General features: G+C 46.1%; 2 protein-coding genes across 3 annotated transcripts; one reads left to right on the top strand and one right to left on the bottom strand.

Moving 5' to 3' along the window:
- Window positions 1–8,742: 8,742 nt before the first annotated feature.
- Window positions 8,743–23,039, top strand: SIGLEC15 (sialic acid binding Ig like lectin 15). Of its 2 annotated transcripts, XM_079995089.1 has the most exons (6): window positions 8,743–9,100; window positions 11,745–11,858; window positions 13,633–14,016; window positions 14,986–15,345; window positions 17,761–17,791; window positions 22,460–23,039. In XM_079995089.1, exons 2-6 carry the CDS (start codon window positions 11,807–11,809, stop codon window positions 22,533–22,535), a joined length of 903 nt encoding a protein of 300 aa, XP_079851215.1. In that variant the 5' UTR covers window positions 8,743–9,100; window positions 11,745–11,806; the 3' UTR covers window positions 22,536–23,039. The 2 variants fall into 2 exon arrangements, with proteins under 2 accessions (XP_079851215.1, XP_079851214.1); XM_079995088.1 differs by lacking the exon at window positions 8,743–9,100 and having other exon boundaries at window positions 11,302–11,858.
- A 393-nt stretch (window positions 23,040–23,432) lies between these two features.
- Window positions 23,433–112,397, bottom strand: EPG5 (ectopic P-granules 5 autophagy tethering factor). The gene is made up of 44 exons (XM_079994653.1): window positions 112,268–112,397; window positions 99,238–100,122; window positions 91,257–91,503; window positions 89,343–89,479; window positions 88,644–88,751; window positions 87,416–87,489; window positions 85,969–86,077; window positions 84,961–85,075; window positions 83,965–84,115; window positions 80,728–80,883; window positions 79,624–79,781; window positions 77,872–78,026; window positions 77,001–77,141; window positions 75,331–75,495; window positions 73,852–73,971; window positions 72,449–72,708; window positions 71,153–71,293; window positions 70,109–70,253; window positions 69,090–69,287; window positions 67,548–67,658; window positions 66,601–66,720; window positions 65,453–65,619; window positions 64,244–64,471; window positions 62,548–62,671; window positions 60,555–60,699; window positions 57,911–58,082; window positions 56,877–57,039; window positions 55,883–56,025; window positions 55,046–55,202; window positions 53,016–53,210; window positions 50,791–51,004; window positions 49,538–49,695; window positions 47,924–48,131; window positions 47,717–47,792; window positions 46,627–46,730; window positions 44,960–45,135; window positions 43,433–43,618; window positions 41,792–42,001; window positions 39,642–39,786; window positions 36,367–36,609; window positions 33,036–33,255; window positions 28,717–28,932; window positions 26,731–26,845; window positions 23,433–26,099 (listed from the first exon to the last, which is right to left on the bottom strand). The coding sequence occupies exons 1-44, from the start codon at window positions 112,322–112,324 to the stop codon at window positions 25,917–25,919; spliced, it is 7,701 nt and encodes a 2,566-aa protein (XP_079850779.1). The 5' UTR covers window positions 112,325–112,397; the 3' UTR covers window positions 23,433–25,916.
- Between the last annotated feature and the right edge of the window lie 3,591 nt (window positions 112,398–115,988).

The following is a 115,988-nucleotide window of genomic DNA, read 5'->3' as shown; positions in this document are numbered from 1 at the left end:
GCCCCACAAGCTCGGGGGACAGATATCCGCAAGCCTGGGAAGACGGGCACGGCTTCCCGCCAGGCTCCCTAGGCTTGCGGATAGCAGCCTGTTCTGGGGGCTGGGGTCAGGGGAAGCTCAGGCATCCCCCGCCCCAGCCCCGCACCTGGGGGGGGGGGAAATAATTTTTTTCCCCTTTATTTCCCCCCAAAAAAACTTGGTGTGTCCTATGGGCCAGTGCGCCCTATGGGGCGAAAAATATGGTAATCTGTGTTCAGTGCTCCTGAGTATCCACGCTTCTTTAATGGCATTGGAAGTGTCTTCTTGGTGGATCAGACCAATATCCTAGGTAAGAACTGCAGCAGCCAGAAGGCACTCAAATCTCCTGCCTCCCGTGCAGAATCGCGCTGGTGGGAGTTGGAATCCAGTATCTTGAAGACCACAGGTTCCCAAGTTCAGTCCCTGCCATTTCCAGGTAGGGGCTGGGTGAGACCCCAGTCTTAACAAACAAAAAAATCCTGGAGGACTTCCAGTCAATACTGAGCTAGTTAGACCAATGGCCTGACTCTGTGCATGCTTCCTGCCACTAATTGGCTGGTGTTTTGCCAGTGGAGAAACAGAAGGAGAGAAAGCAACCATAATAGGGAGGAATGGGAGGGGTGAAATCTGAAGGTTTTATTGGCCTAACACATTTGAAAATATGCCTCTTCTTCAGGGGCACTGCAAATAAGAAGATGGAGCATTTTGGATAACATGATTCAACTAAAACTATTATATACCATATAGCAAGGATGAAACTATTATAATTTCAATATTGGCAGTGAGCCCCCTATTGAGATGTGGACGCCAGGGTGGACCAGTGCCTTGCCTCCAAACCATGGTTTGCAAAGCTGCTTCAAGCCATGGTTCGAAGGCTTGGTGCTAACCACAGTTTGCTACTGTGGCAAACTATAGTTAGGAAAAAGTCAGGCAGTAAACAAGGGGATCCTTGAGCAGCAGTGGATAAAGGTCATGAAATGTGAACTGCTATGTTTATAGTTTTCTGGATTATTGCAGCTATTGTAATAAATGTGCCTTAAAGGAGGCAGGGAGGGTGTTTCCTGTGTGCCAAATAAAACCATAGACAAAGTTCACAAGTTGTGGCAGTTTCCTATTCTCTTTTTTGGGGCATCAGAAGCTACTGGAAAGATTAGGAACTTGCTGTTCCATCTTAGAAGTTCCTCATTCTCTTTTCTGCAGTCTGAGCTGTCACCTGCAGTTTTCCTTCTGGTGGAAATCATGTGCTGGGCAGCATCATAGAAACAGATCTTCCATATCAAAGCAATTAGGTGGAAGCTGATTCACTCCTAAGGCACTGGACTGCAAAAGCGAAGCAAAACAAAGCTGGTTTTTTCATCCAGGTTTGTTGCTCTACAGTGCAAGAAAAGGAGAAAAGAAGTTCTGGCGCTGGGACACTTTCAGCAATGAAACATCCTAAGCTACGGTTTTGTACAGAGCAGCAATGTTGCACTATTGCAACAAGGGAAAACCATATTGGCTTCTTTCAGCAGAACGGCTCTTTTAGAAGAAGCCCTTTGGAGGTGTCATTCCTAACTAGTTTGCAGACACTGAAATATACAGTAAAGGCTGGTGCTGCTCTAACACAGGCAAAGATTGCCAATTTCTCGGTAGTGGTGCCTGCCCTGTGGAACGCCCTCCCAGCAGATGTCAAGGCAATAAGCAACTATTTTACTTTTAAGAGACAACTGAAGGCAGCCCTATTTAGGGACGTTTCTAATGTTTGATGCTGTATTGTTTTTAATATTTGGTTGGAAGCCGCTGAGAGTGGCTGGGGGACCCAGCCAGATGGGTGGGGTATAAATATTAAATTGTTGTTGTTGTTATTATTATTATTATTATTATTATTATTATTATTATTATTATTATTATATATGAATATAAAGAGCCGATTATTCAGGAGTATGTCTGTTGTTGTTTAGTCGTTTAGTCGTGTCCGACTCTTCGTGACCCCATGGACCAGAGAACGCCAGGCACTCCTGTCCTCCACTGCCCCCCGCAGCTTGGTCAGACTCATGCTGGTAACCTCGAAAACACTATCCAACCATCTCGTCCTCTGTCGCCCCCTTCTCCTTGTGCCCTCCATCTTTCCCAACATCAGGGTCTTCTCCAGGGAGTCTTCTCTTCTCATGAGGTGGCCAAAGTACTGGAGCCTCAGCTTCACAATCTGTCCTTCCAGTGAGCACTCAGGGCTGATTTCCTTCAGAATGGAGAGGTTTGATCTTCTTGCAGTCCATGGGACTCTCAAGAGTCTCCTCCAGCACCATAATTCAAAAGCATCAATTCTTCGGCGATCAGCCTTCTTTATGGTCCAGCTCTCACTTCTAACTCATCCTAACTCATCTACCTGTCAAAATGGCCCACAGAAAGTAGGATAGATAGCCACCTAGTATTTGCAGATCAACCTGCCATTAAAGACCTAGGATGAAGAGCCATTAAAAAAACAAACCAACACTATTCTGCCAGGTTCCCATTTCAATACAATCAGCTTGCACTGAGTACCTCTCCGAACCTTCCTGAGCCCACAAGTCCTGCTCCAAGGGGTTCACCAAAATTAAGTTTCTCCCATACTCTAGTCTTCTGGACCATGACCAGTCACATGGGGACCAGTACTACTTCCATCTAATGTTTGGCCAAAATCCTTCCTCCAATTTCTTTCTCTCTCTTTCCGAAAGAGGCTTCCATTTTTTCATGTGCATCATTCTTGGGGCAGTTGAGAATTGCTTTGGGTGCAGGATTTTGAGCTTACTTTATCATTTGGAGTGTTTTCCTTTCCATTAAATATTTCTCTGGGACTCTGCAGCCTTCCTGGCTGCTGACACTTCCTGATCTGACATCCAGGGGAGATGTTTGCATTGGACACCTTCTCCAAGGATTTAATTGAAGGGTGAGCATCTGGGAAGGGCATAGAGTGCAAATCATTCATGAGATATTTACAAACAGCCTTCAGACACTCCAGAAGTAAGGCAAGCACACGAGCACAGAATCATGGAATCACAGAATTGCAAAGTTGGAAAGAATCTCAAGGGTCATGTAACTCAGCCCCTACAATGCAGAAATCTCAACTAGGTCATACATGACAGATGGCCATCCAATTTCTTCTTAAAAACCTCCAAGAAAGGAGAGTCTACCACCTCTTGAGGGAGTCCATTCCTCTGTTGAACAGCTCTTACTGTCAGAAAGTTCTTCCTGATGTTTCCTTGGAATCTCCTTTCTTGTAACTTGAAGCCATTGTGTTATGTACTGAGTTGAATAGGATCCAAAATGCAGCAGTATGATTGGTCCACAGGAGCCACCCAATCCAGCTCCAGGTGGAAGTGAATCCACAACCTGATTGGCCTACAGGAGAATCCCGGAATTAGCCAATCACGTGCAGCCCATTGTGTAAATAATGTATATAAAGCAGATATTGTGGGGGAACATCCATTCCTCCTCACTACTATGAGCTGAATAAAGAGCATGAAATCCACTCTCGACTCCAAGTATATTTCACGTTGGTTCAGCTTGCGCCATTGTCACTGAAATGTTCTCTCCTCTTTCATAATTTTCAAATGCAATTTATTTACTTGTTCACTGATTGAGAAGGGAGGGGGAGCAAAACACAAGAGATGTTCTCAACTTCCTTCATCTTTAAAAACAGCCAGAGCCTAGAGCCAGCTCAAGGACTTTTGCTGGCTGAGACAAAGCAGAAGTTGGTGTCCCCTTCGTGCCATGTACAGAAGCTAAGTGGATTGGCAATCGACTCTTTCTTCAGCACTGGTAACAGGATAACGTTCCTCCATTGCCCCTGAGGGCAGAGGCTAATTTAGGAGATACAGACATACCTCAGGTTACAGACACTTCAGCTTGCGTTTTTTCAGGTTGAGGACTGCCAAAATCTTGAAGTACTGAAACGGGTTACTTCCAGGTTTCAGCAGTCGCGCATGCGCAGAAGCACTAAATCACACTTTGTGCATGCGCAGAAGCACTGAATGGCAACCTGTGCATGTGCAGACATGGGTTGCGAATGCTGCGGGCTGTGAACGTGCATCCTGCACAGATCATGTTCGCAACCCGAGCGTCCACTGTATATGAAAGGCATGCGATCTCCAACAGAGGTGAATGGTTGGAGGGAATCTCAGAGAAAATGTCTGCAGCTGACCTGACCTCCAACATCTGCCACCTGAGGCAATTGCCTCACTCTGCCTCATAGTAGGGCCAACCCATCTGGTGTCCTGAAAAGGACACCGTGACACCAGAGATTCACTTCAGAGGCCAGTTCCGCTTTTATTGCCGCTGTAAATCATCTATTGCCACCTTTATTGTATTCGTGTTTCATCATCTGTCAATGCCCGCTGCCCTCTTCAAGCACACAGTTGCAAGTGGAATCAAAGGAACATAACCGACTTGTTTTGCACCCTCCCATGGGGGCTCCCCCCACCCCAAGGCTCAGTGCAGCATGAGGGGGAGACTTGTGTCAGGATCTCTGGGGAAGGAAGCATTAAACCTCCCCTCCCAGCATCTTGCAGCCACAATGAATATTAGGGAAATGTTCCCCCATGGTTCATTAAGGATGTTGGGAATTGTAGCTTTGTGAGGAGTCAACTGGGGTCAGCATCTCTGGTGGGGACACAAGGTGTCCTTCTGGGCGGTTCATCTGCCATTGGTTGCCACCCCTTGCACTCAGGTCTCAGTTGTGCCTCCTAGAAGCTGTCAGTACGTGACAGCGGCCACACCCCTGGCTTTGTATAGGCAGGTAAACCAGGTGAGGGCAGCCAATGGGTCTCCAACTCTCGGTGAGTTAGGTATGTGCCCTGCATGCAAGGACAGACTCTGGCAGATTGAGCAGATGAGAGACCACTACTGGGTCTCAAGAAGGTGCTTTCTGCATGAACTGTTGAAGGGTTGAGGGGTAGGTGGGGCTCATCCACCTGGGAAGGTAGCCCAACTAGGAGAAGGAAAACTCTGATCCTTAACTTCTGCTAGCTTGCAGCTGCACTCATTTAGAAGAAAGCCACTTCCGCCCTTCAGAGGAGGTGGAGTTGTGGGCTTCACAGCCCCAGCCCCCGCGCGATTGGGGGGATTCCCGGCCATGTCACCTCCTGGCCAGCCAATCGGCTTATCCTGGGAGTGTGGCCTGTCCTATTTAAACCAGGACACAGCCAGGGATCTCCCTCTTTGCCGCCTGCCAGCTGTTCCTGCTTTTCCCACCCTCCCGCCCTATAAGGTTTGTGTTCCTTGACCTTGCTATGGACCTTGGTTGGTCGCCGTTGAGGGGCCTGGTAGGAATTTTTCCACTTGGCAAATTGGCACCAGCCACTTGGTTTTTGCCTACCTCGTAGCAAATCATCACAACTGTCTCAGTATTGGTGGTTAGGCATTGGTATTGCTCTGTAGATGGAAGAGGGGAGGAAGTGCCATCACCTGCCCCACATATTGAAGGGTAGTCCCATAAAGGATTCCGGGGGGCGTAGCCCTGTCCAAAGCCTAAGGAGGTGAGGGCCTAAGGCATGGCCCCAATCACTGACCTGGGGGGAGTTCCTAGTTGATGTGCATCAGCAGGTCTCCCCCTACTGGTGGTTAACCCTTCCTGGACTTCAAGCAGACGGGCTGAAGTCGGATATAGTCAGTTAGGACCAATGCCTAAGCCAATTCCGCTCATCACCTGTAACCAATTAAGTTGTGGCGTTATTTAGCCCATTAACCTTAATAATTGTGTCATGTGTCGTCATTTCCACTGGGGGGGTCGGGAGCTCGCCACAGAAAGGCTTCAGGAGCAAAATCAGTGCCTTGCAGGACATCTTCAGGAGAAGAAAAGGCTAAGGAGTAAACCATACACAAATCTGGAGTTGAGTCCCTAGGATGGTTGAATGGTGCTTTGTATGATTCCTTCCAGCAACTCCTACAGCCAAACTGGTGCTTTCCAGGAAACTTAGGACCACATCAGTAAAGCCGAGAGTGAGGTCCTGTCATCTGGGCAGGACCTCCAGTCACATTGATGACTACTGATGGGTTGGAGCTTCCCCGAGATCTGTTCTTTAACACCAAAGACTACCAAAAGGACCGGCAGAGGGGACATGAAAGAGATTTAAGAGCCTCGGACTTAAGATCTCCGGGTTGATGGTTTTCCGAGATTGATGGAACTATTGCTAGGGGCCGAAACCGGGGAGGGGAGTTGGTGAAAGAAAATTGGGAATTTAAAATGTATATATTATGATTTGTCTATTTTCTTTTTCTTTTAATGAGAGATGGGGAAATCGTGGAATGGAATTTTTTCTGACCCTAGGGGAAACGTTTTAAGAATAAGTTCAGATATATAAGTTTTAATGAGAAATAAGATTAAATAAAGTAAAAGTGGATGGTTAATTGGTGAAAGAAAGAATGGAAAACTACAGTATAATAAGATAAGATATAAGGATAAAAATAAGGTGAAGGATTTGCTGAAATATCTATATGAATTAGAATACAAAGAGGGGAGGTGTGAGGTGGTCACGGAGATAAGTTAAGAAAGGGAGTCATATTAAGGTTTAACTAGTTCTTTTGCTTTTTTGTTGTTACGGATTGTATCTTTTTCTTCTTTTTTAGCTGTTTTTGCTTTTTCTATTTTCCTATTTTTATTTTTTTCTTGGATATGTTCTGTTTTTATATATTGTGTTCTTTTTTGTAACCTTTTAAAACTTGAATAAATATTATTGGGGGGGTGGGGAAGGACCTCCAGACACATTGCCCAGACTTGCACTCAGGAGAGGCCAGGCCAGTGCTCCAAACGCAGCGAAAACAACAAGGGAGGCAGCAGTTAGAAGCTCATCCAGATTGGCAGAAGGTATGAGCACGATGGGTTGCCTCCATTGACCTCACCCCCAAAGGAGCACTCCTCAACTGTCTCCCAAGACAGACAGATGCCAACATGTATAAGCCCTAGTATGCAGTTTTTTTAAAACCCATATCTTTGAGTGACACCTAATTAGTCCTTCAAACGCTTCACTGGGTGTTCTCAGTTTTGCTTTTATTAAAAACTGTTCCATCTCTGCTTTGAAAAGCAGGCCTGACATAGCTATTAAAGAGTTGGTGCTGACCTTTAAAGCCCTAAAAGATCTTGGTCCAGTATACCTGAAGGAGCATCTCCACCTCCATCGTTCAGCCCAGACACTGAGGTCCAGCTCCGAGGGCCTTCTGGCGGTTCCCTCGCTACGAGAAATGAAGTTACAGGGAACCAGGCAGAGGGCCTTCTCGGTGGTGGCGCCCGCCCTGTGGAACCCCCTCCCACCAGATGTCAAGGAAATAAATGACTATTTGACTTTTAGAAGACATCTGAAGGCAGCCCTGTTTAGGGAAGTTTTAATGACTGATGTTTTGAAGTATTTTTAATCTTTTGTTGGAAGCCACCCAGGGTGGCTGGGGAAACCCAGCCAGAAGGGTGGGCATAAATTATTATTATTATTATTATTATTATTATTATTATTATTATTACAGTGGTACCTCAGGTTAAGTACTTAATTTGTTCCGGAGGTCCGTTCTTAACCTGAAACTGTTCTTAACCTGAAGCACCACTTTAGCTAATGGGGCCTCCTGCTGCCGCTGCATTGCCAGAGCACGATTTCAGTTCTCATCCTGAAGCAAAGTTCTTAACCTGAGGTACTATTTCTGGGCTAGTGGAATCTGTAACCTGAACCCGAGGTACCACTGTATTATTATTTTGAGGGAGTCACTTCTGCACAATTTTGCAGAGCAGGGTGCTCTGTCTGACAGGAGCAGTTGGAAAGAAAGAAGATGTCCACCCTATCTGTTTCACTTACATATGGCATGTTAGATTATCGGTGCTATTGCTGATGAAGGTTTTAGCACAGGAATTAATGCAGTTCATTAAACAGCATATATACTTTAGTGAACATCCTTCTTTCAATCAGAGGCAAGGAACCTGCAGTCCTGAAAATGCTACTGGACTCCAACTCCCATCAGCCCCAGCCAGCATTAGCCAACATCCGGGGATGATGGGAGTTGGAGTCCCACCCAACTGCAGGTTCCCCCCCCCCCCATCTCTGAGGAGGAACATTTCACCAGCATGGCTGTGTAGCAATGGGGAAAGCTTCCCATCTTTGAATTTTTGCTTGTCAGCTGTTCAAGGCCCTGAACTCCTGCCAAGAGAATTGTGGGCAGGTGTGTCTGAATAGAATACAAATATTGCAATAATAACCCCATTTGAAGCTCAAATGAATGCAAATCGGTATTTAAAGCCTGGAACTAGCAACTGCTGCCACAATGTGAAATTCGTAACCCCCTTCCAGAAGTTCCACTGTGAGGAAAAAAGATGGCGGCAAGTCTGTCGCCATGGAAACCAAGAGCCACTGCCACACTATGGAGGGTGGAAGGTTGCCAGGCCCGGTAATCCTTCCCTAACACACACACGCACCAAGAAAAATTCAACATTCAACATTTTCTTGGCTGCATGGGGGGTCAAATGCACACAAAGGAAAGGTTAGAATAGCTCCATCTCAGATCCCCATTTTCTGAAGTGCCATGACGCAGCTTTGGGTCTGGGCGCCCTGCGGCTCAGCTGACTGGAATTTTCCCCTCTGGCAAAAAAGGGAAAAATTCCACTGCCCTTTCCGATTCACCCCCTCGCTGCGGCGAAGGGCTGGGCAATATATTTTTTTTATTGAGCACAAAAGTATTTGAGCCTGCAATTTACAGCTTGGAGATTTGCAAAGTTGGGCAGGGCAGGCTTTATCAACAGTCTCTTCAGCCATTAAAATATTGTTATGAGTTTGCGGGGGGGGGGGGCAGTCGGCTGTAAGCAAGATCCTTCTAACTCCTGGATTCGGCAAGTGTTAAAATATAAGCCAGGATTGTTCCCTGTGTCGCGGTGATAGACTGGGTGACGGGCCATTAGGGAGAACAAGGAATAGGGCAAAAGCTGAGTTTAGAGTTGGACTGCCGTGATGTGAGCTAGAAGCAAAGCAGCGTGCTGGGGAGAGAAAGAGAAGCACTTGGAATTAATGTTTGGTTTCTGCTTGAATCCAAGGCTGTGGCGATGTCAGGAAGGCTGTGAAACCCTCCATGGCAGGCTCAGACCGTATATAAAAAGGTAAAGGGACCCCTGACCATTAGGTCCAGTCGTGACCGACTCTGGGGTTGCGGTGCTCATCTCGCTTTATTGGCCGAGGGAGCCGGCATACAGTTTCTGGATCATGTGGCCAGCATGACTAAGCCGCTTCTGGTGAACCAGAGCAGCGCACGGAAACACCATTTACCTTCCCACCGGAGCGGTATCTATTTATCTACTTTGACGTGCTTTTGAACTGTTAGGTTGGCAGGAACAGGGACCGAGCAACGGGAGCTCACCCCATCCCGGGGATTCGAACCACCAACCTTCTGATCAGCAAACCCTAGGTTCTTGCAAATAAATCCTATTCACTGTGCCTCATTTCCAAAAGGAAATGTGAACACTTGCCTGGAACCCCTGGAATCTCGCGCCACTCGGAGATTAAGGTGGCGGCAGGCAAAATTACAGAATACATGTAAAGATTGAGAAAGAGAACTAGGTGAACGACTTGTAGCATCGTAAAATTGTAGAGTTGGAAAGCAGTGCAAAATTAGACCCTGTGGAGGCACCTAGACAGGCGAAATCTCGGGGGGGGGGGGGCTTGCAAATTATCTCCTAATATTTGATTGTAATTTTATTTCAAGATCAAATCAATATTGTTTTGATCTGTTGCCCCTAAAAGGCATGGAGCCCACAGGCCAGTGCCTATTCTGCCCATCTGGTAATCTCAGGGAGGGGGGAGGGAGAATTGTGGGGAGGGAGAGAAGATGATATGTTTTTGATAAATTGTGATGTTGAAATTCTTAATAAAAATTATTCCAAAAAAAAAAGAAAAAGAGGATTAGAGAAATTCATTGTGGATACGGCTATCAGCCACTACTTGCCATTATGGCTACATTCTCCGGCCACTTTCAGCCTGCCCCCTGAATGCCAGGTGCTTGCCATAACTATCTGGCTGACCACTGTGAGAACAGACTGCTGGACCTGATGGGCCGTTGGCCTGATCCTGTAGGGTTCCACTTCCTTTTTGCTCCAGAAGTCACTCTACTTAGAGCCAGATAAGCTTCTTCGATTTCACATAAAACCTGGCAGAATGAGCTGCGCAATGCCTCGGGCTCCCTATTTTGCCTACGTTTCCCCTCCCCGCCACCCGGCAAGGCCGTTTTCTTGGGGGTAAGTCCTACTCAAGTTCATGGCATCTCCTTCAAGCCCCACTGCCCCCTTGTGGCAAAAAGCTCACTTCTTAGCACCACAACTGTGTCTCACTGCCTTCACTGTCTCACTTAGCCTGGAGAAGAGGAGGTTAAGGGGTGATATGATAGCCATGTTCAAATATATAAAAGGATGTCACATAGAGGAGGGAGAAAGGTTGTTTTCTGCTGCTCCAGAGAAGCGGACACGGAGCAATGGTTCCAAACTACAAGAAAGAAGATTCCACCTAAACATTAGGAAGAACTTCCTGACAGTAAGAGCTGTTCGACAGTGGAATTTGCTGCCAAGGAGTGTGGTGGAGTCTCCTTCTTTGGAGGTCTTTAAGCAGAGCCTTGACAACCATATGTCAGGAGTGCTCTGATGGTGTTTCCTGCTTGGCAGGGGGTTGGACTCGACCCTGATGTTGGGAAAGATGGAGGGCACAAGGAGAAGGGGGCGACAGAGGATGAGATGGTTGGATAGTGTTTTCGAGGTTACCAGCATGAGTCTGACCAAGCTGCGGGGTGCAGTGGAGGACAGGAGTGCCTGGCGTTCTCTGGTCCATGGGGTCACGAAGAGTCGGACATGACTAAACGACTAAACAACAAAAAATGATTCATGGAGTAAAACACAGGAGGAACAGAAAACCACATGCCCATTAAGAGGGCTGGTGCATCAAGATAACCATGCTCACTCCTTTCAAGGGGCCAAAGGACTGTATCAGAAAAGGAACAGATAAGAGATTGCAAGAAGACTGCAATGCCACGACCAAAGCTTTCCAAAGCACATTAGAACACTTACTGTGGCGCTTTAAAGGTAAAGATAAAGGGACCCCTGACCATTAGGTCCAGTCGTAGCCGACTCTGGGGTTGCGGCACTCATCTCGCTTTATTGTCTGAGGGAGCAGGCATACATGTGGCCAGCATGACTAAGCTGCTTCTGGCGAACCAGAGCAGCTCATGGAAACACCGTTTACCTTCCCGCCAGAGTGGTACCTATTTATCTACTTGCACTTTGATGTGTTTTCAAACTGCTAGGTTGGCAGGAGCAGGGACCGAGCAATGGGAGCTCACCCCATTGCGGGGATTTGAACCACCAATCTTCTGATCGGCACGTCCTAGGCTCTGTGGTTTAACCCACAGCGCCACCCACATCCCTTTCATGTATGCAATGTAGTTTCTCATTAATTTTCTCATTAATTGATGAAGAGTTGGGGGTTTTTTAAGGGAGACATTTTCAGCACAGCACTAGTTTACCCAAGTCATTTCATCACTTGCGTTCACCCTGGTTAAATAGAAAGGGGGAGGAAGGGTTGGGAGAGGAAGAACCCAATGGCTTTTCTCTGCGATGGCTTTTACACTCATCCCAGCATGGCTAGCTAGAAGACTCATCAGCTGGCCAGCCATGTGAACAACGCATATTTTCCAGGATAAGGGAAGTCCAGTCACATTCATTCTGTAGAGTGGAATCACTGCTTCAGCATTTTACCCAACAGCAAACAAAGAGTGGATCTGATCAGATCAGCAAACAAGCTTCACCGTGGAGCAAGCCCAGAAGATGGAAGGCACTAGCTTCTTGCTCGCATGTCTGCTTTGCTTTCTTAAGAAAGGTGAGTTTTGCTTTGGGAAAACTTTCCCCCTCTCGTCCTTATGTTGTTCTTGGAATTGCCCAATTCCCTGTGGGACAGAATGGAGGGCAAAACCCAAGATGTTGCAGGTCTTGATCAAAAACTTATTGGTAGCCAATGGAGCTCTATCAACGGCTACTGGTCCTGTTGATTATGTTCTTCTTGTTGAAGCAATGTTTCCTCTGAATAGCAGCTGCTGGGAATCACAAATGGGGCGTTGTTGGGGTCAGGTCCTCCATGCAGACTTCGTGCAGGCATCTGGCTGGTCACCATGGCAACAGGATGGTGGACTGTGATGGGTCTTTGGCCTGCTCCACCAACATTCTTCATGTGCTGTTACTCTGCCTTAGACAGAACACAGCAGCATCCACACAATCCATTGTGTACCATGGCTTCATAGCCTCACTTGTTTGGAAACCCTTAACCATGGTTTCTTGGTTTTCACGTAATGGGAAGCCATAGCTGACTGCAGCTTCCCGGTTTGATTCCTTGCACACTGAGAAATGAAAGCAAAGGGGATCTGTGCAACTGCACACAGCTTGTGAATATCCTAGCTTCTTCTTTTTTTTAATCCACAAGTCCTAACCCCACACTCTCCTCCCCCAGTTTCTGACAAACCATGTTTATTATAACCATCCTAAAAAATACCAGCTAAAAGAGGCAGCCATTCTTGCACGGGGTTGAACTAGACAAGCATCAGGGTCCCTTCCAACTCTACAATTCTATGGGTCTATTATGCTCTGCCTTGACCCCTCTGTAATTTGAGCCTTGCCCTGAACTCTGCCCGCCATGTTGATGGGAGCTGTTGTCATTCCTGGCTCCCTTACAACCATCCCTGTATGAGATCATTCCTTTGCAAACACTTACTTTGTCACATTCCCACATTCCACTTTCAGTTGTGCACTCAAAAATATAATAATAATAATAATAATAATAATAATAATAATAATAATAATAATAAATTTATTTATACCCCCCGCCAGAGCCAGGCTCAGGGTGGCTAACAACAGTAAAAAAATAATGGGGGGGAACCAATTTAAAATACAGGTTAAAATGCAATTTAAAATGCAGCCTCATTTTAAAAGTAGCCCATAGATCAAAACCATAAGGGGGGAGGGAAACATAAGGGCCAGACTGAGTCCAAACCAAAGGCCAGGTGGAACAGCTCTGTCTTGCAGGCCCTACAAAAAGATATCAAGACCTGCAGGGCCCTAGTCTCTTGTGACAGATCGTTCCACCAAGTCGGGGCCAGTAATGAAAAGGCCCTGGCCATAGTTGAGACCCATCTAACCACCTTGTGACTTGGGACCTCCAAGGTGTTGTCATTTGTGGACCTTAAGGTCCTCCGCAGGGCATACCAGGAGAGGCGGTCCCGTAGGTACGAGGGTCCTAGGCCGCATAGGGCTTTAAAGGTCAAAACCAGCACCTTAAACCTGACCCTGTACTCCAGCTTGAGCCAGTGCAGTTAGTAAAGCACTGGATGAATGTGATCCTGCAGAAAGGACCCCATAAGGAGCCTTGCCACAACATTCTGCACCTGCTGGAGTTTCTGGGTCAGCTTCAAGGGCAGCCCCGCATAGAGCGAGTTACAATAATCAAGCCTGGAGGTGACTGTCACATGGATCACTGTGGCCAGATCAGGGCGAGAAAGGTAAGGGACCAACTGCTTGATATGGCGGAGTTTGGGTCAGACAGGGTAGGAACCGGTGTGGGGTTTTCTTGGTTAACTAAAGATCATCGATGCTTTCCCTTCCAGGTGTTTCTTCCAAAGGCTGGTCCATGCACATCCCGTCAGAGGTAACCGGCGAAATTGGCAAGGCAGTTGCCTTGCCCTGCACATTCACACACCCACAGAACACCAACGACCAGACCCTGACAGCCATTTGGCGGGTCAAGGAGCCTTTCAACGGGGCCGTTGTTTTCAAGTGCGTTTCCCACAGCTCAAGCGACCCCTGCAAAACCACCGTCGGCTCGGAGGGCAGATACAAGCTCTTGGGAAACCCGAGGCAGAACAACCTCTCGCTCCAGATCAACAGCCTGACGTGGAACGACAAGAACAGATACTTCTGCAGGGTCGAATTCTCTGGGGATTTCCACGACAAGTATGAGAGCAGAATGGGACTCAGGCTCCATCTCATAGGTGAGAGGAACTTCAGATCCAATAGAGAGGGAAGGGGGCAGAGCTGGAAATGGATGACCAGTGTGAAAGGTTGGCATAGAGGTTGGCGCTGAGTGAGGTCCAAACCCAGGAGAGGGGCGTCCACAGTCTATTGCCTCTGTTCCTGTTCAACGTCCTGCCCATTCACCTGCCCATTTTGGGGCATGGGAGGAGGGCAATATGAAAGAAGCAAGCTTGGCAGCGACTGTCCTGCTTTGTGGTAAGCAGGGCGGGTCCCAAACTGAGTGAAAGGCAGGGGGGTAATAATAATAATAATAATAATAATAATAATAATAATAATAATAATAATTTATTATTTATACCCCGCCCATCTGGCTGAGTCTCCCCAGCCACTCTGGGCGGCTCCCAATCAAGTGTTAAAAACAATACAGCATTAAATATTAAAAACTTCCCTAATCAGGGCTGTCTTCAGATGTCTTTTAAAGATAAGATAGCTGCTTATTTCCTTCACATCTGAAGGAAGGGCGTTCTATAGGGCGGGCGCCACCACTGAGAAGGCCCTCTGTCTGGTTCCCTGTAACCTCAATTCTCGCAATGAGGGAACCACCAGAAGGCCCTTGGTGCTGGATCTCAGCGTCCGGGCAGAACGATCGGGGTGGAGACGCTCCTTCTGGTATACAGGACGGGGCTGTTTAGGGCTTTAAAGGTCAGCACCAACACTTTGAATGCTGCAAACCCAAAAGTAGATGTTTTGGTTTGGGAAATTTGCCTTGGAAGCAGAACATGTCCCGCATGCATTACAGTAATTTAATATTTTGTTGGAAGCCGCCCAGGGGGGCTGGGGAAGCCCAGCCAAATGGGCAGGGTATAAATAATAAATTATATTATTATTATTAGTAGTAGTAGTAGTAGTAGTTCATAAATTAAGCTGTTCTTAAACCGAGGTACCACTGTATTTGCATTGTGTTCATATTTCGGGACTTTCTGCAGCTCCCCCCAGGATCGTTAACATCTCTGTCCAGACCAGCCAGGACCACGCTTTCCACGCAAAGTGCACAGCCGAAGGGGAGCCTCTGCCCACCCTGACGTGGGCCGGTCCTCCCTCCGACAACATCACCTCGGCTTCAACTGCAGCCCACCAGATAACCAAGGAACTTCAGCGCCTGACACACGATGGGAAATACACCTGCACAGCTGTTAACAGCTTGGGAAGAGCAGAGGGGGCCGTATACTTCTACAAATTCAGAGCTGGGGGCAGCTCCTGGGTCCTGGTCCTCTTGTTTGCCGCCTTGGGGATTAAGATGCTGGCGCTGGTGGCGATACTGGGGTTTGGCGCTTTCTGGAAGAGAGGTAGGTGCATGTTTCTGTTGCGTTGTCAATCACTCAGAGATGCTTCCTAATTAAACAAAGCATAGCTGTCAACTTACAGATTTGAAAATAAGGGACCAGCAGCCTTGAAAATAAGGGACCAGCAGCCAAAATAAGGGACCTGCAGCCTCACCTGTTCCAGGCACTCCAGTCTTCCTGTCCTCCTGCAGTTTGGTCAAACTCACGCTGGTAGCTTCGAGAACACTGTCCAACCAACTTTGTAACCAGAGGTTCAACTGAACAGAATCTGAATCACATGGACCACAAGGCCTATGCAGCCTCAACTTAAGATGGCTCCCCGGCCTGGCTTTGCACTGCAAAGTTTGCAGCAGCACGTGCAACAAAATGGCGTCCAACATTCAAAAACCCCCTCAGCTTGCATTAACTAGCCACACACAAGGCATGCAAGCTCCACCCCCCAGTCGTTCTTAGACTTCTTATTGGGTGAGCAACACAGCCAAGCAACACAGTCAAGCAACACAGCTGGAGCCTCCCTCCTCCCTGGCCGGCAGGGAGGGAGGGAGGGAGAGGAGCTGCTTCCTTTGAAATTTAAGGGACATCATTTAAGGGACATTTAAGGGACATCCATCAATAAGGGACAGCAGCAGGACATGGCGCTGGAATAAGGGACTGTCCCTTCAAATAAGGGACACTTGACAGCTATGAAACAAAGCGATACCGCCTCTCCTGGTATGCCCTGTGGAGGACCTTAAGGTCCACAAATGACAACATTTTGGAGGTCCCAAGTCGCAAGGTTGGTTAGATTGGTCTCAACTAGGGCCAGGGGCTTTTCAGCACTGGCCCCGACTTGTTGGAACGCTCTGTCACAAGAGACTAGGGCCCTGCGGGACTTGACATCTTTCCACAGGGCCTGCAAGACAGAGCTGTCTTGGCCTTTGGTTTGGACTCAGTCTGACTATTAGGTTTAGACCTGGCCTTTGGTTTGGACTCAGTCTGACCCTTAGGTTTCCCTCCCCTTATGGTCTTGATCTATCGGCTACTTTTAAAATGAGGCTGAATTTTAAATTGTATTTTTAACCTGTATTTTTAATTGTCCCCCCCCCCCCATTATGTTTTTATTGTAATTTTACTGGTGTTAGCCGCCCTGAGCCCAAAGGGGATGAAAATCTAGATCCATTTTCTCATTCCAGTTTTGCAGCCTGGATTTGCAGAGGAAGCACTGGTTTTTATATATTTGCACCATCAGCATGCATGGTATTTTATGTCGTCAACTTGATCATATTGATCACTTTTAACCCATAAATGCATTTAGGCACCATTTCTTTTTTTAAAAAAAAATTGCACTATATTCAAAAGATGTGTGCTGCTGCTGTTAGGACCCATTTTAGTTCCGGCCAGCTGAAGACCAATGCTTTAGAATGGAGTTTCACAAACTTGGATCTCCAGCTGTTGTTGGACTACAGCTCCCATCATCCCTAGCTAGTAGGACCAGAGGGATGGTGGGAATTGTAGTCCCAAAACCGCTGGAGACTCAAGTTTGGGAAAACCCTGATTTAGTGTGCAGAAAGTCAAGCCCTTGTCCTGAGGAGCTTATGGTCTAAAATTTGCCGTGCAGAAAATCTTTGCTGCAAGCGTAGTTGCAGAAGCAGCCTGCAGTGTGTGAATTCCAGACCTTGTTGGACTCCATTTCCCATCAGCCCCAGCCAGCATGGTTAATGGTCAGAGGCAATGGATGCTGGAGAGTCCAACACCAGGTGGAGTGAACCATGTTGGGGGAAGGTTGTGTTATACAAAGGAACACTGAGGTCCTCAGTGATGAAGCTAACCCTGTGCATGGGCAACTCGAGTGTTAAGGAGAAGACTAGGCTACAAAGAGTCCTGACATCTAGTTCTCTCCCTGCAGTGAACCTTTGTGCAGAGGAGCATTCAATCTGCCGACCCCCACAAGCAGCTTGAAATACTATGGCCCAGACACAGGTCTATTGTTTCAGCAAGAACCAGGTCTTGGTCTATCAAGGACCTGGGCTTTTGCTGGCTCTCCAGTGTTTGTTCACTTGAACATTACACAACAGAGCCAGTGTGGAGTAGTGGTTACGAGCAGTGGACTCATAATCTGGTGAACCGGGTTCGATTCCCTGCTCCTCCACATGCAGCTGCTGGGTGACCTTGGGCTAGTCACACTTCTCTGAAGTCTCTCAGCCCCACTCACCTCACAGAGTGTTTGTTGTGGGGGGGGGGGAGGGAAAGGAGAAGGTTAGCCGTTTTGAGACTCCTTCAGGTAGTGATAAAGTGGTTTATCAAATCCTAACTCCTCCTCCTACTACTCTTCTTCTTCTTCTTCTTCTTCTTCTTCTTCTTCTTCTTCTTCTTCTTCAATGCAGTAAGGAAACTGATACACCTTTCTCTTTATTTTTTGTCTCTTGCATCAAATCACAGACAACTTGATGGCTCCAACCGGCCTATCACGGTAAGAAATTCTTACATCTCAGCTTCAAATTGGGTCAGCAGGTCTGGGTGGGTGCCAGAAGCTAGAGCAGGCTTGCTCAAACTTGGCCCTCCAGATGCATTGCAACTACAATTCCCATCATCCCTGACCACTGGTCCTGCTAGCTAGGGATCATGGGAGTTGTAGGCCAAAAACATCTGGAGGGCTGAGTTTGAAGAAGCCTGAACTATAGGAAGCGTTTCATGGGCTTGCTTGGGCCATCGTGCCAATTCCCAATATGCTGGCCTTCCAGATACACTGGATTTCCACACGAAGGCTTGTTCTTAGTTGACAGAGCGCTGCGACATACCGTCTGCTCCCTCTGCCTCCCACCAGCTGGCATACAAAACTATACGGTGCTCTGGTAGGTCTTTCACATTTTTTTATCTGGCAAAACCTACAGTAGAAGTGGAATCTCAGCCCAAATCTCAGAAGTGCATGAATAGCCACTAAGGCAGAAACTTTACATCCTACTTCCACCATCCTCTACACTAAAGGTAAAGGGGCCCCTGACCATTAGGTCCAATTGTGGCCGACTCTGGGGTTGCGGCACTCATCTTGCTTTATTGGTTGAGGGAGCCGGCGTACAGCTTCAGGGTCATGTGCCCAGGATGACTAAGCCACTTCTGGTGAACCAGAGCAGCGCACGGAAACGCCATTTACCTTCCCGCCAGAGTGGTACCTATTTATCTACTTGCACTTTGATGCGCTTTCAAACTGCTAGGTTGGCAGGAGCAGGGACCGAACAACGGGCTCTCACCCCGTCGCGGGGATTCGAACCGCCGATGTTCTGATCGGCAAGTCCTAGGCTCCGTGGTTTAACCCACAGCTCCACCCCACGGGGCAGTAAAGAGAATGGCAAAGTGGGATTAAACAAGGCAAAACCCCAGATAACACCTGAGGAGGAAACCCCAAAGCAGAGCCCGGAAACAAATGTAATAATGGAAGTAACATCTCAGAGCCCTGGAAGGAAATCAATTAGAAATACAGGTATTAAAGAGGGCGTGGCCCACAATATTGATGGTGACAGGACTGGCAAGTTCCAATCCAGAAAAAAAGACTGGAACTTGATACTAATCCCTCAAAAACTTGTGTTTGTTAACTACCCAAAACCGAAGGGTTTCCTCTCACAGATGGATCGCATAATGCATTTCCTGAACATCCTGAATGATATGTTGCCAGGAGTGGTAAAGCCAAACAATATTGCTTCTATAGAGTACGGTACTTAAATTATGATGGTTACGCGGTATGAGCAATGATCACCTTTCAAGATCAAAATTTGGCCAAATCTATCCACAGATCAAGACATCTATTCTTAAAGGAAAGGATAACAATACTAAGATTCTTTGAAAATAGGGTACCATTGATCCCCCTTTTTGATGCCAAGTGTGATAAGCCAGAAGACCAGGAATAGCCACTAAACAGCACGAGCTGTTTTTTAAAGAGTTTTTGTCATAAGGAACTACTGCAGGACGTGGACACAGAGTAGGAGAGTGGGGCAAAGATCCGTGGAATAGAAGACGCTGCCTTATAAATAGGTCAGACAGACCATTTGAGCATCTAGCCCAGTACAGTGGTACCTCGGGTTAAGTACTTAATTCGTTCTGGAGGTCCATTCTTAACCTGAAATTGTTCTTAACCTGAAGCACCACTTTAGCTAATGGGGCCTCCTGCTGCTGCCGCACCGCTGTTCTCATCCTGAAGCAAAATTCTTAACCTGAAGCACTATTTCTGGGTTAGCGGAGTCTGTAACCTGAAGCGTATGTAACCCGAGGTACCACTGTACTGCCCACTGTGACTGGCAAGAATCTCTGGCAAAGAAGGGCTTTTCCATCACCTGCTTCCTGGTCATTATTTTTCCTGGCAAGGAAGGAATTATGCCAAATTAGGGCATTCCACTCTCATTCATTCCACCCATCAACAAATGCACACACACACACACAGAGAGAGAGAGAGAGAGAGAGAGAGAGAGAGAGAGAGAGAGAGAATCATTTCTGAACCATTAGCAGACACATCACCTTTCAACTTCGTTTCTGCCCAACTTCAAAGTGCAGAATATTTGAGAATTTGGGCAGAAAAGAAGAGTCAGCGGTTTTCAGCATGACTTAGCAGTTTCCCTCCGGCCCGCTTAATGTAGATTGCAATTATAAGAACATAAGGACAGCCCTGTTCCAGGAGCCGAGTAGCCCATCAAGGTCAGTTCTCACAGTAAACCAACGAAGACCACAAACAGGACCTGAGAGCAGAGAAGCTCTCCCCTATCTCTGCCTTTGGGCAACTGATAGCCTATATTTCGAGGTGCCCACTTTCAAACAGTGTTTTTTGTTTTTTCCTTCATTGTCTGGCATGAGCACACAAACGCACCCATTTATTTCTTTAAAAATAGAGGGTAGCAGTTGCTGCTACACAAAATGGCAGAGACAGAGAGCCTTTGAGAGAACTGAAAGCAGTGAGAGACGTATCACTTTGTTCCCCGTAATGCTTCTTCGTTTCTGCTGCGGAAACCCAGGTTTGGCGGAATTTAGAAACAGAGCTTTGCCAAACCTGTTTGCGGGAGATGAAATTGAGAAGAGCGTTCTTCCCAACTACTCTCAGCTCTAAGGACATAATTGACGTAGGAAGCTGCCTTATGATGAATCAGATCCACCACTCCATCTGGCAGCAGCTGTCTGGGGTCTGAGACCCAGGCTCTCTCCTAGCCTTACTTGGGGACTGATCCTGAGACCTTCTTGCATGCAAGGCAGATGTGCTCCTTCTGAGCTACAGCCCTGCCCCAGTTCCCTGTCTCTTGCTGCAGGTGGTTTGAAAACAGGAGTGAGGAACCTATGGCCTTCCTGAAGTTGCAGCTCCCGCCATTCGTGACCACTGGCCACAGTAAATTGGACTGGGGGAGTCCAGGAACATCTACAGTGCCACAGGTTCCCTCACCCAGCAGTTTCCCAAACTTTGGTCTTCAGCTACAACTCCCACCATCCCTAGCTAGAAGGACCAGTGGTGAGGGATGATGAGATTTGTGGTCCAAAAACAGCTGGAGACCCAAGTTTGGGAAACATGGAATTAGACAAAACCTTGGCACCATAGCAAGCAAGCTTCACCAATTCACTGATCTGGATGAATCAAAGTGGTTGTTTTCATGGCAACACCTTTCACCGATTAAAACCTTTCTTTTTTCTTTTTTTTAAAATAATTTTTATTAACTGGCCAGTCACATCAAATTAAATCACATCATATAAATTCCGAATTACAAAGCCAAATTTTTAAATTTTGTTGGGGGAACCCATACTTCAAGATCCAAAGGGGAATTCAAATCATCTTCTTATTACTGCGTTAATGTCCAAATCAGTCCCAATCAGTCCAAACAAAGTTCATAATTCTATCCAGTCTTATCTTGGTGTTGCCACATCATATCTTGTTCGTATAATTTCTCTTTTTCCTTTACGATCTCTTCTGTTAGTCTCCTTAAGCCGATAGCAAGTATAATAATCCTGTGTGGATTTCCCGTTCCTCCACTAAATCCAGATGGTTTCCATATATCTCCTTTGTAGATAACATCACTTTTTCCATCGTAAATTTTGGCGTTTGTCGCTCTTAAGTCCCACCGAGGAGTTGATTCACGATATGTAAACAGCCCTATTTCTCTCTTTCTCCTCCCAGACCCAAGAGCTCCCACAATGCCTCACAAAATGGTGATGGTATTTTTTTCTAAGTGAGACACTCCAAAACTCTTAGCTTTCCAGCTTCATCTTGAAACATTGCTTTGGATCGAAAGTTTATCTCCACACAGCCTTAAATCCACAGCTTAAGTCCTTAATTTCTGACTCATTAGGGGAGGGGATTCTTGTTAAATCACATAAAAAGGTAGAGGCAGGTTTCCCCCCCTCCCCCCTCAGTCATTTATCATACCGTATCTTCACGTTCTTCTCGTATTTTATTGTTGTCTTGTTATCAGAGATCTCTTCTGTCAGCAGTATTTACTCCCCATTTTCCTTGATGTATGTGCAATTAATCACGTCCGAATTGTTTATTTTAAAGATCATTGCAACCAGCGGCGCGAATCGGGGACGGCGTCGAGGAGGGCCGAAAATCCCACAGGAGGGCTTTGTGCCTAGTGCCCCCACCCCCACAAATTCGGGGGTGGTATAGGGCACAGCAGGCAAGGGCCGTCCCCCCCCATAATCCTGGGGGGGGGGTTAAGGAGGCTAATTACCCCCATCATAGCCTCCAAATTACCTCGTGTGGGTCGGAGAGATGTTATTGTCAGCCATCTTCCGATGCGCCACCTAGTGGCCCCCCCCCCCACCGATTAAAACCTTTCAGGCATGATCCAGCCAAAGCTCACTGCCTTTTTCCATTGGGGAGTTAACTTGCAACCTAGAAGTCCATTAAATTCAGTGGAGTTTATTTTGGAGTAGAATCCACAGGGTTGCTCAACAGGACATAAAAATAGGGAGGAATCAAATTTATTTAGAGCTGATGTTCTTCAATTTTAAGCAGTTGGGCTTTCTTTGTTGTAGACGACCTAAAAGTGTTTGGGTTTTTAAAAAAAGATTGTTATATAAATTGTGTTAAAATAAATAAAAATAATCGCTTTCCGCCATGGCCTGCTTCCCGCTTCTTGGAACTTATGTTGTTGACACTTTTCACTGGCAGGCAAGCCATGCAAGATTCTTCATATGAAAACCTCAACCGCAGGATCAACTCCATAAGTCAAAGCCTGCCTGAGTGAGAGAGAGAGAAGAAAGCCATCTGTGCATTAAGCAGTACATGCACGAAGAACTAAAACAATGTTGTGCACATGTGTCAAAAGATCCTCAGCTATGTGGCACTCAGGCCGTTTCATGCAGCAAAGCAGAGATCCCATGCAGAGCGTTATCACTCACAGATGTGATGCAAAATGACAGGAGTGGATAAAAACTAGCAACTCCCTTGCGATGGAACATCTTGATGCGCCAGGACGTTGTTTGTTGCTGTTAAAATTGTGCTGCTGAATCTTTCTGCTAGCATTGTTGAGGCTTGCTTTGCTTTGTATGGTTTTTTTATGAATTGAAAGTGGTTTTGTGTTAATGTGTTTACACCATAATGCCTCTCTGCTTGTGCTTTGAGTAAAAGGCGAATGGTTTGTATACGATCTGAAGAGAAACCAGAGTATGTGTTTTCAAACATGTTGTAAGTCGCTTTTGGGGCCGTGGCCGCCTAATGAATTAAATAAACATCAACAGCAGCAAGCTTGTACTGGCATGGCCACATAGCTGTCCATCACCCATCAGCCGATGTGTTTTCCTTTGCAGACCACCCTGAATTGTGAGGTGAGGGGTTCCATCAGTCAATCTCAGGAGGTCTGGTCTGAAGGCAAACGAAATCCCTATCTTGATGAACCTAAGCCAGGCTGGAGCTGGTCAATGCCTGGATGGGCACCAGTATGGGGATCACATGATTTTTCTGCCTTGGCTTTCTTCCTGGATGGAAGGTGAACTATAAGCGCAATAAAATATTTTGCCAAGGGTCCTGCCTGCCTCAAATGTTCAGCAAGCCTCGCATAAAGGGAAGAGAATCCCATTGCCCCGTCAACACAAACCCCGGAATTGACAAAACAGCCTATCTCCAATAAGAGTCTCAATCACCGTTCTAGTGTTTCTCACTGTTTTATTTCACATGGTCCTTGCAGACACAAACAACTATAAACACACATTCTGTTGAAACCAAAGGCAAAACAATAGCTCCCATATCAGAACTACCACACCCGATGCACACATAATAGTTTCTGCCTTTTCACAGTCTTCATTTTTTTAATATAAATTTATTAATTCTGAGCTGAGGGAAGGAAAAGAAACATCTCAGAAGGCTTCTCTTCTTCCTCTTCTCTCTCTAAAAAGCAGCAATAATAATTATTCCAGTTGTGAGGTCCTCTAAACATGAAGTCCCACCCAAGAAGTGATATTTCATTACCAGTGCACCACAGGGGCAAGCTGACTTGTCCTATTATCTGGAAGTTCAATCCACAACGTGAGTTCTGAAGAACCCGACGGACAAGGACCTTATTTGGCATAATTTGGCAATTTCGCAAGGAAAGAGTGTGGGATTTGTAGTTTCAGAAATCATTAGCTGCAGGCAAACGCTACAATATCATTTGCCGGTGCGAGACGCTGAAAAGTTAGGAGAGAGAAAACCTTGCCTGCCAAGTGGAGCTAAAGGCATGAATATGAAGGTACATATTCAAACAGAAATATGCACTTCTTGGGTTTTGTTTTGTTTTTACTGATGAGCTCAGAAAGGAAAAGCATCTTTAAGCCCAAAAAGGGGGCTGGAGGTGATTCTGAAGAGATGCACAGAACGTGCCTGAAGTGTTTGCCGGAATCTATATTTGAGCAAATGAAATCCCAGCAAATATATATATATATCTCGAAAGGCCTGTTGTCAAAGCATAGCAGCTTCACCGTCCAAGTGCATTTCAATGAGACTCAAAAGACAGTTGTGAGTCAGCCCATTGAAATGAACTGAGCATATTGGGCCCCTGACAATGCTAGATTATAATTCCCATTCTCTGTGGCCAATGGGTTGGGGCCAATGGGGGTGGAGAGTTCAGCAACATCTGCAGGGCACCCCACTGGCTATGCCAGGCATAGCAAGTTGCACCAAGAGTGTGTGCGGAGGTGATCAATATCTCTTTTTTTCTCAAAAGGAAGGGGGACAACCTTAGCAAACTCACTCAAATAAAGCAACAGCAACGGAATAAATCAGTGAGCCAGGGAACGCAGCTTGAGAGGCACGTCGTATACACACAGGTAAATAAAGGGCACACACACACACACACACAAACCCAGCTGTACTCTGTATATTGCAAGATTTGGACAAACCTTTATGGGGTGTTATCTGAGCCTCACAAGACAGACAGACAGACCAGAAAGGCTTCACAGCCTCTTCCTTAGGACACTTAGCAGTAAATGTTCAACTGATTACTATAAAGCTTATCTCTCCGTGTAGGACCACAGGTTAGTGACCTCAGCTTAGGGAAAAGGTGTTGGGTGGGGAGAAATCAAACTTGCTTTGCTGTATTGAAAGAATCCAAGCTATTCAAATGATGTGTTTTAAGGATAGGGTAACCAGCTTGTGAGTTGTATCTGCTCCAGGTGAGAGGAATCCTGAGCACCTTGCAGGCCTTCTACCCCGCCAGCGTCGATGGTCCGTTGTACCATTACAAGAAAACCATAATTTTCCTAATTAAACTCTTAAGAACACTCCAGTAATTAGGAGGCTGCTGTCTTCTCCATGCTACTGAAATCCCAAAAAAAAAATATTTGTTCTTCTTTGCTCCTTTTACTGCCTTATAATAAAAAAGAAGTATGAAAGCGATAGCTTGTTCCATGCACATGATAAGTGACGCAGGAGACTCTCTCCCTTTCCCCAGAACCCTTAAAGAAATGAATTCAGCTTCTGTCAATTTGGCTGGGTGAAGATGCAGGAGGTTTGCCTCACTAGGTTCCATTTTCATCACACATCAGAAGCACTGAGGACAAGTAGATGGAGGCAAATTAAGCAAGAGCAGCGGGGTGATGAGAGAGATGGTCCAAAATCCTGATTAGGTGACGACCAGTGAGTCCAGACTGGCCCACGAATTTCACCGTCAGCCAAACAAAGAAAGAAGAAAAGGCACAGAAAGCAAAATCAAGTTGGAGAAAGTGCTGGGGCAAACAAACCCTGTGTTATTTCCAAAACGGTGAAGCACTCAAGTCACTTAACAGTCTCCAAGCACAATCCAGCATGGGGGTCTTCGTAAAGTCCATGGAAAAATCAAACCAGAGCCCCGCAAAGCCCTGAACCACGCCGTTAAGACTGTATTAAAACAAAGAAAAAATCCAGAGAAGTGTTTTGGCTTGGCAGAAACGCGAGAGAGATTTGTGCAGGTTTTAAAGCCCAGCTACGAAAACCCCCAAGCTGGCTTTCAAACCAGTCTATCTAATCTCCGCCCTCTCTCTCTCTTCCACCACTTTTGACAAAGTGAAACCCTGTGAATGACAGCTACTTGTGCAACGTCACCGCCGACTGTAAACTGAAGATAATCCACGATTGCAGTGCGAGGCAGGATGAGGCCACCTCCCCTCGCTTGCTGCTACCGTATGGCATCCAAGTAATGCACTTCTGGGTACAAAGTGTTGACGAGGATAGCCAGAAGGTTCGGCCCATCGCGAAGGCAGCGGCGAGAGTCCCTGACAAACTGGGAGGCTTGAGAAATCTGCTCCTGGTATTCTGCGTACTGTTTGTTTGAAGTCATGGAATCGAGAGCACTCAGAGCCTGCAAAGATGGAAAGGAGCTAATAATAATAATAATAATAATAATAATAATAATAATAATAAATTTTATTTTTACCCTGCCCTCCCCAGCCAGGCTCAGGGCGGCTAACACCCGATATAAAAGCAAATTGATTGAAATACAACTTAAAAGCAAGATTAAAATACAACATTCAAACGTTAAAGTACAGCCTCATTTCAATGGAAACTCAAATCAAAAACTTTTTGGGGGATGAAAACGTCAAGTCTTCACCAAGGCTAACTATCCAGACTGGTCCTCCATGGGCCAGAAAAAAGCCAGGGAAGTCCCCAAATAGGAGTTCCATCACAGGAGGAAAAAGGAAAAAAGACGAGGGGGAGGGAATCAAATTGATTCCAAGCCGAAGGCCAGGCGGAACAACTCTGTCTTACAGGCCCTGCAGAAACAAATCAGATCCTGCAGTGCCCTGGTCTCAGGAGACAGAGCGTTCCACCAGGCCCTGGCTCTGGTTAAGGCTAATCTGACTTCCTTAGGGCCCAGGACCTCTAGGGTGTTGCTATTTATGGACCTTAAGGACCTTACATCCACCAAGGGGCACAAAGAGCATTCTTGATACAGGCACCAGATTAAACCACTCAGGATGCATCCGATCTACCTGCTGAGCTTTGGCAGAAAGGTGCAGCTCTACGCCAGGCCTCAGGCGGATCTGGTTCTCCACCGGAATCTGCACCAGCAGGAAGGTGGACATGCTCCGGGCAGCGACACGGAACCTTCAACGAGAACATGAAGAGGGAAGGGAGTTGGCAAGCAGCTCCTCTCTCCATTGAAAACAGAGAAACACACACAAAGAGCTCTTTCCCTGCAAGTTCCACCTAAAAAATATGCAGTTCCGGCCCGGCTTTATTTTTGCCCTGCATTACGTCTCTGCATGATCATTGCCGATCTCTCTCATCCTAACCTACTGGAAGGGTTATGGTGAAGATAAGAAGGGAGGCAGGAGAGAGGAGAGGGCAAGATAAAGGTAAAGGGACCCCTGACCATTAGGTCCAGTCGTGACCGACTCTGGGGTTGCGGAGCTCATCTCGCTTTATTGGTCGAGGGAGCCGGCGTACAGCTTCTGGGTCATGTGGCCAGCATGACTAAGCTGCTTCTGGCGAACCAGAGCAGCGCACGGAAATGATGTTTACCTTCCCGCCAGAGCGGTATCTATTTATCTACTTGCACTTTGATGTGCTTTCGAACTGCTAGGTTGGCAGGAGCAGAGACCGAGCAACGGGAGCTCACCCCGTCGCGGGGATTCGAACCGCTGACGTTCTGATCGGCAAGTCCTAGGCTCTGTGGTTTAACCCACAGCGCCACCCGCGTCCCAGGAGACGAGGAGAGAGCAAGACAGAGCCCTGCGAACTGCTCGGAGGACGGCAGGAGACCAAGGACGCGGATACTGGCCTTTTCAGAGGAAAGGGTGAATCTTTGGCATCCTTTTGTCAACCTTTTGCTCTGCACTTTCTATAATAATAATACTAATTTATAATAATAATAATTTGTTATTTATACCCCGCCCATCTGGCTGAGTTTCCCCAGCCACTCTGGGCGGCTCCCAATCGAGCGTTAAAAACAATACAGCATTAAATATTAAAAACTTCCCTAAACAGGGATGCCTTCAGATGTCTTTTAAAAATTAGAGAGCTGTTTATTTCCTTGATATCTGATGGGAGGACGTTCCACAGGGCGGGCACCACTACTGGGGAATGAATGAATGAATGAATGAATGAATGAATGAATAAATAAATAAATAAATAAATAGTTGTGGCCAGTACACCCCGCCCTCTCCATCACACACTAGAGGAAGACATCAGCAGACTTTGGGAGGGAAAATAAAACTAGGTGGAGAACTGGGAGGAAACTCTCAACAACCCAACAAGGATTGGGCATGCCCCGCGGTGTTGTTGGTGGGAATGGAATGGAGTATCCAGGAACAGGGCAAGATTCTAGCCACGCAGCAAGCCCTTCACATTGCAGCATATGCAGCAGCAGCAGCAGCTCTTGTTTGCCTTCCAAAAAGCCCATCTACTATTATTATTATTATTATTATTATTATTATTATTATTATTATTTGTTGCAATACATATATGAAATCTTTACATAATGATACATATACAGTGGTACCTCGGGTTACATACCCTTCAGGTTGCATACGCTTCAGGTTACAGACTCCGCTAACCCAGAAACAGTGCTTCAGGTTAAGAACTTTGCTTCAGAATGAGAACAGAAATCGTGTTCTGGCGGTGCGGCAGCAGCGGGAGGCCCCATTAGCTAAAGTGGTGCTTCAGGTTAAGAACAGTTTCAGGTTAAGAACGGACCTCCGGAACGAATTAAGTACTTAACCCGAGGTACCACTGTAGATTATATTCGTAAATTCACATTTTTCACATTTCATTATGTACCAACGTTTATCCATTTCTTAATTCTTGCCCTGTGTCTTCCCTCCATCCGTGCGTGACTTCCTTATTATTTTATAACTTTATTATTGAGATTGCATTTTTGTATCTTAATAATGAAACATTCAGTCTTACATATCTGCTATCTTTTTATCTGGGCCCGCCTTTCCTTAATCATCATAACAACAACAACACATTTTCACCTGTTTGACAAAGGGGACCTCCTGCCCAGCCCTAGAGCACCGAGTATCCCAGAGGTGAGTCTCTCTTCGGCCAGGAGGTTCTGCCTGCCTTGCAGAGACATCAGAATGCGGACGACCGACTCCATCAGGATGGCATCGTCCTGGTCTACTTGGAGGAGGCAGAGCTGCAGGATTTTGTGCCACCAAAGGAACAGCTTCGCTTCGTCCTTGGTGGAGCTTTCGGGGGGAATCGTGAGGATTTGGGGGGGGGGACAGGGAAGGGGGGGAGAGACACAGACAAAACCAGACACCATTAGAAACTGCCCATCACCCTGATGTTACTTCCCATTAGCTGTTATCCCTCTTGTGAGAAGTACCGTATTTTCCGCTCTATAGGACGCACTTTTCCCCCTCCAAAAATGAAGGAGAAATGTGTGTGCGTCCTATGGAGCGAGTGCAGGCTGCTTGGCTTCAGCGATAGCAACGCGAAGCCTCCGAAGCGCAGTGGGAGCGCTCCCGCCGTGCTCCGGAGGCTTCGCGTTGCTTTCGCAGAAGCCTGGAGAGCGAGAGGGGTCGGTGCGCACCAATCCCTCTTGCTCTCCTGGCTTTGCTTCGCTGGAGAGGCGCTGCGCAGCTTTCCCTCTCTGTGCAGCGCCCCTTCAGCGAAGCGGGAGGAGAAATGGAAGGGGCTCCGTTTCTCCTGCTGCTTCACTGAAGGGGCGCTGAGCAGAGAGGGAGAGAATTTTTTTTTCCTGTTCTCCCCCTCCTATGGTCCGGTGCGCCCTATGAAGCGAAAAATACGGTATATGCCAAATAAAGACTGTCCTTCTTCATACGGCGCATAGTTAAAACTGTGGAACTCCCACAACGGCCGCCCGAATATTACTTGCTAAAAATTGGAAAACACAAGAACTACCGACAGTGGAGGATTGGCAGATGAAGATGATGGACTTTTCAGAGCTAGCTGACCTGACCGGAAGAATCCGCGACCAGAAAGACAAGGAGTTTCAAGAGGACTGGAGGAAATTCAAGGACTATTTGAATAAATGTTGTAATATAAAAAATTAGAAATTACTTGAAAGAAACAAATAGGCCTAGGATTAAATGAAGTTATAATTAAATAAATGGGATTTAGAATATTAAGAAAAGTGAATAAGATGGACTATAATTGGAAACTGTTTTAGTTTAATATTGATATTGGAAAGCTGTTACTTTTAATTACAAGGAAACTCAGAAGGGAGGGATTAGAGGAAGTCAACCAAGATGTTTAAAAGGTTGGATTTGTGAAGAATTAAAAGTTTGTTGTTATTGTTTATCTGTTTATTGTCCCCCCCTTTTTTTCTTTTTTTTTCTTTTTCTTTTTCTGTTTTTGTGTATCATTTTGCTTTGTGGTTTGTGTTACCACTGTGGAAAATCTAACAAAATTTATTTTAAAAAATAAAATAAAACTGCGAAACTCCCTCCCTCAGGAGTCAGCAATGGCTGCCAACGTAGATCGCTTTAAAAGAGGATTAGAGAAAATCATGGGGTTGGAGAAAGCTATCAATGGCTACTAGCCTCTACAGCTGGAGGCAGCAATGTTCCAGGATATGGGTCCTATCGTTTCCTCCTGCCAAACCTTTTACATCTCCATTATATCCAAAATTCACCATTGTTCCAATCCTACTAACAATTTTAACTGTTTACAATGGTTTTTAAGGTAAATTAGAAATTTCCCCCATTCCTACTGGTTTAATAAAGCTCCAAAGGAAGGTTTGGACAATTAATGAGTTGCTGCACCATCAAAGATAACAGATTTGGACAACATCCCAGATTGGAACGGAATCAGAGGAAGCTGAGCTGATAAAAAGACAGTTGGAAAAAATATATATTAACAAAGATGTATTCGGCGGATGAAACCATATGATGTTTGACATGAATGAGAATCACCGACTCAGGGACAAAGAATTATGAAGCGTCAAAACCGAGTTGTGGAAAATATGGAAACAATGAGGAGAAGCAGGACTAAGATGTAGAAATATGCTTCAGAGATTCAGACCGTGGGGCACTCCGAGAAATTAATAAATACAATTTGGAGTATAATTTGATCTTTTTATTTTGGTTTTGTATTTTAATTGAAGTATTATGATTGGATATATTAATTGGATGTTTTTTATTGGAAAATAAATGAAAATTATTTTTTTAAAAAAGAATTTTCCCCCATTCCTTACTAAAATTTTGGTCTTCCTGATTTCTGATTCTTCTGGTCATTTTTGCCATTTCGGCATAATCCATCAACTTAATCTGCCATATATCTGCAGGTAGATGGGAGGTCTCTCTCTCAACATGGAGGTGTCAGGGATTGAACCTAAAACCTTCCAATTGTGTTCTGACACTGAGCTATGGCCCTTTCCCTAAAAATAAAGCAAGGTTCTAGTCATCAGTGTTCTGATTTAAATAGCAGAAGCTGACTCAACCTAAATGGTTCTCCCAGGTTTCAGGCAGTGATAGTGGCTCCCAGTTCTACCTGGGAGAAGTCAAGAACTGAACCCAGGATATTCTGCATGCAAGAACATGAAGAGGCATCCCCACAAACAACTGACTGCATTTTGCATAGCCAGGAGTGCGGGCAGTTTCCTGAGTCCATCTATCTCTGATCTAGCTACAAGGATTTAAAAACATGATCACTGCCCTGCAATTTGCAAACAGAAACCGCACAGCTCTGAACCACGAGGGCGAACTTCCCCTGCTGGCTATTTTTTAAAGGCTTCCAAAAATAACCCCATCTCCGCCAAAGCCACACTTTCCAAAGCGAAACACCAGCGCGTGACTGCTGCCTCACTCACAGCTGGGCTGAATGATGGAGCAATTCTGACGGAACCACAGGCAGGATTAAAAGTCTCCCTTGTCCATCCTTTGTCCGTCCCTGGTCGCCCTCTGGAGATTTAAAGCTTGTGCGGTTAAGAACTTGCTATTTAAGCTCTTAAAACACTTCCCACATTCCGGTTTCATTCAGGTGCCATAAGAAAGCTGCAGAGATAGCGCAGGATAGTGCACACCCCGGAAATGATCTCTCTCAGCTTCTGCCTTCTGGAAGAAGGTACAGGGTTATAAAGACTAGGACTAGCCGCCTGAGAAACAGTTTCTATCCAAATGTGATTTTGGTTTTAAACAAAGTGTAAGGTAGTCTCTGAGGGACGCGGGTGGCGCTGTGGGTTAAACCAAAGAGCCTAGGGCTTGCCGATCAGAAGGTCGGCGGTTCGAATCCTTGCGACGGGGTGAGCTCCCGTTGCTCGGTCCCTGCTCCTGCCAACGTAGCAGTTCGAAAGCACATCAAACTGCAAGTGGATAAATAGGTACCGCTCTGGCGGGAAGGTAAACAGTGTTTACGTGTGCTGCTCTGGTTCACCAGAAGCGGCTTAGTCATGCTGGCCACATGACCCGGAAGCTGTACGCCGGCTCCCTAGGCCAATAAAGCGAGATGAGCGCCACAACCCCAGAGTCAGTCATGACTGGACCTAATGGCCCTTTACCTTTAAGGTAGTCTCTATGGGAGTATATTGTATTTACTTATGGAGTATCAGAATTTTTAGGGGGTCAACTAGCCTAGGATACCTGGGATAGCAGGCTTGTTGGTTTTTGAATGTCTGATGTAGATTTTTTCAATTTCATTGTTCTGTATGGGACAATGACAATAAAGATTATTGTATCGTATCGTAAGGAAAGATTATCCCCATTTCGCAGAGATAACCAGGGTGGAAGTGGGAGAGACATGCCCATTTTGGAGAGGGCCCTTAAAGGAGAGCCAGTGTGGTGTAGTGGTTAAGAGTGGTAGACTCGTAATCTGGTGAACCGGGTTCGCTTCCCCGCTCCTCCACATGCAGCTGCTGGGTGACCTTGGGATAGTCACGCTTCTCTGAAGTCTCTCAGCCCCACTCACCTCACAGAGTGTTTGTTGTGGGGAAGGAAGGGAAAGGAGAATGTTAGCCGCTTTGAGACTCCTTCGGGTAGTGATAAAGCGGGATATCAAATCCAAACTCTTCTTCTTCAAAGAAGGGACAAACAGCTAAACGGTTTTGGTCCTGCATACCTGAAGGAGAGTCTCCACCCCCATCGTTCAGTCCAGACACTGCGGTCCAGCTCTGAGGGCCTTCTGGCGGTTCCCCTACTGCAAGAAGTGAGGTTATAGGGAACCAGGCAGAGGGCCTTCTCGGTGGTGGCACCCGCCCTGTGCAACGTTAGTCAGTGAGCATTTTGGAAGGCCCAAAGAGAAGAATTTGCCTGGCGATCGGTAGCCAAGGTGAGAAGTCCTGCCCCAAACATCTGTCCTCATCTGCCTCCCGACCACAAGATGTCTGTACCTGGGGAACACCTGCTCCAGCCACTTGGTCAATGTCAGCACCACTTTCATTTCATTGTCCAGAGTCTGCTTGGCGTTCAACTGCTGCAAAGCGTAGACGTAAAGAGTTAGGTAGCCGCCCAGCGAAAGGCACTCCTGCATGAAGTCTTCGGCTGTGAGTTCGGGGACCTGTAGGGAGGCCACGATCGGCCCCCAGCCCAAATCCTGGCTGAGTGGAGAATCTTAGTACAAAGAGGGAGTTGGGGGTGGGAGGACAGAGGAGAGGAAGCACTGTTAGGCTAAAGCGGTCAGAAGACCTAAATGAGACAGAGCTCAGAGGTGTTCCTTTAATTCCAAAGCACTTCCTTTAAATCTGTAAATATCCATGAGAACCCAAAGAGGCAAAATGAGCACAAAATATAGTATGAATGGTGCCAAATGGCACCCCAAAAGGGTCATATCCGCACCCCGAATATACCGTCTCTCTAAAAAACAGTACAATTTTACTGTATTTTTCGCTCCATAAGACGCAGTTTCCCCCTCCTAAAAAGTAAGGGGAAATGTGTTTGTGTCTTATGGAGTGAATGCATATGGGAGAGAGAGGAGGGAGAAAGCCCCCAAGAGCCGCACACACGCTCCGCGCAGCTCTTTAAAGGGAGCACGGCTTTTGCGGGAGGTGGGGGAAGGAACAGAGGGAAGCCCCTCAGTCTCTTCCCCCACCTCGCGGAGAAGCCCCCAAGAGCCGCACTCCCTTTAAAGAATGGGCTGCCCTTCTTCCTCCCCAGGGAAAAGCCTGCAAGTGCCGCACACACGCTCTGCGCGGCTCGTGAAAAGGAGCACAGAGCAGAGCCTGGGATGCATACAGGCTCTGCTCAGCGCTCCCTTTAAAGAATATTTTCTTTCTGGCATTCCCCCTCTAAAAACTAGCTACGTCTTATGGAGTGAAAAATATGGTAAATATGCAGGGAAAAAGTGAATAATTTAGTCTGATTCTGCCTACCATGGGGGAGGAATAAATAATTGTGTGAAGCACTGAGGATTCATCCCCCGGGCAGTGAAATATCCCCTCAGCTGCCTGCTTCACATCCATATTTTTCAAGTTTATCTACATAAGGAGCACAGAGAGAAGAAACGCCATGGTGCATCTGCAGCAGCACAACCAGACTCCTCCATCTGCCCCAGCTGCAACAAAACATGTCTCTCCCATATCGGTCTCTACAGCCACAACAGGCCTTGTAACCTTCCAACAGATCTATGAATTGAAATCCAACCTCTGTTGGAGATGTGGTGGAGAAATAGGAACAACAATACATATGTGGTGGAGGTGTGAGGAAATTAAGAAATTTTGGATAGTAGTACATGAAGAACTAATGAAGATGTTGAAAATATCAATAACAAAGAAACCAGAGACATATCTCCGTGGATTGATAGATGGAGAGGTACCACGGGGGGGGGGAGAATTTTTCTATATGCAAGTACAGCTGCTAGAATAGTGATTGCTGTTAGGTGGAAGTCACAAACCATACCCACAAAGGAGGAATGGATTTGTAAACTAAACGAATATTTATTTTTGGCAAAATTAACTGCTATAATATGAAATTAGTCAAATCAAAAATTTAAAAAGAAGTGGAAATGTTTTGATGAATATATGGCAAAATATTGCTATGCTAATATGCCTAGATTAAAATGTGAAGTACTGGATGGAAGAAAAATTAGTAAGGAAAGATAATCAGAATATATAGATGATTTAAGAAGACTGTAGAATGCAAAGATTATTGTAAATTGTATAATGTGGAGGAAATCAAGTGGGGGCGGAGGGAAGTGGGAGGAGGGAGAAAAGAATAATATGATGGATTGAGGAAATAGAAATGTAAATGTATGGGGGGGATGGGGAGGAAATGATGTTGGCTTTGGTACATTTGTATTGTAACGTAATATAATATGTGAAAACCAATAAATTAATAAATAAAAAACAAAAACCTTCCAACAGTTTGACCTCACCCACAAAGGCATATAGTGGTGCCCCGCAAGACGAATGCCTCGCAAGATGGAAAACCCGCTAGATGAAAGGGTTTTCCGTTTTGGAGGCGCTTCGCAAAACGAATTTCCCTATGGGCTTGCTTCGCAAGACGAAAATGTCTTGCGAGTTCCTGCGTGTTTTTTCCCCTTTTTTCCCCCTTTTCCTAAGCCGCTAAACCGCTTATCAGCTGATTCGCTGATAAGCCGCTTAACAGCTGATCACTAAAAGCCGCTAAACCGCTAATAGCGCTAATCCGCTAAGCTGTCAATGGGCTTGCTTCGCAAGACGAAAAAACCGCTATACGAAGAGCCTCACGGAACGGATTAATTTCGTCTTGCGAGGCACCACTGTACTCTTCTATCGTCTCCCGAGACAGATGGGTGCCAGCTACAATCTTGGTAACATAAGACTAGAAGCTTGGGTTTTTGTTTAAATACTTAGGTTCTTGGGATGCTGAAACCTGTACACTTACAACATCCAGTCCTTTCCAATGCTACAATTCTATGATTCTATGAGGTATCGTCACAAAGACGGAGGTCCTTGCAGTAACACTGCCCTTCTCAAGCTGTGGGTCCCCAGTTGCTGAACTACAACTCCCATCACCCCTAGCTAGAAAGGCCAGAGCTCAGGGGTGATGGGAGTTGTAGTCCAACAGCAACTGGGACCCACAGGTTGAGAACCACTGCGCTGACAGGACAGCTTCACTGGGTGCAAACCACCATGCCTAGACAGACAGGCAGGGCTACCCTGAGTCGACAGTGAGTCACGAGGAAGGATAGTCAAAAGCCTTCCTCTCCATAGCTGTCAACTTACAGATTTGAAAATAAGGGACCAGCAGCCTCGAAAATAAGGGATCAGCAGCCAAAATAAGGGATTTTCCAAGCACAGGTATGTTCAGCTTCTGAGCCCCTCTGAGCCAAAGGCATAAAGTCCAGCCAGCAGCCAAACAAACCCTCAAGCAGTGGTTCCCACAGCGCAGCAACCCGGCAAAGGGGATGCAGCAAAGGAAACCACCGTCACCTCTCCGCTGGGAAGTGCTGAGCAAAGGCAAGTCCCCAGGCAACGCGGCCGATTTGATCGGCACAAAGCATGCAAGCTCCACCCCCCCAGTTGTTCTTAGACTCCTTATTGGGTGAACAATGCAGCCAAGCAACACAGATGGAGCCTCCCTCCTCCCTGGCCGGCAGGGAGGGAGGGAGAGGAGCTGCTTCCTTGGAAACCTGGGAAATTTAAGGGACATCATCAATAAGGGACAGCAGTGGGACACAGCGCTGGGATAAGGGACTTTCCCGCCAAATAAGGGATGGTTGACAGCTATGTTCCTCTCTCTCACCTTCGTTAAAATAAGCCGTGACGCAGGCTTCCGTGGTCTCTGCCATGTGCCGGACCGACGCCAGACTCTGGCACGCAGCTGTTAAGAGAGGCATCACCCCTAAGCCATGCACGGCACCGTCAATCCAGCCTCGCAGACTGACGCGCAGAGACTCTGCCGTGGCGACGCTGGCGTTATTCATCATCGTCAGGGCTTCTGTGAAAAGGCTGCTTAAGGCCAGGTGGCGAGAGTGCATGTCCGTGTCTGCAAAGGCAGCAAGCAAAACGGTTTGTATTATTTTTTTTAATTAAAAAATAATAATCAAGCAAAACATTTGAAATCACAGGAAGGAAAGAGGAAGGGTGGCTTTTCTGCATAAAGCACTGGGCTGAGATTCATGAGATCTTTTTTAAAAAAAAATTTTATTAATTTAAATTACACATATACAGTGGTACCTTGGGTTAAGTACTTAATTCGTTCTGGAAGTCCATTCTTAACCTGAAACTGTTCTTAACCTGAAGCACCACTTTAGCTAATGGGACCTCCTACTGCCGCCAGAGCACGATTTCTGTTCTCATCCTGAAGCAAAGTTCTTAACCCGAGGTAATATTTTTGGGTTAGCGGAGTCTGTAACCTGAAGCGTATGTAACCCGAGGTACCACTGTACTACAAAGAATTTACAATCTCATACTACAAAAAGAAAATTAAAGGAAAACAATTAAGAAGAAAAGAAGAGAATACAGAAGAAAAAAGAAAAAGCAGATTTGCTTACATAAAAATACTTATGTAATCTTCCTAATTCATACTTAAATAAACACTTAAATAAAAAAGACTTCTGACAAAACGAGTCTTTCTCATTGTACTGTTTATACTGTCATCGTTTTTTTCACATCATTTTATATTTTTTAGTATTGTTCCCGTCTACTCCACAAACGGAGATTCATGAGATCTAGCGCTCTGCCAGCACTGGTGAAAAACAGCTCCGCTGAACCCCAGTACTGCAAAACGAGCAGAAGTTTGTTGAATTTCTAGTTTCACACACCCCCCATCAACTTCTGAAGATGCCATCTTGCTCAGTACAGTGCAACCTTGCTTCTCGAATGCCTTGCTCCTCAAACATTTTGGCTTCCAAACACCAAAAACCCAGAAGTGTTCCTGCTTTTGATATATTTTTAATCTTTGTTGGAAGCTGCCCAGAGTGGCTGGGGAAACCCAGCCAGATGGATGGGGTACAAATAATAAATTATTATTATTACTGAACATTTTTCGGAAGCAGAACGTCCGATGATGCTGTCAGCTATTGTTTCTGGGTCGCCTACGCCAATCAGAAGCCGTGCCTTGGTTTTCCAATGTTTTGGAAGTCAAACGGACTTCCGGAACGGATTACGTTCAAGAACCAAGGTACCACTGTACTACCAATAACGGGAGGCAGCAGGACTCCATGTATGTTCCAGTCCTGAACTCCAGAGTCCCTTAAAGTTGGGGTGCGGGGCCTTTTCTGCACCAGCCTTATTTCTCTAGAACATCCTCCAAAATGTCTGCCGGGCCTCACTTTTGTTAAATCTTAAAATAGGAGAGGCTAACCTGCCATAAGACAGCGTCTTAAAAAGCAGAGACATCACCTTGCCAACAAAGGTCCATATAAAGCTATGGTTTTCCCAGTAGTGATGTATGGAAGTGAGAGCTGGACCATAAAGAAGGCTGATCACTGAAGAATTGATGCTTTTGAATTATGGTGCTGGAGGAGACTCTTGAGAGTCCCATGGGCTGCAAGAAGATCAAACCTATCCATTCTGAAGGAAATCAGCCCTGAGTGCTCACTGGAAGGACAGATCGCGAAGCTGAGGCTCCAAGACTTTGGCCACCTCATGAGAAGAGAAGACTCCCTGAAAAAGACCCTGATGTTGGGAAAGATGGAGGGCACAAGGAGAAGGGGACGACAGAGGACGAGATGGTTGGACAGTGTTCTCGAAGCTACAAACATGAGTCTGACCAAACTGCGGGAGGCAGTGGAAGACAGGAGTGCCTGGCGTGCTCTGGTCCAGGGGGTCACGAAGAGTCGGACACGACTAAACGACTAAACAACAACAACAAACCTGCCATATACAGCCCTTCCCAAAAGATTTGCGTACCTTCCCTAAACCTCCCCCTCAAAATCCATTAAAATGTTTATTTTTTATTTTAAAAATGACACACCATAGGTCCCCTCTGTAATACTGTGACCCCCAAAATGGGGCCACAGAACCATGAAAATGAGGCCTTGGAAACTTTGTACTGATAGCTTGCAGCAGGAGACTATTTAAGGTCTGAAGCTGCCCCAAATGTGTCCTTTTTCACTTAATTGAATAAGAAAAATGGTTTTAAATACCGTAAAGTAGCTGATGGGAAAGTCTTTTATAAGGCAGCCTTGAAATATGTCATTCTTGCCAAGCCCACTTTGCACTCTGGCCCCCAGAGGTCTGGCCATGAGTTAATGTGGCCCTCAGCCCCCCCTAAGAAGGCGAGTCACCCATTTTAAACGTTTGTTTTTAAAAGCTATTTGTTCCAAGCTGTGCTCTATTAAGAGTGCAGTGAACTGGGTTTTTTTAAAACCCGCTGGTGTTTTGTTTTGAAGTTTTCCTAATTGGATTGGTTTGTTTTTTATTTTGAAAACAGTCTGATGGTTTCAATTATCTTTCGTACGTCGCCAGGCTTTTCCCTTGAAAGGCGACAGAAATGTGTTCCACATGAAACGGGTGCTCAGCCATGCAGTTACAGCCCAAAGGACATAAAAAGGGGTCAGCAGGATTGGACCAAAGATCCTGAGATCATAAGAAGTGCGTGCTGGATCAGGCCAGCAACCCATCTAGTCCAGCGTCCTGTTCTTAAGTTTCTTTTTTTAAAATATAATTTTATTTAACATAATTATTACAAAATATAAGCAAAATATTGCAAATACATACATATATATTTCAGATAAGCACACATATAAAAAAAGAACAAAAAAGAAAAAAGGAAGGAAAGAAAGAAAGAAAAAAGGAAGAAGAAGAAAAGTTGGAAGAATTTCTTCCAAATTTATTCTACAAATATCTCAATCCTAAAATTTCATTGATTAACTTCCATCGCTTACACTGCACTTCCTATATACATTTAAAGCAAGATTGTATCTGTTATTCCATATTTTCCCCATACAATCTCATACAAATATTCTAAGCAATAAGTTTTCAAAATCTTTCATAAATCTATTCTTAAATTTCAAGCGACATATAGAACACCACCCTTCTCTCTGCAACTCCACAAGCTACACACACACCAACCTGGAGGGTTAAAGATGGTAATATCATCCAACAGCTTTGACATCTCTTGCTCCAGAGATGGCAGGGTTATCTTCCCATTTTGCTCCAGGATGCTGAGGAAATGTACAACTTGGCGAATGTAAGCCCTGCACTTGAGGGTTGCATCCTAGGAAAAGCCAAGGGAGAAACAGTTAGCTCATCACCTCCCTATTTTTCACAGAAGCTGCTCTAAATTTATTTGTTTAGTAAAAGTCATACATCGCTTAATTCTAAGCACATACAGTTGTACCTCTGCTTATGTACTTACTTAACCTGAAACTGTTCTTAACCTGAAGCACCACTTTAGCTAATGGGGCCTCCTGCTGCCGCTGCGCCGCCAGAGCACGATTTCTGTTCTCATCCTGAAGCAAAGTTCTTAACCTGAAGCACTATTTCTGGGTTAGCGGAGTCTGTAACCTGAAGCGTATGTAACCTGAAGCGTATGTAACCCGAGGTACCACTGTATATAAAAGCTTCAAAGTGGTTTCCAAAAAAAGGTTAAAATCCTAATAAGAACAACTAACAGCAACAACTCAAGACTTTCTATAAGTTAGATTAACAATACAGTTGTGCCTCAGATCTCGAACACCTTGGCTCCTGAACAAATTGGCTCCCAAACGATCGAAACCCAGAAGTTAGTGTTCCGCTTTCTGAACGATTTTCGGAAGCCGAACGTCTGGTGTAGCTTCCAATTGGCTGCAGGAATGTCCTGCAGCCAATCGGAAACTGTGCCTTGGTTTTCGAATGGTTCCGGGAGTTAAATGGACGGCCGGAACGCATTCTGTTCGAAAACCAAGGTACGGCTACAGATTTATTTATTTTTTTAAAAACCCAGATTAAAGCTTGCACCATCCCTTGGTAGACTTGCCTAAACAAAAACATTTCTATTTGTTATTTTTTTATTTTTTATTTTGCTTAAAAATGTATATAGGAAGTGCAGTGTAAGCGATGGAAGTCAATCAATGAAATTTTATTACTATTTTCATACTGAGATATTTGTAGAATAAATTTGGAAGAAATTCTTCCAACTTTTCTTCTTTTTTCTTTCTATTTCTTCTTTTTCCTTTTCTTCTTTTTTTTCTCTTTCGCTCTTTTTTATGTATGTGTGCTTATCTGATATATATATGTATTTGCAATATTTTGCTTATATTTTGTAATAATTATGTTAAATTAATAAATTTTAAAATTAAAAAAAATGTTTCTATCAGATGCCAAAATGTGACGGTGCCTGCTTGATGTCAGTAGTCCGGGAGTTTGAAAGTTTAGTCACTGCCACTAGAAAGTTGAGCCCTTACAAATGCAGAATGGCATTAAAGCAGAGACATCACCTTGCCAAACAAGGTCCGTATAATTAAAGCTATGGTTTTCCCAGTAGAGATGTATGGAAGTGAGAGCTGGACCATATAGAAGGCTGATCGCCGAAGAATGGATGCTTTTGCATTATGGTGCTGGAGGAGACTCTTGAAAGTCCCATGTACTGCAAGAAGATCAAACCTATCCATTCCGAAGAAAATCAGCCCTGAGTGCTCACTGGAAGGACAGATCCTGAAGCTGAGACTCCAATACTTTGGCCACCTCATGAGAAGACAAGACTCCCTGGAAAAGACCCTGATGATGGGAAAGATGGAGGACACAAGGAGAAGGGGACGACAGAGGACAAGATGGCTGGACAGTGTTCTCGAAGCTACCAGCATGAGTTTGACCAAACTGCAGAAGGCAGTGGAAGACAGGAGTGCCTGGCATGCTCTGGTCCATGGGGTCACGAAGAGTCGGACACGACTAAACAACAACAACAACTAAAAGGTTGAGCCCTTACAAATGCAGAATTGCATTGTGTAGCATCTGTAGGCGCTAATTTAGCCAAGTTAAGCTGGCAAGTGGGCGCCTATGGGGCGAGGCGATCTCGTAGCACAGAAACCACAAGGTGGAGCGTCTCTTTCTTCCCCACCAGAAGCAGATTTGGGAGATCGGGGCCAGTTTGGTTGCAGAGCCAAGGGGGAAGCCGCAACTATGAGGCAGAATGGACGGCGAGAGGCGGTGAGGGGAGCCAAATTTTGGCCTCGCACAGGGCACTGCTGATTTTGAGACCCCAAATTCCACCGCTGTCCCCACCCACACAGGGCTGTCCTTACCAGATGCATGTGGCTGTCGGAGGAAGCGCCAAAGCCCGCCGACGCCTTGAGCAGCTTGACGATCAGCTCAGCTGCCGGCTCCTTGGCCAGGATGATAGACGGAGGATAGTGGGTGTTGAAGTAGCCGATGATGCTCTGATAGGACAAAACGCTGATGTGCTGCCAAGGGAGGGAGCTGGTCTGGCCCAGGAGGTTCAGCAGCGGAGACTCCTGACGTTTGGGTGGGGGAGAATGGAGATCTCGTTCATGGTTCAGTCAACCAAAGAACCACACTTTGCCTTCAGCTAACCTTTACTCGAGACACGGGTGGCGCTTTGGGTTAAACCACAGAGCCTAGGACTTGCCGATCAGAAGGTCGGCGGTTCGAATCCCCACGACAGGGTGAGCTCCGTTGCTCGCTCCCTGCTCCTGCCAACCTAGCAGTTCGAAAGCATGCTGGTGCAAGTAGATAAATAGGTACCGCTCTGGTGGGAAGGTAAACGGAGTTTCCGTGCGCTGCTCTGGTTTGCCAGCCACATGACCCAGAAGCTGTACACTGGCTCCCTCGGCCAATAAAGCGAGATGAGCGCCACAACCCCAGAGTCGGCCACAACTGGACCTAATGGTCAGGGGTCCCTTTACCTTTAACCTTTACTCAGAGCATACCTCCTGAAATCAATGGGCCTAAGGTTGTCATGGGGATTAACTTCAATGGGTATAGAACAGAACACCACAACACCATTTCTGAAAAGTAAGTCTTCTTTGCCCTAACAGCTTCCTTGACTTTCCTTTTCAGCCTTGCTGACAACCTCTCAACCTCGTTGGTGCCTTTAACTGACCTGTGGCATACATTCCAGCTAAGCCTCTGCTTATTATTAATAATAAAAATTAAAAAAATTTATTTATACCCTGCCCTTCCCGGTTCAAAAACTGGGCTCAGGGCGGCTAACAACAAATGTAAAACACTTAATTATAAAAGCATCATAAAATACAGCATAAAAACATGAATAACAATAAAATGCAAAAATCAATTAGATAATCCCCAGGGCTAGCTGGATGAATTGGTCCTACTTGGGCCAACGAGGAGGCCAGGGGGGAATTAGCTGTGGGGACTCAGAGCGGGTGATCTTCATAAAAGGGGAGGGGGAGGGAAAGAGAAGGGAAATAAAAGATCAGATTTTTGCAGTTTTGAACCCCCCCCCCCCCAAAAAAAAAAGCGTTCAAGAGAGATTTGGGCCCATGAACATTCCCTTTCAAGGACATATTCCAGCAGGGCAAAAGCAATTCTGCAATGTGCAGAGCAGAGGCTTGACAACCATATGTCAGGAGTGCTCTGATGGTGTTCCCTGCTTGGCAGGGGGTTGGACTCGATGGCCCTTGTGGTCTCTTCCAACTTTATGATTCTATGATTCTATGATTCTAGGACCGGTGAGCTGCCATGGCCCAAGAAGAGTCCTGTGGAAAGAGATCTGGAGAGTAGCATCTTCCTGCTGCTGCGGGATATGGAATTTTTCCGTGCAACCGTATGTGCAGCAGAAATCAGTACCAACTTTGGTTGGCACAGGAAAACGTCTGAGAAGCTCAATTCGGGGGGGAGGGAGGGTCTAGCGGACAACCGTTGGGCGGGGGGGGGGGAGGGAGCTGTTTAGTCCTGGGACATACCTCCCTGGTTATAAGTTGCTCTTCCTTTGCCAGAAGGACCACCATATAAAGAAGGCACACAATCATGTCTTGTGTTCCCGGAGGCGGGTTGGGATTCCATGCATCAGAGAGGACGCTGACCCAGTTGATCTCGCATAGAACCGAGCCCAGGAAGACGAAGCAGCTTTTGGGACTGCCTCTCTCAACCTGGAAAAGTGAAAAGGAAAGAACAACAACAATTTATTATTTATACCCCGCCCATCTGGCTGGATTTCCCCAGCCACCCTGGGCAGCTTCCAGCAGGATATTAAAAACAAGATAAAACACCAAACATTAAAAACTTCCCTAAACAGGGCTGCCTTCAGATGTCTTCTAAAAGTCAGATAGTTGTTTATTTCCTTGACATCTAATGGGAGGGCGTTCCACAGGGCAGGCGCCACCACCGAGAAGGCCCTCTGCCTGGTTCCCTGTAACCTCGCTTCTCACAGGGAGGGAACCGCCAGAAGGCCCTCGGCACTGGACGTCTGAAAGGGGAGAGGCCAGAAGGACAGTATTTGGTTCCTCACCCCTCTTCTCCAGGTGTACAGTTCAGGGAAGGTGCTGGCAAAATTTGGGAATGCCTCCCAGAGGCGCTTACCCTGCAGATACGCAGTGGTAGCGGTGGGAAACCTGTCTTACGAGGAACCTTGCTGTTTTGCTCATTGACAAACCCCTATCAGGCATTTGAGGAACCCACAATTTCCTTGAACACACTTTGAAGAGCACTGCAGGGAGGGAACCACCAGAAGGCCCTTGGAGCTGGACCTCAGTGTCCGGGTTGAACGATGGGGGTGGAGAAGCTCCTTCAGGTATACTGGGACAAGGCCGTTTAGGGCTTTAAAGGTCAGCACCAACACTTTGAATTGTGCTCATAAACATAAAGGTAAAGGTAAAGGTAAAGGTACCCCTGCCCGTACGGGCCAGTCTTGACAGACTCTGGGGTTGTGCGCCCATCTCACTTAAGAGGCCAGGGGCCAGCGCTGTCCGGAGACACTTCCGGGTCACGTGGCCAGCGTGACATCGCTGCTCTGGCGAGCCAGAGCCGCACACGGAAACGCCGTTTACCTTCCCGCCGGTAAGCGGTCCCTATTTATCTACTTGCACCCGGAGGTGCTTTCGAACTGCTAGGTTGGCAGGCGCTGGGACCGAGCAGCGGGAGCGCACCCCGCCGCAGGGATTCGAACCGCCGACCTTTTGATCGGCAAGTCCTAGGCGCTGAGGCTTTAACCCACAGCGCCACCTGCATCCCGGCTCATAAACATACTGGGAGCCAATAGTAACTAGGGTGGGGAATTTCTGGCTCACAGACCCTCATTAAGCCCAACAGACTTTCCCACTTCTTGACCCACTGGGAGGACCACACATTTGCCATCCCAGGTTCAGGGCTCTGTTGCATAACCTGCCCCCTGAATTGCACCGCCTGAAGAGGACAGGGAGCTCCTTCCAAACTTCCTTCCCCGTTTCCCCCTCCCTTGCTCTGGTTCTCTATCCAAAGCACCTGACTCTTACTTTAAAGAATTCTTCCATGAGTTGCCGGTCCGGATGCATCTCCCTCCAGGGAAGGCGGCCAAACTCAGCGTGGAACGTGTAGAGAATGTGCTCCGGCATTTTGGGGGCCGTACACGTCTCGCAATAGTGCATCAGGTGGAGCCAAAGTGGCCCGTGGTGGCTTGGCAGCAGTTTATCTGGAGAGGAAAACGGAAATGGCAAATTTAGCTCAGCATCTGCTAACCACTTGCCTATAGGAAGCCCACAAGATGTCCCATAGAATCAGATGAGGTAGCCTTTGTCAGGAGCTCAGCCTACACTCGAGTAGGACCCTGGTAGAGACACATGCCCGACTGGCATGTTCTCTCCCTCCTGGTCGAGCGTTCGAGAGCTTCAAATGCTTTCTTCAGCCCGAAAATCACAGCGACCGATGCCAACAGACACCGGCACACTTAAGGATCCGCAGAGTCTTCACAGCTTGCGTAACAGACCTCAGCAACTCAGCATTTTGGCTAATCTACTTTATTTACATATAAACACACACGGAGCACTGCAACATGGCTCCCTCTCTCTCTAGCCTCAGACAGCAAACAGAAAAAGGACAATAGTGCCACTTCACGGAACACAGTAACACAAACATCCTGTCTCCGTCACTTCCCACTCTGTGGAGTCAAAACATATACCGTCATGTGATAGATAAAAATCCCATGACTGCAGTCATGGAGCAGGAATTCTAACAGCCTTCCCATTGTTGTTCTTTTATCATATGTAGTGGTCTTATAGTAAGGTTAAGGCTTACTGGGAAATGATATATAATGAAATGAAAAGGATGTTTAAAGTAGTGTTCGTTTAAAAAAACCCAGAAGCTTTTCTGTTGGGAATTAGAGGGACAAGACTACCTAAAACATATAGAAACTTATTCATGTATGCGACTACAGCGGCTAGAATGTGACTCGCCCAAAAATGAGGCAGAAGTCCCAGCAAAGGAAGAAAGGGTACAAAAATTATGGAATATGCAGAAATGGCGAAACTTTCCGGAAGAATAAGAAATCAAGATAACAAACTTTTTATAAAAGAACAGAATGGTTTATTGAATGTTTACAAATAAATTGTAAACAGATAAAAGCACTGGCAGAGTTACTGTAATCACCTGCAGTTTCGTAAGAGTATATATTTAAAGAAGATGAATAAATGAACAGGTTAAGCTAATTTGGATATGCAGAAGATATTAAAAATAAATTTAAGGAACCGCAGAAAGTGGGGGAAGGAAGTCAAGTTTCAAAACGTCCAAATGATTGTAAAAATCAGTGAAATGTATAAATCTGAAAAGTAGAAATACTTTAAAAAGAAAAAAGAAAAAGATGAATGACCCCCACTTTTTTTGCCTTATCTTATGTGTTACGTGTGTGTATTGCTGTTACGTTGTTTGGAGACCTTCAAATGGCAAGCAACTAACAAGCTTCTTCTTCTTAATAATAATAATAATAATAATAATAATAATAAGCCTCGCCTGTTGGAGAAATTGGGTGGATGAACACCTTCCTGGCAGCATGGACAGCACAAGTGGGAACGAAATCCACACACAAATAATGTGCAATTCAGAAAAAGGCTAAGGAAGGGAAACATTCATGGTGGGCATGAATATTAAAGGATATATTTAATGGCTGCCAGTATGGACTTTTGCCTACCTTTAAAGCTTTCGTGCAGAACTCCTATGCTGCCTGCGTATAACTGCACCATATTTGAAGCCACAGGTGTGTCACTCTCCAGCCAAGGGTAACAGGTCTGTTTGCTTGATTAAGGAACAAGACGCGGGGAGAGGGAGAGGGATAAGAGAGATTTTAGACAAGAGCCACTACCCACCACCTGCTTCCTGGCACCCTGCCACAATTTCAAGAGGTCAACCAATATAAGCTTATAAAATTGCCTTGTGCCAATTCAGACCATTGTGGGCCATCTATCCCAGTGTAGCACAGGAAATGCAAAAAGAGAAATACGCAGTATTTAAGAGGAAGCACGCTCATTAAATAAATATACAATACAGTCGTACCTTGGAAGTCGAACGGAATCCGTTCCGGAAGTCAGTTCAACTTCCAAAATGTTCAGAAACCAAAGCGTGGCTTCTGATTGGCTGCAGGAAGCTTCCTGCAGCCAATTGGAAGCCACGGAAGCAGCGTCGGACATTCGGCTTCCAAAAATGGTTCGCAAACCAGAACAGTCTTTGCAGCGTTCAGGAGCCAAAACGTTCGAGAACTAAGCTGTTCGAAAACCAAGGTACGACTGTATTCTTAACAGAGCTGTAGATAAAAACATACATTCATATCAATTAGCAAAGAGTGTCCAGGGACCAAAGTTTCGGGATTCTGAGTACAATCCAAGGTTGTTTTTAAAAATCTCTTAATAAACACTTGTAATTATTTTAATTTAGACCATGGAACCTTTTGTAATTGGAGTCAAAGAATTGTATCAAATATATATCATTTTCCTCCAGGTATGTTTCATTATTGATTCAGTAAATCACACAGCTGTATCCTATTGCTTTCCTTATTGGCAATTGTGACAGCTTAGTGTTTATTTTTAAAAAAAATTAAAGACAATTTTTCTTTCCTTTCCCTTTTTCTATAACTTGCTCATCGTTATTAAAATTCAATAAACCTTTTTTTCTTCCAAAAAAGAAATAAACGAGGAGCTGACTGATTATCGCAAACGGAATCACACAAATGCCCTTTCACAGACACAGACACGTGAAATGTTTCCTCCCTTGGACTTCCTGCTCACCTTGCGTCTTCTCTCTCCAAAACCAGGATCCAAGGCCTAAAAAGTCTGGTGATGACCAAATGCAAAGAGCGCAGCGCTGGGAAGGAGGAGAAAAAACACATGTGCAACATAGCAGAGATATTTTCACAGCACAAACATCTAACCACTTTCTTCAAAAGAGGTAAAATTGTAGAACTGTAGAGTTCTACACTCTTGCCTGTGTGTTACCTTCCAGAGTCCTGCCGCTGCCAACTGGCTCTCGTGCCAAGTTGGCGACTTCCGAGTCCACCAGGCGGTTGACGAGATACTCCGCGAAGCAGGTCACTTCGTCTATGTAGGGAGCCCACTTGGAGAACAGGCCAAAGCTCCGGAAGTCTTGTGAAGACAAGCGCAGCTTCAGGAAGTAGTCGGAAAGCCAGTCGATTGTCTCCATCACCTGCAGAGGAAGAAAACTCTGAGGCCTGGGAAGATGTAGAAAGCAGATCATGGCTTGCCATCCCAGACGGAGAGCTTACTACTTTACTTTGCCGCCAGTAGATTATGGGAAACTTTGGACCGCCTCCTGTAGGCGATCCAGAGATTTACCAGTAGATCCCAACCTACCACCTGCCTAGCTCTGCCTTAGATGATGCATTTTAACGGCATCACTCAAGGAAATAAGAAACTGCCTTAGGCTGCCATACACCAGAGTTCCATCTAGCAGCTAAATATCAATCAATGTTTATTACGGCAAACAAACCAGCATATTAAACCAGAATTTCTGCATAATTCTCTACGTAAACAAAAATGATTGATATGGGATTTAACAATCAATATACTAATGGAATGTACTTGAAATATGCGTCCAGAGAGAATAAAACGCCATAAAAGTTTAAAAGAGTAAGAGATTTAACTAAGAACTGTAGCAGTTTATGACGATTTATGCAGCTGTGTATTCTTTTGCTTTCTTTGACTTACGGCTGTTGCACAAAATCTAGCTACATTTCTAGCGACGTGCGAATTCTGGCAGGACAAGAGGTAATTTAAATAGCATTCCTCTGTCCTCCCTGACACTTTTCATACAAGGGGCGTTATGAGAGAGGCTCTGGAATCTGAATAAAATATACAATGAAATAGAACACAGCTCACTGTTTTTATTCGACCACTCTTACATGGACAGATCCAGAATCCTTCTATATCTACCTTCCAAAAGAACAGATGGCAGGACGTTAAATTTCCAGCTGCTAAATAGCATTTGCCTTGACAGAACAAGGGCAGAGGGTCACTGAAGCCTTGCTACACGCAGATCCTTTTAAATACCCTCCTTCCTACTTAATCATAGACATGTAGTGCCTGTGCTTTAAGCTTGAAGTTACCAGCATGGTAAAGGTAAAGGTAAAGGTAAAGGGACCCCTGACCATTAGGTCCCGTCGTGGCCAACTCTGGGGTTGCGGCGCTCATCTCGCTTTATTGGCCGAGGGAGCCGGCGTACAGCTTCCGGGTCATGTGGCCAGCATGCCTAAGCCGCTTCTGGAGAGCCAGAGCAGCACACGGAAACGCCGTTTACCTTCCTGCTAGTGGTACCTATTTATCTACTTGCACTTTGATGTGCTTTTGAACTGCTAGGTTGGCAGGAGCAGGGACTGAGCAACGGGAGCTCACCCCGTCACGGGGATTCAAACCGCCGACCTTCTGATCGGCAAGTCCTAGGCTCTGTGGTTTAACCCACAGCACCACCAGCATGGTACCCATGGGCTAAATGGTGTTTTGGGGGACATGAAAGAAAGATGCTCCACTATTGAGCTCCAGCCCTTCCCCTTGTTCGCAAGGAGATCGTATCACAATGCTACACCAGCCGCCCACCTGATCTGCGGACAGAAACAGCTGCACGGAAGTTTGCAGCGCGATGTTTTCGCCGGCGTTCTCCTTCCCGGCATCTTTCTTCGCTGCCACAGAGCCGCAGCCCAAGGCTTTCAGGGACACCTTCCAGCAGTCAGGGCTCAGGAGCTGATCCGAGGAACCTGAGGGGGCAGGCCCAGAGCGGATTGTCCACGTAACAGGTGCCAATAACCAGAAATTACATGGGAGCAGGTGTCGGGAACCGCCGGCCCTCAGGTCAAATGTGGCCCACCTCCCAATTTGGCCCATGAAGCCATTTCGCTCAAAACACACCCAACCTGTCTCACGCCCATCCTTTTATTTGACATAAGGGGTGGGAAGGCAGAGACAAAGTTGGATCAGCTGCGAAGGCGATCCCTTCTGAAAGCAGGGTTAAACTCACAGGCCGCAGTCGGCCAGTTTTCCCCTGCCAGATTGGCTGTGCGGCCAAGTTCTCCAGGGGGCTGGGGCTCAAGGACAAGGCCAACTGCTGCCCAAAACAGCTTCGCCAGTCATCTGATTGTTGAAATGCTAAGTGCAGGGCTGGCAAAGTCCCCCCACACTACAGATCCCATGTCCCTGACTACCAGCCATGTGCTAAGAACTATTAAGGATGTAAGATGGTTGAAAGGCGGTTTGTCCCACTTCAACATTGGCCCACAGGGGTGGCCTGCCAAGCCAAAAAGGTGCCCATCGCTGCATTAGGTGGGGCTTAGTATAAGCTAACCAGTGTGGAGGATAGTTCACTCGGCAGAGCGTGAGGCTCACAAATCTCAGGGTCCTGGGTTCAGGCAGAAAGATTCCTGCATTGCAGAGGGTTGAACTAGATGACCCTCATGGTCTCTTCCAACTCTACAATCTATAACGCTATGTATTTCGCAGCTGGTCCACAAGAGACCAAGAAAAGTCTAAAGCATCTTAACTTCCATCCTCTTCTTTTTCTAAGGAACAATCGCAAAAGTGAGTCATAAAATGTAAGAAAGCTGAGCAGCGCCTCTTTGTTTGCGTATGATTAGTGTGCACCTATACAGGCCGCAGAAATCTGCTTTTTCTCCTTGCAGGGTATGAAGTGTTTCAGGGCAGGGGACCTTACATCTATCCCACACATGCAGACACACCCACACAAAAGGTGGGACCAAATTTCAGTGGAAGCGGTGCAATTCAGCTGTTTTGAAACAGGTGGCGGCCGAATTTGGCCTGAAGGCCCCACCAGGTGTAGTGCCCCACCAGGTACTTACTTTCCATGAGCAGCCGCAGGTAGCTGCTGTAGTGGTCGGGGAACTGGTACTGGAGAAGGCAAGTGCAGTGCTTGCAGAAGATCGAAAAAGGCATCAGAAGGTCTTCCTCGGGCTCCAGGCCACAGGCTTTGAGAGCCAAGTGGATGGACTCCAGAAGCCTGGTCCGCTCAGAGAGCGGGGGCTTTGAGCTGTGCAGCCACTGAGGGAGGTCAAACTTGGAAGAGGAAAAGGAGGAAGAGCATTGTGACGTTAACATATGAGAGAGTGCTGGAGGTGAAATAATTAAACAGGTTGCCCAGTCAGGACCCAGGGGGTGGAGTCAGAGGGACTATAAAACCAGCTCTGGGAGTCGATGGAAGAAGATTGGAAAAAATTTAAAGTTTATCTTCAAAAATATTGTAAAATTAAGGATTGCTAGAAAGATGTTGGGGAAAGAAAATTATGTGGTTTTAGCAGAAATGACATAAAGGATTAAGTAAAAATGAATTGGTGAAAGAGAGAAAGTAAAATTATAGTATATTAAGATAAATTATTAAGATAAAAACAAGGTTGGAAGGATTTGCTGAAATAACAAATTGATTTAGAATACAAAAATGGGAGGTGTGAGGAGGTCAAGGAAATAAGCAAAGGAAAGAAAGCTATGTAAAGGTTTGATCTGTTCTTTTTTATTGTTTGTATTTTTTCTGTTGTTTTTTTTACTTTTCTTTTTTCTCTTCTTTTTCTTTGTAATTCTTAAAATTCGAATAAATATTATTGGGGAAAAAAATATAAAACCAGCTCTGGAAGGGGTGAAGAGGGGAGTTTGTTGGGAGTTGGGTGGTTGGTTGGAGTGGGAGTGAATTGGGATAGAGTCTGTGAGTAGGTTGAGTTAGTGTAGCGAAATAGGCTGAGTCAGGAACAGTTAGGGGCTAGGAAGACAAGTAAATATCTGAGAGGTGGTTTAGTGAGTGAGAGCAGGGAGCGGAAGTTATAGGTCTGGATAGGTACCCCATGATTGTAATTGACTGATACTGTTTATGAACCCACACGCTTGTTAAACTGCAATAAATAAACAAATGTTTATGTTCCAATTTAACCCTGACTGGACTCAGTATTGTCCCAGGTAAGGGCCTGGGTGGTGGCAGCGAGAAAGAAAGTGGTGGCACAGGGATCAATAGACGGTGAAATGTCCGGGGACCCTGTGTGATCGCCACAAGCATTTGCGCAAAGAGCTTTGAGGATGGGACTGCCGGGAACTGGGAGATCTGAGAAAGGAAGTAGTGAGCATAGTTCTCCAGTGCCTGAAGGGTAACCTTCAGACAAAGAAGTAATAAATCAGAATCTGCCTGCCCCTTCAAAATGAACGTGTGAGAGAGGGCCACTGCAGCCAAACTGTTGCTGATCAGAGGCATAAAACAAATTGGGAGACCCTGAATATTTATTCAATTCCAGTTTCCCTCTCTTCTCCTTATGTTCAAAACATAAATTAACACTGATTAGGGATACAAAAAAAGAACTTCACAATCTGAAGAGAGCAGAGGGGAGGATGCAAGCATGCATTCTGGATTTCTTAATGCTAGCTGCGTATGCCCCAAACAGTAAGCCACGGCTCGTTCGAACCATGGTTTATTGAACAAACCAGGGGCAGCCTTGCAGACGAACAAAGAAACCATGGCTTGTTTTGCCTACTGTTGGTTTCATTTACTAACTGCTCTTGCCTTGGGTCTCTGTAGCCAGGCAAGCACCTGGAGATGGGCATCAAAACCAACCAGAGTTACTCCCAGGGTAGCGTGTTTGGGCATAACGAGAAACTATGGCTCACATAAGCTGAGATTTGTAAGTAAACTTCAATTCTAATATTGTGGTTTGTGGGCCACAAGCAAACCATAGCTAGTTTGAAATAGCAAACCATCATTCAGGTGTTCAAGCAAACCAAAGATAAGCTAAACAAGCCATAGTTTAGTGTAATGGGGAATCAGGCCACTGATTAAGAGTGTGGGATGTTCCATCTACACTAGCCTGGAAGAAGCTGGACATTCGTTTTGTATTGTTATGCTGGAACGTCTTAGCACAGTAAGCCTCCAAACCACAGGTTAAAGGAGTACATTTCAGTAAGATTGTCTAGCTTAGCATTTCAGTAAGATTGCAGAAGGGAAACCCATGTGAAACCCATGTGAAACCCATGTGAAACCCATGTGAAATCAACTTCCCGGGTCATAAAAGGGAGAGCTTTGAGAGCCTCTTGCCTTTGTGAGCAGCATGAAAATGACATCACTGTTGTCGTCGCCAAGGAAAGACACAACTTTCTCATACAAGCTGACAAATTCTTCTGGGGAGGCAACAGGAGTGAAGTAAGGAGACAGGAGTGTGCAGAGCCTCCGATTCTTCAGAATTGTTTGCAGCACCGGCTTGCATTCCGATTTGGTTCCGGAGATGAACACCTGGAAAGAGACTTAGATTTGTTCAGCAAAGACACAGCACAGGAAGACCCTTCTGTATTCTGCTTGGCTTTGCCACAGCTCATCTACACTTGGACTACGGAGCATCAGTCTTCAGTTCAAGTCTCTGTTAATAGATAGACCTGCACTTAAGCGAGGACCAAAGACAATTTTACACAAGGGCCTTAAAGCTAAAGGTAAAGGGATCCCTGACCATTAGGTCCAGTCGTGGCCGACTCTGGGGTTGCGGCGCTCATCTCGCTTTACTGGCCGAGGGAGCCGGCGTACAGCTTTCGGGCCATGTGGCCAGCATGACTAAGCCGCTTCTGGCAAACCAGAGCAGCGCACAGAAACGCCGTTTACCTTCCCGCCAGAGTGGTACCTATTTATCTACCGTATTTTTCGCTCTATAACACGCACCTGACCATAACACGCACATCGTTTTTAGAGGAGGAAAACAAGGGAAAAAACATTCTGAATGAAACAGTGGATGTATCATTTTTGTGCTTCATGCTGTGGCCACAGACATGTGATCTGATGGTGAATTTGGGCTGACCCAATGCAAAGATCCTGAGGATCCATGTGGATCCATGCTTTTTAACCACATTTTAAGTGGGGAGGGAAGGAAAAACACAGAAGGGACAAGGAGCAGGAGAGGGGTGTGCAGAGAAGAGGGGTAGGGAGGAAAGGAAGGCAAAAGTTTTCCCTCACCTACCCACCCAAGCCAGCCAGCTCGCGCGCTCTCTCTCTCTCTCCCTCCTGCATGTTTTCAGCTTTCCCCTCTGCTTGCCTGGAGGGGAGGGGCTTTCCCTGCTCTTTGTTCCGTTTGAGCAAACACAGCAAGGAAACAGAGGTGGGTGGGCAGTAAGACCCTGAGGCAGAATGCCGGAAAGCAGCCGCTTCCTCTTTCAGGTTTCCCTTCTAGAAGACGCGCGATTTGATTTTTGCCTGCTTTTTTTTGCCTCCCCTTGCACTATTTGGCTCCAGGGACCACACATTCGCTCAATAACACGCACAGACATTTCTCCTTCCTTTTTAGGAGAAAAAATCTGCGTGTTATAGAAGGAAAAATACGGTACTTGCACTTTGAGATGCTTTCGAACTGCTAGGTTGGTAGGAGCAGGGACCAAGCAACGGGAGCTCACCCCATCGTGGGGATTCAAACTGCCAACCTTATGATCGGCAAGCCCTAGGCTCTGTGGTTTAACCCACAGCGCCACCCGCGTCCCTCACAAGGGCCTTAGACAAGACCTATTAATGGGCCTTAGAAAAGTGAATGGAAAACGAGTGAGGTCCCAACCAAAGAATGGCAACTTAAATTGATGGAATATGCACAGCTTGCAGATTTAACATACAGAAAAAGAGAACAAGAAGAATATACATTTAAAGAAGACTGGGAAATGTTTACTGATTATTTGGGTGAAAGTTGTGTACATTTAAAAACATTGGTAGCATTAAGATAAATTCAACAGTGTAAATGAGTTTTGATGGTGTAACAATGGATTACTGAATGGTTTTAGTTCATGTAAAATATGCAGGGATGTATGGTATACAAAATGAACCATGGAAAGAGAAGAAGGGAAGTCATTGATTTAAGGTTGTCTAAATGATGATCTTGAAATGTAAATTAGTAAAACTTAATAAAAACTATTTTTTAAAAAGGGAAAAAAGAAAAGTGGTGTAAATCCTCACTTCAAACTTATTTATGAGGTTTAATTTCATGGCTCCATGGATGTCATCAAGAAGGTGGTAATGAGGTGTAAGTTAGGCCTAAAGCGTCCATGACAAAGAAAACATTTGCAATGAGCAAAAAAGAATTCTACGCCAGACCAGCTTACTTGGCCAAGGATCTCAATGCAGGAGGTGAAGAACTGCCTCGTAGGCGGATGCCGTTGTGTTTCGTCACAGACAAATCCCACCACGGCAAAGAACAGGTCGATCCCGACTCTGTGAATCCCGGGCGTAGACTGAAGCTTGTAGATATTTATCAAAGCTCTGTGCAAAACCAAATGAAATTAGGGAACATATTATGCAGGAAGCCACACTGCAGCCATTCAACCTGCTACCCATTCTGGGAAGTTCTTTGCATGATCAGACATCTCTTAATAATAAAATTTTGCATGATGGTTCTCAAGATGAAGGAAGTTTCCATCTATGGGATATATTAAAAGAGGCCTTTTAGAATACATTTGAAGGGGTTGTGAGGGGCTATGGTATGAAGGAGAAGAGGCTACAAAGAACCAGGACCAGAACAGAACCTTGCATAGAGTCCTTTGGGCCCTGCCCACGGCCTGATGAACAAAGGTACAGTGGTACGTCTGGTTACGTACTTAATTCGTTCCGGAGGTCCGTTCTTAACCTGAAACTGTTCTTAACCTAAAGCACCACTTTAGCTAATGGGGACTCCCACTGCTGCTGCGCTGCCGCCGCACGATTTCTGTTCCCATCCTGAAGCAAAGTTCTCAACCCGAGGTACTATTTCTGGGTTAGCGGAGTCTGTAACCAGAAGGGTATGTAACCTGAAGCGTATGTAACCCGAGGTACCACTTTATTTTGCTTTATCCCACCAAACAGATGTTGAGCTAGATTCCAGTTGTATGCCTGAAGTTTCCAGCACTGGACATCATCAGGACCAGAGTAGCATGACCCGAGATAGATATGCCCCACCAACTTACGTTATAAAGTTTTCCATGTGCACAGCGGCTTCCACCACACTCAGAGATGGGGGCTGAGAGGCCTCTGCTTGCAGCTGCTTCACTTCTTTCTTCAGAGCATGAAGCTGCTGACTGATGGCTTCGTTTTTGTGCTTCCCTTCAAACTTAAAGAGGGAACAGTGAGTTACAGCAGGGCCCATTCAAGGCATGCAGCATCACAGAGGCCCAGAATGTGACTCATGACACAGAATCTCCCCCTGGAATTTTTAGAGCAAGTATCTAGTATCCATAGTCATAAGGGAGAAAAAGTGTTTGTGTGTGTGTTGTGGGGATCAGAGTGTTGGACTGGGACCTGGGAGAACAGATTTCAACTTCCGAACTCACCCATGAAGATTACTGGCTCCCAGTACGTTTCCGAGCACAATTCAAAGTGTTGGTGCTGACCTTTAAAGCCCTAAACGGCCTCGGTCCAGTATACCTGAAGGAGCATCTCCACCCCCATCGTTCTACTTGGACACTGAGGTCCAGGGCCGAGGGCCTTCTGGTGGTTCCCTCACTGTGAGAAGCCAAGTTACAGGGAACCAGGCAGAGCGCCTTCTCGGTAGTGGCCCCCGCCCTGTGGAACGCCCTCCCACCAGATGTCAAAGAGAAAAACAACTACCAGACTTTTAGAAGACATCTGAAGGCAGCCCTGTTTAGGGAAGCTTTTAAAGTTTGATGCATGACTGTATTTTAATATTTTGTTGGAAGATGCCCAGGGTGGCTGGGGATGCCCAGCCAGATGAGCGGGGTATAAATTATAAATTATAAATTATACTTGGGTGACGCTGGACCAGTCCCTTAGGAGTTCCCCAGCTGGTTCCTCCCACCATCCCTCTGCATCCAACCAGTCTAGGAAATTGCTTAGTTGATTACAACCCCTGTACTCAAAAACCCACCCCACAGCGCTTAGAAATGAGGGCGTGGGGCTGGCCGAGGCCCTCACACTCTAGAAGGGAGAGGTGTCTGTTCCAACCTGGATTGTCACGAGAGCTGCTCCCTGGCAACTTTTCCCAGAGCTGCCCCGACACTCCAGATGGTGAGTAACTTGCTCTTCTCTGTTGCTGTAAAGTTTTGGCAGCGTGTCCAGGATCTCGCTGTTGAAAGCCACTTGCTGGGACTCTCGGAGCGCCGCAGACCTGAGAAATCAACAAGGGCAGCAACCCATACATTAACCAAAATAATAATAAGAACAGGACTATATGGAGCTGGCGGAAATGACTGGCAGAATCCGAGACCAAGGAGAAGAGTCGGTGGAAGAAGATTGGAAGAAATTTAAACTTTATTTACAGATACATTGTAAAATTACGGAATGTTAGAAGGATGTTGGAATGAAGTTATGTGGCTTTAGCAGAAATGTTATAAAGGATTAAGTAATAATGGATTGTTAATTGGTGAAAGAAGAGAGTGTAAAGTTACAGTATGGTAAGATAAATTATTAGGATAAAAACAAAGATGGAAAGGATTTGCTGATATATCTAATTGAACTAGAATACAAAAAAGGGAGGTGTGGGGAGGTCAAGGAAACAAGCAGATGAAAAATAAGTTATGGGAAGGTTTGATTTGTTTTTTGTTCGTATTTTTCTGTGCTTTTTTTCTTTTTTTGTCTGTTTGTATCTATTGTAATGTATTGCTTTGTTTTTTCTAGCTTACTTTAGTGCTTTTTTTTGCTAACCTTTAAAACTGGAATAAATATTATTTAAAAAAAACAAAACAAAATAATAATAATAATAAGAACAGAGCTCTCCTCAAACGTTTAGGCTTCCAGGCAAATGGGATTCTTTTTCTAGCCATGGATACTGCACGTAAGAAAGAAAGAGGGGAAAGTGATGCCCCCAAAGGTTTGCATGCAGCACCCAGAGCGCCTAACACAGGCCTGCGGCAGGGTTTCTCCCTGTCCATAGGAAGAGAGGGAGGAGGCAGCCTGGAGGCTGGGCTACGCTTAAAGGGGCTCAACACAACACAGAGGAGAGATGCACAAAGACAACGACAAGGAAGCCTGTGTCTCACTTGGCACGGTGCTGCAGGATCCTGAGGTTGGCGCGAACCAGCTCTTTGGCTTCTCTCTGATTCACCAAGCTGGCAGGAGAAATAGCAGGCACAGGAGCTTTCATCGGCTGAAGGTGGAGAGGGGGCTGGGGGACATCATACTTCTTTAAGCTGCTGATGATTCTCTCTTTGGCTGAAAGAGAAGAGACATTTGAAGCGGTCAGCAGTCACACCGCTTTCTGCTTGATCAGTGTGATAGGAATTTTGAGGTCTTAGATATATGTTAAATGTTCATAAGCGTACCAACCAAGCACGTACATAGATCGGCACAGGAAGACCGACCTGGAACCATTTTGATTCCCAAACTGACCAAATGTTTTCTCTGCAAGGTCAAAGGAAAATGGAAAAGCCTCCCCATTGTCTTTTCCTTCACAAATCCTGTCTTAAGGGTATGTCTGTGTTTGAATAGGGTGTGAACCTGTGACCTGGCCCAGGAACTAAGTATTTATCATTACAAAAGACTGGCCAGGCTCCCCAGGCAATCCAATCTAGTAAGCAGGGTATCCAATCAAGTAACCTGCCAGAGAGGAGATAAACAACAACAGGAGAAAAACAACATTCAAATTTCTGTTTTAGACAGCGTTTTATCTGATGTAGGTATGATGTATCTGAGGGGTGGTCTTAGGTTACACCCCTTCTGTGATGTATGTATGATGTTTCTGGGGGTGGTCTTGATCTACAGGGTGGCAATTTCAAAAGTCTTTATAAGGCCTTGTGCGCCACTCTTCTGGGTTGCTCCCCCTCTCCTGAGGTGAGGGGAGCACCATGTTGCAACAGTTCAGTAAAGATCAAGCTTACTAGCTGCTTTGCTTCTCAATATTCTCTGGTTGGCCTCTGCTATCTTCTCCTACCAATAGGGAACCTATGTAAGAACTCTATATGGGCTTTTGGATACCCCATAAGGGAAAAGGGCAATTTTTGTTTACAACATCAGCAACAGGTAGAAAGCAAAATTTGCACCGAGAAATCGTTTCACACCTTTAAGAAGGTCTCTACCGCTCTCAGAACCACTGCACAATGCCATTCATTGCTGCCCCTCTGCAAAACTAAAACGTCGCACTTTACAACGTGGGATCAACTGGATTCCCCACCAGCGCCTCCCGGCTCCCCCGGTTACTCTTTAATTCTACTGAGCAGGTTATCTGACAAACCTGGATATCAAACTGTAGTCTGAGTCTGGTTTGCTTTAACTACTATGAATGGTCACCACATAAGAGGAGATGACCACTTATGAGCCTGCACGTATAACAACAACAATAATAGCAATAATAATAATAATAATAATAATAATTTATTACTTGTACCCTGCCCATCTTACTGGCCACTCTGGGCAGCTTCGAGCGTATATAAAAACATAATAAAACATTTAACCTTAAAAAGCTTCCCTATACAGGGCTGCCTTCAGATGTGTCCTAAATGTTATATAATCACTCATCTCCTTAACACCTGATGGGACGGCATTCCACTACCAAAAAGGCCCTCTGCTTGGTACTAAGCTTGTGAAAGTCAGCTTCTTCCTATGACTGCCAATTTCCAAACATGGGGCTCCATCCCATTTTAGTTCTAATCAGAGTGGACCTGTTAAAATTAATGGGCATTACTAACCAGCATCCATTAACTTCAATGGGCCAACCTTGAGTAGAACCTTATGGGCTACAACTCAGAAGACCTGTGCAGACTAAACTTGCAGAGCTTTTAACCAATTATCAAGCAAGGAAATTTAGATACAGTGGTACCTCTGGTTACATACTTAATTTGTTTTGGAGGTCCGTTCTTAACCTGAAACTGTTCTTAACCTGAAGACCACTTTAGCTAATGGGGCCTCCCGCTGCCACCGCGCTGCTGTCATGCGATTTCTGTTCTCATCCTGAAGCAAAGTTCTTAACCCGAGGTACTATTTCTGGGTTAGCGGAGTCTGTAACCTGAAGCGTCTGTAACCCGAGGTACCACTGTAATCTACTCACCCTTCTCAGGAATGAATGAATGAATGAATGTATTTATTGATTTAATTCATTCGTTCATTCAACACAAGCTCTTAGGGCTGTTCACAGAATAAAACACAGGATAAAAACATATAAATAAGTAAAACAAAACAGCAAAATAATAACCCCCCACCTACCCTACTCTGAAAGCAAGATTAATGTAAGAATATCAAAGTGGAAACAACATGAAGATCATTTCTTTCAACAGTCTCCCATTATGATGAGAGGTTCGTCTACTCAATATTCTGAGCAATTTTTTAAAAAATTAAAAAATGCAAGAGTGCACTGCACTAAAAACACTCCTGCAATTTCGCAGAAACAGATTATAGGGATTGCCAAATTGGAATTGTAGGCTCAGCATATAAATTTATCAAGAAGACCTACTTAAGGAACAAAAGTTATTGTGAGCATTTTAATCTAAGTGGGTTTTTACTTTTCCACCAAAAAGTAGGAATATATAAATACAATCACTGCAGCAATTACTAATGAAACTGGAGTTACAAATGCCTTTTCTCTATTAACGATCCAAAACAGCTGCACCATTAAAGTACTGCAAGCAAAAGTCTCAGTTAAAGCACAGACGTCTTGTTGTTGTGTTTCTAAGCACCGTGAGCGTTGCTTACCTAGCAGAGGGTCCGTGAAGTCTGTCTGTGAAGACAAAGTACTTGAGGCTGCATGTGATTCTACTTTGACTTGAAACCAAGTGTCCAGCACTTCCTGGAATTCGTGCTGAACGCGCTCAGTGTCCACAAACTCTATCCACAAATCCTACGACGGGACAAGAGAAAAGAAACAGAGGTGGGCAAATATGGATGGCCGTGGAAGGGAACGCTGACAGCCTCTTTTACATCATGGCAGCAGGGGCATCAGATATGGGTAGAGAAGAGAAGCAGAGCAACAGAGAACATCCCACTGGTGTCCATCTCATGGTCTCTTTTGATTTCTCAACCCCACCATGAGGAACGCAATTCCAACCTCTCCCCAAAGGGGCGTGGCTTGCATGAAGCTCCTCCCTAATGAGGGTTCCGTCCAATAACCTGCCCAGTGGGTTGAGGTTTCCTCAACAAAGAAAGAATGAAGTTTTGAGAATGGAAGCTGGGCTTCCTGAGAACCCCATATGTAATATACATGTGGGGACGCGGGTGGCGCTGTGGGTTAAACCACAGAGCCTAGAGCTTGCCGATCAGAAGGTCGGCGGTTCAAATCCCCACAATGGGGTGAGCTCCCGTTGCTCGGTCCCTACTCCTGCCAACATAGCAGTTCCAAAGCACGTCAAAGTGAAAGTAGATAAATAAGTACCGCTCCGGCGGGAAGGTAAACGGCGTTTCTGTGCGCTGCTCTGGTTCACCAGAAGTGGCTTAGTCATGCTGGCCACATGACCCGGAAGCTGTACGCCGGCTCCCTTGGCCAATAAAGCGAGATGAGCGCCGCAATCCCAGAGTCGGCCACGACTGGACCTAATGGTCAGGGGTCCCTTTACCTTTATTGTTACCTTATGGGAACTAGGTTAAAGATTGATAGAAAAATTCCTGGAGAGCACCATTAGAGGGAGCGAGGGGAGGAGAGCCACTTAGATCCATGAAGCTACTGTGACCACTTCAAACAAGATCCTAAAGGCCACGCTCTCATGAGGGACACATGCCACATACACACCTCCGACGGAATTGCCTATTTGGACATCATCCAAGCAGCTCTCTAAAGCCACCCAAGTCCAAAAAGCACTAGGGAATGTTACAGATGAAATTGGGATTGGCTTTTACAGTGTCCCTTAAGTCCATTATCAGTCAGAGAAGGAATGGATGGAGGCAGGATCCGGCAAAAGCAAGGCAGATCTTTATTTTTCCTGTTGCTACGGAGTCTACACACACACACAAACACACACCTGGACTGGGCAATCTCTAAAGCCCTTAAAATTCCTTCCACACTTTTGTCCCAGGCTTGGACTACAAATCCCATCAGCCCCAACCAACATCTGAGGGTTGCAGTCCTCTAGAGGGCACCCGGTTAAGATAAAACATATGCAAAGGGACTTGACAGGAAGTCAAAATTGAAGAAAAGATTTTGTAAGATAAAAGGGGGGGGGAAATATTTACTTTCATTATTATCATTTGTGTGTGTGTGTGTGTGTGCGTGCGCGCGTGCACGCACGCACGCATACATGTGTGTGTTTTGTATGGAATGTTTGGGAGGAAATAAGACAGTAAATAACAAATAAACTAAATATTGAAGTATGTAATTTTTATTTCTCAATTTAGTGGTAGTATGGTTGTAATGTTTTTTGTAACATAAAATCATTCAATAAAAATTATTTTTTTAAAAAATAGAGGGCACCCGGTAAGTGAAGGCTGGCTTACAGAACATGAAAAAGATAACACTACATTAAAATGCATCCGCTAGAAACATCATGTATATTAAAAAAATTACAAAGAGATCAATAAGCTGAAAGTCTTCTGGAACAGGCAGGTTTTCGCCAGAGTCCAAGAAGAATGAAGTGTTGGGGGTTGATGGATTTTCCAGGGAATGGCAACCCACGAAGTTAATTGTTAATTTGGAAGTGTATTACGGGGGGGGGGGGGACAGAGCTATAGCAACCTCACCTTTGACCCTGCACATTACCTGCTGGTTCTGCATGATCTTCGCAAGCCTGTGGGCATCATATTGCTTTGGTAAGGAGGGGATATACGTGTCCCCCTTCTGAAAGCTCTCTTCTTCCAGCCACAAAACAAACGTGTTGAAAAGCCTGAAAAGCATAACAAGAAGAAATTCCGACGAAAGAAGAATGGCAAACAAAATTAACGGACTACGCAGAATTGGATAAAATGACAAGGAAGGATTCGAAACCTGTGGGACCAGAGATTCATAGAAGACTGGAAGAAATATATGAATTATTTGAAGAGCAACTGTAATCAACAAATTACACTAGTAGGACTACAGGAAGTTTTGTAAGGAGAAATATATGAAATATTGCAAAGAAGAGAAAGAAGAGAGATATTAGTTATGAACTATAAACGTAATAGCGAAAATAAGAAATGTAAATTAAGTGAATAGATTGGAAAATTTTCTGATGTGATTGACGGAAGTCAAAAAAACTGTGTAAGATGTAAAAGTACTCTTAAGTGTTTTTAAAAATGGTATGTTGAAAAATTAATTAAAACATTATTTAAAAAAGAAAGAAAGAAAACCTAGGAGAAACCTAGCCAGGGGGTCTAAATATTATTATTATTATTATCTCCAGCCAGGCAGGGTATAAATAATAAAAAATTTATTATTATCTCCCCCCCCCATCCCGCAGGCCACACACCCTTCCAAGCTGCACCCCTCAAGAGTTCTTGCCTGCCCAGAACGTGCCCTTGGACTTTGCCATTGCCTGGATGACAGTCAGAGAGGGGTGTGTACAAAGGTAACATTCGCACGCACTGCTCCATTTGCTTGTGCAAAGGCCTGTGGCCTCCAGGAGGCTGCCCCCAAACAGATGTCACCTGTGAGCTAAAAAGGGTTCCCCCACCCTAGAACATTTCCCAGAATCCTTTGCAGCACATAGAGGGGAGCCTGAGGGAGGCAGGTCGTTGAAGAAAGGGTTCTCCGGAACTAGAATGCATGGAGACCATGCATCTAAAAGCCCATCCCTGAGGCAGGGATACTATTATTATTATTATTATTATTATTATTATTATTATTATTATTATTTATACCTCGCCCTCCCCAGTTCAAAAACTGGGCTCAGGGTGGCTAACAACAAATTTAAAAAACTTAATTATAAAAGCAGCATAAAAAGCAGTATAAAGCAGTATAAAGCAGTATAAAAACATGAATAATAATAAAAATCAAAAATCAAAAAGATAATCCCCAGGGCTAGCTGGCTGAATTGGTCCTACTTGGGCCAGCGAGGAGGCCAGGGGAGAATTAGCTGTGGGGTCTCAGAGCGGGTGATCTTCATAAACGGGGAGGGGGAGGGAAGAGAAGGGAAATAAAAGATCAGGCTGAATTCAAATTAAAGGCCAGGCGGAATAGCTCTGTCTTACAGGCCCAGCAGAAGGAGGTTAAATCCTGAAGGGCCCTAGTCTCCTGGGACAGAGCATTCCACCAGGTCGGAGCCATCACTGAAAAGGCCCTGGTGCAGGATAATCTGACTTCCTTAGGGCCCAGGACCTCTAAACTATGGTTATTCATGGGCCTTAAGGTCCTCTGCGGGGCATACCAGGAGAGGCAAGGGATGGGTGAACTGTGACTGGAAGCATAAGGAGATGCTCCAGAAAAACAGCACCCCAGGTTCTGCTTCAGGACAAGGTCTTCTTTGGAGATATATGATTACCTGACGAGCTCCTTGTGCAGTTCAGGGGAGGTCAGGTAGACCTTCTTGCCACCTCCTTTCTCTGCTAAGCTTTCGCTGCCCCCTGCCGGGCTTTCCAACCTGAGAGCTTTGCTGGCTGAGTGGTGGAAGTCTGCAGCCTCGATCAGGCAGTGCTTCAGGTCGCTTAATAAGCCCAGGTGAGCGGGACTCTGGAAGAACCTTTTCCCAATGCATCCATCTACAGGTAACCTTAAAAAGAAGAATCTTTCTCATTTACAACCAACACAAGTGAAATCGCTTAGAAAAGCGCTATGTAGACCTTTTCCCTTTTAAAGAAAAAGACACTAAGGTGGTCATAATGAAACTTAAAGGTAAAAGGACCCCTGACCGTTAGGTCCAGTCGTGGACGACTCTGGGGTTGTGGCGCTCATCTCCCTTTATTGGCTGAGGGAGTACAGCTTCTGGGTCATGTGGCCAGCATGACTAAGCCGCTTCTGGAGAACCAGAGCAGTGCACGGAAATGCCGTTTACCTTCCCGCCAGAGCGGTACCTATTTATCTACTTGCACTTTGACGTGCTTTTGAACTGCTTCGTTGGCAGGAGCAGGGACCGAGCAACAGGAGCTCACCCCGTCGCGGGGATTCAAACCGCCGACCTTCTGATCGGCAAGTCCTAGGCTCTGTGGTTTAACCCACAGCGCCACCCGCGTCCCCTGCTCGTCTCCAATGCACGAACATAAAAACCTGCCTTTTACGGGATTGACTATTTGCCTGTCTATCCCTAGTGTTGTTTTCTCTGGCTGGCAGCAGCTCCCCGGGGTCTCAGGCCAAAGGTTGCCTTTCTTTATCACCTACTCTAACTGAACCTACTCTAACTGAGTTGGTGAGGCTGCCAGGGATTAACAGGTGGCCAAAGGCCCTTTGCATGCAGAGCAACCCATATAACCAAAAAGCAAAATGTGTTCCCCTTTCAATGAGCCTTCTAAAACATTCATCCCAGCTGGGATCTGCCTGGGATCTGAATTGATGTCATGTTGTCACTTTAAACTGCCTTTATATTTGCAGTTGTTTCCTAAAATTGTTTCTGTGAGTGTGTGCAATTGTTTTTAGCCGGTTCTTATATCTTATGTCATTACAGGGTAAATCGTTTCAGGACGCCTGGTGGGGAAGCAACACAGGAAATGAATTAAATAACAATAATTAAATAAAAACCCTCCAGATGTGAATTCACCCATATTGCGGCCCCGGGCGGTGGAGGTAGAGGAGGAAGAATTTCTGCCAGATGAGCGGGAGCAGCGGGTGGTCGGCGGGGGTAGCGAGGGCTTGATGAGCCCAACGATAAATCAGCAGCCGCTGGAGAGATGGGACGATGGGCAGCTTCAGCTGGCTCTGAGCTTTCTGCAGACAGAAAAGAAAGTTGGTTGCGTCGCCTTCTGTTGTTGGGAAACTGTGTACGTGCAGCTACTCACACAGAGTCAATTAAGGTTTGGCAGACAGCCAGAAGGCAATCTGAAGGAGTAAGTCTGCCTGGTGATAACAGAAACATGGCGACAACTCCCTGATTGGTCAAGCTCTCTCAAGGGAGTGATAATTAATGGCCTACTAACTGGAATGTGTTAGTTCAGTGTTCAGAGGTTCAGAGTTCTGTGTGTCAGTGTAGGAGCTGTGAGTCGTGTCAGAGAGAGCTAGCAAAAGATCCGTGTTCTGTTCCTGTAAATAGTCCACTGTATATAATAAACACCTAACTACAAGTTCCTGGTTCCCGCTTCGTCTATCCTGTCTGCAGCCAAGTCGCCAATTGCTTCCGTGGATTCTGCGTGTACTCTGCTAGGTCTGGCTAAGGTCCTGCAACTAGCCAGAATATTGCGAAACACCAAATAGGTTATGCCAATATCTGTGAAGTCAATTTCCCCCATCACGAGCTTGTTCTGGGTGCTGGGATACATCCGGGGAGACGGGGGCAATTGGCAGGCCCCCAGCTGGCTCCAGCCCACCGACCGGCAGCCGGGCGAACTCCGGTTCTTGGAACAGTATCAAAACTGCGACCTTTAGAGACTGAGCACGCAAGCTAGCAGAGATAAGAGCTCCTTGCAACAGAAATAGCGGACAGAGGCATATGTAAGCATATTTACAAGTGTTTATTCAGCATCAGGACAAAGGAAAAAACATGTCTGCTTCCCTTCGTGTCCAAGCAAACAGCAGGATAGACAAAAGCTATATACAATGGAAGTTCCCAGCAGACTGTGCTGGAAGTAAACAGACATGTGACATGCAACAACTCCACATGCCTGTTCTAAAGGTGGAACGGAACTATATCCTAACATCGGGTGCCTTTTCAGAGAAGGCATCCATCGCCTAGAGAAGACATGTTGGTCCTACCTTCAGAGCCTGATCAGGAGCCGAATTGCTGATCACCAACTCCTTTTCCACCACTCTGCGAAGCTGGGAATCCTCTTCGAAGATGGACTCCGTGTTCAGAATGGTCCACGCAAACCAGACCTGAAAGTAATAAAAGCAAAGGCTACCAAGGAAAGAGAAGAATCTGCTCCCAGGAGACCCATCAAGCCTCAAAATGGTTTCTTCCAGGGAGGATAAAAATCAATGTTTTTTTTTATTTTAAAAAATATTTTTAAATGGATTTTTTTCTATTTAAATCGGATTTTTTAAATTTAAATTGGATTTTTAAAATAAAATGCTTTTTGGGGGAAATCTTTCTAAAGATAGTTTTCTATTTAAGTTACATTATAGTCCAAAGGCTATTCATCAGGAATAAGGATTTGTTTTAGGTTTTTCATGTGTGCTACAACTAAGTCTAAGTTTTCGGTTTTCTAAAATTATTCTAACCACATCAGTTGACAAACATGGATACATATGCCATAATGTTACTGTTTTAGTTAAATAAATTGTTTAAATTGTTATTGAAATGATTCTTTTTCTCCTTCCAATAAAGTACAGCAGAAAAGTTCTCCAACTATAAACAGCTAACTTATTCAACCTCACAATAATTTCATAATTATCTATCTATGTATTTCTAATAGTATAACCAAATCAGTGATTTCTGATATAACTGTAAAAAACTACTCTGAAAATTTATTATTCCAAAAATGAAACCTTTGTCTGGTTACAAATATTAAGATTATACCAGCAAGAATGAGTCTTTCTGAAAAAAAAAAGAAGAAGATTTAAATCAAGTCTTACTGACTGGTGATTTAAATTGTGATTTGATTTAAATCAAATCCACCCTGGTTTCTTCCCAGTGAGAGAGCAAGGCTGGGCAACACCCTCCAAACCCATTCTAGGACGTCAACTCTATGGCACTTCCCTACCTGCGCGGGATTTGCGTTTCCCTCGATGAAGGAAGGTGTGACATTTCCGGCCACGATCCAGCTGACTAAGGAAGAGAGCAGCCCCTTGTCGCAGTGGTAGCCCAAGGCATTCTGGGAAGGTTGGGTGAGAGAGAAAAGGCCAGGTGAGAAGACCTTGAGCCATTGCAGGCCAGAGATTTAGGCTGAAAGGCAATGGGAATTAAGCCACAGAAGTCTCTTCAGCCTTTAAGAAGACTCTTTTTGCCTGTTATCAGAGGTCAGGAGAACACCATTTCAAACAGCATTTGACATAACAATGTTTGAGGCAATATATAGCACAGGGAAGCCAAGCTCTAGTGTGAAGAGGGCAGCAACGAGGCTTTGGAGTTTGGAGAGTGTCCTAGCAGGAAGGGTTCAAGAACATGTGCAAGTTTAGCTTGGAAAAGAGACGAGGAAGAAGCACTGGGGACCGCCATCTTCAAATATCTGAAGAGATGTCACATAAATAGAGTAAATCTCCTCCAGAGGGTGACAATCAACAGGTTCAGCTTCCAAGAGTGATGATTTCTTCTAAACATTAGGTCAGGCTTCCTCAACCTCGGCCCTCCAGATGTTTTGAGACTACCATTCCCATCATCCCTGACCACTGGTTGGTCCTGCTAGCTAGGGATCATGGGAGTTGTAGGCCAAAAACATCTGGAGGGCCAAGGTTGAGGAAGCCTGCATTAGGTCATAGGAAGACGGAGGAGCCATGTCCTGAATTAAATAGCCACACACCCAAGAATCACAGAGTACCAGTGTTAGATGGAATCCCAAAGCTCAACAAGTCCAACCCACTTCCAGAGCAGGGAATAGGCAACCAGAGCATCCCAACACATTCTGCATTAAAGGTAAAGGGGCCCCTGACCATTAGGTCCAGTCGTGGCCGACTCTGGGGTTGCGGCGCTCATCTCGCTTTATTGGCAGAGGGAGCCGGCGTACAGCTTCCGGGTCATGTGGTCAGCATGAGTAAGCCGCTTTAAGAGAGAGCTAGCTAAGATCCGCGTTTCTGTTCTCGTATATACAGTCATACCTCGGGCTGAATGCGCTTCGGTTTGAGCACGTTCAAGTTGCACTCCGCGGCAACCCGGAAGTAACGGCGCGCGTCACTTCTGGGTTTTGCCACTTGCGCATGCGCAGACGCTCAAAATAACGTCGCACGCATGCGCAGAAGCGGCAAAAAGCGACGTGCCAGTGCACAGACATGCCGTCACTAGTTACGTTTGCTTCTATATGCGAACGGGGCTCCAGAACGGATCCCGTTCGTATCTAAAGGTACCACTGTAGTAACTTGTAGAGTCTGCCGTAAATAACAAACACATCAAAGTAACCCGTTACTAGTAGCAGCTTTTGTTCCTGCTTCGTCCATCCTGCCTGCAACTGATTGCTTTCTGGAACTCTGCGTATGCTCTGCTAAGGTCTAGCTAAGGTTCTGCAACAAGTCAAAGTTACAAAACACCAACAGACACTGCTAGTTAAAGCGTCTCCTAATCCAGGAGGTAAAGAGGGTTGGGGCGTCCGTACCTTGTGTTGCTGGTACAGCAGCTTCTGCACACAGTCCTCTTGGTTGAACTGGAAAGCGGCTTGGCACAAGTGGTCCATCAGGCAGAGTACAGCTCTCTCCTTGTGCCACAGTGGCTGGCTGGTGAGGGCCTGGACCCAGAACTCCAACACGGCCACTGGCCCAACTCCGTTGGGAAGGCTGCTCATAAAAATGTGAGTCTGCCAAGAAAAAGGGCGGAAGGATGAAACGAGATAGCAACATGGGGCAGGGAGAACCCAAACACCAGGACAGCAGCAACAAGGCGTGAGAACAGCCCTGCTTATTAAAACGCTGCCACGATTAGGGACGGATTTCCGCAGGCAACAGAAAAGCAGTCAAAACTGTATTTGATTGGGGGTACTCACTGCATGGGCTTCGCACGCACGCACGCACGCACGCACACACACACAGAGAGAGAGAGAGAGAGAGAGAGAGAGAGAGAGATTGTGTACAGAGCCTGATTCCCACTCATCCACAGCACGGTCAACTCACTGACCCTGTATCTTTTGCCCACCATTTTTACATGCTTCTTCTGATGGGAGACTCAGGGTGGTCAGAGAATTGTAGTGCCAGAAGGGACCCCGAGGGTCATGTAGTCCAACCCCTTGCATTGCAAGAATCTCAACTAATAATAATAATAATAATAATAATAATAATAATAATTTATTATTTATACCCCACCCATCATTTCCAACTCGACAATGTGATGATTCTGAGATTCCACGCTTGCGGGGACACGCACATTCGTTTACATGGGGCAACCATGCTTCTTTTATTTAACAAAAATTCATATGCTGCTTGATTGCTGTAAAGCCTCTAAGCAGTTTAAAGGAAACGGTAAAACTGTCAATAACTCCTTGCTGTCATCTTGTGGCACATTTTAGTCTGGCACCGTGTGGGCTGATCTTTAGGAGCAAAGGGATGGGTGGTTTGGTCGCTTGGTTCCCTTCCAGCCTTAAAAGGGTCCACAGTCGAAGAAGACATGCTTCTAGCTCCTGACCTGAATCATGCAGTTGAGCAACTTGATGTTTTCACCGTAACTCGTCCCAGTTAAGTGCTGAGTGACTTTCTGCGTCACTTGCTGAGTCACCCCTTGGGGGACGCCACTGTCCAGCTGAAGGAATTGATAGAGGCAAGACAGAAACCTAGGTGGTCGGGGGACAGAATAAAGAACAAGTTGCCAATTTAGTTGCCAGGTCAAAAAGGTACAGTTGCCCCACTACCATTGTTACAAACTGGGATACGAAAGCTAGGAGCCATATGGCTGCTGGGATCTGGATAGGTGGGTAGCAAACAGAATGTCTAGTCGCCATTTTATGTACATAGATTGGGATTTCTTTTTTAAAGACAGGTAGCAGTAAAAAAAAAAAATCAAAAAAGTTCTTTCTTTCTTTCTTTTTTGCTGCCAGGTGATTCAGGAGGTCTGCAGGGTAGCACAGCAGCAAAAGACATGTATTTTGCTACTGCGCTACCCCACAAAACAGCTGATTTACCTGGCAGCGCAGCAGCAACGGCAAAAAAAACAAAGGCGTGTCTTTTGCTGCTACACTACCCTGCAGGCCCCCTGAATCACCCCCAGACAGGTGGATATGCTAGGCACCAAAGGATAACAATCCTGTTGCAAAATGCCCAGCTAATTTCAAACGCTGTGCGCTACATATACCAGGCATAGGTAAACTCAGCCCTCCAGATGTTTTGGGACTACAGTTCCCATCATCCCTGACCACTGGTCCTGTTAGCTAGGGATCATGGGAGTTGTAGGACAAAAACATCTGGAGGGCCAAGTCTGACATATACCAACTCTCAGAAAGGGCCCTCTGGCTGAGCTGCAAAAACCAGTCTGCCCTAATTAATTAATTAATTAATTAATTAATTAATATTTGTACCCTTGTCCATCTGACTGGGTTGTCCCAGCCACTCTGGGCGGCTTCCAGCATATTCAAAAACATAATAAAACATTAAACATTAAAAACTTTCCTTGAGATGCAATGACAGCAGAATTTTGAAAGGATGGATGGGGGATACAAGCAAGGCTTGGGCTTACTGTTCGTTCTTCAGCAAGTAATACTGGCACGGGTAGAATAACTGTAAGACTTTATCCAGCACGTGAACCACTGTTCTCAGATGCCGCGACTGCACCAAAACGCCCAGGAGTGGGATCCCTTCAGCACAGAACTTCTCGACGCTATCGAAGGATAAGAAGAGGAAAACGTATGTTAGTCATCGGACAAAATGATAACAGTATTAACAGGCAGAAGGGTGATCTGTTCCCATGCCTGCAGGCTTCCAGGAAGCTGACACAAATTCTTCTGAGGGGATTCCAGCCTCAAAGCTATTATGGGGAGACAGACATGAAGATGCATTGGGCAGCTGCCACCTCCCTCCATTATGTGCTGTAAATCTATCTTTACTGTACATTGCTTGGAGACTTTCACATGACAAGCAACTACAGTTGTACCTTGGATCCCGAACGCCTTGGCTCCCGAACAGATCGGCTCCCGAACAATCGAAACCCGGAAGCGAGTGTTCCGGCTTTCGAACAATTTTCGGAAGCTGAACGGCCAGTGCAGCTTCCGATTGGCTGCAGGACCCTCCTGTAGCCAACTGGAAGCCGCGCTTTGGTTTTCGAACAGTTCCGGGAGTCGAATGGGCTCCCGGAACGCATTCTGTTCAAAAACCAAGGTACCACTGTACAGTAATACCTTGGATTACGAACACTGCGGGTTGTGCGTTTTTGGGTTGTGGACCGCGCTGAACCCAGAAGTACAGGAACAGGTTACTTCCGGGTTTCGGCGCTCGCGCATGCGCAAATACACAAGATGGCGTCACACGAATATGCAGAAGCACCGAATCACGTACGCAGGCACAGCGCTGCTGGTTGCGAACGTGCCTCCCGCACGGATCACGTTCGCAACCCGAGGTATGGCTGTGGTAAGTTTAATAAATAAACAAATAAGCAAGGGGAAGGGCCATTGCTCAGAGGCAGAGAACCTGATTTGCCTGAAGAAGATGCCAAGTTTCATTCCCAGAATAATAATTTATTATTTATACCCTGCCCTGAAACCTAGGAGAGCCATTGTCAGTTAGTTATACAGACCAATGGTCTGGCTCTGTATAAGACAGCTTCCTATGTTCCTGTGATGCAAGGCAGGTCGCATGAGGGGTTTTTTTTTGGGGGGGGGGGTTCACCAGGTTCCTCTGAGCCATGATTGCACTACCTTCCCTATGCTTTCTGATTGACTGTGAACGAGCTGCAGGCCAGGGGCAGGGGACGCATGTAAACCCAGAAATGCACCGCCGAGGACACAGAGAGCAAGGGAGAGGTTCTCCCGGCACTCACCTATGCCCCACCGTCGTCATGGCCAATGCCAGGTAGCAGCCAATAGGGAGGCCCGACCGGACGGCCTTCAACAGTGGGTGAAACGTAGGCGATTCCGCCAGCTCGAGCGCCGCAGAGGAGACAGGAGCGAGAGGCCAGCCCTGCTGCATGCCGTAGTCGTTGGCGTGCAGTTTCAGCCTCAAAACCAGCCCCCAGGCCCACTGGTTGAAGGAGGTTTCAGGTGTCTCTCCGTAACGGACGACGCTGGCCAGGTAGGAGACCTAGACAATGATAAATAATAATAATAAATTTTATTTATACCCCGTTCTCCCCAGCCAAGACTGGGCTCAGGGCGGATAACACAAGGTAAAAACAATTGATTAAAATACAGCTTAGAAACAAGATTAAGTACAACATTAAAATGCAGCCTCATTTCAGTAGAAACTCAAATCAAAAACTTTTTGGGGATGAAAAGGTCAAATCTTCACCAAGGCCAACTATCCAGACTGGTCCTACGTGGGCCAGAAAAAAAGCCAGGGAAGTCCCCAAATAGGAGTTCCATCACAGAAGGAGAAAGAAAAAAGGAAAGAGGGGAAAGGGATCAAGTTGATTCCAAGCCAAAGGCCAGGCGAAACAACTTTGTCTTACAGGTCCTGCGGAAAGAAATCAGATCCTGCAGGGCCCTGGTCTCATGAGACAGAGCGTTCCACCAGACCGGAGCCGGTGCTAAAAAGGCCTTGGCTCTGGTTGAGGCTAATCTGACTTCCTTAGGGACCTCTAGGGTGTTGCTATTTATGGACCTTAAGGTCCTCCGTGGGGCATATCGGGAGAGGCGGTCCCGTAAGAGAGACGGGACTTCCGGTTTGTCTACACAGCATCTTCGAGCGGTGCAAAGTCGCTTAGCGTTGCTTTAACCTGAAGATTGATGGACTCCAACTCCCATCAGCACACCAGCACCCCTGATGGTCAGGAGTGATGGGAACTGTAGTCCAGCAAAATCTGCATTGGCCACAGGCTTCATCTACATTTACGGGAGGGACTGAGGCAACAATTGCACAACCTTCCATCCAACAGAAGCAGAGGGCAGTTTTTAAGCAACAGTTTACGGGAACCCAGCTTGTCGCTGCCTCCCCCAAAGCTAACAGGATTGTATAAAGAAGTATTATTATATGATGAACACACAAGAAGGATTTGACACTGTGAGCAATAGAAGGGATTAAAGATTACGGCAGTTTTGTTAAGGTTTAAGAGACAGAAGGCAGGGTGAGAAATGGGAACACCATGGAAAAGCAGGTGAGAAGTTGGGGGGAAGTTTTTATTAAGTGTTGAAATGTATGTGCGAATTTTGGAAAACTTAATAAAAAAAAAACCTTCAGGGCGAAAAAGCCAAGCTAGCAGGAAGCATTCAAGGAAGAAGGACGTACCTGCTTGATGCTTTCAGAGATGAGCCCGCTGTACGGTTTCTGAGAAAGGTACTTCTGGTAAGCTTCTAAGACCATGAGCGCAACTTCAGCATGGACCGCTGGGTCGAGATGAAGGCCGCCCTGACGATGAATGACATTTAAGACACGGGCCTTAAATGTACAACCCTCCCATCACATCACAGTAAAGCGTGGTCCCTGGGGCAAGTATGTTTGAACAAGGGACTGCGGTCTGTCTCAGTCCCAATGAACTGAGGGTTGTTCTTGGCTTAATGAGCAGAGTTCCGTGAAGAGTAACAGCCCCTGGGCTGTTTCCTCTCTGCACTAGCAGGGAGAAGGCAAAACCACCCAGAAGGGAGCATGTTGGCATATAAACAGTGGTGGCTTGCAGAGGCATGCCTCTGTATTTTAATATTTTGTTGGAAGCCGCCCAGAGTGGCTGGGGAAACCCAGCCAGATGGGCAGGGTATAAATAATAAATTATTATTATATTATTAGTATGTCTGTTTTCAGAGGTCAGGGGGGAAAAATTCCATTTACCCAAGCCTTTGGGCTGCTCATTTACAATGTGGATAAAAACTAGCCTTTTGTAGAGAGGTAAAATTTGCATTCGTTGCTCCGCCCATTTCCACTCTGTCCCCGCCCATCCACTGGCCTCACAAAATGGCCCATAAGAGAATGCAGCCCTCATGTAGAAAAGGGCTCTATGAAATCTGCACAAACCTTCCTCTGGACTGAAACCAGGTTTAATAATAATAATAATAATAATAATAATAATAATAATAATAATAATAATAATTTATTATTTATACCCCACCCATCTGGCTGGGTTCCCCCAGCCACTCTGGGCATCTTCCAACACAATATTAGAATGCAGTAATGCATCAAACATTAAAAGCTTCCCTAAACAGGGCTGCCTTTAGATGACTTCTAAAAGTCTGGCAGTTGTTTCTCTCTTTGACATCTGATGGAAGGGCATTCCACAGGGCGGGTGCCACTACCGAGAAGGCCCTCTGCCTGGTTCCCTGTAACTTGGCTTCTCGCAGCGAGGGAACCGCCAGAAGGCCCTCAGCGCTGGACCTCAGTGTCTGGGCAGAACGATGGGGGTGGAGACGCTCCTTCAGGTATACTGGACCGAGGCCGTTTAGGGCTTTAAAGGTCAGCACCAACACTTTGAATTGTGCTCGGAAACGTACTAGGAGCCAGTGTAGCTCTTTGAAGACCGGTGTTTCAGGACCGGTGTTTTACTTTGCAATCAGCAGATGCATTCATTACGACGTAGCAAAAGCCCGTTTAAAGGACCTTTTCAGTCCTGCACAAGTGTGTGTGTTTGTGGGGCGGCGGGTGTCTTCGAAAATGGAGCCTGCCACCTGCAGTTCCCACCCCCCACCCCAAAGTACTGGTATTAAAAATAACTGGAAATTTTAATGCACTGTTCGATTCACTGACTAAAAAGCTGCAGCCTTCTTTCTCCACACGCACCTGCTCACCGAGTCCCCAGTTCAGTCCTTCCAGGATAATGCAGGCAAGCTTGTTCTCCACTTCAGTGAGGCTGTGATTCAGAAGCCAGTCGCGGATCAGGGCTACCTCGGATGAAGACGGCTTCCAGAGGTGCATGGGCAGCTCTTTAAATAAATACAGAGAAACCTAAGAAGAAAAAGGTGGCAGATATGCCGATGAAGATGCTGGAGTAGAGAAGCAACCGAGAAAAGATAAGACATAACATTTTACAAGAAAAGGAAGAAACACCACGGACAGAATAACTGACACAGGAAGAATAAGGATATAGTTTGAGGGCCTCACTTGTAGTTTTATAAAGCATTTAATGTGCCAACACGAACAGAAGTTATTAATATTGCAGTTGTTGTATAACGGATTATTACGATGACCGGAATATAATAGAAATTAATAAGATTTTGGAACGCAGAAATAAAGAAAAGCATAAAACCATCCATTCTAGCACGTGGGGGGGGGGCGGCACCTAAATTACATAATTCGGTATTTGAACGATTGGTATTAGTAATTGTATTATAAATTGGTATTTTTATAATGAAGTTGTTAAAGATAAAGGTAAAGGGATCCCTGACCATTAGGTCCAGCTGTGGCCGACTCTGGGGTTGCGGTGCTCATCTTGCTTTACTGACCGAGGGAGCCGGTGTACAGCTTCTGGGTCATGTGGCCAGCATGACTAAGCCGCTTCTGGAGAACCAGAGCAGCGCACGGAAACGCCGTTTACCTTCCCGCCGGAGCGGTACCTATTTATCTACTTGCACTTTGACGTGCTTTTGAACTACTAGGTGGGCAGGAGCAGGGACCGAGCAACGGGAGCTCACCCCGTTGCGGGTATTCAAACCGCTGACCTTCTGATCGGCAAGTCCTAGGCTCTGTGGTTTAACCCACAGCACCACCTGCGTCCATGAGGCTGTTATTGGAATGTAATTGAAAACTAATAAAAAAATATTATAATAAAAAGACCATCTCAAAGGTCCAGGGAAGTCTTTTTCAACGCTGTTGGGAGTGAGTAATCTTGCAAAAATAAAGGCTCATACAGCAACAGAATGGAAATCTTGGACCCGTTTACACAAGCCTGTGTTGGCATCCATCTATCTCAAGAGACAATGGAGTGTACCTCCGGGGGTGAAGTCAAACTGCCGTGTTAGCAGCCTGCAAGGCAGCGAAGGTTTAGGATGAGAGTTTTCATTCTCCCAACATAGGCTACTTTCCTGAGCTGCTGAGCCCCATCTGCCCCTTGGCTCTCAGCTCATGGTCTTCTGAGGTGGCTCTTATTTAGCAGTATGGGCTCTATGGCCCTTGGGTCCGCCAAGCTCCTATCTCCAACAAGGCTGTGGGTGTTCTTTGATTCAGAACATGCTTCTAGTCCCTACTGTTTACCCAGGGAAGAGCTGCAAGGTGTGCATTTGGGAGGTGGCAGGTGGTGAAATATCAGGGCGTGGGTGAAAGAGGTTTTCATCATTCAGAAGGTGAGGCCGAAGGTTCTTGCCGTTCCCCTTCCAAACCAGAATAAATGCACAGGGCTGGCATACAATTCTGGCGGGAGCATTTTAAGTCGCGGTTTGCACATGGCCAAAGGACATTCTCCATCAACTGGGCCCAGCATCAGCAGCAACAGCACAGCATGGTGTGGTTCTTACCATGCCAACCTTTTCAATGGTCTCTTTGACTCGGTCCAGAAGAACAGAGATCATGCTGGTGTGGACAGCGGCAATGGCGCCCAGGAGCTCCCGGCCGACCTTTGAGAAAGTCTCTCTGGTGGAAAGGCTGACGTAAGACACCTGGAGAAATACAGCGGTTTTTATTTCATTTTTAGCCGCCCGCTGAGGCTTTCCCTGGTAAAACGCCATTTCTCTCTTTTTTAAAAAATAATTTTTATTGAACGATTTTTTGTTACAAAAAACATTACAACCATACTACCACAAAACATAATTGAGAAATAAAAATTACATACATCAATATTTTGTTTATTTGTTATTTACCATCTTATTTCCTCCCAAACATTCCATTCCATACAACACACACACACACACACACACACACACAGAAAAGAAAGAAATAATTAATAATGAAAATAATGAAAATAAATATTTTCTACCTTTTATCTTACAAAATATTTTCTTCAATTTTGACTTCCTGTCAAGTCCCTTTGCATATGTTATATCTTGCAATTGAATGTACACAAAACAATAAACCTTTCTATGTAAATTTTCCAAACGTAATAAATCCTTAATTGTTATCCACCTCCTTTTACTTCCTTTTGTCACTTGAATGCTAGCATGAAGTTGAGCCTTGCTCAACTTCCGACAGACGAATGGCTGGCCGGGACCAGGAAAAGGAGGCCGACACACAGCCATCTCTTAGCAAGTTTGGAGCAGAGGCAACATTCGAACCCGGGCTGCTTCCTTCGCAGCTCCGCCTCGCAGCTGCAGTGCGGAAGCCACTCCTGGGTCGGAGCTTTCCGCCCAACACCGCAGCTCCCTCTCACCTGTCGAACTGCTCCTGGCTCACCTCATAGATTTCCAGCACGATGACTCTGACAAAGTCCTGGTCGGCATCCTCGCGTTTTGCCTGAGCCATCTGGGCAAACGTCGTCAGCAGGCAGATCTCCTCGGAGCCGTTCATCGACTGGAGATACTTTTCAAAATTCTCCAGGTGGGCTGGGTCTGCCGCTGGCAAAAGAGGGGGCTAGTTTTATTTCAAGGGCAAAGATCAGAGGTCCTCCTTTAATGGGCGCTCCAGATATTGTCTGACCGCAACACCCACTGTCCCAGGGGAGCTTGAGTGCAGCATCATATGGAGGACGAAGATGATGATAATGATTAATAATAATAATAATTTATTATTTATACCCCGCCCATCTGGCTGGGCTTCCCCAGCCACTCTGGGCAACTTCCAACCGAATATTAAAAACAATACAGTGTCAGACATTAAAAACTTCCCTAAACAGGGCCGCCTTCAGTTGTCTTTTAAAAGTGAAATAGTTATTTATTAAAATAGATCATTACTATTATTATTTTATTTATACCCCACCCATCTGGCTGGGTTTCCCCAGCCACTCTGGCCAGCTTACAGCACATAAAATATTGTTAGACATAAAAAAAAAAACTTCCCAACACAGCTTTCAGATGTTTTCAAAAAGTCAGATAGTTGTTTATTTCCAAATTGGCTACCGCTGCTGTGTTCTAAATAGATAAGGGGCCTGAACGGCTGCCCAGCATAACCAAGTCTGCACACAGCAGCTTGCATGGGGTGGAGGTGGGCAGATCTCTTCCTAGTGGCAAAGAATTGGGGGGGTGGAAGCACACAAACAGCTGTAAAAAGAAGGAAAAGAAAAGCCATCTGCCGAAGCCCAGCCATCTGTCTCCAAAGCAAGAAGAAGAAGAAGAGTTTGGACTTGATATCCCGCCTTTCACTCCCCTTAAGGAGTCTCAAAGCGGCTAACATTCTCCTTTCCCTTCCTCCTCCACAACAAACACTCTGTGAGGTGAGTGGGGCTGAGAGACTTCAGAGAAGTGTGACTGGCCCAAGGTCACCCAGCAGCTGCATGTGGAGGAGCGGAGACACGAACCCGGTTCCCCAGATTACGAGACTACCGCTCTTAACCACTACACCACACTGGCTCTCAGATCAACCCACCAGCCTTCAGAAGTTTACACAGAAGGGAATGTGGCTTTCAGGCCAAAAAAGATTCCCCAACGTTGCAGCACCACCATCACAAGAAGATGGGCCAGAATTGGCGCTTGCCAGCATGACCACTTGCTTGCTCCCAGGACACCAGCCCTGACACTTACACCGCAGGCAGTAAAAGGTAAAGGTAAAGGGACCCCTGTCGTGGGTCCAGTCGTGGCCGACTCTGGGGTTGCGGCGCTCCTCTTGCTTTATTGGCCGAGGGAGCCGGCGTACAGCTTCCAGGTCATGTGGCCAGCGTGACTAAGCCACTTCTGGCGAACCAGAGCAGCGCACGGAAACGCCGTTTACCTTGCTGCCAGAGTGGTACCTATTTATCTACTTGCACTTTGATGTGCTTTCGAACTGCTAGGTTGGCAGGAGCAGGGACCGAGCAACGGGAGCTCACCCCGTCGTGGGGATTCGAACCGCCAACCTTCTGATCGGCAAGTCCTAGGCTCTGTGGTTTAACCCACAGCGCCACCCGCGTCCCTACACCGCAGGCAGATGAGCATCCAAATAAAGCTGGCTGAAATTCCACATGCAAACACCCAAAGAAAGAAAGAAAGGAGGAGGGGGGGGTTGAGACGCTACCATTGAGTTGGCGTTTGCAGTCGGCCAGCTGCACCGCGGCACATAGCTTCTCCAGGTTCTCACTTTCTGCGCAGTGCATGATGGAGAAAAGCTTCCAGAGCATGTTGCAGGACAGGGTCCCGTACGGCATCTCAGACATAAAGAGCCAGACCCCTAACCTGTTGGGAATGGGAAGACCAAACAGAAATGTTTCGGGCACAGGATTAATAACAATAATTTATTATTTATACTACGCCCATCTGGCTGGGTTTCCCCAGCCACTCTGGGCGGCTTTCAGCAAAATATTAAAATACAATAATTCATCAAATATTAAAAGCTTCTCAAAAAGGCGCTGCCTTCAGATGCCTTCTAAAAGTCAGATAGTTGTTTATTTCTTTGACATCTGGTGGGGGGGAGTTCCACAGGGCTGGTGCCACTACCAAGAAGGCCCTCTGCCTGGTTCCCTGTAACTTCACTTCTCGCAATAAGGGAATCGCCAGAAGGCCCTCGGAGCTGGACCTCAGTGTCCAGGCAGAACGATGGGGATAGAGATGCTCCTTCAGGTATACTGGACTGAGGCCATTTAGGGCTTTAAAGGTCAGCACCAACACTTTGAATTGTGCTCAGAAACGTACTGAGAGCAAATGTAGGTCTTTCAGGACTGGTGTTATGTGGTCTCGGTAGCCGCTCCCAGTCACCAGTCTAGCTGCCGCATTCTGGATTAGTTGTAGTTTCTGGGTCACCTTCAAAGGTAGCCCCACGTAGAGCGCATTGCAGTAGTCCAAGCGGGAGATAACCAGAGCATGCACCACTCTAGCGAGACAGTCCACGGGCAGCTACCCTTGCTGCAAAGGCAGAGAGGATTCTCAAATGGTCCAGCCACTCACTTTGTCGGCTTCGGCGTATCTCTCCCGCAGAGGAAATGCATATGCCCCTAAGCTTGGCAATTAACTGCATGCTAAAAAGCTCTGATAAAATCCATTTCCCTCCAAGGCTTGAGGATTTGAGTTCTGGCCTTTTATCGGGTCCCACCTGACTTCACAGCTCTCTTCTGGATGCAACCTAGACTTCTCCAACCGCCACAAATGCCATACCCCGCCCCTGGCACAGCCCCTCGGTTCCTACCTTTTCGCTTTCAGGACTTGGAGGACAGCCCTCAGGAAGAGCTCGTCAAATTCCACCTGCAGTTTCTCAACAGAGTAAGGGTGCATCTCATAGCTGTAGCCTTTGGCCTGGCTGGCATACTGGGCCCAATGGTCACTCACGTAGCAAAGTGTCATCCTAACAGCAGGAGGTGAGAGAGGGGGAAAGGGGAGGGGGAACAGGACAATGCGGAAAATCTGAATGTCTACAAATCATTTAAGAATTGGGAAAGGAGTATGACAAGGCTGTATATTGTCTCCCTGCTTATTTAACTTATATACAGAATTCATCACGCGAAAGGCTGGGCTGGATGAATCCCTAGCCGGAATTAAGATTGCCAGAAGAAATATCAACAACCTCAGATATGCAGATGACACAACCTTGAGGGCAGAAAGTGAGGAGGAATTAAAGAACCTTTTAATGAGGGTGAAAGAGGAGAGCGCAAAATATGGTCTGAAGCTCAACATCCAAAAAAAAAAAAAAAACCCAAGATCATGGCAACTGGTCCCATCACCTCCTGGCAAACAGAAGGGGAAGAAATGGAGGGAGTGAGAGATTTTACTTTCTTGGGCTTCATGATCACTGCAGATGGTGACAGCAGTCACAAAATTAAAAGACACCTGCTTCTTGGGAGAAAAGCAATGACAAACCTAGACAGCATCTTAAAAAGTAGAGACATCACCTTGCCAACAAAGGTCCGTATAGTAAAAACTATGGTTTTCCCAGTAGTGATGTTTGGAAGTGAAAGCTGGACCATAAAGAAGGCTGATCGCCAAAGAATTGATGCTTTTGAATTATGGTGCTGGAGGAGACTCTTGAGAGTCCCATGGGCTGCAAGAAGATCAAACCTCTCCATTCTGAAGGAAATCAGCCCTGAGTGCTCACTGGAAGAACAGATCCTGAAGCTGAGGCTTCAATACTTTGGCCACCTCATGGGAAGAGAAGACTCCCTGGAAAAGACCCTGATGTTGGGAAAGATGGAGGGCACAAGGAGAAGGGGACGACTGAGGACGAGATGGTTAGATAGTGTTCTCGAAGCTACCAGCATGAGTTTGACCAAACTGCGGGAGGCAGTGGAAGACAGGAGTGCCTGGCATGCTCTGGCCCATGGGGTCACGAAGAGTCGGACACGACTAAACGACTAAACAACAACAACAAACCTGCCATATACAGCCCTTCCCAAAAGATTTGCGTACCTTCCCTAAACCTCCCCCTCAAAATCCATTAAAATGTTTATTTTTTATTTAAAAAATGACACACCATAGGTCACCTCTGTAATACTGTGACCCCCAAAATGGGGCCACAGAACCATGAAAATGTGGCCTTGGAAACTTTGTACTGATAGCTCGCAGCAGGAGACTATTTAAGGTCTGAAGCTGCCCCAAATGTGTCCTTTTTCACTTAATTGAATAAGAAAAATGGTTTTAAATACTGTAAAGTAGTTGATGGGAAAGTCTTTTATAAGGCAGCCTTGAAATATGGCGTGCTCTGGTCCATGGGGTCACGAAGAGTCGGACATGACTAAACAACAAGAAGAAGTGTTTGCTTCGCCTTTGAGCCAGTGCCAACGACTGGGCTCTACCTCTTCTGCCCCGAGTGGGCCAGGCGAGCTGGGAAGCACTTCCAGAGACCTTCTACTGCAGGAGAGCAGGTCTAAGTGCATTGGACCCACAACTTTGAGCTGTGAGCACCAAACTCAGCACCAAAGTCGGCAGAGTATGAATTACATGAACGAAAGCTCTGAAGCATAACTTCTTTATTCTCTTATTTAGCCGCCCTGAGCCCAGCCTTGGCTGGGGAGGGTCGGGTATAAATAAAAAATTATTATTATTATTATTATTATTATTATTATTATTATTACAGCTACTGCAAACTAAAATAAACTAAAGACTAAAGGAGGCTTCTGGACTACATGAGTGTTACAGTTTCTTAGTCATCTTATCTTTACACAGATAACACTCAGACTCCTACAGAGTCAAGCAGGAGCGGAAGAAGCGATGAGCAGAATCCACCCCTTCCTTTCTGAAAACATCATGAGATCCTAGCAATGGGAGGGGTGAAAATATCCACAAGAAGAGCCTTACAGCTGGATCAGGCCAGCGGTGCATTGTAGTCAAACCTCCTATTCTCACGGTGGCCAACCATTGTGGACTCTCCTTATTTGGAGGTTTTTAAGCAGAGGCTGGATGGCCATCCATCTTGGATGCTTTAGCTGAGAACTCTGAAATGCAAAGGATGGCCCTTTGGGGTCCCTTTCAACTCCACAATTTTCTGATTCTGTGATCTGTAAATAATTAGGATGATGAAACAGCTGCTGAACCACACATACCAAAGGCCCTTTTGGAAACATGCAAAGAACCATAAGAAGCTGTTGCATGGCCCTCAGACTCCTTCCGACTCTACAATTCTAAGGTATTTCGATTCTAAAAAAGGTAAAGGACCCCTGGACAGTTAAGTCCAGTCAGAGGCGACTATGGGGTTGTGGCGCTCATCTCACTTTCAGGCCAAGGGAGCCGGCGTTTGTCCACAGAGAGCTTTCTGGGTCATGTGGTCAGCAGGACTAAACCGCTTCTGGCACAACAGGACACCGTGATGGATACCAGAGCGCACAGAAATGTCGTTTTCCTTCCCGCCAGAGTGGTACCTATTTATCTACTTGCACTGGCATGCTTTCGAACTGCTAGGTTGGCAGGAGCTGGGACAGAGCAACGGGAGCTCACCCCGTCGCGGGGATTCGAACCACCAACCTTCCGATCGGCAAGCCCTAGGCTCAGTGGTTTAGACCAAAGCGCCATCCGTGTGGACCTGTGCCTAGAAAGTATGGGGCAAAAAGAGAGTGTAGATGAGTCTCGGTGTTGCCCTTGTAAGACTCAGCAGAGAGAAGGATGGGGGCGAAGCCAGAATCAGTTGGCTCTGCCTGTTGCTGGCTCTGACATCACCTGTACACCACACAACACATCACCTGTACACAGCACAACAGGAAAGTTCCCTTCACACAGGTGCTCACCTGACATCTGCTGCTGCACACAAAGATCTATACATCAAGGCGCTAATCTAACGCTGGCAGAGGAACAAAATCGCTCAGGTGTTTCCTTTGGAGCAAAGCGGCAATTACAAAACTGGGAGGGGATGCCGAGGCAAGCTGGACAAACAGCGACCTCCACAATCCCACGTTGGCCAAGAAGGGGCTGCCCGAGGCTACCAAGCGATGCTCCTTACCTGATGAGGTGGCCGATTCGTTTCACAAACTGCCTGTAGCGGGCTCTGTTGAAGGTTTCCAGTCCCACGGCAAGAAGTTCCACTAAAGAGTTTGCAAACGCAAAGACCTTCATCATCTCTTGAGGCGTTGTTTTCTCAGGAACGTAGATGCCTTTGTGATAAAACAGATCAGGATTGGCAAAGGTGGCGAGGAGGAGAATTAGCATGTTATCAATAAAGTCCTGTTGAAACTGGAATATAGTTCAGACTACGGCAAGTGTGCTGTCATATATATTCCAGCATTTCTTATTTTTCCATTTCATTTCCCTTTTAATTTGTATACCGCCTTTCTACATTACTACACACAAGGCAGTTTACAGCGGCGAAATATACAGCACACCTTATAATAATCTGATCCAATACAAAAAGTCATGATAAAACATAGCTTTAAAACGGAACAACCTACATCAAATAAAGTAATACCCAATAATCTATTAGAATAGTACACAGTAAAATTAACTCTCAAAACATCAGCAAATAATAAATGAAATTCACTCTTAACAATTACAATAATTAATTACTAAACTACAATGTTAAAATAACCGCAAGTCACCATGCGTAAAATACGACAATACATGCAAAACCATGTAAAGGGATCAAACTGAGAAACGAAGACACACCACTTATAAAATTATTTATTATTTAAAAAATTAATCTTAACGTCTGTCTTAGTTATGGGTGCTAATCCTACTGAACTAGGCTCACTCCTGTTCCCAACCTACTAAGTAGGAACATTGGAAACTGCCTTGCACAGAGTTTGAGTGTTGATTCCTCTAACTTAGTCTACACTGACTGCTAGCAGCTCCTTTGGAATTTTATATAGCGGTCTTTCTCCCCAGGCCTAAGTGGAGACGCTGGGGATTGAACCCATGGCCTTTCCATATACCAGCTACTTCAGTTGACATTCCACACCGTTTCCATACTGCCTGACGCACTTCCCTTGGGGACTTCGCTCACCTTTAGAATCAAACCCGAGGATGTGCTGGAAGAGTTCGTGAAAGGGGAACTGGGACAGAAGCGCGATCAAGTCGTCTTCCAGGAGAAGGACCCAGCTAGTCTCAGAATCTTCGTCCTAGGACAAAAGACAACAGCACATCAAGAGGCTGCATTTCCCACTGTCCCGGAAATGCACAGTGCCATTTCTCTGAATTTTTAAAATTTTTATTAACATATAAAACACATACATATACATTTACACAATTACACGATACACGTACATAACACACTACCTTATTTTCATAACATAAAACATACCTATATAGTACCTACCTATACTGTACATATCAACATACCTACACACCTACCCCACTCGGACACCCCCCAAGTGACCTGACTTCCAGCCGTTCTTGTTACGCTACTTTATTTTTCCAACTAGCTTAAATGCATTTCATTACTTCTTTAGTCTCTTCTTCTATCTTAACTTTACTCTCCTTTCACTCTAATCATTTTCTGGATTCACTCAGTATCTGTCAGAAATTCTACTTTTTCCACATAAATTTTGATGTATTCCTTAAAGACAGGTAAAGGTAAAGGGACCCCTGACCATTAGGTCCAGTCGTGGATGACTCTGGGGTTGCGGCGCTCATCTCGCTTTATTGGCCGAGGGAGCCGGCGTACAGCTTCCAGGTCATGTGACCAGCATGACTAAGCCGCTTCTGGCGAACCAGAGCAGCGCACGGAAACACCGTTTACCTTTCCGCCAGAGCGGTACCTATTTATCTACTTGCACTTTGGTGTGCTTTCGAACTGCTAGGTTGGCAGGAGCAGGGACCGAGCAACGGGAGCTCACCCCGTCACGGGGATCTGAACCACCGACCTTCCAATCGGCAAGGCCTAGGCTCTGTGGTTTAACCCACAGCGCCACCCACGTCCCTTAATTCCTTAAGGATAGCTCACTCTTTATTCACTTTTTGTACCATATCTCCTCTTACCCTCCCTGTTAGTGCCATCCCTCTTAAAAGTTACCTCTTCTCCTCCTTCATCCACCAGAGTCCAGTTCCCAGATTCCTGCCCAGATGAGGAAGACGCCTTCCGTTCGCTCGGTTTCATGTGGCACATGAACTCCGCTCGATTTCTGCGAATCACAAAATGCAGCAGGCCGTGAAAATTGGGTCACAGAGACCAAAAGAGGGGGAGGAGGCTCCGTCCTTGCTGGCTAGTGTTCGGGGGGGGGGGCAAGGGAGAGGAGAGAGCAAGGCCAGCAGCTCTCAATTGCCTCGGCCCCCCCTCTTGCAGCTGACCCGACTGCAAACACAGGCAGCCCAAAAGGGAAGCTGAGTCACAGGGAATGGGCTTCCCTTGCGCTTGATCCAGAAGCAGCGCTTAGGGCAGAATTCTGCAGAGCAATGGCTGGCAGGAGTGAGGCCTTTTCAGCACCTGTGCTCAGAAATCTGCTCTGGCTGCCGATTTGCTACTGGACCAGGTTCAAGAGTTACTACTAGAATGTATTACTACTAGTTACTACAGTGGCACCTCGGGTTAAGTACTTAATTTGTTCCAGAGGTCCGATCTTAACCTGAAACTGTTCTTAACCTGAAGCACCACTTTAGCTAATGGGGTCTCCTGCTGCCGCCGGAGCACAATTTCTGTTCTCATCCTGAAGCAAAGTTCTTAACCCGAGGTACTATTTCTGGGTTAGCGGAGTCTGTCACCTGAAGCATATGTAACCTGAAGCGTATGTAACCCGAGGTACCACTGTACTAGAATGTATTTCAATTAACTAATTGTGATTTTATGTAAACTGTGCTATTTTTACTGTTGTTAGCCGCTCTGAGCCTGGCTTTGGCTGGGGAGGGCGGGATATAATTTTTTTTAAAAAATATTATTATTATTATTATTATTAGAGTGGTACCTCTGGTTAAGAACATAATTCGTTCTGGAGGTCCGTTCTTAACCTGAAACTGTTCTTAACCTGAGGTACCACTTTAGCTAATGGGATGTCCCGCCGTGCAATTTCTGTTCTCATCCTGAGGTAAAGTTCTTAACCCGAGGTACTACTTCTGGGTTAGCAAAGAATGTAACCCGAAGCGTTTGTAACCCGAAGTGTTTGTAACCCGAGGTATACCACTGTATTAGTATACAAAACTCTTAACAGTTTCCAAAAGACCAGAAAATACTTTTTATGTATGTGACAACAGCTGCATGGATGTTACTAGCCGAAGGATGGAAAGAAGGAATTTAAAGCAGCTGTGTAGATGACACAGAATTTACAGTTTGTGGAGAATATTCTCCGGAGAATATTCTCACCTCACATCACTAGTCCTGTATATATCCAGTTTGACATTTTGTGGGTAGCTATGAGGTTACCTGCACAGGGGGGAAATAACTTTTTTTGCTTGCCCGTCATCCCTGCACAGTGCTAAGCAGAATAACACCCCTAGCACCACGGAGAGAGGCTCTTTTGTATACTTACTTGGCAGGAGACATAAGCAAAGCAAGGGACTGCATGAAGTGAAAGAGCCCCGAGGGGTTATCCAGAACCCGAATCTGAAAGCAAACAAGAAATTCAATGAGGGATTTAAAAAAAAAAAATAGGTGCTACTTAAACTCGGGTGTCTGGGAAATCAAAATCGAAAGGCACCCGATACATCCAATTTATGGAGATGCAGGCTGTTTCCACAAGAGCTGAGGTGAGATGCTCAAAGGCAGATAAACACAAAATGAGCTCTGAGAGCAGATTAGAATATGCAGGAAAATATGTTGGTACAGCCCATCCCAGACTGCGCCATTTCAAACCGCAGGTAGAGAATTATACTTTTAATGCTCCCTAAGATAAAACACACCTGTGAAAACAAGCAAGTCAAGGGCAAGGGAAGGCCAAACTGCTTTTGCCTTTAAAAACAAAGGCTAGCCTTTGCACATTCAAATTTCAAACATGCTGCATTATCATTACATTTCTATACCGCTCTTCATCCGAGGATCACCATCCCAACAATGTGTAATGGAGTGGCCCTAGAACGACTACATTTGTCCCCCTGCCCCCCTTGAAAAGGTTTCACTAATCTGAAAAACTGTAACTCATTTGCGGTTTGGCACTTCAATTTGGGGCATTCTTGTGGGGCAAGACCAGGGGTCAGCAAACTTTTTCTGCAGGGGACCCAGTCCAGTGTCCCTCAGACCTTGTGGGGGGCCGGACTATATTTTGAAGGGGGAAAATGAACAAATTCCTATGCCCCACAAATAACCCAGAGATGTATTTTAAATAAAAGGACACATTCTACACATAATAATAATAAATTTTATTTATACCCCACCATCCTCGGCCAGAGGGTGGCTAACACCAATAAAATCACAGTAAAAACTTAATGGGGGGGGAGGAGAGAGAGATTAAAAAAACAAAACAATTTAAAATCCAGGTTAAAATGCAATTTAAAATGCAGCCTCATTTTAAAGTAGCCGATAAATCAAGACCATAAGGGGAGGGAAACATAAGGGTCAGACATGTAAAAACACGCTGATTCCCGGACCGTCCGTGTGCCAGATTTAGACGGTGATTGGGCCGGATCCGGCCCACGGGCCTTAGTTTGCCGATCCATGGGCAAGATCCCCCACACCTGCCTCCTAAAGCACAACTGCTCAGGAGACAGCGAGATCTGGGTCCCAGCACATCGCCGTAAGAAGCAAAGATTAAACATCCACACCTGAATGAAAGGAACAGCCCACTTGCTAACGCCGGCTGGGCAGCGGAGGATGTGGTTTAAGAGGAAAATGTGGTCTCCTGGACAACCAACCTTTTGCAAGACGGACACCTGGAGAGACAGGAGACAATTTGAAAGGCAGTTAAGGGAGGGAAGGACTGCAAAGCCACAGTTAAGACGGAAGCATACTGAAAGGCACGGCCCCTCTTCAGAGCTCCTCATTCCAGACCCTCTTCTTGCATTGCTACTCTTAACTTCCTTTTGCTAAGTCAGTTGGGGAATAGGACGTGGGTGGCACTGTGGGTTAAACCACAGAACCTAGGGCTTACCGATCAGAAGGTCGGTGGTTCGAATCCCCGTGACGGGGTGAGTTCCCGTTGCTCAGTCCCTGCTCCTGCCAACCTAGCAGTTTGAAAGCACATCAAAGTGCAAGTAGATAACTAGGTACCGCTCTGGCGGGAAGGTAAACGGTGTTTCCGTGCGCTGCTCTGGTTCGCCGGAAGCGGCTTAGTCATGCTGGCCACATGATCCGGAAGCTGTATGCTGGCTCCCTCGGCCAATAAAGCGAGATGAGCGCCGCAACCCCAGAGTCGGCCACGACTGGATCTAATAGTCAGAGGTCCCTTTACCGTTACCTTATAGATATAAAAGGATTGCCCTAGCACCAGATTTAGGGTAGATCTGACTCCCTCTGTTTCTCACCAGCCTCTGCAGCCAGGAGAGCACGTCGCTCTCAAACTGAGGATCCTCAACGACCCTGCGTGTGAAACTGAAGAGGACACTGATGCACTCCTTCAAGGGACCCACGTCCAAGGAAACATTTTCAGCCTGTTTAAGAACTGCAAACGAGGAGAGAAGAAAAAGGATTAAACGACCTCACAGTTGGAGTGAAATAATGCAGATTACAGTGGTACCTCGGGTTACAGATGCTTCTGATTATAGACATGTCAGGTTGCAGACTCCGCTAACCCAGAAATAATACCTTGGGTTAAGAATTTTGCTTCAGGGTGAGAACAGAAATTGCACGGCAGCAGGAAGCCCCATTGGCTAAAGTGGTACCTCAAGTTAAGAACTGACCTCCAGAATGAATAAAGTTCTTAACCTGAGGTACCATTGTACTGGGCCTCTGCTAGGAAGCCTGCACTGGGTTCGAAACCTTGCCTAGGCATGAGGAGGCCTGCACCAAGTTGCCGCCTTACTTATTGATGGACTGGTTTTATTTATATTCCAGCTTTTCTCCATGAAGCTCGAGGTGGTCCACACGGTTCTCCCCCTCCTCGTTTAATCCCTACCATAACCCTATGAGGTCAGTTAGGGTAAGGCTAGAGAGGGGAATAGCCGCCCAGCAGGGCCGGGGCAGCCCAGCCAGATGGGTGGGGTACAAATAATTAAATTGTTACAAGGTCACCCAGTGAGCTTCATGGCCAAGTGGGGATCTGAACCCTGGTCTCCCAGATCCTGGTCTCACTCTGGTGGTTGTAAAGGGGTGGGAATGGGATAACCGTCACCCCACTGGGGAACTGGGGGCAGATGCAATTTAATGACGTAAATACACTCGTACCTTCCGGAATGGATTACCGTATTTTTCGCTCTATAGGGCACACTTTTTCCCCTCCAAAAATAAAGGGGAAATGTGTGTGCGTCCTAAAGAGCGAATGCAGGCTGCACGGCTAAGCCCAAAGCCAGAACAGGAAGACAGAGCGCTGCGCAGCGCTCCGTCTCGCTGTTCTAGCTTGGGGTTAGCTGCGCAAAGCCTTCGCAGGGAAGCGGGGTGCCTTCACCCCGCTACCCTGCGGAGGCTACGAAGGCTGTACAAAGGTGGGGGATGGTTGCAACGCTTCCCCCCACTGCCAGCCCCACAAGCTAGTGGGCAGCGGGAAGGTGGTGCGCTGCCTTTGCACTGCTCCCCGACCTGGTCTTTGGGGCTGGCGATGGGGGAAAGCAGTGCTTCCCCCTGCCAGCCCCAAGGAGCAGGTTGAAAGGAACCCAAAGCCTGTGGAGCCCAGTTCCCGCTGGGCTCCGGAGGCTTCGGGTGAACACACCTTGAACGCACAGAATGCACCTTGTTTTGGAGGGGGAGAACAAGAAAAAAAAAATTCTGTTCTCCCCCTCCTATGGTCCGGTGCGTCCTATGGTCCGGTGCGTCCTATAGATCGAAAAATACGGTACGTTCGAGAACCAAGGTACGACTGCAGTCCCCCTCCTTGGCTGAAGGGAACACGCAGGGTTGTGCACGCACACACACAGATGCTCTCAGCAGCCACACACCACTGCCCAGGTGCCCAGAGCATGAGAAGCTGCCAAACAGGATCCCCCCTTCACAAAGGGGTTCTACGTCAACACCCCAATACGTATGCCACAGCCCCTTCTCTCACACACTCTGTGGATAGTGGGAGGGCAGGGAGAGCAAAAACCCATCGTGCATTGCCAGAACGTACAAGAAGGCAGTCTGAACCTCCCCGGAATCAAGCACGTCAAATGAGCAAATGCGCTTCGCTTGCGTAATTTATGCAGGTTGCAGAACGGGAGCGGAATTCTGCCGCTTTCCGCACACAGTGTCCCTGATGCTCCCTGCCCATGGGGAGTTAATTGGAATATAACTCGGGATACACGCACCTGGCGGCTGCTGCTGCTGAATGCCCACAGACCTCAGCGAGGAAGAGCTGCTGAGAAGCCTGTAGATGTAGGACTCCACCTGCAGGCGAGACAACACAGACGTGTACAAGTGCAAGGCGAGGGTCTGGTGCACATGCTCAGCCTGGGCTTCGAAGAGCCTCTTCAGGTCTCCCAAAGCGCCTTCGTTCATCTCGACCGTCTGGTAGCGATGGTGGCCGGACACTTTGCACTGATCAGCACAGACGCCCTGCAAGGGAAGCAAGGTTCAAAATGAGGAGTTAAGGACTTCCGGTCAGCGCCAGCGATTAATGGAGGACTTTTCCCGGAGCTCCGGGAGAAGTCTGCTCCGCGGGTTTGGGTCCTGCTGCTACGGCGAAGCGGGGACCCTTAAAATTACAGGTGGAGAAGCCTGTAAACAAGGAGGCTCGGCGGGTACCTTTGCGACCCCTCTGAACTGCGAAAGAGCCTTTTTAAAGGCTCCGGAACGGTGTCGGGGGGAGCGCGGTGCTGAGAGCTGCTACCCAGCCTGTGGAGCGAAGCCGCGTCGCCATTATCGGAGAGCGCTGATTTCTTCCGGCAAATTGATCCTGAAAGCATCTACTCGTGAGTAGGATTAAAAGCTTAAATTGGACTTCAAAGAGTAAAGAATTAAAGACTTAAATTGCTTGAAAGTTTAAAAGATTGGCCACCACGGGAAAGGCACAAAAAGGAAGTCTGCCTTACCGCATTGTAGTGAGAAGAAAGCAAAGAGACTATTAAACTGAAACCTTTGAGGAGTGCATTTGAATAACAAACCCATTGCCTTAAAGCAAGATACCCCCTCACTTAGCGGGCAGGAGCGGTGAGGGAGAACTCTTATTGAACTATTTAACCTGCATGAAAGGAAAGATTTAAATTTTATCCATTGTCTTTTGTATCCTGGGAACGGACTGCCCTGTAAGAAGGGAAAAAGAATTTTGAGCTATCAAAAGTGAGAGCCTTGAAATAATGGGAAAGATACAGTGTATTTGTAACTATTTAGGAAAAAAGTGCTGGAACTGGGGACTTTTTCCCCTTTAAAGAGACGGGGGGGGACTTTGAGACAATATATCTGTTGTAAGAACTGTGAACTGTGAATGCAAGTTGGGAATTCCCCCCCCCCCAGAGGAGACTTTGTTACATTGTGAGAAACAACTAAGCAACTAGAAGCTGAGCCACTGGAAATTTACTAGTAAAAACAAATCTAGGAGTGTGGGACTGACCTTGGCCTGGCTGATAGTGGCATGGCAGATGGCAAAGGAAAGATAGATCAGACTCAGGAGAATAACCTCAGATCCGGCAAAACTTACAGCACTACACAGCCAAGAAGGGCCTCAGTGATAGGAGCAGCTGCGGCCTCACAAACAAAACCTAAAGCTATGTCTGCAGAAGATGCTTTGGCGAAAGCTCTTGGAAAAATAAATGAATCTCTGGAATTTTTAACAAGGGACTGATACAAGTAAGCAAGTAGCTGAGATCTCAAAAAAAACTTGATCTGAATACTTCCAGTCTAAAAGAATTGGGAACTCAAGTTACTGCTAATGCTCAGAATATTGGGAGACTCCTAGAGGAATCAGCTACTACTCGAAAGATTGCTGAGGAGGCAAGGGAGATTGCAACTGAAGTTCAGGGAAAAATACCACCGGTTGTAAGAAACTGGCGGACCATGATTTATCCTTTGCTATGATAGATCTTCAAAGGAGGGATCGCAACTTAAGATTAAGATTTGTCCCAGAAAGTGAACAGGATAACCTGGTGGATTTTATTACAAAAGAATTTTATGACTTTTGGCAAGAAGGCCTGCAGGGGGAGGAGGTTAAGATTGTCAGTGCATTTAGACTTGGAATAAGACAAAAAAAGAACAAGCCAAGAGACTGCTTGATTACTTTGGGATCAAAGGAGGAAAGAGATAAAATTTTAAATTTGCACTATCAAAATACACTGCAAATTGAGCATTCTTTCGTGGAGATCTTCAAAGATATCCCAAAGCCCATTCTAGATGCAAGAGAGGACTACAAAGAGCTGGTTGTACTACTGGAAAAAAACAGAATCTTCTTTAGGTGGGAATTCCCCCAAGGCCTATCTTTCAAATACAGAGGAAAGAAAGTTAGACTAAGGACACTGAGTGACAAAGACAAATTCTTGAGAGATCACGAAGAAGACTTAGTGAAGGAAGCAGAACTTGGAGAAGAGCCAACAATACCAGGAAAAGGAATATTGGACTTGGCAAATTTATCGTTTGGACTACAGCCACCAACAGAAGAAGAGCAACAATTGGGAGCAGTAGGAGGAGTAAGTAAATAATCCCATCATGGCCCTGCGATTATTGAGCTGGAACTGTAATGGACTTAATATTCCTCGGAAGAGGAAGAACGTTTTTCATATTCTACAGAAACAACAATTGGACTTGATTTGCCTGCAAGAGACACATGTGACAAGAACACATAGAAAACTACTTATCAATAAAAAACTAGGACATGAATTTATATCATCTGACAGAGTGAAAAAAAGAGGAGTGGTTATATATGCAAAGGATAGATTGATGCCGAAACAAATATTTAAAGATGAGCAAGGAAGATATCTGGCAATTGAAATCCAAGTACAAGGCCAGAAATTTTTGATTCTAGGAATCTACGCACCAAATGAAGGCAAATCTGAATTTTTTAAAAAGTTGCATGAGATTTTGCTGGACTACATGGACTCAAATATAATTTTGATGGGAGATATGAATGGAGTTGTCTCTACAAACATGGACAAAGCACAAAGACAAGTAATTTCTAAAGACGGAAGGCTACCAAAAACATTTTTTGAAATGACTGACAATATGGACTTAGTTGATATTTGGAGATTAAAAAATCCTCTTGAAAGAGAAGGAACCTTCTTTTCTGAAGCCAAAATGACCTGGACTAGAATTGACCAAATATGGGTTACTAGAGGACTGGCATCAAAGATAAAAAAAAGTGGAAATCTGCCCAAAGACTTGCTCCGACCATAACGCCGTGAAGATGGAGATGAATCAAACAACAGCTGGTACTTTCAGATGGAGGATGAATGACTCATTATTCAGAGATAAAGAATTTTGTAAAAAGGCCCAAAAAACATTAAGAGACTATTTTGAAATTAACATGAGGACTAATGTGGAAAAAAGAGTAATCTGGGACGCAAGCAAAGCGGTTATGAGAGGTTTCTTGATACAACAAAATGCAATAAAGAAGAAAAGCCAAAACGAGAAAAAGGATAAGATATTAGAAAAAATTAAAGAAGGAGAAAAGAAATTGAGATCAAAACCAAAGTCTCAGGAGATCTTGAGAGAAATTAAATTATGCCAAATGCAATACATGGAACTGATGAACCAAGAAATAGAATGGAAAATTAAACAAATGAGACAGAAAACGTTTGAATACGCTGATAAATGCGGGAAATTGTTGGCTTGGCAATTGAAGAAGAGACAAAAACTAAATACAGTGACAAATTTAGAAGTGGATGGAAAGAACATAAACAATCCAACTGAAATTAGAAGCTGCTTCCAGAGATATTTTAAACAACTATAGACACAAGGGCCAGAAAAAGAGATTGATATAGAACAATTTTTGAAGAAAAATGGGATGAAGGAAATTTCATGTCAAGACAAAGTGCTTCTGAATCAGAAAATAACTGAACAAGAAATAGAAGATGCCATTCAAAACATGAAACTGGGCAAATCTCCGGGACCTGACGGACTGACTTCCAAATATTACAAGGCTTTAAAAGAATGGCTAATACAACCTTTGAAGGAAGTCTGTAATGAAATCCTTGAGGGGAAAGAAGCACCTGATACGTGGAAAGAGGCTTATATTACGCTTATACCAAAGACAGAGACTGAAAAGACCCAACTTAAGAACTATCGTCCAATCTCTTTATTAAATGTGGATTACAAAATTTTTGCCGACATTTTAGCTAAGAGATTGAAAAAAGTTTTGATGGGGGAGATTCATAGGGATCAATCGGGCTTCCTCCCGAGAAGACATTTATCAGATAATGTAAGGAATATAATAGACATTTTGGAAATGCTAGAAGTTAACATAAACACAAAAGCTGTTCTGATATTTGTGGATGCGGAGAAAGCCTTTGACAATATTTCCTGGACCTTTTTAAAGAAGAATCTCCATGGGATGGGGGTAGGCCAAGGTTTTGAAAACAGTATAGGCGCAATATATTCTGAACAAAAAGCAAAGTTAATTGTAAATAATGTAGTCACAGAAGAATTTAAGATAGAAAAAGGGACACGTCAGGGTGCCCAATTTCCCCATTACTTTTTATTTCGGTCCTGGAGGTTTTGCTCAACATGATAAGAAAAGACCAGCTGGTTAAAGGGGTTCAGGTCGGAGTGAGACAATATAAATTGAGAGCATTTGCAGATGACTTGGTACTTACATTACAAGAGCCAGAATCTAGCACCAAAAGGGTTTTGGAATTAATTCAAGAGTTTGGTCAAGTGGCAGGATTTAAATTAAACAAATCAAAGACTAAGGTATTAGAGAAAAACTTAACAGTAGGGGAGAAGGAGAGGTTTCAGAATGAAACAGGTTTAACTGTGGTTAAGAGTGTAAAATATTTGGGGATTAATATGACAGCTAAAAACATGAATCTATTTAAAGATAATTATGAGAAATGTTGGAATCAAGTGAAAAAAGATCTAGAAATTTGGTCAAACTTGAAGCTTTCCTTGTCTGGTCGAATTGCAGCTATTAAGATGAATGTATTGCCTAGAATGTTATTTTTGTTCCAAACATTGCAAATTGTTGATAAGATGGAGTGTTTTAAGAGATGGCAGCGAGATATCTCTAAATTTATCTGGCAGGGCAAAAAACCCAGAATAAAATTTAAGATTTAAACTGATGCAAAGGAAAGGGGGGGATTTGCCCTGCCAGACTTGAAACTTTACTATGAATCAGCAGCTTTCTGCTGGTTGAAGGATTGGCTGCTTCTTGAGAACACAGACACCTTAGATTTGGAAGGTTTTAATAACTTTTTTGGGTGGCATGCATATTTGTGGTATGACAAGGTTAAGGTTCATAAAGGCTTTAAAAACCATATTGTCAGGAAAGCATTGTATAATGTCTGGATTAAATATAAAGATTTGTTGGAGAATAAAACTCCAAGGTGGCTGTCACCAATGGAGGCAAAGGCATTGAAAAAACTTAATACGGAGTCTAAATGGCCAAAATATTGTGAAATCCTAGAACAGGAGGGTAATAAGTGGAAATTGCAGAGTTTTGAGAATCTAAAAGACAAAGTGCGAGATTGGCTTCACTATTATCAAATAATGGAGGTTTACAAGCTGGATAGGAAAATTGGTTTCCAGGTGGAAAAGTCAAAATTGGAAACAGAACTGTTAGAATCCAATACTAAGAATTTGTCAAAAATGTATAACTTGCTGTTGAAATGGAACACGCAAGATGAAACGGTTAAATCAGCTGTGATTAAGTGGGCGCAAGATATTGGACACAATATTATGTTTGCTGACTGGGAAAAGTTGTGGACCACCGGTATGAAATTCACGGCGTGCAACGCCTTGAGAGAAAATATCATGAAAATGATTTATAGGTGGTACATGACCCCAGTCAAGCTTGCTAAAATTTACCACTTATCAGATAATAAATGTTGGAAGTGTAAAGAAAATGAAGGTTCATTCTTTCACCTCTGGTGGACGTGCCCAAGGATCAAGGCTTTCTGGGAAATGATATATAATGAAATGAAAAAGGTATTTAAATATACCTTCTTGAAGAAACCAGAGGCCTTTCTCCTGGGTATGGTTAGCCATGTGGTGTTAAAGAAGGATAGAACTTTGTTTCTGTATGCCACAACAGCAGCAAGAATCCTTATTGCCAAGTATTGGAAGACACCAGGTCTACCCACTCTGGAAGAATGGCAGATGAAAATGACAGACTATATGGGACTGGCAGAGATGACGGGCAGAATCCGGGACCAGGAGAAGGAGACAGTGGAAGATTGGAAAAAATTTAAATACTACCTTAATAAATACTATAAGATTAGTGAATGTTAGATTGACAGGGGTTTAAAAATAATGTGGTTTTCAGAGACCTTGATTAAGAAAAGGAATGGAATTAGTAAAAAACTTTTGGGAAACAAGGGAATGGATTTGCTGATTGGATAATGAAATTAGAATACAAAACGGGGAGGTATGAGGAAGTCGGGGAAAATAGGTTGAGAAAATTAAGGTTTGAAATTATACTTGGTGTTTTTTTTGTTTGTTTTTATTGTTGCTGTTTGTATTTGTATGTTTTTATTGGAAATGTTAATAAATATTATTTAAAAAAAAATAAAAAATGAGGAGTTAAGGCCGGCGGGGCGGGATCCTTTTAATAATTTTATTAAGTGATCTTGTTGCACAATTCGATCTCCTAACATGACTTTCTCAAGTCATTTTAGGTATCAGAGTTTTTATTATGATGATTGCAACTGTTGAGAGTGAATTTCTGTGCAATTATTTGTTGATATTCTGAGAGTTCATTTTGTGGTGTGCTATTGTATCCTGATGCGTCATTACATATTACTTCATTTGATAGGTTAAGAACCCTAATTTTTTATTATAGATTTATTTGTACCAGATCAGTTTGCTATTAAGATGTGTGGCCTTGTATATTTTGTCGTTTTCGCAGCTCGCAAACCGCCCTGTGTATAATAATATAGAAAGGCGGAGTACTAATTAAAAGAAAGAAACAGAAAGCTCCAAAGAGTCTGTAGCTGAGTGTGGGTGCTCCTGAGCCGACTGAAGACATGCCTTAAAAGCGTGTGGTATAGCCCTCTCAGGATGCTCATTCAGGATCCCATTCCAGAAGCATTTCCGCAAGTCAAGAGGTGTTCCCTCAAAGATGAAAGCTATGGAAAAACTCTGGTCTAGAAGGCTAAGCAACAAGGCATGTTAGGCCTCACCATTTCTTGGGAGGGGAAATTCAAACAAGCAAATTCCCCCACACCACTAATACCTGCATTCTGAAATAGCTATGTTTTATAATATTAACAATAATAATAATAATTTATTTATATGCCACCTATCTGACTGGATTGCCACAGCCACTCTGAGCGGCTTCCAGCAAATTAAACACATTTATTTAACTGTGTTTATATCCCGCCTTTCTCTCCAGGGAGCTCAAGGTGGTGCACACACAGTTCTGGCCCTCCTCATTTAACTAACTCCCAGAACAACAACCCTGTGAGGTTGGCTAGGCTGACAAGCAGCAACTGGCCCAGTGGGGATTCAAACCCTGGCCTCCCAGGTCTTAGTCTGACACTCTAACTCAGTGTTTCCCAAACTTGGGACTCCAGATTTTGGGGGGAGTACACATCCCATCATCCCTAGCTAGGAGAACCAGTGGTCAGGGATAATGGGAACCGTAGTCCAAAAACAGCTGAAGACCCAAGTTTGGGAAGCACTGCTCTAAAAAGGTAAGAAAAGGTAAAGGATCCCTGGATGGTTAAGTCCGGTCAAAGGCGACTATGGGGTTGTGGCACTCATCTTGCTATCAGGCCGAGGGAGCAGCGTTTATCCGCAGACAGCTTTTTGGGGGTTATGTGGCCAGCATGACTAAACCGCTTCTGGCACAACGGGACACCGTGACGGAAACCAGAGCGCATGGAAATGCCATTTACCTTCCTGCTGCAGTGGTACCTATTTATCTACTTGCACTGGCGTGCTTTCGAACTGCTAGGTTGGCAGGAGCTGGGACCGAGCAACAGGAGCTCACTCCGTCGCAGGGATTCGAACCACCGACCTCCCGATCGGCAAGCCCAAGAGGCTCAGTGGTTCAGACCACAGCACCACCTGCGTCCCATGCCACTAACCACTACGCCACACTGCATCTCTGATTTTTTATAAATGTTACGTCTCCGGAGGGCTGAACCACCTGATTTTCCGCGAATGTATGAACCGGTTTTTAGAAACGTGCTTCGGTTACGCCACCTGGATGGGCTGCTGTTCGTCCTTGAAAGTCCACAGGCGGCTCCTGGCACTCTGGCAATCCAAGGCAATGGTTTGCAGCTCCGCTTCGGCAAGAAGCAGCTGCTTGCGGCACCGCCAGTAGTTCAGCAGCAGCTCAAAGAACTCGTGCCTGTCCTGGTGCGCCACAGTCCCAAATTCTTCCACGTAGGCGTCAACGTTCTCCAGCCAGGAGCAGGGCTCAAAGACCTTCAGCTGCTCTCGGGTGAAAGGCAACAGCTCCGGCTCTGCCGGGATCTCAGGGTACAGCCTCTCCTTCGTTTTGAGGGGAGCAACCGCAACCGCCGCCAGCCTCTCCCTGAACAGCTCCAGCGGGAGATCCGGATAGAGCATTTTGGGAGCGGATTTCTGAACCTGCTCTTTGCTGGGGGAACAGACGGCGGGAAGAACCTCTTCCGAAGGATGGGAAGCAGACTGTTTGTCACTGCGTACAGTCTCAGTCTCTGGGTCCTGCGCACTCCCCAGCAAAAAAGGCATGCAAGCAGCATTGCTTTCCGACAGGTCACAGGAAGCAACTGCTTCGGTGAGGCTCTGAGGACTGGCTGGGTTTCCCCCAATACTTTTCTCCTCCTGCAAAGCTCTGCCTGCAAATTCTTCCCCCTGGATCGGGGGCTCCAATGGGGCAGTTTCTGGAGATCCTTCATTTTCTACAGTTACTGCACTCGGTGGGACATCGCAGGCATCCTTCACATTTTCTCTCTCTTTGGCTTCGTTGCAGAGCCTGGGCTCTGGAAGGCATTCTCCATGGGTATCACAGGACTGAGATGGTTCTTCTCCATCTCTAACTGAATCTGGAAGAGACAGCTGAGAGGCGACACTCTCCTCCTCTTCGCTTTTTTTCTTTTTTTCCTAGTGGAAAGAATTGGGGTGGGGGGGAGAGCAACACTGAAGAATGAGATTTGAGGAACAAAAGACCCATAGGAACGTAAGATGGTCCCTTATGGGGAGTAATAATAGTAATAATAATAATAATTTATTATTTATACCCCGCCCATCTGGCTGGGCTTCCCCAACCACTCTGGGCAGCTTCCAACAAAACACTAAAATACAGTAACCTATTAAACATTAAACATTAAAAGCTTCCCTAAACAGGGCTGCCTTCAGATGTCTTCTAAAAGCCTGGTAGTTGTTTTTCTCTTTGACATCTGGTGGGAGGGCATTCCACAGGACGGGTGCCACCACCAAGGCGGCCCTCTGCCTGGTTCCCTGTAACTTGGCTTCTCGCAGCGAGGGAACCGCCAGAAGGCCCTCGGCGCTGGACCTCAGTGTCTGGGCAGAACAATGGAGTAAGGCCATTGATCCATCTAGCTCAGCAATGTCCACACTGACTGGTAGCAACTATCTGGGATTTCAGACAAAAGGCATTCCCTTGTCTCACCTAGAGATGCCAGGGGGTGATCCTGGGATCTTGTGTGTGCAAAGGAGATGCTCTACCACTGAAGGAATTGCTCGATCACACACAGAGATAGAGATAGATGATGATAGATGATAGAGATAGATAGATGATAGATAGATAGATAGATAGATAGATAGATAGATAGATAGATATCCTGATCTACAGGCCCAGAGGATGGCTTGTGAGAGTGACTGGGTGCAGGGATACCAAAGGAGAATGCTAAAAACATCAGAGTGATTGGTATACCTGAAGGAGCGTCTCCACCCCCATCATCCAGCCCGGACACTGACGTCCAGCGCAGAGGGCTTTCTGGCAGTTCCCTCCCTGCGAGAAGCCAAGTTACAGGGAACCAGACAGAGGGCCTTCTCAGTAGTGGCACCTGCCCTGCGGAACACCCTCCCACCAGATGTCAGGGAAATAAACAACTATCTGACTTTTAGAAGACATCTGAAGGCAGCCCAGTTTAGGGAAGCTTTTGATGTCTGGTGTTTTATCAAGTTTTTAATATTCTGTTGGGAGCTGCCCAGAGTGGCTGGGGAAACCCAGCCAGATTGGCGAGGTATAAATAATTAAAATTATTATTATTATTATTCTCTATTAAAGAAGGTGTAGACTTACAGCAAAACAGCCTTCCAGTTCTCCTAGCTTTTGCAACCAGGAGATGTCTTGTCTGCACCCAAGCAAATATTTATAAATTCTTTATACAGCAAAGAAGCATACATCATTTCACCTGACTAGCTGAGGGCATAGGTGCCAAATACCCAAACCTTACAGATAGCTCCCCTTTTCTGAGCTCAGAGCTCAGCACCTCAAGCCCCACAGATAAGGGTAACATCAAAGCAATACAATTAGCCTATATCAATGCCAATGAATATAAACATATATGGGTTCACTGCTACAACTATTACAAACCTCCCCTTTTACTGAAGTACACCTTTAAATTGATATTTTATTTAGAGTCTATCGCCTTTGTGCGTTCCCCTGCTCCAATCTGCTCTTTTATTGCTTGTTAGAGTTGGGTTGCGTTTGTGTGTTCAAGTCTTGTTGTATTTTTAATGTTTTCACTGCAAGCCACCTTGAAGCTGTTGTGACAGGCGAGATAAGAATACCGACAACAACCTCTCACCCGTTTCTTGCAGAAGTGTTTGGCTTGCCACATCATTTAACACTTCCCCAACTAATGAAAGCGCTTTCTGGAAGGGAGCGGGGGAGATGAGAAACCCAAAATGCTGAATGCGAGCCAAGAGCCGAAGGAAATGCCATGTGAGAGTCACATTATTCCCAAGACTCGAGGTTAACTAATTCCACAGATTCAGTTTTCGACAAACTGGTACCCTGCTGGTACACTGGCTGGGGCTGATGGGAGAATAGCCCAAAACATCTGCAAGATACCAGCTTGGCAAAGGATGCCACAGATCACGCTGCCTCCGACAGTCATATATGACCTTATCTGACCTTTTCCAGCAGCAAAATAACGCTTATCCACAAAGGCCAGGAGGGGAAGCCTTAAAAAGCAGCCGTAGCTTTTCAGCACAAAATCCAGGGTGTGTCCATCAGATTCCAAAGGATCCAAGCTCCCTTGTTCTTTTGAGCAACGAGTAAGTTTCTAGCCCCCATGACTGCAGCCGACTGCAGCTAAGGGGCTTTTAATCCTCTCTGACAACAGAACTTGGCCATCAAGTCCCAACAATCCCTTTTCCTCTCTTTTGCTGAAGCTGCTTTCACAGAGGGCTTGGGATACAGTGGTACCTCGGGTTACATACACTTCAGGTTACACATTCCGCTAACCCAGAAATAGCGCTTCAGGTTAAGAACTTTGCTTCAGGATAAGGACAGAAATCGGGCTCCGGTAGCGCGGCGGCAGGAGGCCCCATTAGCTAAAGTGGTTAAGAACAGTTTCAGGTTAAGTACGGACCTCCAGAACGAATTAAGTACTTAACCCGAGGTACCACTGTATATAGAATAGTGGAGCAAGCAAGGCAGAACCTGAACTGGCCACAATGACACAGAGAGAATCAGAGGCAGCAGGGAGAAAAAGAGAGAGAGAAAGAGAGAGAGAGAGAGAGAGAGAGAGAAGAGGCAGGAATACGCAAGTATTAGAAGCAAGGAGCTTCTTCTAAGCCTCACTTCCGACTCTAGGAGTGTTCGCCCGTTACATGCAACACGTGTAGGATCTGTACCTGTGTACACAGTCACTGAACTGCATAAAGTCAACAAGCATGAGCTCCTTCATACGTACGCTTGTATAATTGTAGAGACAGCTTGCAGTTGGGTTTGGTATAATGTGTGAACAAGCCTTCTCTCTCTCTTAGCCATCTACAGTATGAACCACAGTGGTTTCTCTGGTTGCGAACGGGATTCGTTCCGGAGCCCCGTTCGCAACCTGAAAGAAATGCAACCCGCGTCTGTGCATGCGCGGGTCGCGATTTGCCGCTTCTGCGCATGCACGCGACATCATTTTGCTCATCTGCGCATATGCGAGTGGCGAAACCCAGAAGTAACCCTTTCCGGTACTTCCGGGTCGCCGCGGAACGCATCCTGAACATTTATATGATAGAAAATAGAGAAAGATGGAAAGGAATTGCTGAAACAATTAATGGAAGTGGAATACAAAGAGGGAGGTGAGAGGAGGTCGATGATATAAGGGAATGAAAGATAGAATATGGAAAAGGCATGATGTATGTTTTTAAAATTGTTTTTGTTTGGTTTGGTTTAGTTTATTGTGTTAGTTTAATCTGTTAAGGTTGTGTTTTGTATATTGTATTGTTTTTTCTTTTTTTGTTCTTTGTTTTTCTTTTGTTTTCTTTCATCTTTTTCTTTTTTGTAAGCTTTAAAAGTAATAAATATTATTTTTTAAAAAAAAACAACGTATCATGAAGCAAACGTAACAAGAGGTATGACCTCATTTCAAAGCACACCAGCAGAATGCTAAAGCCTGACCTGGATTCTACAAGTCCCTGCACCGAACTCCTCCAAATGCCTTTATACTTTTCCGGCACTTTTGTCTGCATTTTGTATATTCACCTGCTTTGCCTCAAATTCCACCCATCCCTTCGATCTTCCCCAAGTGAAAGTGAAAGTCCAAGCCCATGCATCTAACTGCCTCCTCCATCCTTACCTCAGCTTCGTGGTTTCTCAATACCGTCAACGCTTAAATGGTTGCTGTCTTGCAGAGCTGCAAACCGACTTCTCTGCTTACGAAACTCCATGAAATGCCAGGCATGCTGAAGAGCAGCAGCAACGCAGCAGCGCTAGAACTTCCACTTAATCCATCAATAAACAAACGCTTCCCGGATACAAAGAATGGTATTGCAATCCAGCGTTGCAGCAGCATCTGATTGCATTTCCATGGCCATCAAGGGTTGCCAGAGTAAAATTCCATAAATGTGGACAGAACGTAAAAGCTGCTTTGCTAGATCAGGCTAGAAGGCCATAGCCTAGCCTTTTGTTTCAAACACTGGCCAGCCAGACTTTTCAAAGCCCTCGCAAGGATGGCAAGATGGAGCCTCCCTATGGAGGGGCAGCTCTATCTGGGAGATAGCCTCCCTCAAGGGGCAGTTTTGCTTGTCAACAGCCTACAGAGTCAGATTTAAGGTGCTGGTTTTGACCTTTAAAGCCCTTTACGGCCTAGGACCCTCGTACCTATGGAACCGCCTCTCCTGGTATGCCCCACGGAGGACCTTCAGGTCCATAAATAGCAACACCCTAGTGGTCCCGGGCCCTAAGGAAGTTAGATTAGCCTCAACCAGAGCCAGGGCCTTTCCAACACTGGTGGAACGCTCTGCCTCATGAGACCAGGACCCTGCAGGATCTGATTTCTTTCCGCAGGGCCAGTAAGACAGAGTTGTTCCGCCTGGCCTTTGGCTTGGAGTCAATTTGATCCCCCCCCCCCCCCGGCTTTCTTTTTTCCCTTCTCCTCCTGTGATGAGGCTGCATTTTAATGTTTCAATGTTTTAATGTTGTATTTTAATCTTGTTTTTAAGTTGCATTCATTCAACTTGTTTTTATTGTTACTTGTTAGCCACCCTGAGCCCGGCCTTGGCTGGGGAGGGCGGGGTATAAATAAAATTTATTATTATTATTATTATTATTATTATTATTAAATGGAGCCTCCTTGCCTAAAGACAGTCTACCTGCAGAATAACTAAATGAAGCCTCCCTGTATTATTATTATTATTATTATTATTAAATGGAGCCTCCTTGCCTAAAGACAGTCTACCTGCAGAATAACTAAATGAAGCCTCCCTGTATTATTATTATTATTATTATTATTATTATTATTAAATGGAGCCTCCTTGCCTAAAGACAGTCTACCTGCAGAATAACTAAATGAAGCCTCCCTGTATTATTATTATTATTATTATTATTATTATTATTAAATGGAGCCTCCTTGCCTAAAGACAGTCTACCTGCAGAATAACTAAATGAAGCCTCCCTGTATTATTATTATTATTATTATTATTATTATTATTAAATGGAGCCTCCTTGCCTAAAGACAGTCTACCTGCAGAATAACTAAATGAAGCCTCCCTGTATTATTATTATTATTATTATTATTATTATTATTATTAAATGGAGCCTCCTTGCCTAAAGACAGTCTACCTGCAGAATAACTAAATGAAGCCTCCCTGTATTATTATTATTATTATTATTATTATTATTATTATTATTAAATGGAGCCTCCTTGCCTAAAGACAGTCTATCTGCAGAATAACTAAATGAAGCCTCCCTGTATTATTATTATTATTATTATTATTATTATTAAATGGAGCCTCCTTGCCTAAAGACAGTCTACCTGCAGAATAACTAAATGAAGCCTCCGTGTATTATTATTATTATTATTATTATTATTATTATTATTAAATGGAGCCTCCTTGCCTAAAGACAGTCTACCTGCAGAATAACTAAATGAAGCCTCCCTGTATTATTATTATTATTATTATTATTATTATTATTAAATGGAGCCTCCTTGCCTAAAGACAGTCTACCTGCAGAATAACTAAATGAAGCCTCCCTGTATTATTATTATTATTATTATTATTATTATTATTATTAAATGGAGCCTCCTTGCCTAAAGACAGTCTACCTGCAGAATAACTAAATGAAGCCTCCCTGTATTATTATTATTATTATTATTATTATTATTATTATATGGAGCCTCCTTGCCTAAAGACAGTCTACCTGCAGAATAACTAAATGAAACCTCCCTGTATTATTATTATTATTATTATTATTATTATTAAATGGAGCCTCCTTGCCTAAAGACAGTCTACCTGCAGAATAACTAAATGAAGCCTCCCTGTATTATTATTATTATTATTATTATTATTATTATTATATGGAGCCTCCTTGCCTAAAGACAGTCTACCTGCAGAATAACTAAATGAAACCTCCCTGTATTATTATTATTATTATTATTATTATTATTATTAAATGGAGCCTCCTTGCCTAAAGACAGTCTACCTGCAGAATAACTAAATGAAGCCTCCCTGTATAGATAATGAGTCTACCTGTGGGCCACCTGAATTGAGAGCTCCCTTACCCCACTTGCTGAGGCGCAGTCTACCTCTGTTATACCTACACAGAGCCTCCCTACCGAGAAGCAGTCTACCTGTGAGCCGCCTGAATGGAACTTGCTTGCTGGCAGGCATAGTTGAGAGGCAGCTTACAGAATACCTAAATGGAGCCTCCAGTATCGATAAACAGACCACCTGTCAGCTTCCTAAGTGGAACCTCTCCATTGAGGGGCAGTCTACCTGCAAGAGGCCTTAATGAAGCGGCCCCTATGGGTAAACAGGCTACCAGCCGCCTCAATGGATCCTCCCCGCTGAGAGGCAGTGATGGAGGCAAAAAACAGTCTACCTGTAAAAAGTCTTAATGGCGCCCCCCAAAAGGAGAAACAGCCTACCTCCAAAAAGCCTTAGTGGAGCTTCCCTGCTAAGAGGCAGTCCACTGGTGAGATAATAATAATAATAATAATAATAATAATAATAATAATTTATTATTTATATCCCGCCCATCTGGCTGGGCCTTCCCAGCCACTCTGGGCGGCTTCCATAAAAACCAAAAATACAGTAAAATCACACGTTAAAAACTTCCCTGAACAGGGCTGCCTTAAGATGCCTTAATGGACCCCCCCTCCACCCCCTAAAAAAGAGAGCCAGTCTCTGAAATACTGTACCTAAATGCAGCCTCTTCTGTCAAGCAGCAGTCTGCCTCAGTGGAGAAGCCTCAGTGGAGCCTCCCTGCTAGAGGGCAGTCTACCTGTCCTATAAGATGGCGCCTCCCCTAATGAGAAAGAGCCTACCTGCAAAATGCCTCAGTGGAGCCTCCCTGCTAAGAGGCAGTCTACCTGTGAGATGCCTTAATAGAGCCTTCCTCCCCCCCCCCCAAAAAAAAGGCAGTCAGCCTCTAGAACACCTAAATGGAGACTCTTCTATCCAGGAGCAGCCTACCTGTGAGATGCCTTAATGGAGCCCCCCATCCCAAACATCAGAAAGGCAGCCAGCCTCTGAAATACCTCAATGGAGCCTCTCCTGTATAGCAGCAGTCTACCTGCGAGAAGCCTCCCTGCTAGAGGGCAGTCTACCTGTCCTATAAGATGCCTTAATGGCGCCTCCCCTAATGAAAAATGATCTACCTCCAAGAAGCTTTAGTGGAGCCTCCCTGCTAAGAGGCAGTCTACCTGTGAGATGCCTTAATGGACCCCTCTCCACCCCCTGAAAAAGAGAGCCAGTCTCTGAAACACTGTACCTAAATGCAGCCTCTTCTGTCATGTCTACCTGCGAGAAGCCTCAGTAGAGCCTCCCTGCTAGGGGGCAGTCTACCTTAATGGAACCTCCCCTAATGAGAAACAGTCTGCCTGCGAGATGCCTTAATGGATTCCCCTCCCACCCCTGGAAAAGACAGCCAGCCTCTGAAATACCTCAATGGAGCCTCTCCTGTATAGCAGCAGTCTACCTGCAAGAAGCCTCCCTGCTAGAGGGCAGTCTACCTGTCCTATAAGATGCCTTAATGGCGCCTCCCCTAATGAGAAACAGTCTACCTCCGAGAAGCTTCAGTGGAGCCTCCCTGCTAAGAGGCAGTCTACCTGTGAGATGCCTTAATGGACCCCTCTCCACCCCCTGAAAAAGAGAGCCAGTCTCTGAAACACTGTACCTAAATGCAGCCTCTTCTGTCATGTCTACCTGCGAGAAGCCTCAGTAGAGCCTCCCTGCTAGGGGGCAGTCTACCTTAATGGAACCTCCCCTAATGAGAAACAGTCTACCTGCGAGATGCCTTAATGGATTCCCCTCCCACCCCCAGAAAAGGCAGCCAGCCTCTGAAATACCTCAATGGAGCCTCTCCTGCATAGCAGCAGTCTACCTGTGAGAAGCCTCCCTGCTAGAGGGCAGTCTACCTGTCCTATAAGATGCCTTAATGGCGCCTCCCCTAATGAGAAACGGTCTACCTCCAAGAAGCCTCAGTAGAGCCTCCCTGCTAGGGGGCAGTCTACCTTAATGCAGTGTTTCCCAACCTTGGGCCTCCAGCTGTTTTTGGACTACAATTCCCATCATCCCTTGCCACTGGTCTTGCTAGTCAGGGATGATGGGAGTTGTAGTTCAAAAACAGCTGGAGGCCCAAGGTTGGGAAACACTGCCTTAATGGAACCTCCCCTAATGAGAAACAGTCTACCTGCGAGATGCCTTGATGGATTCCCCTCCCACCCCCGGAAAAGGCAGCCAGCCTCTGAAATACCTCAATGGAGCCTCTCCTGGCAAGCAGCAGTCTACCTGCGAGAAGCCTCCCTGCTAGAGGGCAGTCTACCTGTCCTATAAGATGCCTTAATGGCGCCTCCCCTAATGAGAAACGGTCTACCTCCAAGAAGCTTCAGTGGAGCCTCCCTGCTAAGAGGCAGTCTACCTGTGAGATGCCTTAATGGACCCCCCTCCACCCCCTGAAAAAGAGAGCCAGTCTCTGAAACACTGTACCTAAATGCAGCCTCTTCTGTCATGTCTACCTGCGAGAAGCCTCAGTAGAGCCTCCCTGCTAGGGGGCAGTCTACCTTAATGGAACCTCCCCTAATGAGAAACAGTCTACCTGCCAGATGCCTTAATGGACCCCCCTCCACCCCCTGAAAAAGAGAGCCAGTCTCTGAAACACTGTACCTAAATGCAGCCTCTTCTGTCATGTCTACCTGCGAGAAGCCTCAGTAGAGCCTCCCTGCTAGGGGGCAGTCTACCTTAATGGAACCTCCCCTAATGAGAAACAGTCTACCTGCCAGATGCCTTAATGGACCCCCCCTCCACCCCCTAAAAAAGAGAGCCAGTCTCTGAAATACTGTACCTAAATGCAGCCTCTTCTGTCAAGCAGCAGTCTGCCTCAGTGGAGAAGCCTCAGTGGAGCCTCCCTGCTAGAGGGCAGTCTACCTGTCCTATAAGATGGCGCCTCCCCTAATGAGAAAGAGCCTACCTGCAAAATGCCTCAGTGGAGCCTCCCTGCTAAGAGGCAGTCTACCTGTGAGATGCCTTAATAGAGCCTTCCTCCCCCCCCCCCAAAAAAAAGGCAGTCAGCCTCTAGAACACCTAAATGGAGACTCTTCTATCCAGGAGCAGCCTACCTGTGAGATGCCTTAATGGAGCCCCCCATCCCAAACATCAGAAAGGCAGCCAGCCTCTGAAATACCTCAATGGAGCCTCTCCTGTATAGCAGCAGTCTACCTGCGAGAAGCCTCCCTGCTAGAGGGCAGTCTACCTGTCCTATAAGATGCCTTAATGGCGCCTCCCCTAATGAAAAATGATCTACCTCCAAGAAGCTTTAGTGGAGCCTCCCTGCTAAGAGGCAGTCTACCTGTGAGATGCCTTAATGGACCCCTCTCCACCCCCTGAAAAAGAGAGCCAGTCTCTGAAACACTGTACCTAAATGCAGCCTCATGTCTACCTGCGAGAAGCCTCAGTAGAGCCTCCCTGCTAGGGGGCAGTCTACCTTAATGGAACCTCCCCTAATGCAGCCTCTTCTGTCATGTCTACCTGCGAGAAGCCTCAGTAGAGCCTCCCTGCTAGGGGGCAGTCTACCTTAATGGCGCCTCCCCTAATGAGAAACAGTCTGCCTGCGAGATGCCTTAATGGATTCCCCTCCCACCCCTGGAAAAGACAGCCAGCCTCTGAAATACCTCAATGGAGCCTCTCCTGCATAGCAGCAGTCTACCTGTGAGAAGCCTCCCTGCTAGAGGGCAGTCTACCTGTCCTATAAGATGCCTTAATGGCGCCTCCCCTAATGAGAAACAGTCTACCTCCGAGAAGCTTCAGTGGAGCCTCCCTGCTAAGAGGCAGTCTACCTGTGAGATGCCTTAATGGACCCCCCTCCACCCCCTGAAAAAGAGAGCCAGTCTCTGAAACACTGTACCTAAATGCAGCCTCTTCTGTCATGTCTACCTGCGAGAAGCCTCAGTAGAGCCTCCCTGCTAGGGGGCAGTCTACCTTAATGGAACCTCCCCTAATGAGAAACAGTCTACCTGCCAGATGCCTTAATGGACCCCCCTCCACCCCCTGAAAAAGAGAGCCAGTCTCTGAAACACTGTACCTAAATGCAGCCTCTTCTGTCATGTCTACCTGCGAGAAGCCTCAGTAGAGCCTCCCTGCTAGGGGGCAGTCTACCTTAATGGAACCTCCCCTAATGAGAAACAGTCTACCTGCCAGATGCCTTAATGGACCCCCCCTCCACCCCCTAAAAAAGAGAGCCAGTCTCTGAAATACTGTACCTAAATGCAGCCTCTTCTGTCAAGCAGCAGTCTGCCTCAGTGGAGAAGCCTCAGTGGAGCCTCCCTGCTAGAGGGCAGTCTACCTGTCCTATAAGATGGCGCCTCCCCTAATGAGAAAGAGCCTACCTGCAAAATGCCTCAGTGGAGCCTCCCTGCTAAGAGGCAGTCTACCTGTGAGATGCCTTAATAGAGCCTTCCTCCCTCCCCCCCCCCAAAAAAAAAGGCAGTCAGCCTCTAGAACACCTAAATGGAGACTCTTCTATCCAGGAGCAGCCTACCTGTGAGACGCCTTAATGGAGCCCCCCATCCCAAACATCAGAAAGGCAGCCAGCCTCTGAAATACCTCAATGGAGCCTCTCCTGTATAGCAGCAGTCTACCTGCGAGAAGCCTCCCTGCTAGAGGGCAGTCTACCTGTCCTATAAGATGCCTTAATGGCGCCTCCCCTAATGAGAAACGGTCTACCTCCGAGAAGCTTCAGTGGAGCCTCCCTGCTAAGAGGCAGTCTACCTGTGAGAAGTAGAGACATCACCTTGCCAACAAAGGTCCGTATATTTAAAGCTATGGTTTTCCCAGTAGTGATGTATGGAAGTGAGAGCTGGACCATAAAGAAGGCTGATCGCCGAAGAATGGATGCTTTTGAATTCTGGTGCTGGAGGAGACTCTTGAGAGTCCCATGGGCTGCAAGAAGATCAAACCTCTCCATTCTGAAGGAAATCAGCCCTGAGTGCTCACTGGAAGGACAGATCCTGAAGCTGAGGCTCCAATACTTTGGCCACCTCATGAGAAGAGAAGACTCCCTGGAAAAGACCCTGATGTTGGGAAAGATGGAGGGCACAAGGAGAAGGGGGCGACAGAGGACGAGATGGTGGGACAGTGTTTTCGAGGTTACCAGCATGAGTCTGACCAAGCTGCAGGGGGCAGTGGAGGACAGGAGTGCCTGGCGTTCTCTGGTCCATGGGGTCACGAAGAGTCGGACACGACTAAACGACTAAACAACAACAACAACAACAACAACCTGTGAGATGCCTTAATGGACCCCCCTCCACCCCCTGAAAAAGAGAGCCAGTCTCTGAAACACTGTACCTAAATGCAGCCTCTTCTGTCATGTCTACCTGCGAGAAGCCTCAGTAGAGCCTCCCTGCTAGGGGGCAGTCTACCTTAATGGAACCCCCCCTAATGAGAAACAGTCTACCTGCGAGATGCCTTAATGGATTCCCCTCCCACCCCCAGAAAAGGCAGCCAGCCTCTGAAATACCTCAATGGAGCCTCTCCTGCATAGCAGCAGTCTACCTGTGAGAAGCCTCCCTGCTAGAGGGCAGTCTACCTGTCCTATAAGATGCCTTAATGGCGCCTCCCCTAATGAGAAACGGTCTACCTCCAAGAAGCCTCAGTAGAGCCTCCCTGCTAGGGGGCAGTCTACCTTAATGCAGTGTTTCCCAACCTTGGGCCTCCAGCTGTTTTTGGACTACAATTCCCATCATCCCTTGCCACTGGTCTTGCTAGTCAGGGATGATGGGAGTTGTAGTTCAAAAACAGCTGGAGGCACAAGGTTGGGAAACACTGCTAATGGAACCTCCCCTAATGAGAAACAGTCTGCCTGCGAGATGCCTTAATGGATTCCCCTCCCACCCCCGGAAAAGGCAGCCAGCCTCTGAAATACCTCAGTGGAGCCTCTCCTGTATAGCAGCAGTCTACCTGCGAGAAGCCTCAGTAGAGCCTCCCTGCTAGGGGGCAGTCTACCTTAATGGAACCTCCCCTAATGAGAAACAGTCTACCTGCGAGAAGCCTCCCTGCTAGAGGGCAGTCTACCTGCCTGCCTGCCTGCCTGCCTCCCTCGCTCGCTCGCTCCCCGGGTTACCTTGGTCCTTCCCCGGCTGCTCCTCGGCCTGCTCCGGGGCTTCACGGCCTCCGCCATGCCGCCCGCCTCGCCCTCCGACGCCCGGGAAGGGTCTCCCTTCTTCCCTCCTCCCTCCTCTAGAGTTGTTGCTCTGGGCTCCCGCCGCGTCACGTGGGCGCCAGGCCACGCCTCCCCGCCGGGCCGTAGAGATACGAAGAGAGGCGTTATAGAGTGATACTGCTATACGCAATAATAGCCACGCCGAAAGGGCGGTTTTTTCTCCTTTTCTCCCCTCATTTTTCCTCCCCATTTCTTTCTTCTTTGCTTGTGTTGCTTTTCTCACCCCGCAGCTCCGTCACTGCGAGGGCCGGACTGCAACTAGGAAGCCTAGCCTCCAAGTCACTGTGTCAGCTCTGAATTTTAGTACATCTACGGCGACACCCTGCTTTCCGCCAATCGCTGCCGAGCGAGACGCGGAAGCGACGGGCGGCGAAGGGGGCGAAATAAGCGCCCGCGGTTACGGCGCTCTGTTCTCAGCAGCGACCCCTGGCGGCGTGGAGTGGGAATGGCAATTCTATGAAGGTCTCTAACGGGAGCGATTATTCCCTGCTACGTTGTTCTGCAGAAAAAAGGATAAGCGGTGTCGAAGGCTGCGAGTCGTGCCTTTAGACTTTAGAACTAATCTCCTTGTAATCCTATATATGCATGTGAAAAAGGGTTGCCTGAAATGAAATTAATGGACTGTGTAGAATTAGATAAATTAACAGGAAGAATTCGAAACCTAGGGGACCAGAGATTCTTAGAAGGCTGGAGTAAATATTTGAACTATTTGAAATGTAGCCTTATGAGGCTTTGCCCTCGGGTGGGAAAAATATTGCGCCTGGGAAAGGGAAGTGGGAGTCAACAGACACTCAAGGAATAATTTCGGAGAAAAGGCTTTTATTTCTACCATCCATGAACTGGTAGAAGGAGCAAGTGTGATAGTTCACAAATCATGCACGAAATTCACAGTCATGTGCACAAGCATATATAAAAGTAAAGGTAAAGGTACCCCTGCCCATACAGGCCAGTCTTGACAGACTCTGGGGTTGTGCGCCCATCTCACTTAAGAGGCCAGGGGCCAGCGCTGTCCGGAGACACTTCCGGGTCACGTGGCCAGCGTGACATCGCTGCTCTGGCCAGAGCCAGAGCCAGAGCCGCACACGGAAATGCCGTTTACCTTCCCGCTGGTAAGCGGTCCCTATTTATCTACTTGCACCCGGAGGTGCTTTCGAACTGCTAGGTTGGCAGGCGCTGGGACCGAGCAGCGGGAGCGCACCCCGCCGCAGGGATTCGAACCGCCGACCTTTCGATCGGCAAGTCCTAGGCGCTGAGGCTTTAACTCACAGCGCCACCTGCGTCCCTCACAAGCATATATACCCCTTTCCAATTCCCTCCTCCTTTCTCCTCCTTCCAGAGTCCTGCCCCATGAGTTCCTCCGAGCATGAACAGAAAGCTGTCTTGGGACTATTGGACTCTTGGCACCCTTCCCAGGAAAGGGGTTTCAGAGTGTTCAGATATGTTTCCATCTCTTGTTCTGGCATGGTTCCCGGACAGAAAGCAAGTTGCAATGTGGTTCTTTAGCAAGGCCAGAAGGCATCAGAAAGGCCTGAGAAACAATGGACTGTGTTCCCTACCTTTGTTGCAATCTTTTTAGTTACAGCAAGCGGAATGTTTCTAATGCTTAGCTAATGCCTTTTAGCTGCTGAGAAAAATGATTTTGCAAAGCTCTGAGAAGCTTTGAGTCTGCTTTGGTGGGGGGTGACTTCGGGCCGAGGTGAGGTCACCCGTCCTCACCGTCCTTCAGAAAAGCAATTATAATAAACAGATTGCGCTAGTAGGACTGCAAGAAGTTCTGTAAGGATGACTATATGAAATATTGCAAAGAAGACTATGAAGAGAATTATTAGTTTATCTGGCGCTGTGGGTTAAACCACAGAGCCTAGAACTTGCCGATCAGAAGGTTGGCGGTTCGAATCCTCACGACGGGGTGAGCTCCCGTTGCTCAGTCCCAGCTCCTGCCAACCTAGCAGTTCGAAAGCCCGTCAAAGTGCAAGTAGATAAATAGGTACCGCTCCAGTGGGAAGATAAATGGCATTTCCATGTGCTGCTCTAGTTCACCACATGACCCTGAAGCTGTATGCCAGCTCCCTCATCCAATAAAGCGAGATGAGCACCGCAACCCCAGAGTCGGCCACGACTGGACCTAATGGTCAGGGGTCCCCTTTACCTTTACCTTTAAGAGTAATAGAGAAATTAAGAAATGCAGAATAAGCGATAAAGAACGGAATGGAAAATCTTCAGAAGTTGTTGACAGAAGTCTAAAATATTGTATGAGATAAGAAGTTATGTTAAATGATGGTTGGAAATGATATGTTAAAAAACTAATAAAAATATATTTTTAAAAAGACAGAGAAAGGGTTGCCTGATTAGAATACTTAGTGCAGGAAAGGAAACTCTGCACGTGCCCAGAGACAAGTAATCCAGGACTGAGATGCAGCATTATAGCAGCATCTTAAAACAAATCCCAGCCTAGGCTCAAAATTTAAACTATCCACTTTTATTTATTTTTTACAATTAAGCTGCGTAGAATTTTTTATGACCTTTATTGCAATGACCTCCCGAGGATTATTTTGGGAAGATGCACAGGGGCCAATGAACACGGCCATTTTTGCACTTTTTATTTTATGAACTCTCATTTTCAAAGCGCCCATGAAAAAATCCAGAATGAGGAGGGGACGGGGAAGTGTGAGAAGTCAGTGATTTGGAGGAGAACATAAAATGGACAACAGAGAATCAGTGGAAGTACAGAAAGCTTGCTGTCCGCATTAACTGTCATGGGCTGGCTGGGTGCAGAGGAGCAGTGGCGTAGCGTGGGGGGTGCAGGGGGGGCCGCCTGCACCAGGCGCAACATCTGGGGGGGAGGCACGCTCGCCACCTCCGGAGTCGCCGAAGAGCCTCGGGAGCAGGCTGTAGCAGAGCCTCATGTCTCGCGGAACCGACGAGCTGTGCGCGCGTCCGGGCTGAAGGCGTCCAGCAGGCAGTGGCTCTCAGCAGTCCCCGCGCGTAAGGGCCGCGGAGGGCGCGCCAGGCAGCCCCTCCTCACAGCCCCGCCACCGCCGCCGCTGCTGCAGCTGCTGGGCCATGTTGCATTTTCCTCACCTCTCTGCCCTCCTCCTCCGGGCAAGCGGCGTCGTTTGGGCGGCAGCGCCAGCGGCAACTCGCCTCAGATCACCTGACACGGACCCGCCGCCGCCGTGGCTACCTTACCGTAAATACCCCAGCCCAGGCAGCAGCAAGAAGAAGCTGGCAGCGGCGGCAGGTTAGGGGTTAGGGGCACAAATTACTTGCCTTGCCCCGGGTTAGGGGGCGCAAATTACTTGCCTTGCCTCGGGTGCTGACAACCCACGCTACGCCGCTGCAGAGGAGTGGGGGGAGGCACCAGCTGGGGGGCACCCCCAGGGAAAGAAGGCTCGGAGTCAGGTGTGGGTCAATGTTGTTGCAGGAACACCCCACCCCCAAACATTTAGTTTGTACAAACTCAACACACACTCACACACGACATATGCAATGTTTCTGTTATGAATTCATAGAAAATCAACCATACATCGGATCTACACCGATCCACTTTTATTTTGCTCCATGAAGGAAGGACTATCAAAAGGGGATGGTTTGATACAGGGCGGCCATAATCCCTTGAGCG

Source organism: Podarcis cretensis (genome assembly GCF_951804945.1).
Source record: "Podarcis cretensis genome assembly, chromosome: 11".
NCBI classification, from domain to species: Eukaryota; Metazoa; Chordata; class Lepidosauria; order Squamata; family Lacertidae; genus Podarcis; species Podarcis cretensis.
This window is presented reverse-complemented; position numbering and strand designations above follow the sequence as displayed.

Excerpts from the sequence above, each read along its gene's own strand:
- SIGLEC15 (XM_079995089.1), top strand. The coding sequence starts at position 11,807 with ATGGAAGGCACTAGCTTCTTGCTCGCATGTCTGCTTTGCTTTCTTAAG. Across the intron at positions 14,017-14,985 it reads ACTCAGGCTCCATCTCATAG|CTCCCCCCAGGATCGTTAAC; the intron begins GTGAGAGGAACT and ends GACTTTCTGCAG. Across the intron at positions 15,346-17,760 it reads TGGCGCTTTCTGGAAGAGAG|ACAACTTGATGGCTCCAACC; the intron begins GTAGGTGCATGT and ends ATCAAATCACAG.
- EPG5 (XM_079994653.1), bottom strand. The coding sequence starts at position 112,324 with ATGGCGGAGGCCGTGAAGCCCCGGAGCAGGCCGAGGAGCAGCCGGGGA. Across the intron at positions 88,752-89,342 it reads TCTCCTGGCTGCAGAGGCTG|GTGTCCGTCTTGCAAAAGGT; the intron begins GTGAGAAACAGA and ends CTGTCTCTCCAG. Across the intron at positions 43,619-44,959 it reads TCATGGAAGAATTCTTTAAA|GTTGAGAGAGGCAGTCCCAA; the intron begins GTAAGAGTCAGG and ends TCACTTTTCCAG.